The 121,559-nt window shown below is 47.0% G+C and overlaps 1 protein-coding gene and 1 pseudogene across 4 annotated transcripts, besides 1 other annotated feature; both read left to right on the forward strand.

The window, feature by feature from the left end:
- The first annotated feature begins 14,215 nt into the window (after positions 1 to 14,215).
- Positions 14,216 to 115,380, forward strand: Agpat4 (1-acylglycerol-3-phosphate O-acyltransferase 4 (lysophosphatidic acid acyltransferase, delta)). Of its 4 annotated transcripts, none has more exons than XM_006523345.3 (9): positions 14,409 to 14,571; positions 47,423 to 47,680; positions 94,483 to 94,652; positions 105,942 to 106,103; positions 106,370 to 106,523; positions 109,186 to 109,288; positions 111,007 to 111,082; positions 112,425 to 112,623; positions 114,716 to 115,380. In XM_006523345.3, the coding sequence occupies exons 1-9, from the start codon at positions 14,412 to 14,414 to the stop codon at positions 114,808 to 114,810; spliced, it is 1,377 nt and encodes a 458-aa protein (XP_006523408.3). In that variant the 5' UTR covers positions 14,409 to 14,411; the 3' UTR covers positions 114,811 to 115,380. The 4 variants fall into 4 exon arrangements, with proteins under 4 accessions (XP_006523410.1, XP_006523408.3, XP_006523411.1 ...); NM_026644.2 differs by lacking the exon at positions 14,409 to 14,571 and adding an exon at positions 15,015 to 15,146 and having other exon boundaries at positions 114,716 to 115,371; XM_006523347.3 differs by lacking the exon at positions 94,483 to 94,652 and having other exon boundaries at positions 14,216 to 14,571.
- Tdgf1-ps2 (teratocarcinoma-derived growth factor, pseudogene 2) lies at positions 85,641 to 86,176 on the forward strand (annotated as a pseudogene).
- Positions 99,682 to 101,478: an enhancer, noted in NCBI's record as "VISTA enhancer mm156". NCBI's record gives its function as "enhancer in: other[3/4]" and the evidence as "EXISTENCE:transgenic organism evidence [ECO:0001131][PMID:17130149]".
- Positions 115,381 to 121,559: the final 6,179 nt, after the last annotated feature.

The following is a 121,559-nucleotide window of genomic DNA, read 5'->3' on the forward strand; positions in this document are numbered from 1 at the left end:
TGCCAACCAAGCAAACATGTGCTTCATTGAGAAGTAAATATTGCATCAAACAGCCTGCAGCTGGTAATTGTTTCTCGCTCATCTGACTGAAACCTAATTAGGTGTGCTGTGCCTCACCCATCAACCTTGAGGTTGCAGCTGCCAGTCCTGCTGACTCCACCAAGATGCATATCTCCAGCTTAGATCGCTCCTGCATCTCAGACTCCCGCCGCCCAGGCCCTGTCACCAGTCAGATAGTTATTAGGTGCTTAATCTCAAGGTGTCACAACAGTATTAACTGAAGACACAAACACTAAAGGAAAGGTCCTTACTGGGACTGAGGGAGGGAACAACGACAGGCGGGCATCTCAAGTCCAGAACAAAGAGAGAGAGACTGAATATGGCCAACAGACCAGATCTGGTCATGACTGAAGCTGAAGCAGATCGTAGGGAGAGCGAGAAGAGGTGGGGGAGACTGGTAGGGGTGGGAGTGAGGGGACACCAAGAGAGGAAGACCAAGAGGACTCGGGCAAAAGAGAGATGATAGCCAGAATATCAGGGCTCTAAAGAGAATGAGTAGCAAGGGGGAGGGACGCCCATGAGCTGCAGAAGTTTAGGGTAGGGGAGGAGGTGAGAAGGGCTGGGTACTCATGATACTGAGGGAGCCTGGAGGCCAGCATGCACTTTGGTGTGTTAATGGCACTACTGATAGCCACTTGTCCCTTCTGCCTCTGATCAGGGAGATGGCTTCTTTTGGTAGAGGGAAACTGGCTTCACAAGTTTCTGAAGAATGCGTTTGTTTGTTTGTTTGTTTGTTTTCCGTCTAACTGCCAGAATTTGGGGAAACAGTGATTCCTCTGAACCGGACAATACTCAGTCTTACCGTTCACAGGTGTCTTAGCTTGGGTTAATATCGCTGTGGTGAAACCAAAGCCACTTGGGGAAGAAAGGGTTTATTTGGCTTACCCATCCAAACCCCAGACCATTGAAGGAAGCCAGGCAGGAGCACAAACTAGGCAGGAACCTGGAGGCAGGCAGGAGCTGATGCAGAAGCCATGGAGGGGTGCTGCTTTCTGGCTTGCTCCACATGCCTTGCTCAGCCTGCTTCCTTATAGAACCCAGGACCACCAGCCCAGGGATGGCCCTGCTAACAGTGGAATGGGCCCTCCCTCATTGATGACTAAGTAAGAAAATGCCTTACATCTGGATCTCATGGAGGCATTCCCTTGATTGAGGCTCCCTCCTCTGAAATGACTATAGCTTGTGTCAAGTTGACATCAAACGAGCCAGCACATCCCAGATCTCTGCAGGGAGTGTCCTCCACTTGTGCCACCAAAAACCCTGGGGCTTTATTACCTTGTTGTTTTTTTGCTTGGTTTTGTCCATGCCACAAGTCCAGTGTCAGCCAGTCCTTTGGTCCCACCTAACCTGAGTCAGCAGGCTGTCTTCCCTGGCTGGATCACTGTGGTCAATTCTTGGCAATATCCATCAAACCTATCTTTAATAGGTCACTATTTACTAGAAGCTTGCCAGTGCTGCAGAAAATAATAATAATTAAAAATACTAAGCTAAGGAATGTGTCTTCATATTACAGAAAGGAGCCAAAGCAAGTGCCTGTGGGATAAAATTAAGCCACAGAATAGCCACAAAGAGTCTCTCAATAGATGCCTTATATTGCATGCCAATCACAGTCAGCCATGCTTCCTAAAATATGCTTCCTGAAACCCTTTGCATAAGTCAAAGTTAATATCAGTGCTGTTCCAGTGTACCCGAACAAACAGAAATTTACTTTCAAATGAGTTTTGGGCTTTAAGAGACTGAAGTCCCTTGTGTTGGAGGAGAGATCGAGAGTCTTCCTTTGAATAGCAGATAGAGAAGTTGGGGTATGTCCTTTTCTCTTTGGCTGTTTGTCTGCCACTGAGTATTTTGGATCAATCCTAGAGCCCCATATGTGTTAAGCAGCACTCTACAACCGAATTGCATCCCGTTACTTCCCCACCTCCCTTTACGATTTTTTTCTTTTTCTTCTAAAACAAAGTGAACATGGAAAGGGTCACAAATCTTAAGGGTACATAGGTCAGTTTGTTTCCCCTAAGGGAATAAATCCATATAGTAAGTGCTTGAAACGAGAAGTGGAATGTTACAGCACCTCCTGGGTCTGCTTTGTCCCCTCCCATCTGTCCTCTCCTGTACTTCCAAAGCAAAGCACTCGCCCATCCCTGACACCAGCTGTGAGCTATTCAGTGGAGCCATATGGCAGGTAGCTTTTTGTTTTTAAGTCAGAGTCTTTCTACATAGCCGTGGCTGTCCTAGAACTAACTATGTAGACCAGGCTGACCTCAAACTTAGTGAGATCCACCTGCCTCTGCCTACCAGCTGCTGGGACTAAAGCTATGCTCTTACCACACCCAGATGGAATTGGTTCCTAGCCTTTTTTTTTTTTTTTTTTTTTTTTTTGGCTTAAAAAATTACATGTGTGACATTCTTTCCTGTCGTTACACATAGCTGAGTTCCATTTGTTTCCATGACTGGATGATGTAGCATAGACATATCACAAGGTATTTGTTTATGTCTTCTGCTGTGCATGAGCGTCCAGCTGTTGGCTACCTCTACTCACCCTGTTCTGATGATTATCACACGTATTCTGATTCTCCCAGGCATGGGTTTCTTCTGGGTAGATGAGGCAAACGCTGTACCACCAGTGTCTTCAGTGTGCCTTCAGTGTTATTAAAACAGATTCCATGACTCTCCAAATAGATTAGGGTACTTCATCTCTCTGTCTCTGTCTCTGTCTCTGTCTGCCTTTCTGTCTGTTGTTTTCCTTTGTTGTTGTTTTGTTTTGTTCGAGACAGAGTCTCTCTATATTATGTATAGAACTCACCATGTAGACCAGGCTATTCTCCAACTCACAGAGCTAACACCTGCCTGTGACTTCTGAGGACTTGGATAGAAGGCATGGGCCATCACGCTTGGCCTGGCTATCCTTCTGTGCAGACTCTCTATCAACTGCTCTGTGGTCCCCGCCAGGCAAGTACGTTTCACCCATTGTTGAGCTGCCATTCTGATGGGTGCGTTCCTGTTGAAATTGACCATCTTGAATGTTTTTTCAGTTAGCTATTTCCTTCAGCAACATGCCTTTCCAAGAACCTCACATTATTTATGGAGTTGGCTTTTTCTTGTTTACTTGAAGGATGCTTAAATACCTTCTGGATAAGGGCTCTTAGTGACAAGTTTGTTCCTGGACTCTGCAGATCGCCTTGCGACTGTTGATGGCATCTTTTAGAAATCAAAACTTCTTCATTTGAAGGTAACTCAGTCTCTTGGTTTCTTTCCCTTCTTGAGTGAGTCCTGCTCAGGAAAATCTCTTCCTGAGGGTGATAAAGATAATGTCCCACTTTGTGTTCAAGTTGTCTTATTTTATCATTCACCTTTGGACTCCAACTACCTAGGAAGAATTTTTTGTACAATGTGAGGAGGGATGGTGTTTTATTTTTTCTGTGTGCTGATCAGCTGACTTGACACTGTTTACTTCTTTTTTTTTTTTTTTATTGACTCTTTCAATCTCTCTAAAGTGGTTCTCAACCTGTGGGTCTCAGCCCCGTTGGGGATCACTTGGCCGTTTCACAAGGGTCACATATCAGACATCCTGCATATAACATATTTACATTACAATTCCTAACAGTAGCAAAATTACAGTTATGAAGTAGCAACAAAAATAATTTTATAGTTGGGGGATCGCCACAACACGAGGAACTGTATTAAAGGGTCACAGCATCAGAAGGTTGAGAGCCTTGGCTATAGTGAGTGCCATGTGTGTGATAAATCAAATCCTTGCAAGTACCTGATTTGTATTTTTCATTCTGTATGATGATAATAATATATCTAAGACCATAACATAGATGTATTATGTTTCAAGTATGATGTAATTTAGTACTCATGTGAATATGGTGTTGCATATTATATAATCATAATTATTATGGAATTAGTCCAGCCTGTAGCTCATAATAATAATGAGCCAGCCCTCATTCTGCCATCCAGGTTCATCTTAAACATGACAGTCCTCCTTCCTCAGCCTGCTAAATGCCAGCGTCACCAGAGCTCTATAACACACACCCATCTCTGTTGGAGTCTGAAGCAGGTGAAATGCCCACCTTGTTTCTGGTTATCCTTGGCTCCTCACATTCCCACAGGAGTGTTAGAATCAGCCAGTGGACTTCATAATTTTCTTTTTAAATATAATGCTTGAAAACTATAGCCCAGTTTTATAAAGATTCATATCTTTATATAAATATTTGAATGTGTGTTATTCTGTGATATTTCCCCACTTATGCACATGTTGTTTAATTTTTCTTAGTGGTATTTTACCATTTTCTTCTTATCAGTCAGACGCCCCTTTCAGTGGATTCATCCTCTGCCCCAGAGGCTTCGATGCTATTGTAAATATTTTTGTCTTTTATTTCATTTTCCTGTTTATTAGTACATAATTTTCTTGTTCAAGATTATATGATAGTCAGGCAGTGGTGACACACGCCTTTAATCCCAGTACGTGGGAAGCAGAGGCAGGTGGATTTCTGAGTTTGAGGACAGCCTGGTCTTCAGAGTGAGTTCCAGGACAGCCAGGGCTACATAGAGAAACCCTGTCTCAAAAAAACAAAAACAAACAAACAAAAAAGACTATATGATAATCCATTCTAAATTTAGGCGTTTGAAGTTCATAGAGATCATATGTGCCGTTCAGATCAGAGAGAAAGAGAGAGATCATCTCTGCTCCAAGTTTCTAGGGCCTTGTCTGAGAATTTGGACAGATGGACTGACTCCTATAACCAGGCCTAGGACATTCCAACAGCTTCTTTGGTCACATGTTGTACACCTGGGCTAGTCTGATACACAGGCTGGACTCCCTGGAGAGTCCTTAAAACCTGACAGGGTCACTCTTGCATATGAATACTCAGTGACTTTGGATGCCCAAGAACTTCAGAAGCCCCGGCCTTTCCAGAGTCCACTCTCATAGTTGCACAGTGACATTTGTTCCACCATCTGTGCTACAGGCTGGCCATGCAGTCATCCTGAATCTCAGAAGGGAAGAAAACCCCATCTTAATAGGGATGGTGTGTCCTGAGAAGGACATGGAGGACAGCAGGAGCAGCCTCAGCATCTTTGGAGTCAAAGTTCTCTCAGGGGTGCATAGCCCATTGACTTAGTGTGTTGACCTTGCTAAGACCATGTCCTGATTTCCTAAACTGCTGTAGATTCATCAAGAGTTTAATGAATACAAACGGGACTCCTGGAGACGGCTGCAATCTTGGCACATCTTTTTTATTCTGACACTTCTCAGTGTTTCTCATTGGCTGGTGACGCTCTTAGACTGTGGCAGATGCTTGTCTTCTCAGGATATAATTGTCCGGAGAATATTCTATTAAAAGTGAAAGACCAGAGAAAGATGTCAAATAAAGGGGAGGGGGAGGGTTGCGGGTGTTGGAGGATTGGGGGATGGGATGGAAGTGAGAGGGTGGTAGGGAGGGCGGGGACAGAGAAAGGGGAGGGCATGGTTTCTTCTCCAGTTGAGTGTTCAAAACTCTCAGTTGATTTTTTTTCTCTCACTAGGTCCAAACTAAATAATTGGTTTGGAAAAAGTTTATTTCATAATTTAGATCATCCCATGTTGTTAAGAAATCCACCAAGGGGTTTCTCTGAGAAATAAATGACTCTGATCTCTCTACTTTTAGTAAAAAAAGCAAAAAGCCTGGAAAAAGCCCTTAGGAGATTCCCAGGCTCCATCTTTGCTAGGCCACTTAGTGTAGAGCCACCAGAAGGCTACCTGGTGAGGACCTGTAGTCTGGAAAGCCAGCAAAAAAGGACACATACCTCTAAGCCAAATGCTATAGCTCTGGGCCTCCAGCCTGCACCTTGCAGAACATGGAGACACCCAGGTGTCCACAGTCAGAGTCATAAATGAATGATGGAGCCAAAGGACAGTGCTCCACTGTTCAAGGTCAGTGCTCCATCACCCTTGTTCTTAGGAGCATTTGCAAATATATCAGGCAGAGCACCAGAAACAAGGGAGGCACCCCAAGGGTGGGGAGAGGCCAGGAAATGCATAGCTGATGGGGTCCTCACCAACTCTGCCAAGGGAGAGAGGGCAGAGCAGCCAAGCAGTCTGTGCCCGTGGAGTCAACGGTTCCATACTTACTTTTGTCTTCGTACATGCATGTGTGGAAATCAGAGAACAACTTGTGGGAGTAGGCTTTTTCCCTCCACTGTGTGCTATCAGGAAATAGACTTGCTTAGTAGCAGGTCACCGTCATCCCTGAGACATCTCCCTGGTCCATCTTGGTTTTTTTTTTTCTTTTAAGATTTATTTTATTAATATGAGTATGTTGTAGCTATCTTCAGACACACGAGAAGAGGGCGTCAGACTCCACTACAGATGGTTGTAAGTCACCATGTGGTTGCCGGGAATTGAACTCATGGCCTCTGGAAGAGCAGTCAGTGCTCTTAACCGCTGAGCTACCATTTCTCCCAGTCCCCATCTTACTCTTTTGAGGCATGTGTTTGCTTCTCTTCCACTTTGGTTGAATCACGCACCTCAGGGAAGGAGGGAGATAGTGAGTGATTAGTTCTGACAGGATGGAGCACACTTAGGTTGTAGGCTGCAGACAGAAGCCTCATTCTGTATTACTCATGATGGTAGTGATGATAATTTTAATATCTCTCTCTCTCTCTCTCTCTCTCTCTCTCTCTCTCTCTCTCTCTCAGCAAGAGTGTGAATAGAAAATGGGGCTGTAGTGTACCTCAGTGGTAGAGCGTTTACCTAGCATGAATGCTGCCCTGTGTTCTCATCCCCAGCATCAGGAAAGAAGGAAGGAAAATAGAGAAGTAAGCAAGGGAGGAAGAAAGGAAGGAAACGACAAAGGATGAAAGACTGAAGAAGAGAGGAAGGGAGGAAAGAAATATCAGAATATAATTCAGTGCTTTCAATACCACTTTCAAGAACCATGAGGCAGGTTCTGCCACACCTTTTTCCGATGCAGCCGCTTTGGGCTCCCCCACACTCCTGTGAGCAGCGCCTTGATCATGTTCCCATTGGTAAGTGCAGTGAACTCATAAGTTTGCCAAGCTGGACTTGGGCAGAGTGTTGATGTGTGGTGTGGTGTGGTGCCCTGTCTGGTGAGAACAGACATTTGTTTGTGAGGAGTCCCTCAGGAAAAGTCACACAAAATCTGGGCTGGAATGTGGCTGAGAGGTAGAGTTCTTTCCTGAAACATGTTCAATTCCCAATACCACAGACTGGGTGAGATATATATATATCACACAAACACACACAAACAAATGCACACGCACACATGTACACATGATTCTCTGAGTTAAATATACCTCCAGACTCTGATATTTATTGGCTATATAAAGTTGAAGTGAGGGGCTGGAGAGATGGCTCAGTGGTTAAGAGCACTGCCTGTTCTTCCAGAGGTCCTGAGTTCAAATCCCAGCAACCACGTGGAGGCTCACAACCATCTCTCTGGGATCCAATGCCCTCTTTTTTTCTTTCTTTTTTTTTTTTTATTTAAGTTTTTCGAGACAGGGTTTCTCTGTGTAGCCCTGGCTGTCCTGGAACTCACTCTGTAGACCAGGCTGACCTCTTCTAACTCAGAAATCTGCCTGCCTCTGCCTCCCAAGTGCTGGGATTAAAGGTGTGTGCCACCACTGCCCAGCCAATGCCCTCTTCTGATGTGTTTGAAGACAGCGACAGCAACAGTGTACTTACATATATAAATAAATAAATCTTTAAAAATTATATATAAAGTGTGTTTGTTTGTTGTTGTTTTGTTTTTCGAGACAGGGTTTCTCTGTATAGCTCTGGCTGTCCTGGAACTCACTCTGTAGACCAGGCTGACCTCAAACTCAGAAATCCACCTGCCTCTGCCTCCCAAATGCTGGGATTAAAGGCGTGCGCCACCACGTTGAAGTGACTTAACAGGTCACCTTCAGGTTCCTTGTTTAGGAAACAGAAAGAAAACATCTGATACTGTATGTTTGGGACAAGACAGAAAACAGTGACAATAAAGAACCCAGAAAGGCAGGGAACACACAGTACCCCCAAAAGAACACTAGGAAAAGCGCTCAAAAGCATAGAGAAGGTAATCCTGGTTCAGACATGATAATCTGTTTAGAGTGTGCCATGCAAAAAATACAAACTAGTTGTCTTTTTAAAGATGGACTCTCACTGTGTAGCTCAGGCTAGCTCTGAAGTCACAGCTTCCTGCCTTGGCTTCCTGAGTGCTGGGAAAACAAGCATGAGTCACTATGCCTGACTGTGATTTAGAATTTCTGGACCTACCTACTCTGAAGACAGATAAATAAGGTGTGGCTGTGACAATGGGGATGGACACAAGGGCAGACAATGGGGAAGATGGCCTTAGGGAGAGTTAAACTGCCTCCTTAAAGGTACAGTATCATTCGTTAGTGGATAAACCCAACACTAAGGAAGGAGGCAGGGGCGTCAGGGTCATAAATTCTAAGCCAGCCTCAGCCGTATAGCTCGTATGAGGCTAGCCTGGGTTACATCTCTCAGAGTGTTGGCATTGACAGGCTGGTGTGGGTGTTTATAATGTGTGAAAATGGTGAATAAAATAGATGTCTAAAGTTACAGGAGTAGCCAAGAGTCCCGGCTGCCAGTGGCCAAAGGAAAGACAAGAGATAAAGTTCCTTCAGTCGATCATCATTCAAGGCTCGGGTCAGGTCTTTGACAGTGTGAGTTCTGCTCTCACAAGCTACTGTGGAGTACACATGTAAAACAGCGGGTGGATTTCACCGCAATACACTCATTAACAGAGATCACCGCAGGGAAACCCCGTCTCCGGGCAGCAAGGCTAAGCAAGGCCTAGAAGAGGACCAGCCCACTGGTGAAGGATGGGAGACAGGGAAGCCAATGAAGAGTACGGGAGAAAAACAGCTAGAGAGATGTGGCCAGATCATAAAGGGCCTTCCTTGGGTGTGAACGGGAGGAGTCTGGGTTCTATGCAGAAGTGAAATGCTGAGTGGGGTTTTGCAGTCTCCTCAGAATGACAGAGGCCTGCCCTGAGGAGAAGGATAGAGACTCACAGTTGTAAGTGCCATCAACAAAACCAAAGCAAAACAAAAAAACCCTGATAACCCAGGGACAGCTCTCAGTAGCCAAGGTGCGGCTCAAGACCCTGTTTTGAACTGGCTCAGCTTGAGGCCTTTAGACTGACTACATGAGAACATCATGTTACTGAAGAAACATCTTGGGACAGGGAGAGCTGTGTCAGCCAGAGGGACAAGTCTGCATGTGAATGATTGGGATGGGGACTAGAAAGGACCATCATTTGTTTGCGACCCCACAGTGCCACCAGAGGCTTCCAGAACACTGTCCCACTAGGTTCCCTCACCCTCGTAATCATGTGAACAGGCAAGGGAAGGTGCCAGAAACTTCAGGAAGGACTCTGTTTTCTTTGCTACAGGTAACAAAGCTGGGTTAGTGGTAGGCCTTACTGTAAGAGTACAGGGGACTCTTGTGGCACCCAGAGATGGCAACACTCTTTCTTCCATAGCATACTGTCTGCCAAAGCTGTGAAGTGAGTGGGTGACACGGCTGCAAGGAACTAAATTCAGATTCTCTACAAGGGACTTACACATTCTTAACCGCCGAGCTATCTCTTCAGCAATCAAAGATGCTCTTTGAATCTAATTTCTTCTTCACTGGTCCGGGCTGGGGCCTAGCATTCCGCATTTCTAACAAGCTTCCAGGTAAAGAGATCACATACTAGGGAGGTCAGCCATGGTGATCCAAGCTCAAAGGCTGTCAATGCAACGTGTCAATTCATGACAATAGATGTTTGTTGTAGAAAATAGATTTAGTTTTCTATTTGTAAAAAGATAGATAGATAGATAGATAGATAGATAGATAGATAGATAGATAGGAAAGATAGGATAGGCAGGTAAGCAGACAGGCTGGGGATGAGGCCCAATGGTAGAGCATTTGCCTAGTATAAAGAAGGCCTTGAGTTTAAACCATCTCTCCAGCCTCATGCTTTCTTTCTTTCTTTCTTTCTTTCTTTCTTTCTTTCTTTCTTTCTTTCTTTCTTTCTTTCTTTCTTCCTTTCTTTCCTTCCTTTCCTCTTTCTTTCTTTCTTTCTTTCTTTCTTTCTTTCTTTCTTTCTTTCTTTCTTTCTTTCTTTCTTTCTTTCTGATCAAAGTCATACATGTATGTTGCAGAAAGAGCACATAAGGCAATAAATATAAGACAGCAAATGAGAGGCTGCTATGTCCCCGGGGAGAGGTTGTCTTGAGCTGTCCAGTGGCCTTTGCATGTGTCACTCTGGTTTCCCTGGACTCCCATGGCAAATGGCCACATACCATGTGTTGTAAAACATGAGCAGTGTTGCTCCCAGTGACCAGAAGACTGGACCTGAGGCGTCAACAGGACTGGCCACCCGGAAGCCCCAAAGAATAGTTTCTCCTGGTATCTCCCCAGCTTTTGGTGGTGTTGGTGGGACTTGGTGTCTCTTGAGTGTTGCTTTCAACAATCCAGTCTGCCTCTGTCTTTGCTTGTGTTAGGTTTTTCCTATTCTTATAAACTCATTGATTCTAGGGTCCATTCTAATCCCCGGAACTCTCTCTTTTGCACCCCCAGAGTACAAATGATAGACCCTACACTTTGTACCTCTGAGCTCCACTTTGAGCCTCATCCTGGCTGATCACATTGTCAGAAAGCCTGTTTCTAAATAAGGTCATATTTTGGGGTTCTGGCTAAACATGAATGTGGGGTGATATTTACTGAACTACATACTACACACAGTATGGTTTATATTTTTATAGTTGTTATAGAGAAGTCATGAGAGTCTGATTGTCAACTTGACAGAACTAGAATCACCGAGGGGACAGCCTCTGGGCATGTTTGGGAGGGACTTTCTAGATAAAGGTTAAAAGGTGTTCCTGTTGCTGTGACAACAGAATACCCTGACAGGGGGCTAGACAATGCAACATGGTGGTTTGAATAAGAATGCCTCCCATACGTGAATGCTTAGGCATTGGGGAGTGGCACTACTTGAGAAGGATCAGAAGGTGTGGCCTAGTTGGTGTAGGTGTGGCCTTATTGGAGGAAATTTGTCACAGGGAGTTGGGCTTTGAGGTTTCAAAAGCCCAAGCCAGGCCCAGTGCTACTCTGCTTCCTATAGATCCAGATGTAGTTCTCAGCTACTACTCCAGCACCTCTCCTGCAAGCCAGCCTGCATCTCACCATGGTGACAATGGACTAAACCTCTGAACCTGTAAGCCAGCCCCAATTAAATGCTCTCCCTTGGTCATGGTCTCTTCATAGCAATAGAACACTGACTAAGACAGAAGCACTCACTACTCCTGCCGAGGACCTGAGCTCAATTCCAGCAGCCATGCATGCCAGACAACTCAAACCACCCAGTTCCTGCTCCAGGGGAACTTATGCTGTTGTGTGCATATGCTTACACAGATACATGCATGTACACACACACACACATATGTACACACAGAGATATATTCATACACACTCATACACATATACAGATATGTGCACAAACACACTCACACTGATACATCCACACACAGATACATCCACACATGCATTCACACATGTGTGCACACACAGGCATACTCACATAGATCCATGCACACAGAGACACAGATGCACACATACACTCATACATACATACACACACACACACACACACACACACACACACACAAAATCTTTTTTTAAAATACCCAGACAAAAGCTACTTAAGAAGGAAGGACTTACTTCTTTTACATAACATGTGTGGGGGGCTGTGGGGGGGGTGTAGTGTGTGGGGGGTGTTTTGCCCACATGCATGTATGTACTGGGTGCCCTCAGAGGCTAGAGGAGGGCTTTAGATCCCTTGCAACTGGTGGACAGTTTTCAACTACAAGCCACGGTACTTCTCACCACTATGATAATGAACTAAAGTCCTGACACTAAGCCATTTTGGGTGCTGAGAATCGACTCTGGAAGAGCAATCAGTGTTCTTGACTGATGAGGCATCTCTCCAGGTCCTGAGCATAAAACTTAAAAAAAAATTATTTTATATATACATTATAAAGGAACTGAAAGTTAATGTTATACACCATTGAATAATTAGCATGTCTGCACTTTGATAGTGACCGCGTACAAGAGGGAGGTGTCACACAAAAGCTCTAGTTGTTCTGGATTTTGGAAACTTTAGGATTTTTAGGTTAGGGATTGTCAGCCTGAATTGTCTTCTTTGCAATAATTCTTGCTGTCATGATGGAAATAGCGCCCCATCCCCCTTAGAGTCTGAAATGAAGGAAGAGACTCTGCTGACCACTCCGCCCTCTTCCCTTTGCCTGTTCTTTGACCAAGGTGGAGCCCCTATCCACTGGAGACCTTGTGTCCATGCAGTATCACGATTGTTTACACGTCTCTTTCCCTTCTGAGATTGAGTGCTACCCCATTTGTTTTTGTGGCTTGGATTCCCAAGAGATATTTGCTGAGCTGAACTGTTAGATTATGACAGAAATGTTTATAACCCTCTGTGAATATAGACACAGGAGGCAGAGTCTAATTGCGACTCTTAAATAAAACGCCTAGAATTCAACCCACCAATACCTTCCCATCCCTCAGATAGGTTTCTAAGATCATGAGCTCTTAGCAATATTGGCTAACAGACAAGGCCTTAGCAATAGTAAGGATCAGAATTGAATCGTAATAATGAAATAAAAACATTAAATATTGAGCTTGGGGCAAGAGCTGCAATTGTCAAATTTTTAATTTCCTGCTGTTTTTACCAAAATCACTCACTGTAACTATAATCAGTGTAATGTAAATTTATGGAAGACTCAGATATTATTGTTATTGTTTGTTTGTTTGTTTGTTTGTTTGTTTGTTTGTTTTTTGAGATGGTTTTTCTGTATAATCCTGGCTGTCCTGGAACTAGTTTGTTTGTTTTTTGAGATGGTTTTTCTGTACAATCCTGGCTGTCCTGGAACTAGCTCTGTAGATCAGGCTGGTCTGAAACTCAGAGATCCATCCACCTGTCTCTGCCTTCTGAGCGCTGAGACTCCAGGCATGTTCCACAACATCCAGCAACAAGTCTCAAATTCTAAAATTAAATTTCCACCCAAAATGCCACTATGAAAAAAAAATTAACTATCTGGAAAGTATTTTTGGAAAACTCATTGATTCCCGTCAACAATAAAATCACAAAATATGGGCTGGTGAGATGGCTCAGCGGTTAAGAGCACTGGCTACTCTTCCAAAGGTCCTGAGTTCAAATCCCAGCAACCACATGGTGGCTCACAACCATCTCTAATGAAATCTGATGCCCTCTTCTGGAGTGTGGAAGACAGCTACAGTGTACTCACATATAATAAATAAATAAATCTTAAAAAAAATAAATAAAATGGTATGGTCAATGTTTAAAAAAAGTCACAAAATATAACTTGAAAAGTTATAAGAGAGAATTTTACTGGGGAGAGGGGGTGCTGAGACCATTTCTCTATGTGGCCAGAGGGGATTGAATGTTCTAGAAGCTAGAGTTAACAAGAACAAGAACTTAAATATTACATTGGATTCCAAGAACAAAAATTCGGAGTAATTTATGTTATGTGTGTGTGTGTGTGTGTGTGTGTGTGTGTGTGTGTATATGCGTGCGCGCGTGTGTACTTATGTGAGTTTATGTGCACCACATTCATGCAGGTGCCCCTGGCCAACATCAGAGAGTGATGGATTCCGTAGAGTTAAAGGCAATTGTGAGCTGCCAGGTGCCTGAAACTGAACCCTGACTTATTCAAGAGCGGTAAGCACTCTTAAACCCGGAGCCACCTCATCTCTCCAGTACTTATAGGAAACTCTTTACTAACAACTTTTATAGCCCTTGCTAGCCGTTCAAGTTAATTTTTACACCCCACAAATGGGCTTTCGGTTTGGATTCTTCCTTATGCCCTCCACCCTCACTCCATTTGGCTTTGCTCCTCTCACATTCTAGATGATCTTCAGGATGTCAAAGTCCAAACCCTTTTCCTGCTTCTTGAGTACCTTCTTCTTGGCTCCTGTCTGCAGGGCAAGCTATTTGCCGTGCTTCTGCAGCCTGGAGGAGGAACTTCTCAGTACTGCTCGCGCTAGAAAGTAGAGCGACCACGGGGCATTCTTTCTGTAAATATGTAAACATCTGCGACAGTGTCTTGAACAGCCCGTATTTGAAGGGCACTTTAGGCACCCAGAGATTGAATTCACCTTTCCAGGAATGTCACAGACCTGGCCTTTGCGCACTTCCAACACCGCCCCCCCCCCGCCCCCTTAAAGTTTCAGGACTCTGTTCGGTTAATCTGCTCAGACCCTTGCTAACTTAACAAGAGTGTAAATGTCATGTGCATGTGTGTGTTGCCTGCTTGTGCGCACTAGCATGAGTAGGCAGTCCTGGCACCCGCTGGCACCCAGCTTTGGAAGGAGAGCATCCATCCACAGGAGCTCCGGGCATCCTAGGTCTGTTGGTCCTAGTCTCGGGAACGCTGGGCGTGATCTTGGAAGGGGCTTCCGGGCTGGCGGAGTGGTGGCCAGGAGAGGTGAGCAAGGCACTAGAGTGCGCGGGCTTCAGCTTTCATCCTGTTTTCCCCCCACCCCCACCCCCAAACGAAATGGCACAGGGGACTTGGGGCGTGGGGGGGGGGGCAATTTCCAGGGCAGGAGGCCGAGGTTTCTCAGGCTGTTTGCACGGGGATGCAACAGGGCTCTTGAGCTGGGCGAGTGGCGGCAGGCCACTGGGATGGCTTTGTTATCCACGCGGGTGACTACTCGATCCCAATCCCCATCTGGCTCCAACAGGAGGCCGAGCTGGACACTTCTTTACACTCATTGGAAGGAGAGGGTGACTCATGTTACACGGGGTCCGAGCTTCCCTCCCAGTAGCTGCTAAGTCGTAGCTTTAAAAGGAAGTGACATGGGTGGGGAGAGACGTCAGCCGAGGACCACCTTTTTTTCCCTTCCCGAAGGGTCCACCCCTTTGGGTGGAGTCTCGCTTTTTCTTTCCAGTGTTGGCTGACTTACAGCTTCTCTAAAGTAGAGGCAGTTTCTGAACCTCAGGCTCCTGCCTCGCAGTTCTGGCTTGTGAGCACCAATGCAAAGAACTGCCCGGAGCGAGGTAGGTGGTGTTGGTACGATTACCAGGCACCTTCTCCTGGGGTGTGGCGTGTGATGATCGGATGCCCTTCTCTGGCAGGGGTCCCTCTGCTCGGCTGGTTTCCTAGTACTTTGGAAGGGATAGGCTCGGAGCGGGATGCTGGTGGGGTTGGAGCGAATGATGCGGGGGTGGGGGTGGGGGCAGAGGGAGGAGCACCGGGGCTCCGCGACCACTGCTTTGTGCCAGATTGTGAGGAGCTTTCTGGGGGCTCTGCGAGCAGCCCTCCCAGGGTGGAAGCATTTTCTTGGCTACCGTGAAGGTGTAGCGATGGCTCCTGTTACATATACGGGCTCTCTTTTCGTGCAACACGTTCTTCTGTCTCTGGTGTTTCTATGACAACCACAAAAATATACTCCACAAAAATACAGTCCCAATCTAAATTGATTTATTTGTATTTCCTTCCTGGGCTTGGCCTGGCTGGGCCTCGCTGGAACGCAACGTGACTCTGTAGATACCCCCTCCTCTCGTTTTCATTTTGGTTTTTCCCTATCGCAGGAGGGCTGGGGGAGGGGAGTTGTCAAGGAAACAGGCATTTGTAATCACCGCTTTATTTACTTAAATTTAAGCTTCTGGGTTCTCCATCATATGTCGGGATTTTTAAAGGGAGTTCTTTTATGTTTTTGAAGCTTTCCAGTATTAAGGGCAGCTTTTAGAAACTTAACTAATTTCTTAAGACATGATATTGAACAAACTAAGAGGGGCAGGGGGATTTAACTCTTTATAGGAGGATACTGCATTGAAATAAAGTGTTGCAAAGTACCTGATAATTCACACTGGTAAATATGTTATCAGCTGTTCAGGCTCACCCACAAGTCTAAACATGTATAAAACGAGTCTTGGCTCTATTCTGAACTTCATTTAGCCACAAATCAAAGTTCAGTTAGCATAAGAAATGCTAACTACCCAGCTGGGTCTCTAGGGTATTGTTCTGTGGTGCTCTCACCTGGATTACCCAGTGTTTACCCTCTAGTCTTTCCAAACCTGGCACGGATCTGCTCATCTGAAGTTATCACTCAGCATCTCCTACTGGGGGGAAAAAGTTATCTCAAGAGGAGGGAAACGTAGTGTGGATGTGTGCATGTGTGTCTCTGTATATCGGGGGTGGGTGGGTAAGGTTCCTTTTGAGAAAAACAATTAAGACTCCCAAGTTAGAGGTATGATATCCTTCTGGTGCAACGTAGGGAGGAAAAAACAAACCTTCAGAAGAAAACTAAGACACGAGAGGAAATTATCACCTACCCAGTAATAAGCAGAGGTGGACAAAACTTGATACAAATAATTCATTGCTTAGAAGGCAGGCCCATTAGTGGTTTTGGGTGCTGCTTATATTCAGTACCTCTGAAGCAAGCCTGATAATGGACCCTCTTCTAATGTGCATGCCCAGTACCAGAATTCCTTCCTTATTGGTACCAATATAGAGTCCTGTATTACTGAGATTATCTGTGGTAAGAATTTAAAAGGCCTCAGGTTACTTTCAGGTTATTAAAGCCCAATCATAGCTTGGAACCCTAGCCTCTTGGCTACGTGGAAGCGGGAAGAACCAGTAGTTTCTAGAATGTTCTTTATCTCACTACTGTTATTTATCTCGGTCTTAAAAACTGACCATAGTTCCAGAGATTTTAAGCATTTCAGATACAAAAGTTCTCTACAAATGGGAGCTAAAGAACAGGGCACAAAATTAGAGGGCTGGGGTTGTTGCTTGGTAGTAGAAAACTTGCCTAACGTCCCTAGAAACCCTCAAAACAAACAAATCTAACTAGAGAAAAAAATGGAGTTAAAGACAAGAGAATTAGGTGAGGGGTACAGAACATTAAAAAAACGTACTCAGAATAATGATTCAACTTTCATTTTGCCAAACTTACTTTAGCATTCTGCCGGACAAGACAATGGACTTATCGTCCGACCTTCCAAAGCATGAGAGTAGTGGGCTTGTCTCAGCATGTCACTCAGAAAGTTTCCAGACCCAAACCCAATGCAAAAAGAAAGTAGTAAATAACCAAACAGACCAGACCCCTCTCAGCTATCCAGAGAAAGAGTGACTTGTTTAACCTGTGGGAGACAGCTGGAGCTGGGTGGAAACAAAGTACCCCAAGGTGACTCAGAAGGCCAGGCTATGTCATGACTTTGACTGTAGCTTGGATGCTCGCGAGGGCAGAGAAGGAGGGAGCCATCTTAGTCATTCCAGTCCTTGCCTTAAATCATGGCTACTCAGAGAGGAGTTGGTTAAGGCCACCCTTTCTGTTCTGCTGTGTTCTGAAGGGAGGTCTGGTGGGCAGGGAAAGAGGCGTGCCTATTTCTGAGTGACTCTTGATTTACTGATGAAGTACATGGCTAAGCCTCGCTTAGTAATATTCTGCCATTTGGAGAACTCAGATGAGTCCAGTTTAGCATTGGAAAACTAGCCTTAGACTCTGAAATTCGGTTTCCAGTGAGTTCTCGAGAAAGCAAGCATTCTGCCAGGGCTGTGGGAAAGAGGGTTTCTGCTTGGGGCCGGTGTGTGTGTGTGTGTGTGTGTGTGTGTGTGTGTGTGTGTGTGTGTGTTAGTTTGTATTTTGTAGTTATTGTGTGTCCACTATGTGTCAGAACAACTCAGTTAAGCAGTTACAGTTTTAAACCACCTTGGGGGAAGGTATTAAGAGATTTCAAAGACTAGCCAATCTGTTTTTCTCTCCTAATGGCAAAATAAAAGGAAATGCCATGTGAGAATGGTTTATGTTGAACCCCCCCCCCCCCCCCCAGAATGCATTCTTGCATCGCAAAGATTTCTTGCCTATTTGCTCTTTTTTTTTCTTCTCTTCTAATGTTTTCCTAGACCCTCAGGTCTGTTAGTGTCCAGACTTCTAGCAGTCCTCACTGTCTAGCAGCTCTGCATAACTCATTTATTCATTCGTTCATTGAACAACATCAAGTCCCTTGTTATAACATTACGTGCTATGCTATGGACATGCACTACTGAAGTATCGAGCTAGCAGGGACAACGGGAGGCTCCCTTAGCCCTGGAGATAATGATAGAAACATTCACTAGCTAATGGCCTTGAATGTCGGTTTTTTTTTTTTTTTTTTTTTTTTTTTGGTCTTTCGAGACAGGGTTTCTCTGTAGCCCTGGCTGTCCTGGAACTCACTCTGTAGACCAGGCTGTCCTCGAACTCAGAAATCCGCCTGCCTCTGCCTCCCAAGTGCTGAGATTAAAGGCATGCACCACCACGCCCGGCTTGAATGTTGTTTTGACAAACAATGTTTTAATATAGATTGCACTGGGCAGTGGGGGAGAAAATGGTTAGCTGCTAACTCTCATCCCGCTTAAAGTTTTCTTGTGTTTTTCTATATTGGTTGAGCATAAGTCTGGGAAACATCTGTTAATTAATAAAACGGGAAGAAATGGGATTCTGAGTGCTGGATCCATAGGAGAACAGGGGATGCGGAGGGAGAGAGTGTCTTACCCTGCTCTTTGTGGGGACTGTGGCTCTTCCCAGCAGACACAAGATAAAGGATTTTGTTTTGCTTTGCTTTGCTTTGCTTTGCTTTGTAAGGCCTACTTACTTCTAAAGTCTATGTCTATCGGTTTACTGAATTTCTTTGGAAAAATATTCTTTGGGGTTTTCTTTTCATTATATAAGACTAGCACATATGGTGTCAGTAGAAACAAGAGTCTAGACCCCTCCCAAACCTTAGACAGTCTGTAGCAAGAGCTGCTCACCTCAGGACCACAGAGCATCCAGGAACCTCTGTGTATTTCCGGGGCTCAGAAAGTTTTCTCAGTAGACTGATCTTACTCTCTGTTATCTCCACCTTCAGCCTAGAAGTGACAAGGCAGTGTGACAAAGTTCACCAGGAAGAACACCTTCCTCTGTCTGTCTGACCTTGGGGGGAAACCAGTTATCAAGTCTTGGGTTATTTTAACCCCTGTTTTAATCCCTGATGAGATCGGCCTGAAACTAATCTGCTGTCCCTCTGCTTGGGTTAGATGCTGCCTCCCTGTCCTGAGCGTTTTTTGCTGTGGGTCTGAAAGTGAAGGAGTATCTTTGGCCTTCATGGTGCTTTGAAGCTGGCACTGAAAGTCTTGTAGGAAGTGATTCCTCCCTCAATCTTGGGAATGTGTGGTGACTCAGACACACTGATAAGACTGGCCACCATGTAGGATCTGCGAGAGTGGCAGTGGCAGAGGCCTACCTTTGCTGAGGGCTTCCTATATGTCTGTCGGTTGTTCTAAATTTTTTTAAAAATAGATTTATATTCTAGTTCTTCTTCTTTTTTTAAGATTTATTATTATTATTTTTTATGTATGAGTATACTGTTGCTGTTTTCAGACATACCAGAAGACAGCATCAGACCCAGTTACAGACGGTTGTGAGCTACCATGTGGTTTCTGGGAATTGAACTCAGGATCCTTGGAAGAGCAGCCAGTGCGCTTAACCTCTGAGCCATCTCTCCAGCTGGTTGTTCTAACTTTACACGCACTAATCTGAGTTGTGTCCTTAACAAATTTCATGTGAAAACTACCATAACTGTTCATTATACAATAAAGATTAGTAAACTACGGGACTCATCTGGAATGGTAACAAGTAGCACTGAGGTTTGAACTGTGGACTCTTGCTTTCCAGAGCCTTGCCTCCGAGCAACAGACAACTCTCTCTTATCCTGGTATGGTGACTTTTTCTCCCAGTCCCAAGTAGAGCCAAGAGCAGTGGTTCTCAACCTTCCCAATGCTGTGATCCTGTAGCACATGTTACATGTTGTCATGATCCCCATCCATAAAAATTATCTTTTGTTGATACTTCATAACTGTATTTTTGCTACAGTTATGAATCGTAATGTAAACATTTTTTGGAGACAGAAGTTTACCAAAGGTGTTGCGACCTACAGGCTGAGAACCACTGGCCTAGAAAATGGGGAACATTTAGAATTCTTTTGTTTGTTTAAGATAGGGCTTCTTTGTGTAGCCTTGACTAACCTGGAACACACTCTGTACCTCAGGCTATCGTGGAACCTACAGAGATCCGCCTGCCTCCACCTCCCTGTGCTGAGATTAAAGGTGTGTGTCACCCCCCTCCCCTTTTCAGGCAGTGGTAGAGATGGTCTCTCCCTACCCTCTTGCTTTGTGCATCTAGGAAATGATCAACCAACTGAAATACGTCCCCTGCCAAAGGAAAAGAAGTGTTTATTTTTAAAACGAACACACATCCTATGGATCTTCCCTCACATGCCTTTCATACTTATTTTTAAGTCGGCAGAAATGCGGCAGGACAGAGAAGTGTTTTAGAAGTTGAGAAACAGTGCATGTAAGACAAGCAACCGTCACTGCTAGAGAGTGCCGCCTGCGTAATTTTCTGGGAGATGGCGGCGGCGGCGGCGGCGGCGGCGGTGGAGGGGCAGGGAAAGGGGCCTGTGATAAAAGCATAGCTGAAAGACTTGGCAATGCGTATGGTAAAAGCCAATATGAACTGCTCTCACGACCTGTGTTTATCCAAGGAGCCAGCCTCACCAAGTCACTTCTATCTAGCTAAGAACCCCGCCCACGCTCTGGTCCTACAGGCCTTGCCTGGATGGAGCCTGACTTTCCTCCTCCTTAAGTTTGTCACCCAGTTTCAAAGGCAGATTGTCATCCGTGAAGATGCTGCCGGGCTTTATCTCAGACAGTCTTTGAAACAAGAATGGGAGAAATGAATTGACCCAGGAGTGAAATCTGGTTTGCTTCCCATCTCCCTGGGCCCTGTGTGAGCAGTCAGTTCCCCAGGGGCAGGAGGTTAACCAGGACTGATGAAATTTTAAAGAACCAAGCACATCTTCTTCCGGGGATGCAGCAGCTCAACATACACAAATCAATGCAACTGTCAAAACCTTTGTCCTGGGTCTCGGTTGGTTGTGAAGTCGTGCTGGCTCCTTCCGTCTCTCTTCTCCTGCTGTGGGGAAGGGTAGGTGGTCGGACTAAGAAGAAGGGATAGGCAGTTTATGGTTTAGTGTTTCCTTGGTGTTGTGGATAAATGGCCAACTAACGCAAATTAAGGTTGGAAAGCTTTATTTTGGCTCACAGTTTAAAGGAACACAGGTACGGGTTGGCATCTCGATGTGATGAGTGCATTTACATTGAGAAAACAGAAAGACAGAGGGGGTGGGGCGGGGCAGGGGTGGGGCGGGGCTGGGTGGGGGAGGGGCTAAGCCTGGTGCTGACCTCACTTTCTCCTTTTTCTCTAGCCCAGGGCCTTATGCATGTGGAAACAAACTAGCCACATTTACGTGGTTCTTCACATCTCTTTAACCCCACCTGCAAACTGTCCTAGATTTGTCACTGAAGTAATTCTAGGTCCTGTCAACTTGACGGTTGCTGTAGCCATCACAGCTCTCTCAGTAGCCCTGATTCCATCTCTCTCTTTCCCTGACCTTCTCCAGTCATCCTTCTCAGAAGAGTTGTAGACACACAATTACGACACAAAACGGTTACTTCTTTACGCCCCTACCTTAATTACTGTGCTGGGTTCCTATGGACAGTGTGGACTTCTCAAGGGAACCACAGAACATGGCAGCCAGCGTGGGTAAAGTGTTCTTGGCTGCAGAGAAGATGGTCACAATGTCGCGTTTTCCTATCTGTGTGCCTCCCAGTCAGGCCCTCCCACAGAGAGTTCCTTAAAGGAATCCTCTGTTGACATTTGGGGCCAAGTGACTTGTGTTTGTGGGGCTGTTCTGTGTAGGGTAGGCTGATAACAGCATCCTTGGCCTTTGCCACTAGATGCCAAGAGTAAGTTCTCCTACTGTGGCCATAACAACCTAGACTGTTCCCAAAATTGCTAGATACATCCTTACAGGATAACATCTCCTCCAAAGCTGAGAGCTGCTGTGTAAGAGAATTTCAACCATGGCTTCTACATGCGAAGTTCATTGGTTTGCTCCCTGGCTCAAAGGAAACAATTTTTTCAGGGCTAATTTGCCTAACTCAGCCCTGGTGGATTTTTCTCAAACAAATTTAAATTCCTAGATACTTTACTTAAGAATTAAAAAGTAGCAGGCTACTTGGAAAGCACGGATGTATAGTCTACAAACCCATATTGAAACAGTTCACACCTTCCATCCTGGTAACCTGCTTGTAGTAGTGTGAGATTCAGTCACCTGGGCTGCAGGAAGAGCAGCTGGGGTCTGGGTTATCAGACAAGACTTTGCCAGGTAGATCCCAGCCCTGCGGGAGCCGGGAACCACCTCCCTCTGGTGAAATAGATGGATGTCATAGGACTAGGGGAGGCAGTTTGCAACCCTGCCTCTGCTCTCTTCTGCAGTGTTGGTCTTATGCCTCCTTGAACACACCAGTCAGCTACCAAGTCCCGTTCCACTGCCCGCTCACTCCAACTGCAAGCCTTTCTTTGCCTCCACCTCTGACCCTGTGTTGCCCACACAAGGGCCTCCCTGATGGCCTTGCAAATCTTGGATCGCTGAAGCTTCAACTTCCAACAACTGGGCGACATGGAGCTTCATGGACTAGCTCTGGTAGACTCCGGGTCTATATCTTCTCACCTCCCCATCTGTCATTCCAGCCTTGAAGATTTGCCTGAGTAGGGCAAGTCTTTTATTCCACCGTCACAGACAATTCTATCCTCTTACAACATTTCTGGACTGAGGCTGCCCTTTGCTTATCACAGGGGTTCGTGAAGGAGCCCGGCATCATTGGTGTCCTGGAGAAGGGCAATAGCCTACATAGATCACTTTTTCACTGTGAGATGAGGAGCCCTGTATGTGTGTGTGTGGAGTGGGGCAGCTGTGAGGCCTACCTGTCCATCCCCCATCCCCTCTGCCCATTGTTCTGTCTGGGAATGCTTCCTAGAGACTTCCTATGTGTATGTGTGTGTGGAGGGGGGCAGCTGTGAGGCCTGCCTGTCCATCCCCCATCCTCTCTGCCCATTGTTCTGTCTGGGAATGCTTCCTAGAGACTCCCGGTCTCTCTTCTTGGTATACTTGCTTTTCCTGAACCAAGCTAACTAGTCGCCATTGTTTTTACATCACTGTGACTAAAGTACTCTGATAAAGGCAACTTAAAGGAGAAAGGGTTACATTGTCTCACAGGCCCTCCAATATAAGCAGTCAAGGCTGCCGGAGCCTGAAGTAAACGTTCTCTATTTGCCTGCCGTCTGAAGAGAGCAAAGAGCACACTGTCGCTCAGCTCTCTCCCATCATACGGGTCCTCTGTCCCAGCCAAGAAGAGGAGAGCTTAGAATGCCCACAGATGCTCCACCTCCTCTTCTCCATCCCTACAGTCTACTATCCCACCCAGAAAATGTCCCCAATCACAGTGGACAGGTCTTCCTAACGCAACTAATGCAGTCAAGATAATCTCCCACAGGCATGCCCATCTCCGAGGTCGCTAGATTCTGTCAAATTGACAGTTAACACTAACCATCATAGAAGTTCAGACCCCACATAGGAGAGGAATGTGTCTGGGTGGCAGAGGGGACCGGACAACAGGCAAGCCTTGAGAGAGGATGTGGCCTAGGAAGAAATACAAGGCTGTCCCAGTAGGAAGCAGACCCTTCAGTGAGGCCTCATCAGGCCTATGGAGGAAGGGAGGGAGCAGGTCAGAGAATCTGGGAGTTGGTGACTGGTTATCTTGAGGGCCCCTTTGACACTGAAGAAAAGGGGACGTTTTCTATGCTGTTCTTTCCGGCTGTGGCATGTCATGTTATGCTCTGTACTGTCATGTAGTCACTTCACTAAGCAATGTCCCTCAGACAGCGCTCACTAGATGGTGAGCATTTTGCATAAGCTCGTGTCCACTTACTCTTTCTCCGGCGCCTGTGAAGGTTCTGTGTTATTTTCTCTGGCCTGACTTGGAGCTGATGCCCTTTGGTTATTGAGCCAAAGTCTCCGTGCTAAGAATACTCAAGCCCCCCACCTTGGCTGCGAGGCGCTATGAAAGGACGGCGCATGTGTACATTGCACAGCCTCAGAACCTTTGCTGGTTTCTTCTGCTGTGAAAAAGGCTTCTCTTAGATGCAAAGTGGACAGAGACGTTTGTTTTCCATCTCCACTTTGTTTTCCACTTCTCCACTTACTCATGGGAAGGATTTAAAAAAAAAATCACACAGACCAAAGCTCATAACGAATATTTTGAGATGTCAATTAAATCCCAATTTGGCCTCCTGCAGTAGAGGACTAACAGGTTAACATTTTAGTGAACTTTCAAGAGAAGACAATGGCAGGTTCTGAGGATGCCCAGTTGTTTGTTTATTAGTTCCAGTTTTTGCTCCTTGACGCCCCCCCCTTCCACTTCGATGGCTGAACTGTGATCTCTGGTCCTCGACAACTCGCACCTTGCTTCTTTCCCTTCCTTAGGTGCATACTCTAAGGTCAGATCCAGTTGTCCTGAGATTGCTGAGCCAGCCTCCGGTCGAGCTGATGTTTTTTCTAACGGTGCTCTAATGAATTAAGCTTCCACCTGCCAGTCACCAGTGCCAGTAATGTGACCCAGACGCTCCATTAGTGAGAACCAGGGAGGACGCCTGCTTTTTAATTTGGCCACTCTTAGAGCAGCATATACACACACACACACACACACACACACACACACACACACACACACACACACACACACGGAGCCTTTTAGGGGCCATGAGGAGCTGCACTGTGGAGAGAGAAGCAGAGCAGGGATGTGCAAGCTAGGTTTGGTCCCATGAATAGCCTTCCACTCACTGCCCAGGAGACCTTGAACACTCAGACTGGGGGCTGCTCCCTGGCATGCTACCATTGGCACAAGGGGCTGGCTCATCTGATGTCCCTGTGAGTGCTGCCTTTGTTTCCTGCATGGTCAGCAAGGAGTCCAGGGTCAATGGAAACTTTGTAACCAAGGCTCCGGTCTCTGGGGCCATCTGTGCTGTGCAGAACAAACTTGGGCCTCTCTCTAAAGCCTCATGTAGAAAGGTGAAAACAGCCAGGTGTGGCTGTATTTTCAGTACTCTAGAGGCAGAAACAGGAGAATCGGAAGTTCAAGGCCATCTCCAAGTGCATACAGCTTTTGAGCTCCATAAGACCCTGATTAATATAACCAAAAGCTGGCTGGTGGTATGACCCAGCAGCTACTTGCATCAAGCCCAGTGACCTGCCGTGTTCCATACAGATGAGAGAACCACCTTCTGCAGGCTTACCTTGGACATCCTCAGGCATGCTGGAGCATGTGTGCCCTTCCTGCCCCTCCCCCCAGATAAATAAATCCTGGAGAAAAGGCAACAACACCAAATTAAAGCAAGGCCAAGGCGCTCGTACTTAGTTGTGAGCCCCTCGACTAGAGGAATATTTCTGGAAATTTTTGAGGAGAAAACCAGGTTGGACAGTCTCTTTGTGACTCTGAGATTCATTCCTGTCTCTCTGTCATCTATATCCAGATGGCAAGTCTGAGTCCTAGAAGGGACAGTGCGGTTGCATGAGACAGTCACCCCAACACTGTTCTTGCCATGGCTGCTTTTCATTCCTGACCTCTCTTCTGCCAATGAAACATTTAGTGGTGGTTCATTCTTTCTCGCCTTGTCTCCAATTTCCTACCTTTTAGGATCTTTCCCACTTCTGCTAGGATGGACCCCTTCTGGGCTATTCTTGGATCCTGTCACCATGGACAGAGATTGCTCATGTCATGATGGCAAGCTACTTCTTGGCTCTAGGATCCTGCTCTGGAGTCAAGATCAGTACCTTCACACTATAACTTCTTCAGGTACTGTGATCTTAGGCTTCATGAGGGCTTCATGTTGTAAGAATGCAGAAAGAACCAAGGATCCACTCATAAGTAAAGAGAAAAGGGGGAAAAAAGAAACAGACCAGTCTCATCACAGGAACACCCCTCTTGCCCTGGCTTTGTTTGCTTGCTTGTTTCCTGGAGTGTTTTTTAATAGGGTGGAAAGTTCCAGTAGTCTAGAAATGTGTTTCTATGATCAATATACATTCCCAGACAGAGGTATAGTAATATTGCTGAAGCATGGAAAATACAGCTTCTCTGCATTGCAAGGCTGGCTGGTTTGGTGGAAAGTAGAGCATCCACCTTCTGACCCAGGTTTGTTGGTAAAGCTGCCTCCATCAGGTAGGTGAGCGTGGACCTGTGCTCTGTTGTGGTCACACTACTCCGGAGCTGCATCCCTACATCCCTCTAGAACAGCATGTGGAAGGGACAAACCACCACTCTTTCTGAGTATTTATCTTCAGCCCGGGGCAGTCCTGGGGTGGTGGTCACACATGCTGAACAAGTTTCTGACTTTAAAGTTCCTTTCAGATGGTGAAGGTGAACTTTAAGACAGTTACAGATGTCATCCTGGTTGGTCAGATTGCAGGAATTATGGGTCAGTTAAGGTTGGGGTAAGTTCGTAGACTCGTCAGCTGGTCCATCACAGTGTAAGATCCAGCCTTTGGAGCAAGGTACTACATCCCCTAGTCCTGAGGTTCCTTACGGTCCTTGAAAAGAAGCCCTTCCTTCTTCCTTGGGCAGGCCTCAAACCCTCCCAGCCCATCTGCACTGAGACTAGAGTTCACTAGGTTTCCTGTGTGCCAGTGTGTGGGGGATACCCGCCGGCCTCCCAGAATTCTGGGCAGCCTTCCTAGCTCATGACCCTAAGGCAGCTGGACACCTAGGAGGTAACTGTGGTGTGGTTAGTTTTAGAGACAAGAGCTCACTGTGTAACCCAGGCTAACCTTGAACCTACTCTGCAGCTATGCCATATTTTAAGGAACAGACTCAAATTAAGTTTCCATCTGGCACTGTTGTCAGCCACCTTTGAGAATTTGTGGGGAGTTTACCTTGGGTACAGATACAATCCCCTGCTCTCGTGCACTGGGAGAGTCATGAGTAGCACCTTTATTCCAGTGTGGCTGCCACTGGGGACAGCCAGATCATATGGTGCAATCTCAGTACAGAAAGGATGGCTCTGCGTCAAATCTTGAGACTCCAGTTTCACTGTGCCGATGGCCGAGGACACTGTGCTGTTTGATTGGACAGCGTGCCAATTTCATCTGCAGGAAATTTGTTTTCAGACAGGAAAGGATGGGCCAGAGTGAAGCTGAGTTCCTGCCTCCTTGACTTTTTTTTTTTTCAGTGTTCCTGAAAAGACAGATCAGTGTTTAAAGAGCAGAAGAATCTAAGATCTTCATCTGGAGCCACTGGGTTCCTAGTCTTTGGGATGTCTTAGGGAAAATGTCACAAGGCTGGAGATGGAATAAAAATGCCCGATTTCAAAAATTCAGGAGTGTAAAGGCCAGAACTGTAGTTCAGGACCCGCTAGTCCCTCTCAGACCAGCACTGCACAGGCTGGAACTGAATCCTGGTGAGTAGAGCTCCTTCATGTCATCGGGGTGGTATCGGTGAGTCATTTGAGATGATGCCAAAGCAAGGATGTTGTTTCCTTGACAGACTGCGTCACCTGCTAACAAACCTGTGTGTACAACAAAAAATTGGAGCTTGCGAGGCTGGCACATCTAGAGCCAGGCTTCTGTCTGCTTCTCCTAAGGACCGGATGATGGGACAAGGTTGTCTTGGCCTGTTTTCTCTATTCCACTGTTCCCATTCTTCCTGGTCCTTTTACATCTCTGTGAAAAGAAGTCAATTGGACTTTTCATACTCAAAGATTTCATCTTGATGTTGGAATGTCGATCATTTAAGATGTTTTCTTCTTTTCTTGCACTGGCTCGTTTAAGTTATTTATTACATTTGTTTTTATTTTACTGTGTGTGTACACACCATGGCACATGTGCAGCCAGAGAACCTCTGATCCTCTCCTTCCACCATAGGGGCTCTAGGGATCCAACTCAGACTGTTATTGCCTAACAGCATGCTGTTCCCTTTCCCTCCAAGTCAGAGGTTCTCAACCTTCCTAAAGCTGGGACCCTTTAATTCAGTTCCTCATATCGTAGTGACCCATAGCTGTAAAATTATTCTCATCACTACTTCGTAACTAATTTTGCTGTTGTTATGAATCGTAATAAAAATATCTGTGTTTTCTGATGACCTAAGGTGACCCCTGTGAAAGAGCCATTCATCCCACATAGGGGCCATGGTCTACAGGTCAAGAAGGGGTGCTCTAAGTAATGTCACTGGCCCGCATTTAAAAGTTTTTATGGCTTTATGGAGATAAGATTTTTTTCCACCATAAAATACAGCCATTTCAAGTGTACAGTTTATTAGTTTGGATGAATCACATACTTACTATGAAGCCATCACCAAAACCCATCTTAAAACTTTGTTACTCCCTAAATCCCTTGTACCCCGTTAGTTGAACCTTCCTCAGATCGCTGGGTCCAAACCACTAGGGGCCCGGGTTCTATCAATTTTTGCCTTTTTTTTGAGCTATTGCATGCCAGTGGGCCACTTCTTACTCTGGTTCTAGCTCAGTTCATGCAGCAGGACATCTTGGGGTCTGCCATATTTCACACGGCAAGATACTTCCTTCTTTAGCCATGGTGAGTGGCACAGCAGTGCAGGCATTTTCATATCTCAGTCGTTCGGTCAGTAGATAGTTTATATCCAGAGTTGCTTTAATGTTAACCTAGTTGTAATTTTACTGCCCTTATCTCTTATCCAGAATTATATTAGAAGCAAGGTGTGGTTGTTTGAATAGGTAGACTCATGGTTAGAATGGTTGGCTCACAGAAAGTGACACTATTAGCACTATTAGGTGTGTCCTTATTGCAGTAGGTGTGGTCTTGTTAGAGGGGGTGTGTCACTGTAGGTGTGGGCTTTGAAGTGGCATATATATGCCCAAGTCTGTCCAGAGTGAGTCTTCTGGCTGGCTTTGAATCAAGATGTAGAACTCTCAGTGCCATGCCTGCCTGGACCCTGCCGTGCTTCCAGCCATGATGATAATGGGCCAAACCTCTGAACCTGTAAGCCAGCCCCAATTAAATGTTGTCCTTTATAAGAGTTGACTTGGTCATGGTGTCTGTTCACAGCGATGGGACCCTAACCATGACAGAAGTCCCACTCACTTTGCCACCTCACCTCTACCCCAGCACCTATGTAGAAGACAAACATTTCTTTCTGCTGTAGAGCAGCTTCCTCTACAGAGCTACTGTGGAGGTCTTCAGGTACAAGGAGCTTCAACAATTTTTGTTGTTGTACCTTATTGGCTTGTGAGTTGGGGTCTCATATAGTCCAGGCTGGTCTTGAACTTTTTACGTAGTTAAAGATGGTCTTGACCTATTGCTCCTCCTGCCTTTATTTCCTGGGTGCTGACATTATACATATGACACTGTTCCCAAATACTCAACAGCTTGAGTTTAATGCTATAGGTTGACCTCTGGGGAAGTGGGGAGTCTTCTAGATGTAAAACTGGAAAAGGGGACATCAGTTCTTAACTTCTATTTGGGGGCCAATTCAGCTCCTAGCCAGTATGTCTGAACACATTTCTTCTCCATTATTTACCTCCGTGCTGAGAACCCGTACTTCCTCCGTGTCTGCTGTGGGCCACCATCACTGGCCCCAGGGAGTTGACTCCAGTGACTTTGGCCATCAGAAGGCAGCTTCCTCCCTGTCTTTTCCTTCACATAACTGAGTCATGAGTGTCTTGTGGGTTGCACCCTAGTGAGTCTGGTGAATACCGTCACTCATTTCATTCATTTGTGATCACCGCTTTTACAGTGGGGGATGGCAGAGAATTTAATCTCAGGTTTTCAGAGTGGCCTTCTGTGAAGGGAAACAGTCCTGTGTGTGACCTGGCCAAGTTTTCCTTCCAGACATCTTGCCAAGCCTGGGTTTTCTCAATGGAGGCAATTGCTGTTTGGCACACAGGCCTCTGCTTGGCTCACTCTTTGGTAGACTGGCTGCAGAGTCGCCGTGATGTTACCACGGCCTTTCCCTCCTGCTGGCTGTACTTGGGGTCAGGGTGACGTTGGATCGACGTTTGTTTCTGTTCCAGTTCCACAGAGGTGGTATGAGTGTAGGAAGGTCCATTTTACCACCCAAAGATGCTTTGACAGTGTTGACATCCACCAGGGCTCTTGCTATGTCATGGCTAAGGATGGATGTCTTCTTCCTGGTAACTAGAATTCCCTCGGGTCTTTCTGCACGAGGCTTCATTCATGTGCTTTGTTTAACTAACATGCTAAACCATACTGCCCACTTCTCCATGTGGACCTAAGCCACCTGTGCTTATGGCTTGCCTTCTATAAGACCATAAGACCAAGGGCTGTGTGTATGTGTGTACACATGTGTGCATGTGTGTCTAATATCCAGAGGTTGACATCAGCCATTTTTCTTTCTTTGCTTGCTTCTCAACCTTAATTTCTTGAGACAGGGTCTCTCAGTGATCCTGAGGTATGTTCATTACACCAGGCCGACTGGCCAGCAACTCTGGAGACCTATCTGTGTTCTCCCCCAGCACTGGGACTGCAGGTGCACACCACCGTGTCTGCTTTCTATGTGAGTGCTGGGACTGTGAACTCAGATCCTCATGCCTATGTGGCTGGTACACTTCTGAACCACCTTCCCATCGGAGCCCTAGGACATCTATAGACGTCATCTATGTGAAATCAGCTGTTTTAGCACTGCCCTCCAGAGAGCAACAATGGCCTGTGGTGTGCTCTACCACCTGAGAAGTTTGTGAGAGAGATATGGTCATCTGTGTTTCTAGAGTCTCGAAGCTGCCGGACTTTGCTGTCTTAGGAATGGAGTTCCGAGAAGAGCAGGAACTGCAGCCGGAACAGGCTTGCTTTCAGCACTGAGCTCAGTGCTGCTTTCATTCTGGCCATTGGGCAATGATCTTTAATGAAATTCCTATTAGCACAGGGCTCAGGGCCAAGGCTTAGGAGAGGAAGTTCTAAGTCCTCCCAGTAAACCTCAGGATTTGCTAAATCATACCACCGAGACAGGCCAAATGAGATTGTGCCCGGGGTTCTGGAAGAAGCCTTTTCCCTCTGTCCTTTGACCCTCAGTTCTGTTACTGAGCAGGGGAGTGCTGTCAAGCACACAGTAGGTACTCACAGATGTTAGTTGAGCGGATTGCTTGTGGGTGCAGGCATACATGACTTTAACCATCCGCGGTATTTCCACGTCTTAGTCTGTCTTCTCAGTGGTTTTGTGAGTCAGGTCAGGAGGAAGGATGAAAGGGGAAGCAAGGGTCTGGGAGGTTGAAGGACAGACAGACTCAAAGAAATCAAGTCAGAGAACTTCTCGGGGCCTTCATTCTTTACCTGCAAAATGTACATGTGAATAAACCCGGAATAACAAATCACAAAGCGATCATTTGCCAAGTGATGGCTGCTGTAAACCTGCTCGTGATTGTTAGAAGTGCATTGTGAGGGGTTGAGGCACATCAACAAAAGCACCGCCTTCTCCTGCAGAGGACCTGGATTTGGTTCTCAGCATCCATATGGCAGTTCACAACCACCTGTGACATCAATTCCAGGGGACCCAATGCCGTCTTCTTACTCCTGCAGGGACTGCATGGATGTGGTGCACCACACACATGCGCGCACATACAAATCTAGTAATTTTTTTAAATATTTATTTATTTATTTATTTATTTTGGTTTTTTGAGACAGGGTTTCTCTGTGTAGCCCTGGCTGTCCTGGAACTCACTTTGTAGACCAGGCTGGCCTCGAACTCAGAAATCTGCCTGCCTCTGCCTCCCAAGTGCTGGGATTAAAGGCGTGTGCCACCACCGCCCGGCCTTAGTAAATATTTTTAAAGTCACTGTAAATCTTTGAGCCTTAAAAATTTCAATATATTAACAAAATGATAGGTAATCTTGGAAAATTAATTGGGAAACAGAGAGAAGCAAGAAGGAGGAAATGAGTGAGCTCATTAATATGCAAGATCCCCTGGAGTGTGGCTTTTTAAAGAGGAAATTGTTAATGTGTGGTAAAGTTGGAGCTGTGCATATCGGGATGAGGCAGTGATTCCAAGCCCAATGTTCAATCTGCCACTGCCCATGGCAGTGGGGGGAAAAGGAAATATTCACTAACATGGGAAGAAATTTTACTGAATCCTTCTAAAGACTATTCTAGTATTAAAATACTAGACGGGCTGTGGAGATGGCTCAGTGGTTAGGTCACTTCGTGTGTGAGTATGAGGACCTCATTTTGGAGCCTCAGAATCCGTGCAAATGTGGTACGTGTGTGGTGACCCATGGGGAACACGGAGACTGGGGATCCCCTGAGCCAGCTAGGTAGGGGAAAGCACTGGGTTGGATTGAGGATCCTTGCTTATTGAATAAGGTGGAGGCACAACAATGTGAATTCCCAACATGAGCCTCAGGTCCCACAGGAATCCCCACACACGTGTGCCAACACGCACACAAAACATCCAAAACAACCGGAGCTGGGTAGGTGAAAATTTAAAAACAGAAAACAGGGTCAAACTTTGGAAAAAGAAGGTTAGAAAAGTGACTATTTCCTCGGATTTTTTGTTTGTTTGGTTTTTTTGTTTTTTGTTTTTTTGTTTTTTTTTTTCTGCAAGCTGAGAAATCAGAGTGAAAAAATAGTTTTCTATGCTTAAACTTGGTGAAAAACAATAGGTTATTTTTCTGCTGCTGGTGAAAAGGGCCAATTTAAACCAGATTAGATTCTATTAAAGGCAGGTTTATTGGGAAGCTGCTGTCCAGTGGGGGAGTTCACTGGCCCCAAGGACCAAGGCCAGGGAAGTTGCTTCAGAAAAGGTGTGGGGTAGGGAAAAGGGGTTTGCTAGCAGAGAGAGAAGAGGACAGGATGGAGAGACCAAAACGTCTGCTTTCTAAGGGAAGGGCAGCTAGCCCCTGGGCTGGAAAGTTCAGGGTTGGGGCAGGGTATGCCAGGTAGGAACTGAGGGATGCTGGGAGAACCTGGAGGTCAGGTCTGCTTTGGTGTGTAAAGTATAGACCTCAGCCCCTCGCCTCCAGGTCCTGAAACCAAACAAAAACCAGCATCCTTTTTACTTCATAATGGGTTAAAGCTCCCCTAGAGCCCTAAATAAAAGCTAACAAACTGGAAAATGTTCCCTTTAAATGTTATAGGTATAACATACAAAGAACTTGGCTTGTGATTCTTGAGACAGGGTCTCTTTCTGCACCTCTGGCCGTCTTGGAACTCACTATGTAGCCCAGGCTGGCCTTGAATTCAAAGATATCATCCTGCTTCTCTGCCTCTGCCTCCCTGTGTCAAGGAGGCAAGAGATTAAAGGGCATGAGAATTCAGAGTTCAAGGCCAGCCTGGGCTACATTTGGAGACATTGTCTCAAAGAACAGAACAAAAAGTAATTGAAACGCAAGATACAAGTTTTAAAGTATGAAGACAGCAGGCATTCACGATTGTTGCCAGTAACCAGGAGAACAAAGTTACATTATCATAAAAAGTAATTGGACAGTGTTCACTGGACCAAATGGTTGTTTTTCAAACCTACAGGCCTGAAAGACAAAGCCCAGAAACCAGGGGAAAGAAAACCTTTATGTCCATAATGTTGAACACGTCATTATTTATTCTTGAAAAACAAAAAACGAAAACAAGGCTGGATAAGGAAGTGCATTCTTTTCCGTTCAGGACTGAAGCCCAAGGATCCTAGGACCAGCCTGGGCTCCATAGTGAGTTCCAAGTTATCCTGGGCTGTAAGGCAAAGTTGTCTCATCAAAAAAAGGGAAAGGAGAAGGAAAGCTTAAATACACAGTGACAAAACAGCGAGGGTGTAGTCATTCAGCTAGCCTAGTGTGACTGCCACGTGGACAGTTGGATATCATGGTTAAAGAAAGAAAGGTTCAACTACTTAAACAGTATTTAATAGCAAGATTGTAGCCATGTTTTAAAAACAAAGCCTCCTCTGCAATGGGTTATCTGGTGAAGAACAAGCAAAGTCTGTGGTTAGTGTGCTCCAGGTAGATTCTGGTATCTTAACTCCGAGCTTTGCAAGTTCCCTAGTGTGTGTGGATTACCATAATAACGGGGATAATTTCATCACTTGGTAAATGACTCCCACAAATAGTACTGAATCCTTTGCTTTCACCAGATCTACCTGTATTTTAATGAAAAAACTCTTTTTCAAAGGGAGAATCTGTCAGCTGTGAGTTCCTTCCTCCACCTAGTATCTGAGTGCAGCGCCCCGCTGGGGTTTAAGGAGCTCATTTGCTTTTATGTGAGCCACAGCTGAGTATGTTTGATATATGGCTTGGTACCTTTGCCCTGTCATGAAGAGGCTCTTTATGCCACCTGCAAGGTGTGCCTGGACTGAGGCTAATCCTGTGGGTTTGTCTGTTGGCCTTAGGAAGCAGGCTCTGTGAGGAGGCCTCTGCCATGTGCTCGCTGCAGTAGCGAGGGGAACGGAAGGGTCCATTTATCCCTGCTGTTGCTTTTAGGTTCTTTGGAAATTCAGAGTGTTCTGTACGGAAATTGAATTACATTAAATCATCTAGAAATTGGGATCGAATCAACATTTATTGAGGATCCGTGTGTTCTGTGAGAGGTGAAAGGGGCAGGAGTCTGTCCAGGCCGCAGGCTGGACATGTGACCTGTAAACATTTTAGGTTGTTGGATGCCATGACCAGCCTCTGCAAACCCCAAGAAGGGCCCCATTAGAGCCAGAAGTCTAATGTAATACGTGTATAAAGCAACCACCCAAATCAATTTTAAAATGTTTAAGTTATATTTAGTGTGTGTGTGTGCGTGCACATTACATAGAGGAACACTATATGGCATACGTGGAGGTCAGAGGACCACTTGCAGAAGTGGTCCTCTCCTTCCACCATGTGTGTCCCCAGAATTAACTCAGGTTGTTTGGCTTGGTGGCAAAGTGCTTTACTGTATGGCTGCTCCATCTTTGGGGCCCAAATCGATGAATTTTGTTTGATTTGGTTTTACTGATTTCTTTCTTTTGAAGGTAGCAAACAAGATAATGTGTTCCATCAAGATGTTTCCCACCTTATAAAGAAGATAAATTCATCAATGAATTTTTTAACTTAATGAATGAAATTCCAAAGACAACCTACTGTGAATGAATAAACTTATCAATGAATGAATGAATGAATGAATGAATGAATGTGTACCCATCCTGGGCTCCTCTTAGGAGCTGGCATATCATCACTGCTTCATGAATCGTCTGTATGGCTCCTGAACTGTGGGACTGAAGAAAGGGCAGGGAACGTGAAGGTCCTGCTTCAGGCTTCGTCATCGCTATTGGTATTAATGAAGCTTTTCGAGGAACTGCCAGTCCGCAGTGACCCCAAAGCATTTTTCAGACCTGAGTGCTTTGATGCGCTTGTGGCTATGTTTCAGAGCTGTCTAGAAACAAGGGTACTGTAAGTCAACTTATTTCGGGCACTCACAGCCAGCATTTCTGTTTCTAATAAATGATTCATGTCAGAGAAGCACCTAAGTGCATTTGTGATCTAGTGAGACTCTTCAGATCCATTATGCTAGAGTCTTCTCAGGGAAATGGCCTGGGTTCATTTGACATCCCTGTATATGAAAATCAAAGCCCCAAAAAAATTTTTTTAAAGGTAGTTATATTGATTTCCCACTGACCCCACTGTCTTTACCAGAAAATAAAGATTGGTACAGGCAGTCTCTCCAAGAATTCAAGAGTCAAGGGCACCTCACAGACAGGGGCAGGGAGAGAGAAGAGCCTAGTTACTGGTATCTGAGATGCAGAAAGGAAATAAGTGACTATTCCCTCTGAACTAGCCTTTCTGGACAGAGCATCCCTGGGTCACCCACTGAAGACGAGCTCCTGTGTCACTACAGAGCCGTCACTGAACTTTCCTCTGATTCTTTGTCTGGTTATCTGTCACCCCAGGACACGTGCATGTTCATTTCCACAAACCCAAACATGAGGGCCATGTGGACAAATGGCCCCAGACCTCATTTTCTGAGCCATGAAACTAGGACTTCCAATAGGGCATCCGCAGTTTGCCCACAGAGCTTCTGCCCAGCCTGGACTACTCTTAGGGGCATGGGAGATCAGTATTTTCTCCTGACAGGCGAGGAAGCTAAGATTTGGCGCAGAAGGCCAAGGTCACATGCTCTGACTCTAGGTATTCATTTCTTCTCTGCACTTATTTACCCCTACACAGAGCCCAGTCCTAGACTCCCAGGTAGCACACGGCAACTCAAAATAAGCCTCTGCTTACTGCTTTCTGGGGGCATTTTCCTAAAGCCTATTGGTTTGTGCCTATGTGGCTTTGTCATCTGCCTCTGAGCCGTGGTTCCTTTCACTTCAGGTCTGAGGATTTCCACAGGGCTGGAAGTTGGGCCCTGTATATATGTATATATGGCTGACCATCTCTGTTGGTTTTCAGCCATACCATGTGGCCACAGAGGCCTTATCCTGTGTGACACGGTAGTCCTAATAGAGTATTTGGCCCAGACAGACTGGATGGGTGGGATCAGTTCAGAAGGAGGCAACGTGCAAACCCACTAGCTTTACAAGGTACAGAGGGGACTGAATGGTTTGTCCATCCCTGGTGGCTGAGGTTGTCTCCCCCAGTGTCCAGTCTTGTCCATCGCAAAGCAGCAGTGCATGTCTGTGTTTGGCCTTAGAATCTGATTTTAAAAATTACAGAGAACCAAAAGGATTATGGTTAATGCCTTTCTCTATAGTCATAAAAAATGGGCTAGAGACATGGCTCTGCATTTAAGAGCACTGGCTGCTCTTGCAGAAGATCCAGATTTGATTCCCAGCACCCACGTGACCGCTCATAACTGTCTGTAACTCCAGTTCCAGGCCTTCTGAAGCCCTCTTCTGGCTTCTTTGGGTATCAGGCATATGTGAGGCACAGACATAGATGGAGGCAAAACACCCACACACATGCAATAAAATCATTTAAAAAATACTAGATGATAAAATAAATTCACAGAAATTCCCAGCAAAGTTTTGAATTTTTCCCTAAGTCCTAATTTTAGGACAAGACGAGGAAAAAATCTTACAAAGCCAAACTGATGGTCAGAGGCACAAGAGGAAAGATTAGTAAGAAAAAGACCTGAGTTAAGAATTCTTTGGCTAGCTGGGCGTGGTGGCACACGCCTTTAATCCCAGCACTCGGGAGGCAGAGGCAGGTGGATTTCTGAGTTTGAGGCCAGCCTGGTCTACAAAGTGAGCTCCAGGACAGCCAGGGCTATACAGAGAAACCCTGTCTCAGGAAAAAAAAAAAAAAAAAAAATCCTTTGGCTGAAATAGTTGAGACGGCAAAAGTTTTGGACTTATATTTTGGTTTTGGTTTTGGAGACATTTGCATATACATGATGGGATGTTTCAGATATTGGACCCAAGTCTAAACTTGAAATTCTTGTGTGTCTCGTGTTCTTCGCACACAGTCGGGAGGTAATCTTATACAATACTTTTAATGATGCTGTGCGTGAAACAATTTCCTGGAGAGATGCTGGGACTTTGATGCATTTTGTATTTAGATTTTCATAGGTTGCTTATCCTATAGTTAAACCATTTGGGAAGTTGTAGGGAGGCAGATGTGAAGGAAAAGAGGAAGGCTGTCTATAGCAGGGGTGAGGCTAGGGTGTGTCTTGTCTGATTGTACTGAGCCCTGTCTGTCACTGATGCTAAGGATCATAACTCCATTAGCAGTGGGGCACTCCAGGAATGTGTATGGAGGACCATGTGGGAAGGACAGCAGTGACCCCCAGCAAGGCTGCTGGTCTGGGCCATGGCATCTCAGAGATAGCAGAGGTAGACATGAAGGTCGTTGGTGAGGTGAATCAAGTGCTTTGTTTTCAGTACCAAACGGCAATGCCATCTTCATGCCTACTTCTCTAGCCCCCAAGATGGGATGGTCAGTCCACTTCCTCACTTTGATGGCCCCCAGTGGGGGATGTGGCTACTTTTGATGTTCCTCAGCCTCCTTCGTGTTCCCACCATCGCAGGCTTATGGCATACCAACTAACGGCACTACTACATGGTGGTTGTCACGATGAAGAGCACACCCATGTTCAGTTCAAGTTCAATATTTGTGCTGGTCGCCTTCAGTATTTGAAATGTTTCGTTTATTAGCTGAAATCATCTCTTGCAAGGCAGAAATGAGGAAATGGCCATCCATTTAGAAGGTGAATTTTCCTTTCTAAATTTCAGGTTTTGCTTTTATGCTATGGGAACTTATTAATTTTTTTCTCTAATCTTTCATGAACTACACATACTTTAAAAAACTATATGCACTGCCCAGGCTTGGGAGTTGGCTCAGTGGGTAATGAACCTGAGTTGAGCATCCATATCAAAAGGTGAGCATGGCAGCACATGCCTAGCTCCAGAAGGGTGGAGAAGGGGGAACCTGGGGTCTCATTGGCCAGTCTAGCTAAGCAGGGGCTTCTGGCTCAGTGCAAGACTATCTGGGAAAATAAGGCATGTATATTCAGACACGGACATCTGGCCTCCACAGGTCCCAGACACTGTGTATTTTATACTTTTAATTTGGCATCTTTTAAAATAGTTGTTGGCGATGAGACCAGCCAAGTGGCTTCCTCAGGCTAGATGTAAACATTATGGTCAGCACCCTCAAGCGCTCAGTGATGTAGGGAGAGCAGGGTTATCATTGAAGACCATGAGCATCCTGTCTGGAAGGACGGCGCATCTGGGGCGCTCTGGGACTGAGCGGCAAGGGCAGTAGCTCAAAAATTCACCATTATCCCACCCTCAGACACGGGTCCTGTAATGTTGAAGGTTGTTCATGGTGGGAGGGGTCCCGTCTGGGTCCTCTTTATTTACAGGGAGTGTTTGTGTCCAGCACAAATCCTGGTCCAAATGTGGCTCTGCATCTGCCCCTCCCGCCATGTTACCTTCGCACTGTAGCTAGTCTATGGAAATCTGTTCGTATGCAGTCAGAGGATTCCCCTTGCCTGGTGTGGCAATGTGACAATGGCAGAGTATGATCCATTTGTTGTAGTTGGCCAGGGAGCGTTTAACAGGTTCCCTTTACCAGCTGTGCAGCTGTAATCCCTGCTAAAGGGAGGCTGAGGCATGAAGATTCTCTATGCTTGAAGCCAGTCAGGCACTACTTTGTGAGTTCTTGGATGTAGTGTGAGACCCTGCCGTGAAAGAGAGAGAGGGAGAGGGAGAAGGAGAAGAAGAGGGAGAGAGGGAAGAGAGAGAATGAGAAAGGGTCTAAGGGATAGTTAGCTGATAGAGGTGATTGTCATACAAACCTGGCCAACTTGACCATCCTTAGAAGGATATAAAGGATAGAGAATCATCTCACAGACTCATCCTCTGACCGCCATATGCATATCTATATTCTCTCTCTCTCCCTCCCTTTCTCTCTCTCCCTCCCTCCCTCTCCCCATCTTCCTCCTTCTCTCTCCTCTCCCCTTCCCCTCCTTCTCTCTCTCCCTCCCTCCCTCCCTCTCCCTCCTTACCTCTCTTTTCCCTCTCTTCCCCATCCTACCCCCACAATGTCCCTATAATAAAAAGAAAGGCAATGTTTCTACCTCTATTTTTTCTCCTGTTATTCATCTGTTTTTCTGATGAGTTTCCGTTTCCTTGGATATAAAGCTCTGCATATTTGTTTTTCTCCTGTAAGCCGCTCAGAACTATTAAATATAAACATAGACATATATTTTCCGTGTCTTAGGTTTTCACTGCCCCATAATTAGAAGGATGAAGGGCTGTTCATTAGAGGACTTGATGAAGTTCAGAGTGATTCATGAGCTCCAGAGTTTGGCATTCTTAAACGGACATCGCGTACCATACAGAGAACTTGGACAGAGTCCTGGTCTATGAAATTTTAAAATAAGCTAATTTTATGTAAGCATCTGCCAAACCATTAGACAATGATGATATTTTAATTGAGGAATATTTTGGTTCAAGATGGTCCTGTGGACGGTTAAATTCAGTCTAGAATATTTTCTCTCTGGCTTTGTTTTGGGACTTGGGCCAACATCACTGCAGAGACGCTCCAACCTAAACTTAGCCTGTTTGTCAGGGCAATGTGCTAAGTGGCTTGCTTGGGGTTGCACACATTTCTTGCCATCTTTGTTCAGAATGGCTGAATTCATCCAACTGGAGTGTACCCAGTGGTCAGAATGTTCTCCACCCCAAAACAACCTCAGTCATTTCTCCCAAGCCGACACCAGACTCCTTCCCACTGCCCCTGGCTGTCCTCTGCCCCACAGACCACAGATACTGACCTAGAAACTGGATTTGTCAACTGTCCTGTCTTTAGCTGTGACTGTCATTGCCAGCTCCCCACCCCCACCCCGCCCGAAGCCGAGCTTGCTCTCATTTATCCCGTCACTTGGGCCTCCTTGAGGGCCTCTGCAGGCGGGTGTTAGGAGAGGGTTTGGGAAGGAGCTGAGAACTTACCTTTGCCCATTTCTCCCTGAGGTGGTTGCCTTGGGCCAGGCTCCAGGCAGGCTGGCATGTGAGAGTATGGTGTGCGTGTGTGTGTGGGTGTGTGTGTGGGGGGGGCATAAGCATGTACACATATGTGGGATGTGAGGTGTGTTTGATGTATACATTCGTGTAGTATGTGAGTAAGATATATGGGGTGTATTGTGTATATAAAGTCATCTGCTGTTAACAATCGGGCTATGCCTTCAGTGTTCTTTCAGAATATATGAGATTTCAGAATTGTAGTTATGTATAATTCTGTACATTATATATAGTCATTGTCATTTAATATAGTGAAAATGGATCCTTTCCCTAGATATCTGCTATAGGAAAGTTAGTCTCCTTGAGTTGGATCACTGGTGGTTGGTCTCATCCATCAATCAAGTGGTAAGAAGATGCTCAGGGCCCTGCCTTGTGCTTACTTGCAAAGAAGCTGTGTGGGTTTGCACTCCCGTGGAAGTCCCACTGTGTTTCAGTTCCTTCAGAATTGGGCATTATAGTTAACAAACAAGCACGCTTTGTTTGGAGTGTAGCCTTCAGTTTCTGTGTTCTCTCTTTGTGTGTTTTGTACACTGGGCTAATTTTATATAAGCATCTGTATTTTGTATTTAGAGACTCCAGGTTCTTAGGTGGTGCTAAGTTGGCATGGAAAATTCAGCAAGTTTTGTTTTTTTGCTTTTGACACAGGGTTTCTCTGTGTAACTCTTGTTGTCCTGGAACTTGCTCAGTAGACCAGGCTGGCCTTGAACTCACAGATCCACCTGCCTCTTCCTCCCATGTTCTGGGTTAGATAGGTAGGTAGGTACGTAGGTAGGTATGTAGGTAGGTAGGTAGGTAGATAGATAGATAGATAGATAGATAGATAGATAGATAGATAGATAGATAGATGATTTAAAAATGAAACATATCCACTGATCTCATTTTTGACTCCACCTCTCTTCCTGAGTATGATTGTCCTCATGCCTTCACCATAGGTATGAAGACATAGGTTTCCTATTTGTTTAGGCTGTGTGTCCATTTAGAGACTATCACAGTTCAGACTCTCCTGGGTGGAATCTCCCTGTTTCTCCATCAATGTAGACCCTCAGCCAAAGAAACTACCTTCTTTAATTAACATCCATAACCCTTGCCAAGAGTATAAAGTTAATGTGTGTGTGTGTGTGTGTGTGTGTGTGTGTGTGTGTGTATGTGCATGTACGTATGTGTATGTATGCATGCATGTAGCTCAGTGCCTGGAAGCTGTGTTAGAGATGCTACTTAATCCAGCAATTTGGTGCTTTCTGTTGTTTTGTGCTTTAGTGTAAGATTATCAGCTCATGAAGGAGATGAAGTCATGGGAATTTTATAAAATTTTATTTACTTTTATTTTATGCGCCTGTATATTTTGCATGTGCGTGCGTGTGTGAGTGCATGCGTGCGTGTGTGTGTGTGTGTGTGTGTGTGTGTGTGTGTGTGTGTGTGCCATGTGTACACAGTGCCCACAGAGGCCAGAACAGGGCAGGAGAATCTCTAGAATGGGAGTTACAGATGCAGTGAGCCACAGTGTGTGTGCTGGGAATTGAGCCAGGTCTTCTGTGGGAACAGCAAGTGCTACCTCACCAGCCTGGTCATTTGAGTTTCGGAGGTCCATCATGTCCCATCCCAAGTCCCTACCGGGAAACACAGATGAGAAGGAAAGTGTGGGGGTTGGGCACACTGAGGAGATGCCAGCATCTAAATAAACAGTAAGTAGGAAGACAGTCCACCCACAGCCCACAGCTTCCCCAGGAACACCCTACTTCTGTCTCTCAGCCGCTCCCTTCTTGTCTGCTTATGTTCTCAGAAGTGAGAGGACCTCCTCCTTGTAGGCCTCGTGAGAGTATCTCAGAAGTGTTATTCTCTTCACCCCTCCCAAGCACCTGGATCAGATGGCACCATTCTGATTTCACAGAGGAGTGGCCAAGCTCGGACTTGTGTCTGAGCTTCTAGGCTCAGCTAGTGGTCTCTGGTAACCTGAATGCTCACCATTGTACCACAGTGTCTGAAGCACACTGTGGGACTTGGATTCTCAGCTCCTTCCCATTCCAGCATTTCCCTTGTCACTGATTGCTGGGTGATCTCTCCTTTCTTTCTTCTCAGTAAGCAGTATGCTTTCCCTCCCACACAGACAGGCAGACCTCTCTCCTTTACCCTACACACTTGCCACTGGCCACATCAGCCTTCAAGAGCTGGGATAGGGGTCAGTCAAGTTCCGTTACTATGAGACAAGTCTCATTTTCATGGCAGACAAAACCAGTAAAATACAGGTCTAAGCCGTGACTCTTCCACCAGTCAAGCCACCATTAATGAATGGATGGCTATGGATGAAACATAGAGGCAGAGGTGAGTTCTCTCTCTCTCTCTCTCTCTCTCTCTCTCTCTCTCTCTCTCTCATCTATCTATCTATCTGTCTATCTCTGTCATCTCTAGCTATTACCTATCATCTATCTATCTATTCAGTTACCTACTTACCTTCTATCACCTATCATTTACCTACTATCACCTATCATCAATCTATATCTACCAATCCTTGATTTATAAATTATTTATCTATTATGAATTTATTTCTAAATCTATCATGTCTATTTATCATCTATCCATCACCTATCTACCTACCCATCACCTATCTACCTACCCATCACCTATCTACCTACCCATCATCTATCTCTCTTCTCACAACTGCCTCATGCTGACTCACGTTTGGGGAAACTGATGGCTGAGGAGGGAAACCACTATTGTATTTTATAAAAAAAGAGAAAGAGCCAAGGATATGTTTGCTAGAGGTATGGTGAGGTGGAAAGGGTGCCTCTGTGGGCCCATGCTGAGGCATCGCTCACCCCTGAGGTACCAGCCATAGGATGGATATAGTATGGAATAGAGTTTATTTAGGGCATGGGAAGGGGAGTTGGGAAGGGAGTAGAGACAGAGGGAGGAAGGGAGGGAAGGAGGGAGGGAAGGAAGGAGGGAGGGGAGGGCCAGGAGCACATAGAGGGGGGGGGGGCAGAGAAGGGGAGAGAGGGAGAAAGGGGTCAGGGAGCCTTTCTCTTTACTTACAAAGTTAGAACTTTGCAATAGCTTCATAGTTATATGTTGATCTTTGAACTCAATAACTTACCGCTTGAATATTCTCAAAAATAGCATATGATTCATCCCGCCTTTGCCTCATATGATAATGCACTATCACAGTGGCTTTGAAGGAATGATTGTCCACACAATATCCTAAGGGTGTCCAAGCTGAAAGAAAAATAAGCAAAGAATTTTACAATGTTTTCTCCCTAGCTATTTTCATCTCTGCTCAGATATTTATGCCATCTTATCTCAGCTTGATGTAGCATTGGCTGATTGCCATGTTAGAAGAGAAAGTTCTTCTTCACTCAGAATGGCTGGTCCCCCAAGCTACTATCTGGAATTAACATTCATACCATCTTTTCCCACCGCTCTAAACGATTTAGCCTTCTCTCCCCCCTCTCTCTTTCTCTCTCTCTCTTTCTCATATGAACCCTAAGACTAAAAGTTAGCGAACTGACTTAACAAACCCAGATCCCTTCTCTCCTGCTTCTTCAGGTGATTCCTGGCCCTTTTTTTTTTTTTTTTTTTTGCTTTTGTTTTACATATAAACTTATAAACTCTGTATTAACTCATTTTCCATGTTTATAATTCAATACTAGAAGCTGGTTTATGTGTCAACAAAAGAGATTTTACTAAAGTTTCAGGGTCTAGAGCATGCTGCTAACTTCTCCTTGGCTTTGGTGCCGGCCTTGTGACAGGAATCCTCACAATGGCAGGCACACGTGAGAGTCAAAGCTCACCTGTCAAGACAGGAAAGAAGAGAGGAGAACTCTCCAGAGAGCTAAGCGATTGATTCCATGAGAGCTGCATTACTCTCTTCCAAGGGCAGTTTTCCCATGAACTTGCCACCTTCCACTCTGCCCCACACTGAGTTCCAAGTGTTGTCTAGAACATGTCTTTGGTGGACGAACCTTGTCCAGGCTAGGGAAGTCAGCTTAAGTTCTATAGAGGTTAAAAAAAAATTATCTTCCTTAGACTTTTGACCAAAATGGAGTAGCCAAGGTGGATTGTAGCTGTAAATCCAAGCTACCAAGGAAACTCCCAAGTTTATATGGATGCCCTGACTATTAAAACCCAACCAAAAGAAGCTAAGGCCTCTCTGATCCTCTATGACTCATCTACATGTATGACCACCCTTAACATCACCAACACCATATCAGACACTGGCTAGTATGCCAACAGAGATGTAATGTCCTTGGAACTTAACAGTGGGAGAAGAAAACTTAATTTCTCTTTTTCCCACTCCGACACATTAAGGAAGATAGCGTCTAATTCCACACGTCACTTACCAGCCAACTTCCTTTTCTGAGTGTCCAGTCTGCAAGGCACAGAAAGGATTTGTCAAATGTTTACAAATGTTAGAGCCCTGGAACCCAAGGAAGGATTATACTTGTGTCAGATTGTTTTGAAGCTGGTGCAAGGACATCGACTAAATTCCTGAAGTGTTCAACATTAAACTGTCCATGTTGACAGGCTGTAGGCCATGTAAGTGGCCTGTATATGTGGCCACGAAAGTCAAGTTTAAGGGGAGCAAACTGCCAGTTCCATGCTGTCGTTACATAGAGAACGAGAGACTGGGTGTGTTGAAAGCATGGAGGGAGTTTTCATAGGCTAGAAATGACGGAGAGCAAAGTGTGGGAGGGGCCAAGGTGTGCCAATTACAGATTACAACCCAGACAGCCAGACTCCAGCTCCTGTGACACAGAGGATGGCTATGTCTGCTGTGCCAAGCCAACACAAAACTAGCCAGTACACAACCCTACAGCCAGACCCCAGCTCCTGTGACACAGAGGATGGACATGTTTGCTCTGTCAAGCCGACGGCTAAGAGATTAGGCCAGCTCTCCCTGTGCCTTTCTCTCTTTCCAGAAAGGGGTGGGCATTGCACCAGATTGCAGGCACCTCCACAAAATCCCTAGTAAGCATGAGTGTGCCTTTTCTGCCCTTCCTCATTGTCAACACCATGCCTTTTGTTGTTGGGTTTGTTTGTCTGGTTTTGGTCATTGTTATTTTGGTTTTTCAAGACAGGGTTTCTCTGTGTAGCCCTGGCTGTCCTGGAACTCACTCTGTAGACCAGGCTGACCTCAAATTCAACAGAAAGCCACCTGCCTCAGCCTCCTGAGTGCTGAGAATTAATTAAAGGCATGTACCACCACTGCCTGGCTGTCAAAACTATCTTAAAGCCAGCCCAGGTATCTCAGGGTCGAGTCCCAACTTCCATCTCTTCACCCTGAGTGCTCTTTGTGACTTTGAACTTCTTTTGCCCCCTGGGAAACTTGTAAGCTGCTTTGCAGAAAAGAGGTCCGCGCCTCCCCATCTCTCAAGCCTAGGTGCAACCTCAACAGGTGCAGAGAAAAGAGAGTGAATGGAAAATCGACTATAGATTGTCATGATCTTATATAAGTCACCCAGCCTGGGAACCACCCCATTCCTTGCTCTGAAGAATAGCTCAGTGGGTAGAGTACTTGCCTAGCATGGCTCAAGTCCTGGGTTCGAGCCCAAGAACTGCATAAGTCTGTCATGGCACATAACAGTTTGGGGTCATCTTTCTTGGCTACACAACAAGCTTGAAACCAGCCTGGGGTACATGAGATTCCATTTAAAAACAAAAGCCTCAAATTGTGGGATTCATGGGAGCCGAGGATCAACTAATAGATGGGAACTTATACAGATCAGTTATTATAACAAATTATAGCAGTTCTAACCTCTGCCATCTAAGAGAAGGATTGTCTTCTAGCTCGAGGCTTTTCTTGGTGGTCTTCAGTCATCCTGGCTCCCAGGAGAAGCGAGCAGCCTCCACCCTTTCTTCCAAGGCCCTCTGCTGAACTGTGAGGTCATTTCATTCCTTGTTTCAGATTTGGAGCCACTGGTTAGTGGCACCATGAGTCTGGCCTCTCTGTGTAGGCAGAGTTTCTGATTTAAAAGCTGTTATGGGGTGGGTGCATATATCTCGGGTGTTTTAGAGTAGTTTTCTGGCCTTTGTACTCTGGCTCATTGATTGATAACTCTCAGACCAGGCATTGAATCCCTTCATTAAGTCCTTCCACAAATATGTAATATATATATATGTGTGTGTGTGTGTGTGTGTATACCCATATACACATATATACATAAATACATGTCTTAGGGTTTCATTGCTGTGAACAGACACCAGGACCAAGGCAACTTTTATAAAGGACAACATTTAATTGGGGCTAGATTATTTCAGAAGTCTACTACATTATCATCATGGTGGGAAGCATGACACCATCCAGGCAGATATGGTACTGGAGAAGGAGCTGAGAGGTCTACATCTTGATCCAAAGGCAGCCAGGAAGAGACCTTCTTCCTAAGACAGCTAAGAGGAGGCTCTCTTTCTACTGGGTGGAGCTTGACCTCAAAGCCCGCCTACAGTGACACACTTCCTCTAACAGTGACACACCTCCTCTAACAAGGCCACACCTCCTATGCAAAGTCCCACTTCCCATAGTCCAAGCATATTCAAACCACAATATATATGTATACACGTGTGTATATATGCATATATATGTATAAATACACATATGTTTATATACATATATATGTATACACACACACACACACACATACCTGTGGCCACTTTGTGAGTCTGGTCATTTATGCCACGTTGGCTACGGTTGAACGGCCACTTGGAAGACCTTGGTCCAGGTGCTTCACTTTCCCTGGCCTGGTCCCTTACCTGTTATAAAGGTAAGATCCCAGAGGCTGCCGGAAGGGTTAAGGGAAAATTGTCCTAATAGGGCCTAGACTGCGCTCAGCAGGAAGACCTACTGAGTTGATGCCTATAAATAAAGCTTAGTCACCCTTTAACTTCCAGGGTATATTCTTCTCGTAGGTACGTTCTCTCTCGTATAACACATAGCACACCTTTGCTAATGTATACCATTTGTGTGTTTCAGACACTTTCCTGAGCCCCGGATCTTTCCCCCTTCTGGAACTATCCCACCATACGGATTTATCTCTTGAGAATCCCCACACCATGGACCTCATCGGGCTGCTGAAGTCCCAGTTTCTATGTCACCTGGTCTTCTGCTACGTGTTCATCGCCTCGGGGCTCATTGTCAACGCCATCCAGCTGTGCACGCTGGTCATCTGGCCCATCAACAAGCAGCTGTTCCGCAAGATCAATGCCAGACTCTGCTACTGCGTCTCCAGCCGTAAGATCCATGCCCTTCACGTTTGCTTATAACCCAGATGGGAAGCTCAGCCCCTGGCTCCTCACAGGCACTTGCTAGGCAGGCACGCTGGGCCAGGCTGCTGTCTCTCACTCTTTTCTGCTTTAGATTTGAAATGCCCATTTTTGTCCCTACTCTACAAAAAAAAAAAAAAAAAAAAAAATCCTTCCAGTGAGAGGTGCCAATAGCACAAAGCTGAGCAGCCATGAAGGATGGACTGGCGACAGTAAATATGCCTTCTATATAGCTGCTTCTCCCGATTTCCTTCTCAGAAGTGAGTGGTCCATTCTTGCTTAGTTATCCTGACTCTATGGCTGGTGTATACCCGAGCACAGTGTGCTCTCTCTGGGTCTGTGGATAGATACATACAATTCACATGCAGTACAGCATGTTGCCGCTCTGTCTGTAGGTAGATACATACAATTCACATGCAATTTTGGTTTGGTTTGGTTTGCGGTGCTGGGAGTCAAGTATATATGTATCTTTGAAAACTAAATGGCATCATACTATATTGCTCTCCTCCTTGTGTTTTTCCCCTTGTCTTGCTTTGTGATTGTCATGGACATATATGCAGTTCTAAGAGACAAAGCAGTGAACCCTAAATTCCCTACAGGGTGGTGTAAGGGAAAAGGGATAGACTCGGCTCTCTGCCCCAGCATCCTGTGCTAGTGCTCATTACCTAAATGGTAGCTGTGTTTGTCAGGGTCCCTAGAGGAACAGAACTGATAGAGTGAATAAATGTACATATACATCTATACATGCATACACACACACACACACACACACACACACACACACACACACACACACACATACATGCACAAATAATGACAACTATTCCTCAGGTGTGCCCAGCTGCTTAGGTTTTTAGTTAATTCCAGATTTATTCAAGTTGGCAGCCGAGATTAGATCATTGGAGTATAGTATTCTAGCCAGGAAACTGATGCTCACATGATCTAACAAACCTGCTTAGCTGCTAAGCTGTCTAAAACGTAACTCATTTGGCCAGAGCTTCTACAGTTGAAAGCAGGGCATCAGTGCATTGTTGCAACATCTAGTGGTGAGTTTTGCTCTCGATAAAGATGAAACTTATAATTATTCCCTAAGCTGGAAGATACTGCTCCATTATTAGCTCCACGTGTGGCCGAAAATGTATTCAAAATAGAGTGTTTTTCGTTCAAACTAAGCAATGGAAGTGTCTCTGTGGCCTTAGATTATGACGAAGAGACAAATATATTATCTTTCTGAAACAAAGAACATTGAAATTGAATTTAAAAGTGCTTCTTAAAACAGCAAGGACTCTACAGGTTTGGTTTGGTTTTCAAGACCACTATGTAGTCCAAACCAGTTTTGAACTTGGTAATCCTCCTTCTCTGCCTTTTGAATGTTGGGATTCCGGCCACGGGTCATCATGCCCAGCGTTATATTCTTAACTTGTAAACTTTATTTTTATTATTTTTCAGTGTGTGTATGCGCACATGCATACGTGTGTGCACTCATGAGCGTGCATATGAGTATAGATGCCCATAGAGGACAGAAGAGGCCATCGGATTCCCCTGAAGTAGAGTTACAGGTGGCTGTGAACCTTCTGACACGGGTGCTGGGTACTGAACTCCAGTCCTCTGCAAGAGCTAAAGTATGTTTCTTGACAGCTGAGCCATTTATCCAGTCCTATGTATTTTTAATTGACACATTGATCATATATATTTGTAAGGTATATCCAGTATCCTGATACATGTATACAAAGCAGGCTAGCAGGCACCTGCATTGTTTTGTACTTGGTTTCCTCCTTTGGGCTGGTAACATTTCAGATCCTAGCTACACACCCTATATAGAAGCTTCTTTAATGTAGGATGGCTTTCAAGGTAAAAAGACTCTTGTAACTATGTGTCTGGATGTAGCTCAAGTCGGCTATGTTGGCCTTGCTCTGAGGTTGGCACAGTAGTTGCTTGTGTAGCTTCATGAGCTGTAATACATGTTGGCAGTATGGGTGAGTGACACAGAGCCTAGACTACAGCGGTTTGTGGGATTTCTCTGGGATGCAGCATTTAAGTGGAACAGGTTCTCTGCCTGCCCTGGCTGTAGTGATGCTTGGCTTTGGGGTCAGTAAACACATGAGGTGGTGTGTAGCTGTTAGAGTTGAGGGTTGTGTACAGGTTGAGTAGTGTGTGAGGACCATACTGATGATCAGGGTGGTTCCCTGTCTCTGTCTGAGCTACAGAGGTGTCTTTGCAGAACATTTCAGTGGGGGAAGGGGTATGGGGAAAGGGGACTGTCAGTCAGTCTTCTTGGGGAGGGCTTCCTATCTGCTCCCTGGTGTCTAGGTGACAAGAGGCTCAAGGAAGGATAGAGAACTTCCAAGCAATGGGATTGTGCATACCACAGCTTTGCCTCCCTCCCAGAATACATGATAGTAGATCCAACACCAGGCAGGCTGACCAGCTGTTCACAGGGTTCAACACTGGGGCTGTAGGCCTGCTTCCAAGGTGTCTCCGTGGGCTGAGCTACTCAGGAGGCATCACAGTTGCTTCCTGTGGGGAAGGTGTGGGTAGACACAACCACTTGTCTGCTTCCCAGGTGGTCCTGTAGACTGAGCCACTCTGGAAGGGCAGCAGGCTGCTTCCAGGGGAGTGGGAGTATAGCAGGGCCACCTGGCGGGTTTAAGGGCCAAGATGAAGACATGTGGAAGACAGCTGCCTGGTTTTTTCACAAGACCCCTGCTGGGCATTTTGCAGCCTGAATCTGGGTAGGCATGGTAGATGGCTGGCTGTCTTGTAGAGCCATGCAGCAGTGCGGATACTCAACAGTTACTGTGCAGGGGCATGACTGACAAAAGCTACATGAACTTCCAGCAGACAGTCTTCTGGCTATGTCTTGAGGCTCTTTGCTTACTGAGCAAAGTCCCTCTTACTTTAGGGATAATCTCTTGGATATATGAAAGAAAGGTTAAGTTATGAGACTTGGCCCCTTTGTAAGATGTATCTCCACAGGACTCTGGTGTTCTGCCTGAAACAGCAGTTTGTTCCTTGTTTCCTTCCATTTGTTGTAGAGAGAAACATTTCCAGCTCTTCTTGTCAACCGTTATGCAATCCCATCATCCTTTATGTGCCGTATTTTGTAAATTCAAAAATTCTTATGAGGGAAAAAGGTTGCAGCAACAATCTCATTCACAGTTCCCTTCCCCGACTCAGAATTCGCAGTGGGTCTGATACTATTCCTAATGTTTGATGTTTTGTATCAGAGGCTTTTTCTATATTCGAAGAATGTTCACAAAATCATACAACTGGATGCCTTTAATCCATTGTCTACGGCTTACTGTCTTCAAGCGCCCATTAAGCCCAGAGCCACAGAATGTGCCTTCCTATGTCACATACTTTATTCTAGTGTGGCTCTAGTATTTGGGCATCCGCAGAGGTACAGGAAAAGGAATATTTGTCGGGGCGGGCACAGAAAGCAGAAGGCGGAATCACAGCTGTGGGAAGAGGGAAGGCTTGGTGTAACCAAGGGAGAGAAGACAGCTGGCTCAGGGGGATGTTACTTTGTTTTTAAATACTTTCCCACACTACAGCAGGAGGGAGAGTTAGCTATATAAAATTAGGTTTAACAAAGCAATGCTGGTTGTCTTTTTTTCTTTTTCTTTTTCTCTTCTTTTCTTTTTCTTTTTCTTTTATTTTAATACCATTTAGAGGACTTGCATACTCTTCAGGCTGTTCCAAAATCTGCCACTTTGAAAATCGGAGATCATGTCTGTTTGCCCTGTCATAAACCCTATCCAGATTGCAAACAGACAGCTAAAAGCCAGGTTCTCATTTAGAAGTAAGTCAGAAAAGAGGCTCAGACTTGGTGTTTAAGAGCTGCATCTCCTGTGGAGATATTTGGGGAGCGGGGGTGTTCACCTACTTGTTTCTGATGGAAATTATAATGAGTAACAATGTAAAAGGAAAGATGAATTTTAATATCATTATAAATCAATTGAAATACTCAGAACAAATCCCAAATGAAAATCCATAATGAACTGTTTGAGACAAGTGGCATTTCCGGCGTGCGTGAAGTTGATGGTAAGCAGTCTTTACAGAAGGCTTGAGGTCTTGGCATGTCCCACGTGCTCTGTCCCCATTTGCCCTTTGGGTCAAGCAGTGCAGAGTCATTGCTGCAACAGTGTGAATGGAGAAGGAGTGAGCTCTGATGAGGAGCCAGCATGGTTCCCAGAGAGAGAGAGAGAGAGAGAGAGAGAGAGAGAGAGAGAGAGAGAGAGAATGTGGTAGACAGGGTGTATGATCCATGCTGGGCTTGCATTCCATCTGATGCATCTGACTAGGAATTGTGTCCCCCCACAGCCCTATCTCCACAGCATCCCATGTTTGGAGCATCATCCCAGCAGGCATTAGGGAGCAGAGGCAGTTTGAAATACATCTTGTTTTCCTAGCTGTCTCTGATTGAAAGACTGTTGTTTGCCCGGCCAGACAAGACCAGACCGTGTGCAACACTCTCCTGGGCCTGTGGTTCTACAGCCTATGGGTCATGGGCCGGGCAGCAGCTTGATGAGCAGAGAGTTGTACCATGTTGGTTTGGCCTGCCTTGCGGTATTCTCTCCGAATTAAGGTTCAAACCTCTGTTCATGGGGTTCAATGGTTTCTTCTGGCAAGCAGAAAACCTGCTGCATCTATCATTTGCAGCTGATTCTGTAAGAGAATGCAGGATACATTGTTTCCTGGGGTTGCACCCTGGTTACATTTCACTAACAAAGTTTGGTCATCCTCTGTTTTCCTGTTAAATATTTTCCTGTTAAGAATTTGAGCTCATTGTCACCAGGGAGTGCAGGGCAGCATGCAACTCTGAGGACGCTCCCATACCAAAGACCACAATGACTTCAGTAACAAAGCACAGAATGGATGCTGTACTCCACAGCAGGACACAGGGAAGATTGGTGAATAATTGACTTCAGGGTGGGGCTTGCCTTTCTTTTCCTTGATTTTGTTTTCCTCACTATGTATAGAAAAAGAAGCTATGTCAGACCCACCCTGTGCGCTGGCAGAAGAAGGAGCCAACCGAGCAAGCTCCTTTAAGGTCAAAAAATGAAGATATTGTAAAGTGGGTAGAGGTTGGGTTGCTCTGTGCATAGCAGTGTCTAGGGCATCTGTGCTTTTTAATCTCTAGGGAAAAAAGGCTGACACAGGTCACTCTGACATTTTGCTGTTTTTTTTTTCCCCCTGACACTATAGACTTCAAACTACAGCAACAGAACCAGAAAACTTAGTAGTCTATTAATGTCAGGAGGAAAAAAAGGTGGCGTGGAAGGCTGGAATGAAGCTCCTATTTTAGCAAAGACTGGAGAAATAAAACAAAATGAAAATGTTTCCAGCCTCAGCCCTGACCCTGCACTTGGGGCCTGGCTGCCAAGTTCACTGTCCCTGTACATGCGTCCAGGACATCTGAGTCTGCCCAGTAGAGTCTGTGAGCTCTGCTGCTTCTGGTTTCACCTGGCAGTTAGCCTTATACCACCCCACAGAATCCCTGCCATGGGCAAAGAGAAAAGACAGATGGGGGAAGGAGGGAGACAACTCTTGGTGCTAGGATGCCAAACAAAGTATTTTTTAAATTTAATTAAATAATTAAATTAAATAATTATTACATAATTATTTAATAATAATTAATTTAAAATAGTTTAATTAAAAAATTAATATGTGTGTGTGTGTGTGTGTGTGTGCACCCGCGTGTGTGTATGTGAATGTTAGTTTGTGCACATGAGATCATGTGCCCATGGAGGCCAGAGGGGTTGGAGTCTCCTGGAACTAGGGTTACAGGTGGTTGTGAGCTGTCTGATTTTATAGTCTAGAAACTGAATCTAGGTCCTCTGCAGGAGCGGTGCATGCATGCTCTTAACCACTGAGCCATTTCTATAACCTCCAAATAAAGTATTCTGCCCACCTGTTTATGGCCTGACCACTGACCAGCCACAGAAACCCTCAGCCAGTTGATAAGCCTACAGTTGATGATGGAAGGCAGAATGAGGTCCTGTGGACAAATGCTTCCTAAATTGTTTCAAGTTGGGTTAGAAATGTAACCAGTTTCAATGGGTAGAGTGCTTGCCCAGCATGTAGGAGGCCCTGAGTTAGTTCCTGGGCACTCCTATAAATTGAGGGTGGTAATGCCTGAATTTAAGGTCATCTTCAACTACAAAGCTGCCTTGAAATCAGCCTAGGATATGTGAGATCTTGGCTCAAAAATAAATAAGTAAATTTCAAGATGAAATTTTAGAGTATTTGCTACAAGGGGCTGGGGCTCAAGGGGGTATGGCAAATGTTTCTTTCTCTTCCCATTATGGTTTGTTACTCAGGCAACTTTAAAAACCTAGTATGTGGGCTGGAGAGATGGCTCAGTGGTTAAGAGCACTGACTGTTCTTCCTAAGGTCCTGAGTTCAAATTCCAGCAACCACGTGGTGGCTCACAACCATCTGTAATGAGATCTGATGCCCTCTTCTGGGGTATCTGAAGACAGCTACAGTATACTTACTTATAATAAATAAATAAATAAATAAATAAATAAATAAATAAATAAATCTCTTTTAAAAAGCTTAGTATGCTTGATATAAAGATAAGAAAGAATCGACCAAGAATCCCATGTTTCTGATAAACTGTTTTGATTTATTGTTATTGCTGTTTATTTATATCCTCTTCCTGTTTTCCCAACGCAAGTTCCCCTCTGAAGATCACTTGCCTGTGTCTGTGGTTGGCTGATTGGCAGTGGTTTAGCATGGGTACTGGAACAAGCTCCAGGTATCACTTAAAGGCCTCCCACGGGCTCTACTGGAGACAGGCCATTTCTCTTGCCTCTCTTGCTTAAACTATAGCAGGTCTGGGAGAAGCTGCCTTAATCCTGTCTGAAAGAGGCAGTCAGGGCTTGGCGCCTTGTCAATCACAGCCTCAGAAAGGGCTGTATATGAGGGAAAGGAGAGGCTACTATGTTGCCAAAAGACACTGGGCTGGGTTTTCATGTATGTGTGTGGGGGCTGAGGGGTCCAGAATGGATGACCATAGGAACTAAGAGTCAGTTCTTGTCCTACTGAGGTAAGTAGATTTTCCGTCCGGACAGAGCCTCAAGTACAGTTTTGAAAGCAATCCCATCTTCAGGCTGGGTGGAAGACTGGTCATCTGTTCCTTCCCCTGAGTCCAGTTCTTTGGGTCATCGCAGTTAGGTGTCAGTGGATCTCAGTGAGGTGTCAGTGGAAACTTCTGCAGACTCCACAACCTGAGGGACCTGGGAGAGAAGCAGCCAGTGGCCCGTGGATCAAAATATAGGACAAGAGGAACTGCGTTTCTGTATCCCTGGAGACAGTTGTGGTGGCAGCTGTTTCTGGCTGTTCAGTCTCTTTTCCTCTCCAGCCAGCACAGCAGTGTAGGCCCTTCCCCGCCCTGAGGCCAGCAGGCCCTCCCGTCCGCCATGTTGGAAAGTATGTCTGGGCGCGGCTGCTGAGGGCCTGCTGGGGTAAACCTGAGTCTGTACTTCCTCTTCCCTGCTGACTAAATGTGCGTTACATTGAACGTAGTAAATTTCAAAACAAAACTTTTTTTTTAATTAAGAATTTTTCACTTCCTGCTTCATCTAGGGAACTCTTGTGAGGAAGGGTTGATAGTTGGCTCATGGTTTGTGTTCCAGGGCCATTGAGGTAGAGACAGCAAGATGCAGTAGGCAAAGTCCTGTGCTTTCATCGGTGGTGCCCATGTGTTGATTCCGGGCATGACTAGTGCTTACAAAACTCACACAGCTCCCCAGCACCCTCCCACTTTTTGGATGGGGGTAAGTGGGAGTCCGCTGAAGGCAGTTGCTTCTTTCAGCTTGTCAATGGAGCCAGGCTGAGTGCCACCAGAAAACTGTATCCCTGAGAGACCAGGCCCACACCCATTCCTTGCTCAAGCAGACGCTCGTTAGTGTTGCTGAAAGGAGGCCTGTGAGCCCATGCTGTGTGGAGTTCATGACAAGATCATCTGGACCAACCTAGCTGGAAACAAGGCAGCCCCATGCGCAAGCAGCCCTGGTCAGTGTGCAGGAAAGGGAGGGAGCACGTGAGAGGGGAGGGGAGAACCAGGCACAGGCTTGCTTGCCAGGGACTCAACTGGAGCCCCACCACCTACGGGTGTATACAGAGGCTGGAGGTAGGTTCATCTAGATCCCAGAGAGGGCAGTCCTCCTGTGAGAAGGGGACTCTGGAGAGGCCAATGGGGAACTAGGGAAAAGAAGAGGCTGTCCAGCATCCAAGAAACAGAGCTGGGGAGGAACCGCATGCGCAGATGCACCCCGTTTCCTGTGTTGCAACCTGGCTAGGGACCACACTGTGTGGCTAGTCCCAGTCAAGATTTGTTTAGGGACTTCAAGGCTAACCCCTTTCCCTAGGTGGTGTTTCCCAGACTGCTGTCTGATGTATGGAGGCCACCTGGATCCGTGGGCTGTGTTGTGTGTACTCACACTAGGCCCCAGGGCAGCGGTTCTCAGCCATCCTAATGCTGCAACTCTTTAATAATATACTTCCTCATGCTGTGCTGACCCCCAACCATAAAAGTATTTTTGTCTCTACTTCATACTGTAAGTTTGTCACTATAATAAATTGTAGTGTAAATCTCAGTTCTCTGGTTGCTTGATGCCCTGCTAAGGGGTTGAGACCCACTGCCCTAGGACAAGGCACCCTTGTGCCAGGGAGCACTCTGCCTGTCAGGGCCTCTGAGGCCAGATGGCTAAAGGCATCTCCCTGCTCTGTCCCACCTAAGGGATGTCTGTCACCAGGTGACAGATGGTCAGTGGGTGGAAAGTCACAGCTATGGAAGGCAGGTGCTCTTCCCTCCCAGAAATCCCACCAGGGACCCAGACTTTACCAAAGACTCGCGCCTGATGTTGAGGAATACTTGCAGGGTACCTTTGGGGCTCCCCACCCACCCTAGTTTGCTCAATTGTAGGCTGGCTCAGAGACAGGTTGTCTGATAGGCACTGCGATGGTTAATTTTGGTTGCCAACCTGACTACATTTAGAATGAACTAACAAAATGCAAGATTATGAGCATGCCTGTAAGGGAATTTTAGCTCACTGGGTCATGTGAGGTAGAAAGGCCCACCTTTAACTTGTATCACTTGAGTTGGGAAGACACACCCTAAACCTGGGCCACACCTTCTCATGGCAGCCTATATAAGCTCATGGAAGAAGGCGGCTTTTCCCCTTTGCTTGCTTGCCATTCGTTGCTGGTACAGAACCCACTTGCTTCTTCAGGAACTCTAGCATGTACTGAAGACCAGCTGAGACACCCAGCCTTAGATTGAACAACTACTGGATACTTGGATTTACAGTTGGGAGACCATTGTTGGGCTAGCTGGACCCAGCTCGTAAGGCATGTGTATTCAATCCGTTAGTTCGTCTGCTTTAGAGAATGCAGACGAATATAGGCATCAAGACAAAGGCCTTTCTAGAGCATGCACTTGGCCTTCCTCCACTTGCTGCTAGTCCCTGGACACTCAGCAGAGTTTCGAAAGAGATCTGGAGCAGGTGGGTGCGAGAAGCCGGATGACTCATGAGCTGGACACATGTGGCTGTTTGCATGACTGACCATGCCCTTGAAGTGGAACTTGTGAGATCACGCTCCACAGGGCTGTGGAAAGAGAGAGGCGGCAAGGGGCTAGCTAGCTAGTCGCTCTTCTGGTCGTTATGTTTGCTATGGCTTTCAGGTGTTGGCTAGTGTTGGCTCTGAGCCTGTGTATCCATTGCTGGTTTAGCCACAGAGCCAGCTGCCTTTTAATAGGCTCAGTTCTTGAGACATGGAGCTGGGGTGGCTTTAAGGCCACCTAGCAAGTAAAAGATCTGAACTTTCAAAACAATTTTCATCTGCTTCTTGATATATGTAGATACCATGTTTTATGGGGGCTTTTCAAAGAGACCCTTTTTTTTTTTAGTTTTCCAAGACAGGGTTTCTCTGTATAGTCCTGGAACTCACTCTTTAGACCAGGCTGGCCTCGAACTCAGAAATCCGCCTGCCTCTGCCTCCCAAGTGCTGGGATTAAAGGCGTGCGCCACCACGCCGGGCAAAAGAGACTGTTCTTAAAGCAGACATCTGCCAGGACCAACTCAAGCACGACTGCCCTTGTCTCAGGCCCCAGGTGGTAACAAGGTGCTTGCCCCTGCTCAGTAGGTATTTTGGTTTTTGTGTGTGTTTTCTTTAGTTGTTGTTTTTAGACAGGGCTTCATGTATTCCAGGCTAAGGCAGCTTTTCTGTTCTGATCCTTTTAGTTCTGTCTCCCAAATTCTGGGATTACAGGCATGAGCCACAAAAAACAATTTAGTTATTGGTGGGGCTGGAACCCAGGGCTTCACGCCTGGTAGACCACTAACTGAGCTACACCCCCAAACCCTCAGCAGGTGTTAACAGTATTGGAGTTTATTTGGGCAGGCACACCTGGAAGGCTGTGCTGAGAATCCAATCTCATGGAGACTTTTAGACTCAAATTATGGTAAACTGAGGCACAGTTGGATTATAGGTACACACAGAATGGTGCAGAGCAAGCAACAGCCCAGTCCCACTGTGTAGGATGAGTAGTTCTATGAGCCCCTGAAGCTGTACCACAAGCCAGGTATGAAAGTATGGTGTGTGTGTCTATGTCTGTGTCTGGTATGTATGTGTGTCTGGTGAATGTGTGATGGGTATATGGTATGTGTGTGTGTACATACATACACACATGTATATGTACATGTATGTGAGTGTGTACCTGTGTATGTATGTGAACATGTGTGGTGGTGGTGGTTTGTGTGTGTGTGTGTGTGTGTGTCTCTGTGTGTACATGAGTGTGCGGTGTGTGTATGTGTACATTTGTGTGTATTTCTCATATGAATCTCTTACCCTTGGTAAAAGAAATGACTTTACACTTTAAGGAGGGAATTTACACTGTAAAGTGTACAATTACGTCCACTAAAAAACCAGCAAACCTGGGAGTGCAGCTGACATACGGCGTGCTGTGAGCTGATGGCTGGCTCCAGTGAGCAGGTTGCCTTAGCTGTTGCTGTGGTTTAGAAAGGAATGAGCTGTCCTCAGGCTCATTTGGGTTGGGCGGTGCTGAGCTCCACTGGCAGCTTGGGTTACAGCTTTCAGTTCAGGCTTGGAGTATGAGTTTGGTGCCCTGGATGTGGTCTAGAGAAGCTGAAGTTGCCAGAAAAGAAACCTTAGGGCATCTCCTTACATTTCTTGTGCCATTTCAATCTTCTGAGTTGGAGTAAATCATTTAATATATTTTATAAATTATGTAAAGCGCATTTTTACCTTAATAAAATTTGCATATGCCAGCCATACATACTTAATTCTTCGTAAAGAATGAAAACTACTTGAAGAGCATTGTGGTTAGCCTGTGGCATTTTGTTTTCATAAACCAGAGAGAGAAATGAAGAGACTTAATTTGAAGTAGAGTAGGTGAAGAGTTCTCAACAGGCCCTGGCCCCTCTCAGCAAAACACAGTTTCCTGTTTTCCTCCACTTCGCCTTGTCTTAGATCCTGAGGGGAGGGGAGGCATTTCCAATCCTTCGAGGAGGCCTTCCTTCCTGGCCTGATGCCAGGTTCCCAGGAAGGAAGGGGGTTATTGGAGAAGAGAATTCCCGACCTCACTCAGATCCCAGGAATGCGTGTCAGCCGCTTAACTTAAATGTGCAGTATCCCACTCCGCATCCCCAGACAGTGCGTGCGTGCGTGCGTGCGTAGTATGAGGAGCGCTGAGCCCACCAAGCCTGCCCGGTGTTGAAGCTCCCTTTGGAGGTTGTGTGCAGCTGTTTAGGGGAGACCAGCTGTGGGCCCCCCAGGAGAAGGGGTTCTTAGTATGGACTTAAGAGAGCCCTGTTCTAAAACCTCAAGACTCCATCACTTTACCTGAGGCTTGGCTTTGTTTTGTTTTTATTTTTCATTGTGAGACAAGGAAATACATCTCGACATGTTGCAAAAACAGAAAGGGAGGTGAAGGTGGCCTCAAGGTTATTTCCTACCCAGTCAGACAGGCACACACTGTCTGACGGCACGAAGCCTTCATGCTTTTCAGGGAGCCCTGACAACCAGGAATGTGTACAGAGGAATTGTGAGGGTGTCGGGGTGTGGGACGGTGGAGGAGTGTGGGAAGAGGCAGATGCTGGAGAGCCCCAGGCAGATGGCTGGGAGTTATCAGAGCTGCGTTCCTGTGTTGAAGGATGCTCTATGGGAGTAGTCCTCCCTGGCAGCGTTCTCTGCACCTCAGTAGGTACCTGAAGAGGGCTCCCCAAAAGATGAATTCAGAGGTCTCATGATAGGCTCTACCCTAGATGAAGCAAGGCCTCTGTTCAGTTCCATGAAGCTGGGCATGAACGTGACGGGTTTCTTCAACATGGTCGCCTTGTTCCTACGCTCACAAGCCATAGAAATCAGCCTAGGTCGGCATGCTTACGGGGTAGAAGGTTGTACCTGCTGTTGTTCTGTTGAAAGGATCCCTTGACGCCTTGAAAACATTCTTATGAGATTAAACCCTTGGTATGTAACAAAAGAGTCAGGCTTAGTTCAGATGTGTAGAAAGAAAAAGGGGTAAGCATATGAGAGGCCAAGGGAGAAAGAGGCTTTCCTTGTGCCAGAGTGGATGGGTGGAGGGGTGGAGGCAGCAAATTACAGTCACAAGGTTAAAACAGTTGTGCTTTGAACTGACCAGATGTTCCGCAAAAACCGTGGAAAAGAAGCTTCGAGGTGTGGCCACTTACCCGATGCTGCTCTTAGGTCCAGGGGGGATAGGCAAGGTGGTTCAGCTCAACGTACCACTTTCTCTATTTGTGTCACGTTTGCCCCTGGGGGGACTTTGGGTTACCCTACCTTACTCATCTTCCTCTTGCTTTGCATATAGAATCTTCTTGTCTGTAAGTGGGCAATATCTAGTCAAACCAGAAAAGTTTGGTCACCTTAACTGTGTTCCAAATGCAGATCCCTAGAACTGAACCAATGTCCACCATTGGACCGAGCTCCTACTCACCCGCTGGCCTTGGTAGGTGCTCTTAACTCAAAGGCGACCGATACTCTGGTAATATAGGCGCTCCAGTTTGTAACTTTTGTCTCCTGCTCCTTTTATCATGAGATTCTGCCGCTATTGATTCTCCAAAAGGTGTTTTTTGGTAGAATTCTCAAGAGATGCTTTGGTGTGACTGCTCAGAGTAAACTCGGTGTGGCCAATCGCCCCGTGCTTTATAAAGACTACCTTCTGTGCTGCATCAGCAGAAGGAAGAGTTATACAAATTCAACAGCGATGAATAAAAATGGGGTTTCAGTTTCTAGCCTAGTGTGGCCGGGTGTTACACTTGAAGGTCACTGTACCTTGCTCATCGTCCTGCAGGCTGCTGGGTGGGGAATTACTGGTGGGCCTTGGGAGGTGGGAAACCACTTTTTCACATAATTTGCATGAAAGAGTAAGGGTGTATCACACTGGGTGTTCTTTTCTTGGAATGAGAAGACAGTTTGAGAAGTAGCAATTTCCACCAAAGGCAGTTCCTTCCACAGTGAGTAGCATGGTCTCTCCCACAGGTGTGTAACACAGTCTTACTAAACGACCTGCTTCCTTATCTTCTGAGGTCTCTCTCTGACGTGTTAAACCACAGCCTCTGAGTGTTCTGAAACCCAGTGACTCCCACTCAAACCAACAGAGGATGAAGCATTTCCCTGCTCTTTCCTGATTACCTCTAACGATGCTCATCTGCAACTGAAGACTCGATACTCCAGGGCAGTGAGTTAGCTTAGGGGTGAAATCCAGAGTTGGCAACTTCTGCTATTTTGGCCCTGGACACGGTGCCCTTTCCTGTGTGATTGTGTGAATGAGCAAAGGCTGCCTATTACTCCAGGGGCCTGGTGAGCATCTCCAGTGCATGGAACACCACTGTACTGCGCAGACTCCAGTGCATGGAGCACCACTGTACTGCGCAGACTACTAACTCACCCTGAAGGTATACTTTTACTTAGCCTTTGCGGTATGGGAAGACCCGGGTTGTTTTATTGCATTCCAGAACTTTCATGTGATTGGTGATTTAACGAACTCAATGCTGTGCAGTGAGGTCTTCTCCAGCGGTTGCCATGAAACCGATTGGGACAGGAAGAACATACAGTCGCATTGCTGATTCCTTCATGTCAGAGACACGAGTAGTAGGACTTCCCATAGGGAAAAATGATTAGGGTTGAGACTGTAGTTCTGTTGACAGAATACTTTTCTAACATGCCCCCCCCCCCCCAAACCTGGGTTTCATCCCTAATGCCACACAGACCCAAGTATGGCAGCATACACCTGTACTCTCTTCACTAGGGAGGTAGAGGAAGGAAGATAGACGTTCAAGGTCATCTCTGTCTGCACTGGAAGTTTGAGGCTAGCCTAGACTACCCAAGACCCAGCCTTAGGAGAAAACAAAACAAACAAGCAAACAAAAACAAGTGACCAGGCTGGACAAGACATAGAAGGCTTCCAGAGGGGCATGTGTCTGGCCAGCCTTGGGAAAGTAGGGGAAAGCAGGTTGTCCAGCTGTTAGTGGTTTGGGCCTGAAAACCAGTGAACTCCAACCTAAGTCAGAGACTTACTGACTCACAAAACTACAGGCGGAGGCAGACTATGGCACTCCTGGCCACAGGGACCAGGAACTGGCAGATGCCACATACTATGTGACTGTGTTAAGTAGGTGCTCTGGATTCTGCCCCCTAAAGATGGCTTCTCTCCCAGAAGCCTGGCTGCCAGCAGCTGCCTGCTCTCTGTGTCCTTTTCAGCTACCAACAAAATCAAGGCTTTGTAGCATATGTGTAGCATCCATGACTCCACATCCAGAAGTGTGCTACAGGCCAGCCGCTAAAACGTCAGGGGTTTCCCAAGCCCCACCTGAATGTGGGCTGCACCATTCTATAGGCTGTGGTGCTGCTAGGCTGGAAAGAAAGGAAAACGCCAACTTAACATCACTGTTTATCACTATGGTTGCGATGCCTCAGGTGGACAATGCCCTAAACTATGGGCAGAAATAAACTCTCCCTTCCATTGATTGCTTTTGGGGGCTGGAGAGATGGCTCAGTGGTTAAGAGTAGGAGTTGCTCTTCCAAAGGTCCTGAGTTTAATTCCCCGTACCCACATGTCAGCTTACAGCTAGCTAGCTACCTGTAATTCCAACTCTAGGGGACCTGACACCCTCACACAGATACACATGTAGACAGAACACCAGTGCACTAAAAGTAAATAAGGCTTTAAGACATTAAATTGCTTTTGTCAGATATTTGTCACATGGTGAGAAACACAACTAATATAGCCGTAAATAAAACCTTTCCCCTTTGCCTGAGTCTCCCAGCCAGGGGTTGACTATTTCCCAGTACAGCTCTGTGTACCAGCCCTATGGGTAGTTACAAGTCTACAGTAATCAGGGCGAGGGTGTCTCTTAAAGTGAAGGGTATTGAACTGGTCTGAGACCTAGCCATCACATTACAGCTGATAGATGGTGATATTTAGCAGATTTACAGGTCTCAGTACAACATGGTGCTATATAAGAAGTGTGTTGGGTGGGATCAGAGGAACCCAAGGGGATACAGGGACCCCACCCTCAACCCAACTATGGCCTAGTGGGGATAGCAGTCCCCTGGCTGAGGGTCAGTGAGCATTCTAGTGTTTGAGGAGTGTGGCAGAGCTGACCACAGAGACCCTTACTGTGTGCATCAGTAGAGCAGGTGTGGAGAAGGCTGGGCCATCTTAATAGTATCCCAGGGCTATGTATCAGGTGTTGAACTGAGTACTGCTCTCTTGATAATGCCTTCATTGGGACGCTTACAATGGTCCTGGATACGTGACTATTTTGTGCAACTTCTACCTTGACAGCCAGCTGCTTAAACAGAAGGTGAACATTGTAGATCTGTGTCTCCAACTAGGGCAGACCATGATCAGTGACATGAACTACTAGAGCAAGACCCATACCTTTTACCGGGTTATCATAAGCAGGGCTAGACCTCAGGGTAAAGGAAAAGGCTTTACAACAGGGTAGTTGGCTTTGAACAGGTCCTGCTCTGAATCTTCACCTGATGCCAAACATGCTCAAACAATGGAATGACTTTGCAGTCCGTCCAGTGGACATTTAGTGAGCACCACTGTTGTCATGGACCGGCATTGTGTTTAGAAGTACTGGGCCCAGAGATGACTGTATCCATTTCTGTCTTGTGGCTATAATAGCATAAGGGGGCACGGGGAGAAGTTTGAAGAACAAGCACAATATGCGGACCGAGTCAGGAGGAGGGGAGGAAGAGGTGCAGCAAAGAGGAAGACAGACAGACAGACAGACAGACAGACAGATAGATAGTCAGAGCACTGGGTCATATACCACCTTGGGGCCAGACCTGCTGCATGTGTATCTTGGAGCTTCCACACCCGAAGCATAAGGAGCAAGAGGAAAGGATGGGTGTGTGTGTGTGTGCTGATGAAACGCAGGGTAGGAATTGGAGGAAGCAGGGCTGCAGCTGTGTGCCCTCCTGAACCCAGGAGCTGAGCTTACTGCTGAGATCCTAGGGTTGCTGCCCCAAGAGCTTCTGCCCCTTGCTTTAGTCATCTACTCATTCATTCCCACCCAACCCACAACCCCACGCTGAACTCACAGCTCTGAAAGAGACGTCGCCAACTTGTATCTGTGTCTAAACATGTCACAACCTTCTTTGTTAGGCTATGAAGGAGCCGCCTTGTCAAGTCAGGAGGGAGGGAGCCCTTGGCAGCCTCTGGAGTTTGGCTCTCCTTCAATGGCAATTTTTATTTGTTTTCTTTAATCCCTGTCAACTGGCTGCAGCACAGCAGAAAGAGGCGAGCGAGTGTGTCTGAGCCCAAACAGCTTCCAGCTCTGGGGCAGAGAACAGCTAGCGGCCCTTCGAGGGGGGAGGATGTGGAAAAGTGTTGCGTGAACAGAGGCAGATGAGGCCAGTTCACTAAGTGTGGCTGGCGGCTGGATAGGCATTGCTTATGTAGGCATCTCTACCTAGGAAGGAGAAATGGTTGTAGCTGGTGGAGTGTGCTGGGTCTTTTGGATCTGACCTACCAAACTAAGTCATGGGTTTTGTTTTGCTTTAAGTTTTGAAGCTAGGCTTTTAATTGTAGTCCAATGATGGACTCAAACATGTCACCCTCCTATCTCACCCTCCCAACTGTTGGGGTTCTAGGCATGCTCAACTACCACTTCGGGCTTGGTTTTTTTTTTTTTTTGAGTACTAGGAGAGACTATTGTGCCAGTGGTCCAAGCAAGCAGACCCCAAAAATCAGTATCCCAGGATCTACAGACTGGAATGTCTGCAAATTTAAAACACACAGTCTTAGCTTATCATAGGAATCGGAGAGGCAGACCAGCGCTCCCGCAGAGCAACCGGATCGTTAGGTGTGATGACAGAGCAAGACCTCACCAAGCCACGGCTGTTCTCCGCTCACTGGTGTGAACAGGAGCTGAGCCAGTTCAGGGGTGAAGGTGGCAGAGATGGAATGTGCTGGGAGTTCGGGGAGTTTGAGGTCCAGCCTAAATTGCCCATGGGTGTGTGTGTGTGGGGGGTGGGGGTTGGCAGACTTTCGAACACACAGAAGGGCAGAAGCCATTCACAAACTAATCAGCGTTAGAACCTTGGCAAGCAGTCGTATGTGGGAGTGGGGTCATCAGTCACCAGTTAAATAGAATAATTAGTGTCTCTTGCTAAATTGGGAAGATTCATTGTGTAATGAGCGCTAGAACTGGACTCCAGCTTGTAGAAATGAGAACTGGTTCCTTAGTCCCTTTGGAGGATTTAAATCAGTATTTACGATCACAGGAGCAGACAGGAAACAGTGTCAAGCTGGATGTAGACTTGTCTTGGTGTTGGAAACTAGTAGCTCTGTTGCCTTTATCTTGGGTCCCATCCAGCTAGGGGGAGTTAGGGGGTTGGGAGGGAGGGGGAGGGGGGAGGGGGAGGGGGAGGGGGGAGGGGGGAGGGGAAGGGCTTCTGACAACTGAGTTTGGTGCAGCACATTCTTTGCTGGCCTGACAATGGACTAAGTCTTCCATATTCTCTGAGGTGTTTCTAGTCAGACATGTTGCAGGTGGCTAGCTCCCAAGTGATGCCTAGGGAAACGTGTGAGACCAAGGAAGAGACTTCTGAATTCTGCTTATTTCAGGCAGATGTGACCTGAAGGGCCCAGGCCAGCTGGGTTGAGTTTGGTCTCCACTTCCAAAGAACCATACAGGAGCTGGGACCCTGTTAACTAGATGGGTCTCCATCCTTTCTTGTCTTACACAGGCTTCTGCCTCCTTCCGCCTGATTCTGGGTCTCTGACCCACCATCTATATCTGCATCTTGAGTTACTTCATTCATTCATTCACCAAACATTTGTTCAGGATCTGCTCAAGCCACACTCTGTTCTTGGAGACAGTAGATAAACGAGGATATACTTGGGACTTACATCCCTGTTGGAAAACCCCAAGATGTGGCCTTTTTATCTCCCTGTGGCTCAGTGGTTTCCAACTTCCCTAATGCTGAGCCCCTTCAATACAGACTCTCATGCTGTGGTAACCTACAACCATAAAGTTACCTGGATGCTACTTTATAACTGTATGTTGCTACTGTTATGAATTATAATGTAAATATCTGATGTGCAGGATATCTGATATGTGACCTCCGAAGAGGTCTTTAAATAACCATGGGTTGAGAACCACTGCCTCATAGGATAAAGGACTAATAGCTCATTAAGCTCAGACAAGGAGTTTCTCTAATTTAAGTAGCCACTGAGCTCGCTGACCATGGCCTGTCCTGCCTTGGTTTAATTCTTTCTAGCCCTGAGCTTTCAATCTCACCACTGCAGGTTCCACCACCCTCCCCCACATCCCAGCTGTGGTGCAGATGCAGATTAATGAGAGGAAACCAAGAGCCTCGGCTCCCGACTTTGGTAGAGCCATGAACACATTTGTAATTGCATTGGTGAAACCATTCCTAGGGCTGGGACCTTTGCTCTCCAATGAGTGATACCAAGCCCCTTTCTCTAGGCCTGTGGTCCACATTGCATCACAAGCTGTCAGAGACTGACATAATCCTGCAGAGGAGGAAGCTGACCTTGGGGGCAGACTTGGGTCTCTATTTCTCTTTTTTTGGGGGTGGGGGGGTGGGGGAGGGGCACTCTAACTCAAGATTGCTGGGATTACAAGTGTGAGAGCCCAGGTCTGGCTGAATCTTTGGACTTCTGCCTACTCAGTCCTTCGTCATACGGCTCTGGCAGGAGGGAGCTCCTTCCACGTGGCAAAGTTCTATTTTTTTAAAGAATGTGTCTCATCCAAGGTCAGAGTAGCATCTCTCTTCCACTGGGTGGAAGCCCAGCGTTTCCTATTTGGGCTCCATTTCCATTTTTCTCTTGGCTGTGAGTCATTTCCCCCTTGTTCCCAGGGGGCCATATGATGGTCTGGGGATTCCCTCAAGGGTGGGCCCATCCTGTAGTCAGATTGCCCAGTGCTGGGACTGACTACATCTTTCCTTCCTGTCATGAGGGATTCCTTCCTGTTCGCTGGCCACATACTTCATCCTGTCTTCTGCTTCAGTGGTTAAAAATGATGAATGAAACAAATTATGTTTTATTGTACCTCATGTAAATATTTGGGAAAGTATTATTTATTTAAGGATTCTTTAAAAGCATATCTATTTGGCTTCCTTTTGAATACATTGACTTTTCCATTTCTTTTCCTCAATTTTATTGTTCTGCACTGTAAAGAACATCTGTGTCTGGACTGATAATTAGACCCTGAAAACCTAAGTGCTGAAAGATACTTTCTTTTAAATTAAGAAACTCATTGGAAACATTTGTGTGTGTGTGTGTGTTGTTACTTTAAGTGAATTCGAATTAGACCTAGGGAGATGGGGTAGTCATGTTCCCAGGGGGCCATATGATGGCTCATTGCTTTTGTTTCAAGTTTAAGCCTGCAGATGTTGATAGTGACTACATGTGTAACCCACCAGTTCTTGAGTGTCATATTTAACAAGGAATGAATGACAATAAAGAAGTGGGTTTATGTTAGCACCTATCCTGGGATTATCATCGTGATTTCAACTTTTTATTTAAAATGTTTATTAAATTGAGAAAGAGTGAGCGTGTGTATGCATGTGTGTGTATGCATGTATATGTGCATGAGTGTGTGTCTGTGTATGTGTGCATGAATATGTGTGTGTTTGTGTGTGTGTGTATATATATGTATATGTGTACATGTGTGTGTATATATACACATATATACATATATACACACACACATATATATATATATATATACATATATATATATACATATATGGGGGAATATGTGTCTATGTGTGTGAATGTGTGTCTGTGGATAAGCATATATGTGTTTCTGTGTGAGCGTGTATATGTGTGAGCATGTGTGTCTCTGTGTGGGTTTATGTATGTGTGTGTCTGTGTGTGTGAGCATGAATGTCTGTGTCTATGTGAGCATGTGTGTGCCTGTGTGTATTTATGCATGTATGAATGTGTGTCCATGTTTGTATATGTGTGAGTGAATGTGTGAGTGAATATATGTGTGTGTGTAGGTGTGTGTGAGCATGTGTGTCTGTGTGTCTGTTGTATGGGCAAGTGTCTGTGGGTGAGCATATATGTCTCTGTGTGAGTATGTGTGTGTGAGCATGTGTGTCTTTGTGTTGGTCTATGTATGTGTGTGTCTGTGTGTGTGAGCATGAATGCCTGTGTCTGTGTGAGCATGTGTGTGCCTGGGTGTATTTATGCATGTATGAATGTGTGTCCATGTGTGTATATGTATGAGTGAATATGTGTGTGTGAGCATGTGTCTGTGTGTTTGTGTGTGGACAAGTGTTTCTGTGTGTGTGAGTGTGTGTCTGTGGGTAAGCACACACACATACATATATATATATATATATACATATATATATGTATATATATGAGTGTGTGTATTTCTGTGTGAGCATGGGTATGTGTAAGTGTGTGTGTCTGTGTGTAGGTATGTGTATGAGCATGTGTGTCTGTGTGTCTATATGTCTGTGGGTGAGAATATATAATGTGTATATGTCTGTATGAGCATGTGTGAGTGTCTGTGTGTAAGTGTGTGTGTCTGTGTGTATGTTTATGTGAACATGTGTGTCTCTCTGTGGGTCTGTGGATCTGTGTGTGTATGTCTGTGAGTGTGTGTGTGTGTGTGTGTGTGTGTGTGTGTACTCATAGTGTATACAGGATATCAGAGGGCAACTTGGAGTCACTTCTCTTTCTACCTTGAGTGCTAAGGCTGGAACCTAGGCCCCTGGGCTTAGGGGCCCCTGGGCTTAGTGGCCCCTGGGCTTAGTGGCAAGCTCCTTTATCTGCTGAATCATCTTGATAGCCTGTCATCCTCTTTAGCTCTTACAACTGCCTTTTCCCTTTAATCCATATCTTGAATTCATTTCCCTCTAATCTGATGTTTGATATTATGATCTGTCAGTAGGTTACTCTATGCTGTCTTTTTCCTCCCTTATCCTTTCCTGTAAAAGCTCTGATGCTTCTAAAAGCCAAAATTTGCTTGTCAGTGCTTTGGAGCAAATCCATTCAGTGTGGACCAGCCCTCCTCTCCCCCCCCCCCCAAACAACCTCTGTAGCCCTGCAACTAAGTCTTTGTCTGGCTGCTCTTACAGTAGCTGGGCAGTCTTGGGAAGAGGCAAGTGCCACATTTGAAACTACCTGGAGCTGAGCTCCATGTTCTGTGTACCCCAGGAGGTGTCATTCCTCCTGGGTGCTGGTTAATAGTGGCTGTTGGTCAGCTTGACAGAACCCAGAAGGAAAGTCTCTGGCGGGCACTCATGTGAGGGCTTGCCTAGACTAGGTTAGCTTCTGGGCATGCCTATAAGGGATTGGCTTGATGAGGATAAGAAGATCCACACTAAATGTGGGCTAGGGTCCTGGCCTGAGAACAAATGAAAACTCAAGCTAAGCATAGATAACCACCTCTCTCTGCTTCCTGACTACAGATACTACAGATACAATGATTCTGATACCAGGAATTCCCCACCATCATCGGTGATAAGCCTGGAAGCAACCGTGAGCCAAAAGAAACCCTTCCTTGCTTAAATTCCTTTGGCCGGGTCATTTGTCTCAACCATCATGAGAGTATGGATTGCCTTGGCTACATGAGATCTTGGCTGAGCTGCTGTACTGCTCTGGTCTGGTGCAGGGAGAGAGCGTTCTAAGCTCACTGTGCTATGCACAGGCATCCTGGGTTTTGCTGCCGACTTCTCTATCAAGCAAGGCACACAGGAACCATGCTCAGCAAGACACACATCCTAGCACCTGCATGGGGGGACCAGGAGGGATTGGAGCGGAGGCATAAAGGTGAAAGGCACGAGTTTGGAGTCGGTGTTGCCCACTGAGTTCTGAGTCCTGTGCTTCGGGCCAAGCCAGCATTACTATGCCTCACAAGCTTCCCCCAGGGAGTGGCACAGAAGGGTGGCCCACTTCCTCTACTTTGTCACCAGTGGTGACCTTTGAGGCCCCATTTGTGTGCGGTTTGAAGGCTAGTTGCCCAATGATGCCACCAAGTTGTTCATACCAGGCTTGTTTTTTTTAATGCAACCCACCTTGCTAACTTGATAGTGACTCTGTTTTCTTTCTTTTTTTAAACCACAACTGGAATTACCCTAATGGCTGACCTAGAAATAATTCCAAAGCAAGCAGTGGGTCAAAGGGATGGGAACCGCCCAAGCTTTGCTTTCTCCAACACTTGTTGTATTAGCTAAGTGCCTGACAAATGTAACTTAAGGAGGAAAAGGTCTATGTTGGCTCTCAGTTCAAGTGTGCAGTGTGTCACGGCAGCTTGCTACATTGTGTCCACAGTCAGGAATAAGAAGGCTGAACACTGGTGTTCAGCTAGCTCACTTTCTCTTTGCTATTTAGTAGAGGTGTCCAGCCCATGTAATGGTGCTGTCCACATTAAGACTGGGTCTTTTCACCCCAGTGAACCTAACCCAGAAACTGTCTCAGAGGTATGCCCAGAGATTTGTCTTCAAGGCGGTTCTACATCCTGTCAAGCTAACCATCAATAATGGCTATTGCGCATGTGTAGACTGTGGACACACTTCCTGCCTCTATCGTCTCCTCCGAGTGTGGTTCCCCCACACTTGGCACCAGGGCATTTAAGTTCTGTCATGCTCCGGATGACAGGCAGCTGCAGATCGGTCTTGATTGACACTTTGTTTTCCCTTTTCAGATTTAATTAGCATTTGTAAAAATTTCAGGGGGGTTAAACTTAATCATGAGATAATGAGATGATGAGAAAGAGAGCCGTTTGGATAATTGTCTTCAGCTGAAGGACAGCTGTCAGACTTTGCATGGGGGTGAGTTTAAGTAGGAGCTGAATTATTTATTTACCTCCAGAGAAGAAGCTGGTTATACAGTAAGCGGTATGAATATTAACTGGAATATTATTAAACCCAACAAAATAACAAGTCACTGAACCTGTAGAGAAGCATTTTGGAAGCTCACTGATGAAGAGTAAGGTGTTTTGAAAGTTCCCTTATGAATTCTTAACCAGATCAACTCCAGGAGCATCTCTCCAAATCTCAGACATGTTTGATGTATACACGACACTAAAACAGAAAGATAAGCCAAAGAGATGAATGGACACAGAATCTCCTAAGTGTTTAATAGCCTGAAGATTTAATGTATTTCATTAGTCTGAATGTAAGTTAGGATTTGCAAATGCATTTCTGACTGTGTGTTTAGACTGGAGAAGGTCAAGCCCACTCAAGAGGCTGCTGTTGTAATAACCTAGAGTCAGCATTAATCCTAAGTGTCTCTGGCTGGAGGTCACAACCTCCTTTATAATCACTGTGACTATTTGTTTATGGTAATGTTGCGCGAGCACTTGTGTTGCAGCAGGAGTCCTTGATAAATGTTTTCCTTGCAAATGAAGAAGGTCTCAAGAGGGTCAGCGTGAAACAGAGCAGCTCGGCAGAGGGTGGGGAAGTGGGTGCTGCAGGGGTCAGTAGTTAACTCCACTACAGGGCTTCAAACTAGTGTAGACCATGAGAATGCACCCAGTCAAATCTCACCAACTCTGATGCACTCATTATTCATTCAATAGACATGTTGAGCATATATTACATGCAAAGCCCTATACTAGTTGTGTAGCCCTATACTAGCTTTGCTTTGAGTAAAGCACCACAGAATGTCCTGAAGATTCATTATCTAATAGTCTAAAATAAATGTTGGGGGGTGAGGCAGGCAACACCATGAATAGATGATGGAGAATGTGTACCAGTTACCAACTACTGCATAACAAATGACCACTGCCCCTGAGTGGCTAAGAGCAAGCATTCATTCTGCCCTTGGATTCTATGAGCCTGGAATCAGAGCAGGGCCCAAGGGACACAGCTGGAGTCTGCTCCAGGATGCCTGGTTTTCACCAGTCTATAGCTCAGGAACAGGAATCAAGGGATCTCTTTGATAATGTCTGGCAGTTGATGTTGCCTGCCTGTTGGGCCCTCATCTGGGTTCTTAAAAGAGCGATTTCTCTGTGAAGCATCATCAAGATGGTGGACTTCTTAATATGGTCATCTGAGGTTCTGAAAGTGGGTGTCTGAACTCAGAGGACAGAGGACTGTTACCTTTTATGGCCTATCCTTAAAGTAGAACTTGGGGGAGGGGGGTTGGGGCAAGGTTCAAGTGCTTGCTGTCCAAGCAGAGGACCCAAGTCCTGACTCCCAAGCATTCATGTTAAATGGAGGCACAGGAGTATGAATCTATAAAATCAGAATGCTGGGATGGAGCAGAGGTACCTCCCAGGGGCTCACTGATCACTCAGTCCAGGTTTATCAAGAGACACTGCCCAAATATAAGGTAGAGGTGATAGATGAGGATCCCAGGTGCCCACCTCTGGCTTCCATGTATGACACAGGTGAATCAACACACACACACACACACACACACACACACACACACACACACTGCATACACATACACACTCACAGCTGTGTATCGCTTTCAACACTTCCTTCTGGTTACAGCCAAATTAGTTGTCCTCCCTGGTCAAGTCTGTCTCTTGTTGGTAGAATGGATGTATTCTAGAAGAGCACAGGGGATCCACAATATAGCTACTATCATTTTTGGAAAGTATAATCTATTGAGGATTGTAGGCATAAACTTCTCCAATCTATTTTAATAAGCGCTCAGTCTCTCTTCTAGCCCATCACCCACCAGAGGTAGTAGAAGAGAAAAGTGATTAGGATATCTGGGAAGTTGACCTGTTTAGCAAGAATTTTTTAAGAGCAAGCTCAATCTTCTTTGTCATCAGTTCAATGCTATAGCAAACACCAAATACGAATCCACAGCTGCAGTCCAGTCTCTTGGCAGGCAGACACCAGGCACGAACCAGCAGTTGTAGTTCAATCCTGAAGAAACCCACAAGGCTTGCCAGCCTGCCTGAGGTGAGACTGCAGAAGCAGCAAGAAGCTGCAGGAAGCTCACAAGCAGCTCCCCTAGGAGCTTCTCTCTGCTGTCACCACTAGTGGAGCTTTACAATGCTATGTAAGGCGAACCAATACCTGTGTGCCATTAGTGAGGAAAAACAGCAAGGCAGAGCAAACCAAACCAATGCTCCTGCTCCCACCATCTGTGGGGTCATATTTCTACTCCTTCATCACACATCCTTGCATGTGTCTGCTCTAGCAAGACATCCTTTCACCTGTGTGCCCCAGCAAAATGTCATTTGACATAACTGAGTTTCCAAAGGAATTAGAGGTTTCCACTTCAGAGGATGATCACTTAAAAAATATCTTTGATGATTTTTCTTGTAACAAATAGGACCTAACTCCTCTATTGGATGTAGAAAGGACTTAGTGTCTTCTATTAAGTGGTATGAATTCCAAGGGAGACCCATTAAAGCATACCTTCTGTCTCTTCTCTCTCTTCCTCTTTCTCTCTCTCTGTCTCTCTCTGTCTCTGTTTCTTTCTCTCTGTCTGTCTGTCTGTCTGTCTGTCTGTCTCTCTCTCTCTCTGTCTCTCTCTTATTTTATATGTATGATTGGCTGCACGTATGTATTGTACCGATTGTCCACAGAGTACCAAAGAGGAAATTAGACCCCCTTGAATTGGTGTTACAAACATTGTCAGATTGCACATGGGTGCTGGACCCAAACCTAGGTCCTCTGGAAGAGCAGCAAGTGCTCTTAACCACTGAGCCATCTTTCCAACCCCCTTCTCTTTCATACTCGAGGAAGCCTACTGCTAAGACCTTCACATGCACACATGCTTCAGAGAGGCCTGGAGAGGAAGGAAGTATTAAGACCTGCAGCTATTTGGCCTGTCAACCCTAGCTGACATCTTTGACCACATCTTCCCAGGAGACCCCATGACATCCCCTCACCCCGTGCTGAGCCATGCCATGTCTGCATCCTTCAGCTGCTATCAGAGATAACTGGTATTCACTGTTGCTCTGAGGCATTATGCACAGCGGTGGGCAGCTGATGTGTCCAGCCTAGCATGACAGCATAGAGGAGTGTGTCCATTCAAGGTGTGTACATGAGAGCATCAGGGCACGAGAGCATCAGGAATAGGAAAAGAACTAGGAGGGGAAATAATGGCTAAAGCCTAGGGGCAGGTTGGAGAGTGACTAGTGTCATTTAAAAAATGAGGCCTTTGGCACACAATGATCCCCGACCCTGCTTCTGCCCATAAGTCGTCCTGGGCATCACTCTGGAACGTCTTTAAAAATGCAGAGCCAGCTGGGGAGCTAGCTAAGATAATCGGCTGCTTGGACCTAAGTTTGATCCCTAAAACCCACAAGAAGATGCTGGGTGCTGGCATGTGATTGAAACGCATCACTGGGGAGGTGGAGACAGGTGGGCAGCTTACATAACCTTCTCAGCAATCCAAGGTTCCAGTGAGAGACCCTGTCTCAAACAGCAAGGGGGATAGTGGCCTGAGGCCATGACACCAGAGTGTGACTTCTGACCTCCTTGTGAATGTACACACATCTCATATACATACACATAAACACAAAATGCAGAGTTTTATGCCATTGCCCCAACCCAAGGTTCTCTACACTAGCATGGTACATGCCTACAGGGCATGTCCTGGTTTGAAAAGCCCCCCTCTGAGGTCAGAGTTCCAGGTACCTTCTAGGAAGCCTCTGCTAGTGGGCTTGAGAGGGCAGCCTTGAAGCCAGAAGGGACTTATAACAGAGACAGAAAACCCAACATTTCTCCTGGTTTTATAAATGAGTTTCTTTCTTCTGTATTCTATTTTTAACCTGAAGTGCTCTTTGAATAAAAATGAGACTTAAAAAAAAAAGTCAGTCGGCCCCTGTAATTTCCTTTCCTTCAGATACTTTAACATCTCCCTGGGGACCATAACGTTCATTAATCCAGTCCCAGGGAAAATTGTCATTTGTCATTAATGACTTCTTAACCTTCGCCTTATCTGATTAGGTGCAGAATTAAGTCTGTTGGACAAGCCTCAGTCCCTGCCCCGCCACCCAGTGCGTTATTTCCAGAAAGGACCTGAACCATCACTACTTCAGGGGAGCCAGAGCGGATCCAGGGGGCAAGATTGCTCAGTCCTGATGACTTCTTCAGCTGCCGGCTGGGTGGCCAGAAGTGTGGAGCTTCCTGCAGCAGCTGATGGAGAAATCTCTCAACTCTGTCTGTCTGGGCTTATCCCTATTGGCAGTGTAGTCACCAGCATCCTGAGCCACAAAAGTGTTGTTTTGGTGCCTTTTGTAACCCGTACGGTGGCAGGGACCAGCTGTTCTGTGCTTGTGAGTTTGGACAATCAGAATGTGTAGGATGTGTGGGTACAACACTGTGGCAGAGCACTTGCCTTGTAGGCACAAAGTATGGGTTCAATCAACAAACAGAAAAACTGACCTTCTGCAAGGCTAGAGTCCCCTGATGGCCATGTGTCAAATGGACTAGATTGCTTCAGGAACGCCTACATCCTCATTGGTTCTAAACATGGAGTCTGTATGTACTTGGCTATTAAGTGAAGGGCCCATACTTGTGGTCTACAACATCCATATGCTTGCTTTCTCCTGGGTCCAGGCCAGATCTGTTAGACACTGGGCCAAACTTCTCACAGATAATTAGGGTCTTAACACAGATATCTGGAGATAAAATGGCATGTTGTTTAAGATAAAACTCTTGAGTCTAGACGGCCTACTCCATTATATTTTGGCTTGTAAAACCCTTTCTGTAGGGTTGTTTGGCACATAGAGCTTAATTTAAAATATTAATAGTGCTCATTGAATGCATTCAGTGCAAGTGATAAAATATGTTGGCACTGGCGCTCTCCATGCTTCTCTTAGACTTCCCATAGCGGAGCAACTCCACTTGCCACCTGGGTCCTTCCTGAAGGACTGGAGTGGAATTTTTTCCCATCACCTTCTGCCCTTCCTTCCCCCGTCCATCCTTATTAGACCCTTTCATCCTCCTGCCAAGTTAACCTCTCTAGAAGTACAATTCAGCATCTTTTTCTGTCCCTCTTTCTCCATCCTCCTGCGGCTCTGGTCGTGTTGAAGGGAAACTTTTAAAGCACAAGCTTGCATTGCTCCGGGAGTCGAGAGAATATAAAATCTTTATATAGCGTTAGCACTCTGGTGGGATGGGGTAAAGAAAGTGAGGGCATAGGGATGTGACTCGGACAGTTTCTCTAGCTGGGGTGTTGGAAGTGGCCCTCATTCCCTGCTTCTCAGCCTGCTGCAACCAGTGTGGGCTGCCCTATCTATCAGCCAGGCTTTAAAAGGATCAACGTGTGTTTATTAGTGTGCATTACCACGAGTAGGCCCCGTTGCAGTAGCACCGCGTTATTTTGATTAAATCACTGGGTACGTAGCGTGGCCAAGTAGACAGCGGCTGTGGTACCAGCTGTGGTGAGGTGCCTACTTATGGTTTTTACCCTGACCATTGGCCACATTGGCCCATGCTTTAGTCACAGAAGGAACTGTGTTCATACCCAGGAGGGGAGGGTATGACTTGGAGGAATGCTGGCGAGGTAAGGGCAGGTGCTTGCTGGGCATGCTCATGGTGCTGTGTAACAGCTCTTCTATGTCTCTGGAAGCTAGATACAATGTTGCATTGTGTCAGTTACATAGGAAAGACCAAGAGGCCAGTCATTTCTCTGTAATTAGCCAACCTGAACCCTTTGAAAAACGTGGGTTGTTAAGCATGCCTGCTTCAAGCAGAGCATTTCTAACAGGCTAGTGACAAATGCTTAAAATTAATAGAGATACTATTCCCCCATGCACGCTGCGGCATGGATTTCTTTTGGGTGTCAGAAAAGGAGTCTGCATTTGCAGCAATTCTGATGTATGTTACCTTATGTGTTTTCCAGAGAGAATTCAGATATGGAATCCTGGATAATAGAAGGGAGTTATTTCTCCCTTTAAGTGATGTTCTGGTATTTATTTGAAAAAGAACAACACAGTTTCCAGTTGAACATTTGCACACTTGGCTAAAGAAAAGGTGGGGGGGGGGGCAGGCTACAAAACAGAATGTATCTTAGGCACTCTTCCATGAGAGATGGGGAAACTGAGGCAGCATGAGGGGTTAAGTAACTCGTTAGAGGTGTCACAAATAGTAGATCGTGGGGCCAGTATACAAGTAAAGAGTAATTGTGCCGCTAATTGAACCCTAGCAGGAGGGTTGCCCCGTGTCTCATCCTCTTATGGTCAGTAGTCATAAAGCAGGTTTGCCGTGGTAGCGTGACTGGCATTCGATGCTGGGTAACTTTGGTAGGAGCATTGTAGGATGCTCAGCAGCATCCCTGACCTCCACCCAACGGCGCAAGCAACACTTTCCTCAAGTGTGACAGCCTAAAATATCTCCAGACATTGCCAGAATGTCCCCAGGGAGGGGATATCGTGAGGCAAAGGACAGGATGGCTATTGGCTGAAAGCTATTACCCAGACAGAAGCCACTTGCAGATTACAACAAGAAGCCACACGGTTTAGAGTGTTTTCTTGTGTTTAGGAAACAATATATACATAATTTTTCTTACCTACCTTTCAAACTGAGAACAAGAAACACAAAGCTCTTTGATAGAAAAGGCGACTCCAGTTCCTTTATTTTTAAATAGAAGAGGTAAGAAAAACATTTTAAAATACAAAGCAAAACAACTATGCTATGTTTTGCTTGAGAAATGTCCTCTGCAGGCTCCAGGACTGGGGGTTGTTTGCCTGGTGATGGGTGGCTTACTTAATCAATATGTTACCCCTTGGTAGATTTATACCAAGGCTTTATTAGAAGATGGTGCCTTGAGAAAGCAGGTCAATGGGGAGATATTTTGTCTCCCACCCTTGTCTTTCTGTCTCCTCTGCTTCCTGTCCGTGCTGAGGGGAACAGCCTCCTCTGTCTCCTCTAAGGATACCTCCTCTAGGCTAGTGGTTCTCAACCTTCCTGATGCTGCGACCCTTTAATACAGTTCCTCATGCTGTAGTGACCCCAGCCATAAAATTATTTCTTTGCTACTTTATAAGTGTAAATTTCTGCTGTTATGAATTGTAATGTAAATACCTAATATGCTACCCCTGAAGGGGTTGCAACCCACAGGTTGAGAACCACTCCTCTGGGCACTTCCTTAGGGATGCTTACAGACCACGTCCCTTGGCGATCTTCTCCTTTCCCTGTGATCGCTGCCTCCTACCCTATAATCACGTCTCTTCCTGAGACTCCAGGTTCTAAGAGCGTAGGGACACTGTGTCTGTGTGGGGCAGTCCAGGCACCTCATGAGGCTCCTAGAGTAACAGCTCCCTATGAACCCGTGTGAGTGTTGACTCCCTGAGACACTCGGGAACTGTGGAGTCTCCAGGCTGGCTCTCAGGCTTCTGGGGGCTCACACAGTGAACTGAACATGACCTTTAATTAATCTTAGCTTTCACACCGTGTTGCTCCTGACTTCTTTGGAACCCTATGTTGTCCACACCCATGTTGTCCACACCCTCTCCCCCAACCTCCCGCCACACTCTAACCCTTTGGCTTAATTGCCCCACCCAAATCCCCATTTTGTGTGTGACATCACTTCTCTGTGCCATTCCCCACTGTTCCCTTCTTACTTTCTTTGCTCACTTCTGTGACATTCTTTATGACTCCCCCAGCTCTCAAACTCTACAAGGCTTTCCTTTCTTTTCTCTCTCATCTTTATTAAAAAATCCAATTGATGAGCAGAGTTTTGAGCCAGGGTCTTCCTTCTTATCCAGGTTGTCCTGGAACTTACCTCAAAGTCCAGGCTGGTTTCAGACTCACAGTTCTCCTGCTCCCACTTCCTGTGTTGGGGATACCCGTAGTTGGCACCACACCCAACTTTGCATTATTATTCCCAATGTTGCTCTTCAAGCAGGGACCTGACCCTCAGAATACCTTGTCTTCCTGGGTGGTCCCCACCTCCATCTTTTTCCAGCTGGCTAGAATTCTCCTAAAAACAGGCTTTGCAAGAGGTGTCAGAGTCACCTTTCAGTTTTGTGACTTATGGTATCAAGGCCTACTAAGTCAGGTTAGTTCTCAAATTCTAAGTTCTTGAATGCCCAGTGCTAGCAGCTGTCAGCCATACAGCTTTATGAAGAGAAGGTACCAGGTGAACATGCAAAAGACTGAGGTGAGTGCCAGCAACATCCTGATACTCAGGGAAGAGAGAAGCCTTTATGGCAGACCATTGCTTAACTCCTCAAGGCTGGAGGGTCGATCCGCCATCCAAAGGCCAGACAGTCTGGGTAACGAATAGTGCTTGGGGGTCCTCCTTCCTGTCTGATGCAGAGAGGATCTCTTCTAAGCATCACCTGTCAATAAAAAAGCCAATGTCCAATGAGCTGAGGAAGGAAATAGGAGGTGGGATGCTAGCAGGAAGAGAGGATTCTGGAACATAGTGAAAGACTAAAAGAGATGAGCTGAGAGAGAGAGAGAGAGAGAGAGAGAGAGAGAGAGAGAGAGAGAGAGAGAGAGACACTGGATGAGATGCTGAGGAAATGCTGGGAGAGATGCTGAGGAAATGCTGGGAGAGATGCTGAAGGAAAACTGAAGGAGATGTAACTAAATATGTGGAAGATGTAGAATAGATTGAATAGATTAGTTACGAGTCAGAGAATGAACGGAAGCTATGGCCTAGGCATTTAATAATAAATAATGAGTCTCAGAATCGTTCTAGGAGCAGGGGCTGGAAAGAGGAAAAACTGGACTTTCCTTTTTTAATTCTGAGGTTTCTTGGCATGTGTGGTTTGGAATTTGAGAGAAGAATCTTTCCTACATATGGGTTCATGCTGGGATTTTTTCCACCTCAGGGAAACTGAGGCAGCCAACACCACTCCCACCTCCATCCCTCCCCCTTCCCCCCCTCTCCACATACAGTCCGCATCCTCAGGATGGCTCTCCTCTCACGGGATGCTTGCTGAGTTTTGTGTCTGGTTTCACTGCACACATCACAAACATACCTGGTCAAGGGTCCCATCAGGTGCACTTCAGGAAATCCTTCCAGCTCTTACAGGCGCCCTTCTGCATTGAAGGTTGTCACTTCTCCCAGCCACAGGGCCGCTGTGTTTCCAGATGGTTTGAATGACCTAAATTCAGCACATAGCTCGGCCCCAGCAAATGTTTGTTTAGGTGTTCGGAGTCCAGCATGCATTCCTGTCCAGTTGTTTTGCATGCTGGCTCTCTCAGAACACTCGACTCTGTTCTGCCAAGGGGAAGCTACACTTGCCGTGAAGATAGAAGCCACAATCTTAGCCTAAATGCTTCTGATAGGGTTAAACTAAGTTATATCATATTAATACTATTAATTACAATTATTATATTATAAATTATAATGGAATATAAATAGTATAAATGACATAATATATAAATATATTATAAAATATAATGATATTAGTTATCATATTGACATGATATCATATATCATATGAAAGAAAAAAGAATATTCCCTTTGCTGCTGATAGAGCCTGAGAGGTCACAGTTTTGTGTAAAAGCCAAGCGCTCTAGATCCCAGGCTATGAAGATAGTCCCAGACATTGCCAGGATGCTCAGGACAGTCCTTATAGGTCAAGGAGGGACGAAGAATCAGAACACCAAGTTCAAAGTGTCCATTTCTCCCAGGGAGGCCAGTCAGTGTGGGAAACAGTCCAGAATTCTGGGTTTTACTGGAGAAAGGTCCTGCCACTCGGAGCCATGACAAAGGAGAGGCTGTGCTCTTAAAGGGTCACATGTACTGATGTAAGGAGATGTGACATCTGTTCATGCCATAAATGTCTAAGTCCAGTGATAGAAACGTATAAAGCAAATATCTTCCCTCAAGCAACTGTTTTGAGGAGGAAAAGTATATGTGAACATGCAAGAATTTCATACATGTGTGTATACACACATACACACACAGCCAAGAACCTCAGGTACACCTAGCAACCAGGCTGACAAAGAGGCCAGCAACAGCTCACAAGGGGTCCCTGTGAACCTTATATCAGTATCTTCTTATTAGATTTATTTATTGTGTTTATATATGAGCATTTAGCCTGTGTGTATGTATTTGTGCCTGGTGCCTATGGAGGTCAGAACAAGACTTCAGCTCTCCTAGAACTGGAGTTACAGAAGGCTATGTGCCATCATGTGGGTTCTGAGAACCAAACAAAGGCCACCTGGAAGAGCAGCCATGCTTTGACCCCTGACCCACCTCTGTAGACCCTATTTTTGTATCTTACCTGTTTGGATTGCCCATACATACATGAAACCAACCTTAGTGGACTACAAGATGAATCAAAGAAACGTGCAGAATATGATAGAAACACAGAAAGAAAACATCAAAGCAAATGAAGGAAAGGTGGGCTTGTCTAATAGGAGCTGGGGAAAAAGAGGCGGGGGCTAAGAACTCTCTAGAACTGATAAGTGAATGAATCCAAATGTTCAAGAAATTCAGTGACATCTTTGGAGAAGAGAAAGTCATAAGAAGACAAACTGTAATGAAATTATGGAATAGCAGAGTTATAGAAAAGGAGACATTAAATTTAGGCAGAAGACAACAGACCTCTTATCAAAGAGTGACAGATGATGTAACCGCCTTTGATGTGTGAGGGAAGATGAGGGTGTGCAGTTTGGACCTGATATGTCTACGCCCATCAGTGCACCACTCAGGCCAGTGGCCCTGACCCTAATCAGGAGAGAGAAGTGAACCAGTTGTTAAAGGAACCACTGGAAAAATGAGTTTCTAGCGTGCAACTCAGTTGGTAAGGTGCCTGCCCGGCATGGCCCTGAGTTCAATTTCTAGTACCACAGAATCCAGACTTAGTGGTTCATAGCTATACATGTTTACAGCACATATTTATACTTATAGTGTACCTCTGTACACCTATATACACTAGCATCAGAAGTTGAAGCTAATCCTCAGCTATGTAGGGAGTTCATGAGCCTGTCAAGGAAGGAAGAAAGGAAGGAAGGAAAGAAGGAAGGAAGGAAAGAAGGAAGGGAATGAAAGAATAATAAGGAACAGCTAATTTTTCAATGAACATCTGGAAAAGCAGCCCCTTGGCTACAGAGATCATCCAGGCAACAGCGACCCAACCCCTGGCTTTATTCTGCTGCCTCCAGAGCTCTCTCCTGCAGTTACATAGTAACTGATGTGGTGGGGGTGGGGGGGTGTGTCTTCCTGATCACTACAGCTGACAAAATCTTAGTCATTGACACTTTAAGAGTCGGTCTGCCAAAATGACACAGTTGTAACTTAATCTTGATTGTGTTTTTAACCCAATTATTCAATTGATGTCTCTGGGGTTGTGGCAGGTAAGAGGAACGGATGTGCATCTCCCTTCTTGTCTGGTGCAGTTTTCTCATCTCCAGAGCTGCAGGGAGCATCAAGGATGCTGGATCCTTTTGCTTGATCCCAATTAAAGGGTCTGAGGTAGGGGGTTTTGGCCTGGTTGGCCTAACATGACATTCAGAGTGGCTTCTGTAGCTGTGTTTATATTATGATTAAACTGTTTTAATTGTAGCAATGTTGAGAGGCAAGGGAAGTTAGCGAGATATGAGGTACTGCGGGAAGGTCCTTAGAGAATATAGAGGGTCTCCATGGGGCAATGAGCCTTTTCTTATACCTCTTCCCGAGCTGAGGAAATGGGTGGGAGAAAGTTTCTACAAGGAAAGTGGGTTGGTGAAGACACAGCATTGGGCACAGAGTGCAGAGGGAGGATGTACCACCCTTGCTGTGGCCCCTAGCCACCCAGATCCATCGTGTGAGAAGGCTCGGCTTTCTGTAGCCCATGACAAGCCACTTACACTGTGAGCCTGCCTCTTCATCTAGTAGAGGACCATGAACCCTGCCAGGTGACTGTGCAGCTGAAGAAATGAGTTTCTGTGTGAAACGTTCTAAGCTTTCTCTACAGTCCACAGTGTGTTAGTTAGAAGACTTGCTCCATTCCCATGATTCCTTGCTCCTTCCTTGTGGCTTCATCTGATCAGTGCCTTTGCCTGGGTCCTCCTGGCTGTTACCCTGAGCTGTATGATCCTGCCCTAGTGTCATGGCTGTACTGACCGTGTATGTTTGAGCTCCTATTACCTTAGATTCAGCACTTCAATTATTCTCCACACCAAAGGCTAGATCATGACTCCTGATATTCCCAGGGCTGCCAGGCAGTAAGGGTTTTTAGACAGTTACTCATAACATCACTGACAAGCTCAGACTAAACACAGGTGACATTGTTCTTCAGGGGCCCCTGAACGGGTGGGGTGTAACTTAAGTACAAATTTAGTGCTGAGACTTGTTCTGAGAAACATGTGTTCTGCCTTCATATGTGGCCAGCAGAGGAAGAGTCCTGGACCCTTAGTGTGCAGGTGATCTAACAACTCAGGACAGTCAGTGTACTTCCCAGAACTGTGGGAAAGCATCCCTGGCAATTTAAGATGTGGATATCCATCTGGCCAGGCACCAGTGGCCCATGAAAGCCCTGATGCCCTCTTGGAAGCAGTTCACTCCTGAGAGATTACTTTCCCCATCCTTGCAAGCTGTATCCTTGAGTTGCATCAGGGCTTGTTGCCATGGCTACTGCTGGGCCGATAAGGGCTCAGATTGCCAGACTTAACAAATAGAAATCCAGGGCACCCAGCCACATTTGAATTTCAGGCAAACAATGAATAATGTTTTAGTATTTGGCTCCAGTGGTGCATGCCTCATCATTTATTACAAATCTGTCTTCCATTTGATGCTACACAGTCATGTTTATGTGAGCAAATAATGTGCAGTGTATGGGAAATTAAACTTCAGTTTTATACCTTGTATTTCACCTGTTTGCCTCAGCAGGTACAGAACACGGGTAACAACTGGTGTTAGGAGAGGACCCCAGAGCTATGGAGGAAGGACCTCAGGGCTGTATGATTAGAATGTCACAGAATTGTATTGAGGAACCCAAAGATGCAAGGCAAGTAGGAAGGACCTCAGAACTACATGAGGGAGGTCCCCAGAGCTATGGGAGGGGAGGACCTCAGAGTGTGCGACTAGAGGACTTCAGAATTATGTGTGTGGTCCTCAGAGCTGTGTGCAGGGAGGACTTGAGAGGTATACAGAGATTCACTGGTCCCACTGGCAGGAGAACATATAATTTATTTATACTTTTAATCACATTTATTTGCATGTGTGTATTTTATTTGTGTTTCTTTGTATATATGTTTGGGTGTTTCCATGACCTGCATGTGTGAAAGTCAAAGGACAACTTGTGGAAGTCAGTTCTTTTCCTTCTACCATGTGAGCCCCAAGGATGGAATTCATGTGTCAGGCTTGGTGACAGACACCTGCTTAGCCATTTCACTGGTCCTTTCTATGTAATTAGATTGCTCTATTAAAAGTTCTCTGTTCCAAAAGAGACAGAATTAGATAGCCCAGTACCCCAGCCTAGGGAAAGATGTCTCCTGTGAAGAAATGCTTTTCAAAAACTGTTTTGGTATATAATTCGGAGTTATATAAAGAGGACACACACACTCTCTTCACATTTCTCTCTTAACCAATTTGGTAGCTGTGTACATTTTACCAAGTTTTTATCCCTTTCAAAATGCTGATAAAGATAGGCCTGTGTACATACCTGTTTCTCAGTGAGTAATGAGTTTGTATTTTAAGAATAAGCCTTGTTCTATTCCAATGTGAAGAAAGTAGAAAAAAATAATAAAAATTTCAAGGAGTTATTTCTCATATAGATTTAAAATTTAGTTTAAACATTCCTTAAATGATACTTAGTGACATGGCAGAGATGGCTTAGAGATTAAAAGCATTTATTGTTTTGGTTTTTTTTTCCCCCAGAGGACCTGGGTTTGATTCCCACCATGCACATGCTTACAACCTTCTGTAATTTTCATTCCAAGGGATGGGGCACCCTCTTCTGGCCTCCACAGGCATCAGGCACACACATGGCACATAAACATACATACAGACAAACACTTACACACAAATTTTATTTATTTTTATTTTTATTTTATTATTATTATTTTTGGTTTTTTGGTTTTTTCGAGACAGGGTTTCTCTGTGTAGCCCTGGCTGTCCTGGAACTCACTCTGTAGACCAGGCTGGCCTCGAACTCAGAAATCTTCCTGTCTCTGCCTCCCAAGTGCTGGGATTAAAGGTGTGTGCCACCACCTCCCAGCCATTTTTTTTTTAATTGCAAGATTAGTAACTTATGTTGAGATGGAGTCACTCTATAGCCCAGGCTGAGCTCAAACTCATGGAAACCCTCCTGCCTCAGCCTTCTAAATACTGGGATTACAAGTGTGATCCACCTACTCAGCAAAACTGGTCATTTCTGATGTTTTTTTTAGAATTTTTTGTTTGTTTGGTTTTTGGTTTTGGTTTTTTTTGAGACAGGGTTTCTCTGCAGTCCTGGCTGTCCTGGAACTCACTCTGTAGACCAGGCTGGCCTCAAACTCAGAAATCCGCCTGCCTCTGCCTCCCCAGTGCTGGGATTACAGGCATGCACCACCACTGCCTGGCAGGAAGCCATGGAAGATGGGTTACTTCTCATCCAGTGTGGTTTTGCTTGTTGCCATTTCCAATGCATTTGAATTTGGACCCTTTGCTGGGATGGGCCACTGCGAGCTGGCTATTCAGTCTTCGAGAGACTTTGTCATCAGAGATAATAGCATTTGGAACCAGAAAGAAACTGCCATATGCCATCGGTCTTTCCAGTTTGTGCCTTCTGTGGGGATACAGAACAGTAAGTTGCTTAATAAAACTTGCTGTCTGAATGGAGGGACCTGCATCCTGGGGTCCTTCTGTGCCTGCCCTCCTTCTTTCTATGGATGCAACTGTGGACATGTTGTATGCAAAGAGCACTGTGGGTCTATCCTCCATGGCACTGGCTGTGTTCCCTGTGCAGATGCTGGCACGCCAGCTCCACTATTTTCCTCAGACCTTTCTACCTGGCTGTGATGGTCACGTGATGGAACAGAATCTCAAAGCATCCAGGGCTCCATGTCAAACACCGTCTGTGCTGACCACTTTTATGTTAGCTGGTGCCTGCCTTTTTCTAGAATATTTTTTTAAAGGCTTTAGGACTGAATCATTTCTAGTGTCATTGTTGTTGATTTGTTTTGTCTGATTTTGGTCTTTACCCAAGACTGCCTTCAAACTGGCTATTCACCTGCCCAAGTGCTGGGGTTGCAAGTGCATACTATCATGCCTGGTTTGTTAGTTGGTTTAAAAAACAAAAAGGTTACCTTATAGTTTAGGCTTACCTTGAACTTGCTACATAGCCAGGGATAACCGTGAACTCCTTATCCTCCTGTTTCCATTTCCCAGATTCTGGGATTATAAGTGTGCACCATGCACAGCTCCTTAGTTGACTTTTACTGTGACCCTGGACCTTGGTACATCCCCCACCCTCATTATTGATTTTAGCTACAGCCAGGTTGTTGGTTTTCAGGGCCAAAGAATTTGGTGTGCTCCCGGGAACAGGCTTTACTGAGGACACAGAGTGGCTTAAGAGTTTGTATCGTGCCCAGCCAGTGTTGTAAGGAGCCAAAGGAGATACGTGACAGGATTCAAGTAGCAGCAGGATGAGAACACTGTGACACTGGAGGCAGAGCGACTCTAGTCATCAAGAGACAGTGAGGAAGGAGAGCTCTGGGCAAGGCTGGGATGAGCAGCGATGGGCAGCAAGAGCTGTAAGTAGGAGCCACACCCTGCATTCAGCTGTTGGTGTCTTACATCACTTAGAGGAGATTTTCCCCACCACTCACAGTTTTCCTCGTCATGGACTTGTGGCCAGGATCATGACTACACTCCACACTCGTTCCTTCCTCTGCTGATGTCCCTACAAACCAGAACTTAGATGTAAGTCCTTGACAGAGCCAAGCACTCTAACAAGGCAGTTTGGCCTCCGGGTGAGCAGTGTACATCTTATAAGGAACCTGGCTGGGAACCTTCAACCCAAGGACTAAACCCCATGCCCGAGAGCTTGCCGGTCCCCAGCCCTACTGTGTCTAGCACGACAGGGCCCTAGCATCTGCAGCTTCACTTCTTTCACATCCAGCTACCTCCATCAGCCATAGGTCAAAAGCACTAATTGGGAAATCCCTGAAATAAGTAATTCACTTTTAAATCCCATGTCTTCCTCAGTATATGACCTGACTTGAAGTCAAGCATCCCATCGATCAGTTACCCAGTAGCTGGCTCGGGTATCAGATAGATTGGCGCTATTTCTCTTCAGTGGGTGTCAGAGATATAGAAGTGGAGGTTCATGTGCAGTCTTCTGCCTCTGGGGAGGGGCTGTCTCAGAAGCCATTATGTCATGGCACTACAGAGGAGGTGGTGAGCATTAGGGTCTGGGTGGTCCCACACTTTTCTTCCCAAGAGCACAAAGCACCAGGCTTTGCCTGGCTTTTATGCATACCATTTAAGCCTTTGACCTGCTGACATTGCCTCATCCTGAGAACTAGACGGGTCCTGCCAGGCACAGAGGCCATTGCTCCAACACTCATCCACGGCCAGAACTGTGCACATCTATAGACACACACACAGGCCTAACTCAAGAGAGAACAGCCTTGCAATCATTTATTCCTGCTAATTTTAATAAGGACACAGTCACATAGGTGATTAAGTGTCATTCATGACGCAGTACGTGCATGTAATTATATATGTATAGGGCTCTTTTAAACTTTAAACTGATAATATTTAGGTTAGACATTAAACCTCTCTTTCTCAAAAGCCTCCAAAATACAAAAGCCCATGTGGAAAGCTGCTGGTGCAGGACTACGACCTTGTCTCCCAGTGCGAGACACACTTGTGTCTGTGTATCTTCCCTCCTTCCCACCACATCTCCCCATAGTCAAGACGAGCCGAACAGTAGCTACTGTGCACAGAGCCAAACGGTTGTCACCCAAGGGCCACTTCACAAACTCCACACTGGCTCCAAGCCCTGCCCAAACCAGAAACCAAAACACAAATTCAGTTAGTGGATACCTGAGCACACAAGAAGACTCTGATGGAGGCTTGGCTGCGCTCACCCAGAAAGGCTGTCTTGGGTGAGGCCCCTGGAGGAGGACAGGAGCAGTGTGATGCCTCTGGATGTCTTGGTACCTCAAGCCACCCATCTGGGATCTGTAGTTTTTCAACCTGTGGGTCATGACCCCTTTTGGGGCAGGGCGTGAACAACCCTTTCGCAGGGCTCAAATATCAGGTACCCTGCGTATCAGATATTTATATTGTGATTCATAACAGTAGCAATATTATAGATATGAAGTAGCAACAAAATAATTTTATGTTTAGGGGGCTCACCATAACATGAGGAGCCATATTAAAGGGTTGTAGCACCAGGAAGGCTGAGGCATACTACACTGTAAAATCACACTTGCATTTCGAAGCCCCCGGACAGCTCCAGATGACTACTGTAGGGGCCTCCTTCCTCTTCTGTGCCCCAGGTACCCTGGCCCCCTTCTTTTCATTTCTTACCTCCATCTTCTCAGCCAAGCCTGCCCCCCTATCACAGGATCCCTTCATTTGACTCTTGGGCCTCAGGGATATGGGGTTCTCCCAGCATTGAGGGGTTGTATTCACTGGGCATTCCCAGTTATCATATTTTCTAATATTTTTAGTTCATTTGGTAAGATGTAATTGGTTTTCCTCCTCTTGACTACATTTCTGTGTCACCCAACTGAGACAGAGTGATGTCTGACATTCCCAGCCCCACCCTGGGATCTCTGGAGTAGCCACATTTCCTACTAAGGTAGACGTCTCTCCCCTCTACCAGATGGAGTGCCTGGACTCTAGGTGAAGCTGAGCCAAGGTGCTTGGCGACTGAAAGGCAGGTTGTCCTTGGGAGGAAGCCTGAGGAAGCTGTGGCCTCACCCTGTGGATGATGGGGTTTCCTACTTGGAAATTTTCTATTCCTGAGCATCCCAGAACGCTATATGTCCTGATGTAATGTAAGACTCTGGGGAGCCTTAGCTTACCAGGGATCCCCTGAGTGAACCACATGGAGCCAGAATCAATGCAAAAAGCAAGAGGAATTTATTGTTCCAGTGCACTGGGGTCGTCCCAGACCTGAAGGAGAGGCGGCAACCCTCTGGTGCCCATTCAGCGAGTTTTTATATGGTTTCCAGGGGCAGAATAGAGCATCAGCAACTAGGCACAATATGATTGGCGGAACAGTGCACCCTTTAAACTGATTGGTCTTTAGGGAATGAGGTGGCAAGGGCTTCCCTTGTCCGAAGGTGAGCAATGGTCTGTTCTGCCGAATGTGTCTCTACCAGCAGGTCAGTTCCCACCCTGTGGTCTGAGTAATGTTAATTAGCCTCTCCCTTCCAGAGGGGCTAGTATTTCATAACCTTCCCAAAGTTCCTTAGCTGACCTTTTCAGTATCAAGTGTTTGTGATGTGTACCTAAAGGGACAGGAACTGGCCAAGGAGGGAAGATAGAGAAAAATTATGTCTTTTAGTGTGTCATTGTAAATACACACCTCATATCTTATCATACACACACACATACATATATGTATGTATATATATACATACACATATATGTATATATATACATACACACACACGTGTGTGTGTGTGTGTGTGTGTGTGTGTATTCTGAAGCCAAAAATTAGTGACTGTAGCCTGAAAACACAGATTTAGGTTACTCCATATGCCATGCTCCAATACAGTAATGATTTCATGAAAAAAAATTAAAATAGAATGTGTGTGTGTGTGCGCGTGTGTGGGGTGGTGATGTGCCTGCATGTATGAATGTGCGTTATGTGCATGCCGGGTACCTGCAGATTCTAGAGGAGAGTATCTGATCCCCAAGAACTTGAGCTATACATGGTTGTGAGCTGCCATGTGGGTGCCGGGAACTGAGTCTGGGACCTCAGCCAGTGTTCTTAACCACTGAGCCATCTCTCCGGCCGTCTTGTGAAACTTTAATAATAAACAAAGAAAACCGCATAGGACAAGATACTTTAAAATGCAACCATGGTAACATCAGGAGGGCAGGAAACAGTGCAGGGGAGAGACCCTTACCATAGGCTTCCGATGCTATCTGTGACATTGTTAGTCTTTAAGTCCTGAAGGCCAGGGGTCTGTTTGTACATTCCCCAAAGGATTTTAATTGGCAGTCACACACTGAGGAGGGTAGTAAATGGTTATCTAAGGAGTTAAAGACAGGCCAAGATAAATGGGCTCTGTACCTGCAACATTCCAGCTTTCTGCAATCACTGAAGTTTTGATCAGTCTTGTAGAATGCTTACCTTAAATGTAACTGCCTAGAAATGGACACTGGGCCCAGGTTCTTCTCTGTGGCTTATTTACTCTGTGTTCATTGTGATCATCAGTAAGAGTACCATAGAGAGCCTCAGTGTGGCAGGGAGATGCTCAAGGCTTTGAGGACATTGACAATAATAAACCTTTGGGTTACGAACTTTCATCTTTATGTGGTAGATAAGCCGAGCTCAGTTTGCCCAAGGTCCTTCCTGGCTGTTCCTCTGTCTTACCCTGCCTCCTCTAGTCTCCTCCTCTATACAGCCATGGCTTTTACATGTCCAGGATCTCGGAGGCTCACACTGGGCTCTGGGGGCCCTACCTGGGTTCAGCCTCAGTATGCTGGTGCCTTCATTATCGGGGTTGTGAGCATTGTCTCTTCTCTCTGTGAGTGGTATCGTCATTTACAAAATAGCTCTTCTAGGATGTCACATGCCTCCCTTCCCTCCTTCCTTTTTTTCCTTGTGTCTTATTTTCCCTACCCATAATTCCTTTAGGCTGAATGGCACAAAAGCAAATGAAACAAAACCAAATTCTTGGGCAGAGTTTAAAAGTTTCAACCTTCAATTCAAAGGCAATAGTTTGAGACTTTCTCCACCCCCCAACCCCATGATGTCATTTCCTGTAAACACACTCCTTCCTGGTATCGGGTGCCCGAGGACAGATCCAGGAATTTGAAGAATACATTAGCTGCAGGGAAGCAGGGCCAGGGCCTCACACCAGGTGCAACTGCTCTGTGTAGGGACAGCTGACACTCCCCTGTTCCTGGGAGCAGATGTGGGCAGCATTAGGGCCAACTGAAACATGAGAAAGGAGCTGGCAGCTTTGAGAATCGCTGCCGACTGCTCAGGGACCCAGAACGCCTCCCTAATCTTCCTGGTCTGGGCGCCCCTTCCTCATCCTCTAATTTCATAAGTGCTGACCTTTCTCTGTTGGTTTATTCTAAATTGAAGAGAAAGTGGCCTTCTGATAAAAGTAGGGGCTGCAAAACAAGGCCTGTGCAGTGTTAGGATGGATGAATACACAGTTACAGGCAGCCAACGCGGATGGATGTGTATCCCGATGCTTTGACCCCCTCGGAAGCTTGTGCATGTGGGCAGCGAGGCTCCGGGCTGCCTAGAGGCTCTTGATAAAGATCACCAGGCTGCAGCACCGGTCAGGTGACCCACAGGGGCCTGCAGAGCACAGTGCATTCCTGCCTTGGGGCTGGGCTGGGCTGGGCTGGGCGATTCAGGCCACAGAATCCAGGTCTGTTGGACAGGGAAGGACTTTTAACCTGGGAGGAGGAGGAAGAAGGCGGAGACGGAACCCAGGTTCCTTCCTGGACAGTGGAAGAGTTCTTTCCTTGTATAGTAACCAAAGTCCCGGGCTAGAGGCACAACTCTGGGGGTCCAGACATCTCAGGTTTAGTCTTGTCTGGGAGAAAGCAACCTCAAGTCATGTTGAAATGGTGGGAGAGGCTTGTCTTCATCCTTTTGACCTGTTGCGGTGCTAGCATGAGCTCTGGGAATTGATTAGGAGGATCCAGGGCAGAAGCCTGAGGCCTGCGCAACTGGACAACCTGGATCAGATGCTGCGAGGCCTCTCAGCTGGTTCTGCAAGGAGTGCACCCCGAGAGGTCTTATTGCTTGAAGGAATACTCTCACTCCCCTGAAATGGTTGCTCCTGACTGGGGTCATGGAGTGTGGTCTGTAAAACTCCATGTTCCTGGCATCTAAGGTGGCTCCAGGATTAGACACTGGCTAGAGACTTTCAGGCATTTTGAGAGGAGGGTGCTGCGTAGGATATTGTAAATGTGGACTGTGACATGTCAGTCATATCTATGCCTTCATCCTTGAAGGGATGAGATAGCTAAGGTACCATTGTATAGACAGATAGATACTCCTTCGGTGATGGACAGGCCTACCTCCAGAGTTAGGCAGGTCTGTCCCAACAATTTAAGACAAGGCAGTCAGACACAGAATGAAGGCTCGGGTACCAGGCTTTGATGCTGCCTTTAGTTGCCTGATGAGATGAGATTCTCCAGCAAAGGCAGCTTCTGAGTGCTGGGAGCATCATGAAATCATGGCCTACACTCTCCTCAAGCGAGATTTATTGGAAGGATGATGGGTGACTCACACCAAGCGTCTACTCAGAGGGTCTTGGAAGAGGCAGCCCTGAGAATACGAAGGAAGGAAGGTAACTTAGGGGGGCCTCTCACCTGTGTATGACCCACTTGACCTTGTCCCATGCCTGACTCCTGTTTCCAGAATGTACTGACTGGCTACAATGGAGCCACAAGCCTAAACCACATGTAGGGCTCCATCTTACCCACAAGCCCAAGGGGACATGTAGACATGGTTCCCATGTCTACAGCTGTAGTAGAGTAGAGAGCTTTTGGCCTGTGTCTAAATAGAACAAAGCCCCAGAGAGACAGACAGCAGTCAAGGGGACTTGGTGACTGTTGGTGTCATGTGCAATGCCAGATACACAAACTGAGCAGGGGAGAAATATCTGGGTCATCTCAGCAGAATCAGTCCATGGGGATGACCAGAGGTGACACTAGCTGTTTCTCCACAGTACAGCATGTCTGCTTAGTTTCTGTTTAGTGGACTTGAGGACAGCAGGTCTCCAACCTCGGTGACTCAGCCTCAGGACACAGGGGCATGCCTTTAGCATGTCACGGGTATAGTAGGGAGGTCAGCAGGGCCAGTATCCTTCTCCTTGCCTGGCAGCCTCTGACACTTCCCAGGTGGCCTTCCTAGAAGGGAAACTCAATGGTCCTGTATAGTCATCCAGCGGCCATAGACAAACTGGGTTTACCTGAAAGGAGGGCTGGAAATGAACAAGAGCCGGGGAGAAGGGGGCGAGAGAAGGATGAAGCCAAGACAAGGTTCTGATCAAGGCTTCAAGTTTAATATTCAGCACTGCGTTTCTATAGGGCAAGGCCACAGACCCATCTTTTGTTTCAGCTGGATTATGTTGCAAAGCAAAGGTCAGTGGGCAGTCTATTCTTCTAAGTTCCTGGTGGAAGTGGCACGTGCAACCAAGGCAGGTGACTCCAAGAGGGTCGATAAGGTCCACTGTGGCAAGCACTCAAGGGCTGTTCAGCCTGCTCAAAGCTGGGAAGGCCACAGTCCTGACCACCAGCAATCTTCACAAGACCCCCTGAGGCATCTGCACCCCAAAGACAAAAAGACATGACAGAACCATGGAGTTGGAAAGCCCACAGTGCCACTGCTTAGAATCTAGACTATGAGGCCTTCTAGATGGTTCTAGTGCTCCATATTCAGTCTCTGGTCTGCAAGAGAAGGGTGTCTCCAGGGCAACCAAGGTTAGACTCACTTGTGTTTGCGTGTGTGCACGCGTGTGGGGTGTGGTGGGATGTGGGAGCCTTCTATAGAATGTGTACCCCACTAAGCATTATAACAACAGTACCACCTCATAGAGGACTCTCATCGCCCACGACTGCCTGTCAACACCTCCCACTCTGACAGTTCACTTCAGGGGGCTGTGTTGATGTTTGCATTCAATTCCGAATCTAGAGTTTCTACCACACAGTCTTTTCCTGAGACCACCAGCCTCAGAAAACTGGCCGACTAGAATGAAGGCACAACCCGAGGATACACTCAGACTGGTTGCCACCTACAAACAAGTCTTAATTTTCACAAGCCTCTCCAAAGAATATAGTGATTGACACCTTTGTCACTGGAGAGACAGACTTGTGTTTCCCTCCACCGTGGTTGCCCTCAGATGTCATCCACGGGAGAGGAGTTGGTTCTTTGATGGAGCTTAGAAGCATATCAGCTAGTCATCTTCTAGAACATATATCAACTCATGCAGTCAGCACAGGGACACAGATGTGGGTGAACTCGACTCTGATTTTATTTCTCCCAAGTTACGTAATCAAGAGCTATAAGACCACCGAGAAGCACCCCCTCTTTCCCTATAATCCTTCTGCTCTGAAACCCTTTCAACATCTGGGGTCTGGGCTGAAATACTCTGCAACTTTAGCCCTAGAAGCAGCTCTGTCTTATAGCGTGGCCCGAGAAAGGCAGACACAGGACTCTGTGACAGTGATGTAAATCTGTGTGTGTGTGTCCTTGTGGTTTGTTATAGAGTTGGTGATGCTTCTGGAGTGGTGGTCGGGCACGGAGTGTACCATCTACACCGACCCGAAGGCCTGCCCCCACTACGGGAAGGAAAACGCCATCGTGGTCCTCAATCACAAGTTTGAGATTGACTTTCTCTGTGGCTGGAGCCTGGCTGAGCGCCTGGGGATCCTGGGGGTAAGTGGGCTGTGCCTTCACCCTTCACGCTCCACCCCCTATCCCTCCCAGAGAGTCTGCCGTGCAACCTGCTGTTTGCTCTCAGTCTCTCAGAACTTCTAGGATGAACAGGGTTTGTTGCTGTTGTTGCTTTTATTTAGGGGCAGAGGTTGAGATAGGATCTTGCTCTGGAGGCCAGGCTGTTCTCAGCTTCCGAGTAAGTTGGGATTAGAGGCGTGAGCCACCATGCCCGGCATCGGCAAGGTGGTTTTATTTATTTATATTTTAAATTTTAATTTAATTTTTTTATAGTATGAAATGCTCTCAAAAGTTGTTTGTATTGGCCATTTTTTTTCCTCCTTGCCATGACAAAATACCAGATAAGAGAACTTGAGGTGGTAAAGTTGCCCCTTTAAGGGCACAGTTCTCCCTGGTGGAGAAGGGTGTCAGCAGGAGTGTAAGCAGCTGGGCAGTCCCATTTCCTCTGCAGTCAAGAAGCAGGGTGATGAATGCTTTTGTTTAGCTCGTATTATCATGTTTTATGCTTCCGTTCACTCCAGGGCCCTGGGCCATGGAATGGAACTACCCACAGTAAAGGTGGGTCATTCCAATTCAGTTAGCCTAATCTAGGTAATGTCCCACAGATGTTCCTGGAAGTGCGGCTCAGAGGTAAGTCTAGAGCAGCCGTTCCCAACTTACGGGTCACAACCCCTTTGAAGGCCGAATGACCCTTTTAAAGGGGTCGCTTAAGACCACTGGAAAACGCAGATATTTGCATTACCACTCATAACAGCAAAATTGCAGTTATGAAGTAGCAACAAAAATAATTTTATGGATGGGGCTCTTCACAACCCGAGGAACTGTTTTAAAGGGTCACGGTGTTAGGGAGGTTGAGAATGGCTGCCATAGGTCAGTCAAGTTGACAATATTAACCACCATGATGCTTCTAATTCTTGCTTAGGATCAGGATTAACATCTTGTGAGCAACACAGCTGGTTGTTTAATCCTTCCAGAAGCATCTATGAGTGGGTGCACACCTTTCCTGAGGGGGCAGAGGGGATCGCAATTAGAGAGAGTTTCATAGTCTGCTCATCCAGCTGTAATTGGATTGGACTGGAACTTGTGTAGTTTGGCTCCAATCCCTATCCTTGATTGCTTAGCTCGAAGGCACAGTTCACCCGACGATGGATCTGCTGCAGGCTTAAGAATGCAGAGTCTCTGGGCAGCAAGCCTCAATGGCAGAGTTTGGAATTGTTCCTAAAATCTGTTTCCCTCAAATTAGTTTGACTTCTTGCATGCAGCTTCCTTGCCTTTATAACTGGGTCTCTTTGGTTGGCTTAGCCATCTTTAACACATTGAGGTTATGAGCCTGTACCACATTAGTGACTCAAAGTCACCAAAAGCCTTCAGATATTGTCATGGGAACAAATACATTTTGGCCCCAGTATGGAAAAAGTCCCAGATGTTTTCCTGAGGACTTGGCATATGGGATGATGACCCACAGAGAGGCCGGCTAATCATGGTACACTTGGCTTTGGTAGCACATGCACACAAGTCCTTTATGTTTAGAATACAGAGCTGTGGCCACAAGGTATGGGAAGGGGGTAGAGAATTTGTGGCTCTGCTTCTTCCAACCAGGATAAGAGCTTTCTGGCAACAGGAGCTCTTTTGTGTCTCCATTTGTTTTCTCAGGGAGAGAGAGAGAGAGAGAGAGAGAGAGAGAGAGAGAGAGAGAGAGAGAGAATATATGAATGTGTGTGTGTCTGCATGCATGACTACATTTGCATTTGTGTTCATTTACATTTTCAGAACAAAAATGAAAATTCTAGTACAGAGGTTCCCACTCTGTCTATGGGAGACATATTCTAAGGCATCCCAAGGATGTCTGACTCTGGCTAATATCAGATTGTATATGTGCTGTGTGATATTTTTGTATATGTGCATTTTCTGACCTAAGAGTCTAGCTTGTGTATAAGGATAGCAAGAGGTGAATATTAACTAAACAGAGCAACTATAGTCACGATCCACAGTATAGAGTATTTAAACTTGGCATGCGGCTCTGGAATGTTCTGTTTAACATCTGCAGACCACATTGCCTCTGGGTGACTGAAGCCATGGATGAGGTAGGAAGCTACCATGTCCCGGCCATCTTGGGCTTGGAGGCAGTTGGTGATCTCCTGGAGACAGGTGGCTGTGCTGGCTTTCCTGTTCTGAGTGTGTTGGCTTTTCCTGTCCCTGTGGTAGGCCACTCTGAGGCCCTGTTAGCTTCCTGATCCACCCAGGGAACAGCATGGCCCTGGGCCCCATGGCTCTCATCCTTACACTGTGAGGTGGTGTGAATAAGAGTGGCTCCCATAGGCTAATAGATTTGAATGTTTGGCCACCAATCAGTGGTATTAGGTGTGGCCTTGTTGGGTGGGTGTGTCCTTTGCAGAGGAAGTGTGTCATTGGGGGTGGGTTTTCAAATGCTCCAGCCAGGCTGAGGGTCTGTCACACTTTCTGCTGCCTGCTGCTGATCAGGATGTAGAACTGTCAGTTACTTACCCAGCACCATGTCTGCTTGCGTGCTGTCCTGCTTGTGCCTTGACATAGTGGCCGTGGTCAGGGTGTCTCTTTACAGCAATAGGGCAGTTATTTTCTACACTTCCCAGTAAACACCAGAGCCCCAGTTGCTGTTCAGTTTGCAAGGAAGCAATTGGCAAGTCTGATTTCCCAAACTTCCCCTCTTTCCTTGTGATAGGTTATTTCTCTGCTGGTGAAAGGAGCCAGTTCAAACCAGATTAGATTATAATAAATGCAGGTTTATTGGGAAGCTGCTCTTGGGAGAGCTCACTGGCCCCAAGGATCTAGGCCAGGGGAGTCACCATAGAGAGAGAGGAAGGGAGAGGAGGGAAAAAAGAGAGGAAGAGCACATTGCAGGGAGAAAAGAGGGAGGGAGAAGAGGAGGAAAAGGAGAAGGAAGAGGAGGAGGAGGAAGAGGAAGAGGAAGAAAGAGGATGAAGAAGAGGATGAGGATGAAGGAGGAGAAGAGGAGGATGAAGGAGAAGAAGAAGAGGAGGAGGAAGAGTAGGAGAGACCAAAATGTCTGGGGGAAGGGCAGCCCAACCCCTGGGCTAGAAAGTTGAGGGTTCTGGGTCCTTGTATGCCAGGTAGGGACTGAGGGATGCTGGGAGAACCTGAAGGCCAGGTCTGCTTTAATAAGTAAAATATGCACCTTAGTCCCTTTTCCCAGGGTCCAAAACCAAACCCCTTGGAAGAAGCAGGGTCTGAGCTGGAACCCTGTTTTGGGAACTTGAATGCGCAGGCCAACTGCTAGCAGAACCAGCTTTGTGGCTAAATGTAGCATGCCTCACTGGGGGCAGGCTAGGGGTGGGGCTGCGGGACACTGAAGTTCAGAGAAACTTGCACATGGCCCAGAATCCAGGGAGAGGCCTGTGACCCAGAGTCCACAGCCAGGGGGAAGGAAGCAGGCGTTCAGGAGAAAGGGATTGATGTGACGCACAGGGAGACGTGAGGTAGAAAGTTGGGACTCAGGGCCTGAGGGACAACCTTAGGCCAGATGGGTGACCCTGGGTCACAGAGGACACCTATGAGAAGAGCACAGATCTAGAACTAGGGAGAGAATGGGACCCAGAGCTGGAGAAGAGACTGACTTCCAGAGAAGGATCTGGGACTGGAGGTCATTACAGGGCCAGATCTTCATGGAGCAGAGACACTGTCTCCTCAGCCTAGGGTTTTCCCTTACCACTTTGAGCCCTGGGAAGGCATTCCACCTCTGAGCGCTGGGTAAAACACAGATGAACCAAAGCAGGACATGGCCCCTCCTGCCAGCCAAGGACTTCAGATCTACATGGTGACTCACTAAATGAATATTAGAGTCAGAGAGTTTTCATTTTTATTACCTTTAAACTTGAACAACCTAGGTTGGATGTAATGGGTGGGGGCTGGAGCTTGGAGTTGGGGAGACTCCACCAAGAGGTTCAGCAAGCAGGCCTCAGACTTTAACCCAGGGCAGTGTCACACCATGAAGTGTGTGTGTGTGTGTGTGTCTGTTCTAGTGTCCCCAAAGGAACTGAGGGGAGAGAAGGTGAATCACTTGCCCATTTTCTCCCAAATGCCAGAGAAGCAGCCAGCGCCATTGCTGCATGGACTTCATGGCTTTGGGAGAAGTGGAGGAGGGAGAGCAGGAGAGGAGGGAGAGCAGGAGAGGAGGGAGAGGAGAGGAGGAGGGAGAGGTGGGGAGGAGGGAGAGGAAGAGGAGCAGGAGGAGGAGCAAGAGGAGGAGGAGGAGGAGGAGGAGCAAGGCTGAACTATCACTGCTGGATAGGGGCAGAAGTCAAAGGCCATGCATGAGGGCTCTTAGACACAGGCTGATTTTTTTCCTACTGGGGCCAACTGTGACCTAGGGATGGCTAGGGAGTGTGTCACCATGGGGCACAGTGGACCAAAATCTTCAGGTCCTACTTGCTTGTCTTTTTGCCTCAGTGAAGCATGAGCGTGCCAGGGTCAAATTTCGGAGTTTCTGGCCAGTGCCAGGCCTAGCGCTCCATCAGTGATGTGCCACCCTGCGGCTGCTGTCAGCACTCCTCTGCCACCCAGGCTGCGGCCATGCAGGCTAACTCTGAGGCTAGCTGGGAGATTCTGCCTCAGATCCTTAATGGAGCCATGTGTCTTCGTCATCTCTAGCAGCATGTGGTCTCCAAAGTGAGCAGGATAAAGCACAGGCACACAGACTAGTGACTCTCTCATGGTTGGGGAGGCGGGCTCCAATTAGCTGGAGTTCTAGCACAGCGCTCCAGGTCTGTGGTCACGTGACTGTCAGAGGGATCGGCTCCTGAAACGTTGGCTTGGCGCTTCTGGCTGTCCTCCAAGCTTAGTGACAGGCCTACTGTCTATGCCTCAATCCCGGACACACAGGCCTGCTGGAGGCTTTCCCCCGAACACAGAAGCCCCTTCTCCCAGGATGTATGCAATGCCGAAGAGTGGGAGCGAGCACCCCAAGCAGAAGTCACAGCCCTGTGTAACGGAAACTTCTCTCTCAGATTCCATTTGCTGAGAGGTGAACTCGGAGCACAGCCCACACCCAGGGTTACTTCTAGGTCATGGGACCATCTTAGGGGCCACCCACCATACCATGGCGTTTTGTTTGAGACCTTCTCTTCTTCCTCTTGGTAAATATCCTATCCCTTAGGTGATGCAAGGAAGCATGGCCAGGAGAACAGGTTAGAATTTGTTGCATTTCTCTGTGCAAAGAACAGGCCAAGCAAAGAATTGTTGCTAATTTTCAAGTCTTAAAAGTTTCGTTTTCAGATGATATTTTGCTCATGTTTTTTTCTCTCTCTCCCAACCCCTCCCCCACCTTTCTACCTGCTCAACTTTATGTTTCTCCCTCCCTCCCTCCCTCTCTTTCTCTCTCAAAAATAAAAAAAAAAAAATTGAAACAAATGATTATTATCCTGGGGTGTGAGGTTGGCGTGTTCTTTGATGGTGGCCTTAGTCATGGAGCATCTGCCCTTAACTTCCCAGCTCTCAGGGCGCTGAGACTGAGACCAGCCACCAGCTAGTGGGGAGGGGCCTGATGAGCTCTTCTAGGCTGGGGAAGTGAGCCTACTGAAGGCAGATTAGAGTATATGTAAAGGCAGGGTTGTTGGATAAGTTCACTGTTCCCAAGGAACTAGGCCATGGAAGTCACCACGGGAAAGGGAGACAGAGGGGAGGGGGAAGAGGGGGAAAAAAAAGCACCTTTACACAGAGAGGGAGAGAAGGAAGAAAGGCAAGAGACCAGAAAGTCTGCAGTGTACAGGGCAGAGCCTCGGAGGAGAAGCCCAGCCCCTGGGCTGGAAACTTCAGGATGGCGAGCAGTATGGTACGCAAGGGAGGGGACTGAGGGATGCTGGGAGAACTTTGCCACCAGGTCTGCTAACTATGCACCTCACTGTTTGTCTGGGGTCTGAATCACAATCAGGCCTAACACCTCCTGCTTATTTCTGACCCCCAAGAGCTCTGAGCACACACCTCCTATTGAAACTGGGGCCTAATTCATTTCTTACAACATCTTAGCCAAGATTAATTGGCACCCTCTCTGCAGACTTAGGCAGGCCCTGTTGTGACAGCTAGAGTAGACAGATGTGTTACTTTAAGCCCTGATGGCTTATTTACTGACCCAGGCAGGGTGGGGCGTGGTGCCCGGGATGGACCTGGTGTTACACAGATAAGGAACCTAAAGGTGACCAAGAGAATTCTGAGTAGAAAAAAGTCCCAGGCAGCTCACACACAGGAGGAGCCAGCCCTAAACTGCAGTCCTAAGCCAGACACGTCAGGGCCTCTTTTATGGTACCAACTCCCCTGGCACGTCAGTTAAGTTAGCCTGTACTGGCCAGGAGTGAGTCAGGCAGAGACAAGGCTGCCTGACAGCAGAACTGACCCCTCTCCCTTCTGCAAACCATCCTAGCCAATGACATATGTTCCACACTAGCTACCCTCACAGACACCCATCTGTTCCTCCCCCGGGCCCTGCACACCTGCTCCAGAATCGTTCAGTTGGCCTTATCACGGACACCTGTCAGAGCAAGGTGTCCCGTTATCTCCTGCCTGTAAGGTGTCCTGTGTGTGTCTGCTCTTGCTTACCCCTTACCCCCCCTCCCCCCAATACTTTCTGCTTATCTTCCTAGATACTCTGGCCTTAGGCGGTTCTAGAAGTATCTGGGCCAGCCTTTCAGAATAGTAAGGGTGGGGTGGGGTGGGGCGAGGGCCATGGGGGTGGTAAGGGCAGGAACTCTTTTTATCTGTTTTGTTCTGGCTGCATCACAGGACCTCAGAGAAAAGTCAGTGCAAATACCCTTGCTGCTCTCAGCATACTTCTTGGCCAGGAAACACCCCTCCTCTCCCCCACTGCACCCTGCACACCTGTCAAATCTAGAAACGTCTGGGGCTCGCCCCAGGGAGGAAGAGGCTGAGTGGGAGGAAACTTTATTCAGTGAGGAAGGACCTTGTGTACTGGGCTGGCTTCTGATAAATGATGTGTGGTTATTTCCAGCCTGAGAGAGAGAAATTCTTAGAGAGCGCTTTTGTTTAGAAGGTTTGGTCTGTGCATTCCCCCACCCCCACCCCATCCTGAGGGCTGTGACTAATCGTGAACAGGCTTCATTTTGTTTAGAGAGACTCTCAGGACTTCCTGGTAGGAGGCTCCATAGCATTTTCCTGCATGTGAGGCCCTGGAAAGCCAGAACTGGGCCAGCACCACAAGAGAGATGTACCACATCATAGAGTGTCTCAGCCCTTTGGTGCCCACTGACGTGCCCTGGTGCCCACTGACATGCCCGCTTCATCATTTTGAGCTCTGCTCTCATCTCCATCATCCCAGAGCTCCCTGTCCCAGGAGGGCAGCTGTGTAGTCTGTGCTGGGGGAAGGGGCTAATCAAACCTCCAGTGTGCTACCCACCATTTGCCTCTAGACTCTTGTCACAGACAGTCCCACACACCTATGTGTCCCCAGCATTGAAACCCTGCCGGGCCTAAAGGGAGTCTTTGCATGGACTGGACAGTTTGAGCTTCATGTTTCCAGGAGATAAGCTCTCATGTCATGGGTGGGAACCGAGGCTGAGCTGGCAGTTGCTTTGCTTGTCCTCTGGTGTGACCAGGCTAGCCTGACCCCAGGGTAGGCAGGCCCCTGTCAGACTTCGGTCTTGGCTACTTGTCTCTATCTAGTTTGCATGCAAGGAACAAGCTAGAATGCTGAAGAGTAGCTCTTTGACCTGCTTACTTTTGACAAACTTCTCACCCTTCAAAGTTTCACTGAAATGACCTTATTTATTTATTTATTTATTTTTAAGTGAAAAGTTTTAATTTGAAACTTTAAGAACAAAATGAAGAAAAGCTCCTGATCACTAAACTTCATTAATTAAAATTTGTTAATTGTATTTATTGTGCATATGTGCGCACACACGAACACATATGACTTGGTACATGTGTGTGTGTGTGTGTGTGTGCACACGCGCGTGTGTACGTGGAGGTCAGAGGGTAATGCATACGATTCTTCATAGGATTCTTTTCTCCCCTTTGCCTGTGTGGGTCTGGGGAGTTCTGTCTCAGGCCACCAAGCATCTTTCCCCATTGAGCCAGGCATCTTGCCAGCTTTAATTTTTATATATTTAGTGGCAATAACCACCATGGCTAGACCCTAAGGGACCCACTGATAAGCCTTCAGGAGTGGTTTTATGTTTGAACCTAGTAAAGTATTAATACAAATGCAGCCTTAAGCAGGGGCCACCTGCTGAGTGTCCTCAGCCCTGGGCTGGTTTCTGCCAGACCCTGGGGGTTTGGGTTTAGAGGACAGAAAGCCCTGGCTCCTAACCTGCAAACCTGACACTGGTTTGCATTTTTCACTTGGCAGGCTGCTGTCCTGGACCCAGAAGGGGTCTCATTTGCAGTCTGGTAGTGAGATGAGTTAAAAGCCACCAAATTTGAGGGTTAAGATGCCTGGAGCCCCATGCTATTTAAAGCAGTTTTTTGTTTTGCCATCTGGTCATACAATGCACTGTTTAGTTGAAGATGCTAAATTCTGGCTCAGAGAATGGCTGTGTTCCCCGAGAGATGGCCTCCCTAGCTGGGTGGGGCACCCATGGTAATGAACTTCTTAACCCTCATGCCCCCATATACCCTTAGCTTTCACCCCCTTTTCTCACCTCCAAAAAAAATCTCCAGAACTTTTTGATCTAAAAACTGGCCACGGTAGACACTTAATTCAGCACATGGTGGATATGGGTTACCCTATATTAATTTTAGGTTTTCCTAGATATATTTACATCTTACTGCCTTATTAATTTCCAGGATGTCAGTCAAGAATGAGTTAAACTTGTAAAGCCTCTTAGCATAGCCCCTCCCTCTCTCCCTCCATCCATTTCCTGTTTATGTAAGGTGAGAATTTTATATGGAGTGAATTTTATATTAATGGCTGTAAATTAAGGCTTGACTAATCCGATTTGTAGTTGGCCAGCCAACTGCATGCTCCCAGAGAGTGAACATTTTCAGCTCTATGGATCACATTGTCTGTATGACTACCATTCACCCATGATAGCAGCTGAATTGCTCCTGCATTCAGGTGAATGCTTACCCTGTACCAATAAAACTGCACTGAAACCCGTGGGCATCAGAGTGGCCCTTGCGCTCTGGTTTGCAGCTGTAGCTGTACTATTACATATTGTCAGATGTGTAGTATACCCTGTAGCCAATGAATGCTTTTACTGTGGGACCTTGAAGTGACTCTTGGTGACGTATGACAGTGATGGGAATAGACTCTTTTTTTTCCCTAGAGCTGAGGACCGCAAACCCAGGGCCTTGCGCTTGCACTGAGCTAAATCCCCAACCCCCGGGAATACAGACTCTTGAGTCACCTCTAGTTGAAGCCCTAGATTCTCACAACCCACTAGGGCAGCCTTCTCCACCAGCTACCAAAGGCCAAGTGCTAACACTCACTTGTGTCTCACAGGAGAACCACAAACAGGAAGTGCACCCAAGAATGCAGCTATGATTGATTGGCTGGGTGAGACTGACCACCCACCCAGCCCAGTAGCTGCCCTGGTAGACCCAACAGCACCTCTGTGGGTGGTAGTGTGGGTCATTCTGTAATTCCTGAGCACTCCATATGTAATTTTTGCAAGATCCAGTATAGAATCTTAAAAATAAGTTTTAACTTCCAGAAAGAAGAGCTTAATTTGCCCGTGGAAGTTTTGTGTTTGGATCCATTTGCTCTCATCAGAGATTAAAGTGAGGTCAGGCAGGAATGTCCCTTCCTGTTCCCTGGAGTCTGACGTCTAGTGTGGACACAGGGCAGTGAGCTACTAGGGTGGACTATGACCCCAAAGATGGTTTGGTTATCAGGGTGACAGGCACAAGAGTAAGATCATCTCTAATCAGGCAGTTTACTCCCTCATCTGAGACTTTAAAGTTACTCCATGCTGAGAAGAAAAAGCTGGGTGTAGATGTAGGTGAGGCCTCCTCAGAAGTTTACCTCAGGGCCCCAAGCATGATAGAAATGCTACGAGTCTTAGCCATGAAGACACTGAGTGGAAGATAGGAAAAGGGGAGAGAAGGGAGTGGGTGATGTGAAATGCCTGCTCTTCCCTTCAGGCAGCGAAGGCTTAGGACCTTAATAGACAGCTGTCAAAAAAGTGCTCAGCTGCCTACAACGGTCCACACTGCCGGTGTGGGTGGGTGAGCATCCATCTCAGTCAGGGAGCGTCTCAGTCGATTCCATAGTGGAGAGTAAAAATACGAATGGTGGCGGTGGTCAGGGTGCCGAGTGGGTAAAGGGCTTGCCAGGCAAGTATGGGACCTGAGTGTGTATCCCCATAACTTCCGTGCAGCTCAGGACACGTAGTGCGAGTGTCTGGAATTCTACTGCTCCTACGGGGAGGTGAGCAGTGGAGACTGGAGAGTCCCCAGACACTCGTGGGCCGTCTAACCTGGCACGTACAACCGACAAACAACAAGATGCTCTGCCTCAAACAATGTAGAAGGCAGGGACTGATACCTGGAGTTGTCCCCTGGCCTCCATGTGTCTGCATTCTGCATTCATGCACATGAATGTGCTCTCTCTCTCTCTCTCTCTTTCTCTCTCTCTCACACACAGAGAAAGAGAGAGAGAGACAGACACAGACAGACAGACAGACAAGTCCAGCAAAGTGAAAGTCATTTTGCATCTCCCTGACTCATTAGATTCCCAAGTTCCCCACCCCACCCCTGGTGCCCACACAGTGTGGTCATGGAGCAACTGTTGGAGACTAACCACAGCTACCCTGGCCTGAGGAGTTTGGCTATTTCCAGCCGCAGAGATGAATAAGAGCATCCATTTGAGCCAAGTTGATTTCCCAGCTTCCCCTGCTCCCCATGCCAGCTATGGGGCTCCTCAAACTCTGCTGGCCTCTGCTCGCTAGTCTGTCACGTCATGAATCTTGCTGGCCTTGCCTGTACGAACTCAGTGGCTTTGCTGATGGGTTGATCTGTGGGATGGTATTCTATAGACTTGCCAGACAGAACTTCAGGTTGGGCTTGGTGAACACACAGATGTCAATCATCTAGGAGGGCTGTGGTCCATGAGAGAGTATCCTCAAGCATCTGTGCACATCTGCAGACCCCTGTCCATGGAGCAGCCCACCCAGGGATGAGTCAATGCAGTGGGAAAGAGGAAGGACTCCAAGCCCAAAGGCTTTGGCTTTGTAGCCTTTGGTATGGCTGGCTATTCCTTCCCCATAAGAGCTCCAAGAGCCATGTCTCCTTCACAGATACCCTGAGGTGGTTCTTCTATTTCAGAACTCCAAAGTCCTGGCCAAGAAAGAACTGGCTTATGTCCCAATCATTGGCTGGATGTGGTACTTCGTGGAAATGATCTTTTGCACACGCAAGTGGGAGCAAGATCGGCAGACGGTTGCCAAGAGCCTGCTGCACCTCCGGGACTACCCAGAGAAGTATCTGGTACGTAGGCAAAAGAGCCGTGTGCTGTCTGGCTCCTGTGGAATTATGTGTGGCTACCACACATAGGAGTCACTTTAGGACTCTTCTGCGGGTGACCACTGAATTGAGTATGACCTGGAATGACATGTGACCTGAGGGCACTTTGGGGCTGACCTGGCGTCAAGTGTGACTATGAACTTCTTTGGCACTGTGGCCTCTGGTTGAGCTTGGGGTTGTGTGAGCGTGGGATCCTCCTGTGTGACCATTCATTATCTTTTGCTTTTCAGTTCCTGATCCACTGTGAGGGCACACGGTTCACAGAGAAGAAACACCAAATCAGCATGCAGGTGGCCCAAGCCAAGGGGCTGCCCAGCCTCAAACACCACCTGCTGCCGCGCACCAAAGGCTTTGCTATTACTGTGAAGTGCTTGCGAGATGTTGGTAAGGATGCTGGCTAAACAGGGGATCTTTGAGGCTAGGTGGGACCTGGGACAAGAGGCAGGTTCCAGTCTGGTTGGGCACCTCACGTTTCTGCATCCCAGTGAATACTTCCCTCTGCTGGTCAACGGCGGTACTGCACTGTGAGTGCAGAAGGTGCAGGCTCCCTGGAGGACCCCTGAGATGGCCTGGCCATGGAGCTGCAGTCTTTGAGGCCATCTCTTGCTTGTCTATTGCTGACAACCACCTGTAGATGATCTGACCTGTACTCTAGGGCAGCTGACCCATGAGTCTGGAGTCTTAAGCCAGTGTAGATAAAAAGCAGAAGGCAGCAGTGGTCAGTTGCCACTGGCATTCTAACATGACTTCTTACATTTCCTTATTAACCTTTCTCTTCAGTTTAAAACATGTTTCTTGTTTTCATAGGTAAGCCCTTCCTCTCACATCTCTTACTCCCTGGGCCTTCGGCTCCAAAAGAGGCTTGACTTTTTACCTGGGCTGGATAGGACTTGACACTGCTTCAAGTGTGAAGGCACCACAGAGCTTGGGCAGGCCTTCCTAGAGCTTCATGTGTTGGGCATGCCAGGAAAATGCTTTATCCCAGAGGAAGAGGTGGGCCAAGCTGGCCCTACTCTGTTGCCAGAGGCAGGTCAGATGTGGCTTCTGGCTCCCTGCTACTAGCTTCTATAGCCTTGTCGTTATCTCTTGTGCGGGGGTCTTCCTTAGCCCCCATGGCAAGGATTTAACCAGGGCACCAAGGACATCAACAGGTTAAATATCTTCTGGGCTAGTGCCCACTTTAGGCATCAGAGCCCACCAATGACAGGAGAGTGGTTGGGCCTTTAAGGACAGTGCCTCTAGATACTCCTATAAGGCAGCATGGGGACCCTTTCCCATTGAGAAAGATAGTGGACCTACAGACCTGTAGCGGGGTTAGGCATCAGGGGAAAGAAACGGATGGTGATTTTATAACATTGAATTCGTGTTCTTCATATTTCCAAGTGATCCAGGGATGGTTTACAATTTCAGTGATTCCCCTGCTACTTTTACTAACATTAACTGCAGACGTCTAAAGCTGTCAGGCCCGGGTCAGGATCATATACATCATCGTTAGTACAGTGGGCTCCGCCTGCATGTGTAACTGGCATCTGTCACCTCAGCCCTGTGTGATGATGGCTTTGTAAGCTCACTCTCCAGAACACCTAAGTTTGGAAGATTGCGTGATGCAGCTAAGCAAACTTCCCACTGCTGGGAAAAGGCGGCTGTGGGCGCCACACCCAGCCGCACTGATTCCTGCCTTTCTCTGCTGCCATCTGTTTCCACCATGTTTTTACACATTCTACCCACTTGCTTCTGTCATTAAGTCATCCGTTCTTTGATCCAATAAGCATTTCTGGAGCCTGACCTGGGTCCCAGGGCTCCCGCAGCAAGGTTGGATGGAATGTGGAATATAGCGACGAGATAACTTGGAATGCGCTTATAGGATAAGTTACTGTTACAGGGGCTTTTAGGGCTCTCATTTGGGCTTTCATAGTAAAGAAATAGAGACATCTATATTAGAAGCCTGTTACCCTTTCTGCTGGGCGCAGTCTCCTGAGTTATCCATCCAGAGTCACTGTTAGCCTCCTTGCTCTGTTCCTCCCCCAGCTCCAGCCTCCAGCTCCTTATTCATCAAAAGCCATTCCTCCTTCCTGATTCAAAAAGGCTTATTAGCATAGTGGGCGAAGTTCCACAGCTTACTCACTCTGAACCAATCAGTAGCAGGACTACCCCACACATTAGCATAGGAGGTGAGGTCTCACAGCTTACTCACTCTGAATCAATCAGCATCAGGGTTACACCATATATACATCCGCGCGGAGAGCGTGGGTGATAGGTTTCCCAAGGAGTTACCACTGAATAGGACTATTAACTTGGCCACTACCTTTTCCCTCCAGGATTTAGATGTAACACTCTGACTTTGTGGCTGCTTCATTTTGGGAGGGCACAAAAATGCTCACAGAAAGGGTTACACTGGGCCTGCAGAGATGGCTTAGCTGATACGAGTGCTGACTGCACTTGCAGAGGACTGGAATTCAGTTCTCACTGTTATTACCTGGTGGCTCACAACTGCCTGTAAATCCAGCAACGGGGATGCGATGCTCTCTTCAGGTCTCATGTGTACATATGCCCACATAGACATGCACCCACATTGTTACAAAGTAAGTCTTTTATAAAAAAAGGAAAATGGTATTTGATAACTTTATAAATCATGGCTATCGTTCTATAACAGACACATCCTTAGATGAACCTAGGTCATCTCCTACCCATATTTGTTCAAATATCGGTATTTGTGACTACAGTAGGCTCTGCCTACTAGAAAGTTGCTTATTAGCATCCTTATCAGTATAGAATTGACAGTCATGACTGCTTTAAAGCCCACATGACCACAGGAATTACTCTGTTTCTATGACTCGCTTACAGTTGGCTTTCTGATTACAAAAGATGATACATGTTCAATGTAGAGTGGGTGAACAATCTAGAAAAACCCAAGGAAGAGGTCTCTATCATGCGTGTCATTGGTAGACAGGTTACGGCGTGTGTATGTCTTCCAGTGTGTGTGTGTGACTACCAAGCAGAACTGGCCTCACCTGCTATATACTACCTTGTTTGTCTTGTCTTATAGTCCCAGCTGTATATGACTGTACACTCAATTTCAGAAACAATGAAAACCCAACACTGCTGGGAGTCTTAAATGGAAAGAAATATCACGCTGACTGCTACGTTCGGTAAGCTGGCCCTGCTTCCTTCCTAGAAATGGGAGGGCTTGTTTCTAAGTGCTAAATGACAAGGAGTCCGCCTCCAGCAACGTCTGCTTGCCACTGAACTTCTCCCCAGTTATTTATATTATGAACTCAGGAGGCATAGCACACCTACTGCACACCCTGGAGAGGATGCCGTCCCTTCCAGCTCTTTCAAATCTGTTAACTGGCTTGGCTCAGTTTGTCTCGCTCCCCTCTCAGAGCTCTGGGCGGACAGACAGGAGGCCAGTACTCACTATCAGTCATTCTTTGTGGACACATTTCCTACAAAGATGGATCTGCTCTTTGCAAAGACAAGCCAATTTTTTTCTTTCTTTTCTGTTATTATTATTATTGCCTGCTTAATGGCTTACCCAATGCGCCCCTTGATCTCCAGAATGTCACCAAGACTAGTGGAATGACAATGGGAAGATGTAGCAGGCAGGAAGTCACGGGGCCATTTGCTCAACAACCTTATGCATTAAAATCCAGTCTGCGTTGGGTCAGGTGGCTCTGGTTCCCTATGCCGTAGTCATCTCGAAGGCCATCCAGGAGACCCTGAAACATCCTCATACAAGCAGACAGATGGTACAGAGCTTTCTGGGTAAAGAGACCTTCAGATGCCAAATCCCAGTACACCGTGATGAAATCACAACTCTGTCGAGTCACTCAAAATGTCTAAATATACAAACGCATTTGTGGACTGCCAGCCTGGGTTAACTCCCTGGAACTGCTTCCAGCTTTTCCACAAAATGAGGACGAAGCACCATCAACCACTGCCGCCCAAGAAACTCCTCAAGCCGACTTCCACCCCCTGCCCCTACTACCAGAGACAGAGTGGGTCCTTTCTCTCTGGAGTTTCTTTAACACTTGACAAGAGCTCCACTCAGCTGGATTCTTGTAGGGTACAAGATCGTTTGACATCCACAAGGGTTGGCGGGGGGGGGGGGGCAGGGTTAGTAACTGTAGTTTTCTGGAGTATATGTGGGAACTGGTGTAGAGTACATAGCCAACTATGATCCTTTCAAGTTCACCTACAAAGCCAGCAAGTGTTCATGGCCACCAGGGAAGGGTCCTTATGCTGCCCATCACACCTTTTTGTGTGTAGTAGCCCACTTAATACGACTGGGACATTCTAAGTAAATACTACAGTGCCATATAAAGAATTAACACATCTAGGGCACTACCGACCAGCACAGGCTTAAAAAGAGTAAAACTCCCTAAGGCCCAGCTAGTCAAGTGAAGCTCATTTCCTGGGCAGAGTAACTCAGAGGTCTCTATTCTGTCCAGATGCCCTTCTCACATGCCTGACCTTCCAGCACCTGCCTCAATGTGGCCGTGCCCCAGTGGAGGGCAAAGGAGCTGCGTGTGAGATGGTCCGCCATTACTGTTGCTCCTTGGTCGAAGAAAGTACTAGTGTGTTGTCCTGTATGCATGGATTCTGCACCTATCACAAAGAACACGGAGCAGCACTGTCCTCTCGGGTGGAAGCAGTGTTGGGTTTGGGGAGGTGGAAGGCGGAGAAAGGCAGACCCTCACTCCTGACAGTATCTCTCTGTCATTGACTTGACCCTTCTACTGGCCCATGGACTGCCCCCCTTGCCTCCTCCACAGGGTTTAGTCTGCAGCCAAAACTGTCACTCAGACACTGGCCTGGGGGCTCCGTGTGGTTGCTACTCTCAGCTACCTGCTCTCTGCTTTTGCAGGAGGATCCCCATGGAGGACATTCCGGAGGATGAGGACAAGTGCTCTGCCTGGTTACACAAGCTCTACCAGGAGAAGGTGAGTGCACCTGCGGGGTTTAGGGTTTGAGATGCCGTTCTCATGGGTGGGCACTGGGAGCCAGTTATTGGTGTCCCAAAGGATCAACATGTCAAGCACTGGAAGAACATAGAGGAAGTACATTGTTAGGTGGCCTCACAGAAAGTAAAACCATCACGTACGTGCATGTAGTGGACCAACAGATTAGTAATGGCTGTTCTGTATGATCCAAAGAACAAACAACAACGGCTGGCCCGATGGGTTTCAAGTGAGTGAGCTTATTGCCACGCAGTAATCAAAAGGAGGGGAAAGACCCACAGTGAGCATCCTCAATGGAGGAATCACCTGAATGACAGCCATGCTGGAGTTCTCAACGGAGCTCCCTGCTCACGGATGAACTTCTGCCTTCCTCTTTCTGTCCACCTACCGTGCAGATGTCTCAAGGGTGTCCACATTTCTATTTCTCTGAGCTGCTTGCTATTTTCCTTCCTCCCTGTTGCATTCCGGGGCCAGCCATCCAGCACAGTTATGGAGGACAGTTGACATAAGCAAGCTCAATGAGACAAGGGAGAGAGAGAGAGAGCCTCCTTGTTCCCAGAATCCCCTTCATCAAGCACAGACAGAATAGGACAGTTTACTGGTACACTGTACATCAGTGGTCCCATAGCCCTGGGGTCTTCCCCATGCCTATCACCCAGGCGTGTTTCCCCATTGGAGGGCTCACGTCAGTAACAGATGTGGTCTTGACTGTTCCTGCGTAAACTCCATCACTTCAATTTGGTCCTGCAAGGCCCCCTTACCTTCCTGGTCCAGCTCCCCAGCTCTGCCTGCTTGGCTTGGTTTTACACAGCCTCCTCCCTTCCCAAGATGTAAGCAGGGTGCAAGGAGAACCTAATTATCATTGCCCCAACTTGACCTCATGGATATCGTCCCAAGCAAGGGCTGGCACTTCCCGTGAGCAGTACCTTGCAGGCTCCTTGCCCTTTGTCATCCAGTCTCACAGACAGGATGATGTGAACCAGCGCATTGAGAGGCCAGGCTGACAGTGTATCCTTGGCAGTGTGTGGGCGGAGCTCAGTTATCTTTCATCCACGCTCCCTTCAGCCCGCCCCACTGTCCTGCTATGCTTCCTCAGAGCCTGGGTATGGTGAGCATGACCAAGGATTGCCAGCCCCAAGCTGGAGCTACTCAGTCCTGCACACAGGAAGACAGTGGCAGCTGTCTCTCCATGTGACACTGGAGGAAGGGGACACCAGCTGCCCTGAGAATCCCCAGTAGCTGCCCACAAACTACTTTCTGTAAGGTACCAGTAGGCACCACCTGGGACAGCACAGTGTCTGAGGCTCTTTTCTCTGACCCTCAGGATGCCTTTCAGGAGGAATACTACAGGACAGGGGTCTTCCCAGAGACTCCCTGGGTTCCCCCACGGCGGCCCTGGTCTCTGGTCAACTGGTTGTTCTGGGCATCGCTGCTGCTCTACCCTTTCTTCCAGTTCCTAGTTAGCATGGTCAGCAGCGGTTCCTCGGTGACGCTGGCCAGCTTGGTCCTCATCTTCTGTATGGGTGAGTACAGAGCCAGAGGCTCAACGCGAAGCCAGCATGCTTGGCGGGTACCAGATGTATGTCAGGAGGTGCTCCTTGCAGGCTGAGTGGTTCCCACAAGGGCCAGCCTCACAGTGCTGTCTGGGGTCTGACATGCGCCTGGTGGACCTGCACAGCCCGTATGGTGTGACATGGAGCTGGAGGTGAGGAGAGTCTCTATAAACTCCTCTCAGGACTGAAGCCCTGCTGGCTCCCTGTCTTCTATAGGGAAACATGACATGGGTCTTGAGAGACCTAGTTGTTGGCTCTTTGCCTTGGAAGCAGACACGGGACCCTCCCTAAGGGACTCCTCCTCTGTAACCAGGTAACTAGGCAGGAGTGAGGAGGCTTAGAAAGTGCCTTCTTCATTCTCCACAAAGGGTTATTCACCTGGTAGCACCTGGGTGTGACATTCCCCTGGCACCTGAAGGCCAGGCGACAGGTGTCCATGTCCTGTACAGGCTGGCTATTTCTCTGAAACAAAGTACTGTGGTTTCTGGGCAATACAAGGGGCTGAAGTCGGAAGTGTCTCAGGACAGACTCCCATGTGGAGCCTGGTGCTAACAGCGTCTCTTAGTGACTACTGCAGTCTTAAGAATCAGGCCACTAGGTTCTCAACTTCCCTAATGCTGTGGCCCTCATATTGTAATACAGACCCTCATATTGTAGTGACCCCTAACCATAAAATCATTTTCCTCGCTCCTTCAGAATTGTAGTTTTGGTACTGTTATGAATTGCAGTGTAAATATCTGAGTTTTCCAATGGTCTTAGTTGACCCTTATGAAGGGGTCATTTGGGGTCATGACCCACACGTCATGAGAACCACTGCACCAGGTGCATCTTCTGAACCACTTTATTTTTTTAAAAACTTGGTTCCTTGTAAGCACTTTGACACATCCAGCACATGAGCCAGTCTGTCTGCATCAGGACCACTAATTTTAGGTTCTGAATTGGATCCTGGGAAGGAGGTTGGTGGGGCTTGTAGGCGAGGGAGAAATCCCATCTCTGCTTTTACTGGCTGGCTGGCCCGCAAAGGAGGGCCATGTCCTCTGGGGCAGACAGCTATATTCCTTAAATAAGCGGGCTGGGAAAGGGCTCTCCCAGGTGTGAAGTAAGTGCCCAGGAGTCCAAGCACTGCCTGGGTGCTGTGGTCATTCAGAAATTTTCTCAGAAGTGACCTTGTGTCCTCGCTGACACATTTGTACCCCGCCTCCAGTCCTGTGTTTCTCCTGAACTGCACTGTTCCAGCATCCCTCCACTTCTTAAGGCCTCTGGACCAGAGTCCACATCTCTTACCATTTCCTATTATGTCCCTTCTGCTGACGAGACACTCTACTCAGGCCTTACATCTCAGCCTCTTCACTGGTGCCCTGCCCTTCATGTGCACAGGCTGGCCTCTGTGTCCTTGTCCGCTGCATGGTCTTGCATGGAAGCCTATATAGAGAACTTGATGCTACAGCTTTGTGACATACACCATAATTTGGGGGCTGCATCTGCTCACTCACCCGCTGTACCATAAACAGCATCTGTAGGCTGTGTGTTCAGTGGCACACAAGGAGCTCAACGACCCTTACCTCCAGAGGTACTGCTTACCGGGTAGTTTCCACGCAAGCATCTGGTGGCTCTGTGAATTCCCAGATAGGTCGAGCCCGTTCTCTGACGGCCGCAGCTTCAGAGAGCAAGGGCTCCAGGGGCCAGCGATTTTTGCTCTCTGTGGCCAGTCCAACCAATGGTGGAGTTGTGTGGGTATTCAGTGCCTGCATCCTCACAAAGCAGCCCCTCCCCCCAGGCCATTGCCCCACAGTCTCAAAGAACCTTTTTTGCCTTGGAAAGTGGTGCTGAAAGCAGAGAATTCTGGGAACTCTGTGGACAGGTGTGTGCTGCTTGTGCGATTCTGTTCCCCACAGAGCAGCCCGTTTCCCTTTCAGCTGCCGAGGAATGCCCAAAGCTGGGGTCATACGGTCCATCAGACTCACTTGCATTTTGGAGCCAACAGCCTCCTAGTGGCTCCTGTTGACAGAGCGCTCCTGGGGTGTGCTGAGATTCTAACTGCTCGTGTCTCTGTTCCCTGCAGCCTCCATGGGAGTTCGATGGATGATTGGCGTGACAGAAATCGACAAGGGCTCTGCCTACGGCAACATCGACAACAAACGGAAACAAACGGACTGATGTGGGAAAGTCACCTCCAGAGGGAACCGTGGGGGACGGCTGGCCTCTGCTTAGCCTTTGTAGCAGGGCTCAGTGATGGAGACTGGGGGGCCCTTGCTGGGACAAACACAAACCACAGCCCCTCTGGTCACGGAGTTTTGCCTCAGCGCTGGATGGGAAAGGAAGACGGGTTTAGACCTTTCCCCTCCCCTCCTCCCTGTGTGATATGGTTTCGGTTATGTCTCTTTTCAGTTGCGCGTGCGTGCGTGCGTGTGTGTGTGTGTGTGTGTGTGTGTGTGTGTGTGTGTGAGTGTGTGAGAGAGAGAGGGAGAGAGAGAGAGAGAGAGATGGGGTGAGGAGAATGGGTGTGTGGTTGCGTGTGCACTTGTGACCCTGTAACAGTAGGGTCTGGGAGGCTGCAAGGAAGGGCAGGGCCAGGGTGGAAGGGAAGGTGTCCCTGTCACCCCATGGTGCTGCGTCTTCTCTAACCCTCGATTGCCGGAGACAGAGTGAAAAGTGCTTTGGGTAAGATGACTAAATTATGCCTCCAAATAAGAAAAAGAATTAAAGTGTTTCTCTGGGTTGTCTGTGGCAAGTGTTTACACAAATCCTCTACCCTCCACTCTGCCCTGGATTTAGGCATTCCATATGGCAGCCACTCACCAGCTCTGCTCCTGGTGGGGGTTGCTGGGATCTTGAGTTAGGGGCATAAACTGATAGGTCACTTGAGGGTATGTGTGTGTGCAGTAACTTGTCAGTGTTGTGAAGTTTGTTAGGGCTCACAGCTCAAGGGCGCAGTCTGTCATGGGGGGGGGGGTCATTGCTGTAGGAAGGGGAGGAATCTGGTCAGAGAGAAGAGACGGAGGCTGGTGCTTACCTCTCTTTTGCTCAGTTCAGAACCCCAGCCCATGGAGAAGTGAAGCCAGAGGCTAGGATAGGTTGCCTCCATCTTAGCTTACCTGCACAGGCACAACTGGAGACTCGTCTCCGAGGTGACTCTACATCCTGTCATTACCCACCACCGTGTTATGCCAGTGCAGAAACATTACCTGCGAGAGATGTGAGTGAAGACAAGGATGCTGGGACACCAGCCAAGCGCTTCCTTGAGACACAGAGAGGACAGTCTTGATGAAACGGCGTCCACTAGTCTCGAAGGTCTTAAGCTTTGAAACGGAATGTTATGACAACATCAGAAACAGTCACAGGAGTGGGGAAGCCCTTGAAGCAAGGGCAGGGGCATTTTACAACATGGCATCACACCCCTCTCCAGCTCTCCTGCGGTACCCAGGAGCACAGGTGAGCCCAATCTGGGGGCTCTGCTCTCCTCTACACTGAGTTTTTGGTTGGCTCTTGTTACAGCACAGCAGGGCGGGGGGGGGGGGGCTGCTCTTCTCAGCAGTCTTTGTAGAATGGCCTGTGGAGACATTCGCAGACTGAGGGCTGTCAGCAGAGGCCAGATGCAAACAAAACAAGAAAAAAAAAAAGATAGCTGAAAAGGACCAGTTATAAGACGGAAGAGCTGCAGTGCTTGGACTGATGTCCCGTCGTGTGTCGTCCCCCCCCCCCCCCACCACCTGGTACAACTCCCTAGAAAAGCTGTGCATAGGGTCCACAAAGGCACATCCTGTCCAGAGTTACTGCAGACTTAAATATCTGTGCAGCCATACATAGTCATGTGTGACTATGACCTTGAAGAGCCAAGGGAGGGTGACCTGAGGTCTAGGGCCCTCCCTTAACCCCGTTAAGGGACGGCAATGTATTATCAAACATAGATGAGTTCGAGCTTGCAGAAATCAGAACATCACGTTTTTGTGAGAGAAAGTTGAGAGCCCAGGGAGGCTGAGTTCCCACAAGGTGCTGAGGTGGGTACATCTGCCCTGCCACGAGGCCCTGTAGGCTTCCCCTGGACCCTAAGGCCACTTTAGCTGGGACCTGAGCTAGCACAGCTTGGTCATCCAGCCTACTGACCTCCATGGGCCCGACTGCCCATCTGTACAATGGGAATGATATTCAGCCCTTGGGTTGCTGCAAGGGTGTGGGGAGGCTCACCCTGAGAATGTAAGATCGTTGGATAAATCAGGTGAAGGAATGGAAGGTGGCTTCTAAGCTGTGACTTCTCAAAGTACCTGGCAAGAACCAGACAGTGGTACAACTGCTCACGTCTCTCTGGGTTTGACCTGGACTTTGGTGGCAAGTCAGAGACATTTTAGGAAGACTGACTCACTGACTGGGTAGTGGTGCTCTGAGTGAGGGGGACCCTGGCAGCCTGTGCCTCAAGTTGACTCAATGCTGGCATGACCTGGCTCTATCCCTAGCCTATTCCCTTGATGCAAAGTGGGGGATTTTGCAGTGTCCTCTGAAAGAATATTGGCAGGATGACCACAGGGAGAGCCAAGGCTCACTGAGAGCCTACTCCGTTAGCTTTTCAGAAAGTCATTTTCTTTCCATGTGCTAACACAGACCTGGAATAAATCTTGACTCCATCACTTCTAAATTGAGCAAAACCTTGGAAAGGGAAGAGGATGTTCAAAATGCTACAACACCTGTGTCTTTCTTTATGCTCACTGGGGTTTGAGGGATTGATCATACATAATATTAACTCCAGTGGTAACTGTTCAGCTCAAACTGGTCGCAGGCAGCTTCCAGTACAGGAAGAGTAGGACAGAGTAGGCTCAACACAGGCTTCCGAGCTTGTCCATAAAGGCAGTGGATAGAGCTGGCCACTGGGTTCTCTGGAATAGACGAGGCGCCACCAAAGCACTATGCATGTTACGGACACCTGCCAGAATAAAAGTTAAGTGGGAAGAGGGTGGGAGGTGGCCCCTGGGCTTAGCAAGCCTCCTGCAGGACCAGGACAGTCTGGAGGAAGGCAGAGTGCTGCCAGGACTTGTATCTGAGAGTTGGAGTTTGAAGTGGGGAAAGATGGATGGCCCTACATCTGAGGCTGCCTCCTGGCTGCCTGTTCTCCCCACGGCATTGTGAAAAAGCACTTCCCAAGTTTAACGTCTCAAGTGGTCTGAAGACTGGTAGAGCAGATGGTGACGTGTTGGCACTGGCTCCCTCTCTGACACCTCAGGCTCAGTCGTGACTCAGTGGGTGGCACAGGCAAGGCTGGGCCATGATGACAGGGGCTGCCAATCATGGCCTTGGGACCCAGAGGCAACTCAGGCGCCAGTTTGAGTGAACAGCCTTAGTGCAAAGGTCCCAGTGTCTACATGGATGTGAGCCTGGCGCCCCTTTCAAGGTCTGTATGGTTGGCTGTCCCTGCAGACCCACGGTGCTCAAATGGGATGTTCACCAGTGACAGCCAGGGCCTCTCAGACTTGTCTTTGCCGCTTCCAAACAATCACTTATGAGCTTCAGACAGTTGCTTGCATGTTTGTTGTCGGGATTCTTCCTCACACAGGTAAACATCGAGTGTTTGAAGGTGTCTGAAATTGTTGCCCATAACAGGGCAATTTTCTGAAAATGCTACCCCAGACTTCGATGGAGACGGTTTCCTTTTTTTTTTTAATTAGAATGAATGAGGCTCCAAACTGACCTTCAGAGTGTATAGCAGGCAGAAGGGTTTAGCTGGCTTTGTAGACATACTTCTTCTGTCCACAGACAAGGCAGAAAGGCAGGGGCTCCATCAGCACAGAACCCCAGGCCTGCCTGGTGCCCACCAACACCTCACATGCACTGCAGAACCACGCCAGCCCTACCTGGTCACGTCCTCAGCACCATGCGCACACCGACCCTGGCTAAAGTGTGTCCTCACTTTAAAAAATTTAGCCAAAAGCTAAATTGTGCTTTGATCTACCCTGCACCAGCCGTGACAAGAGCGGCTTAAGGCCTGAGGGAATCACTGGATTTCTGCTGGGCCCCAAACACCCAATGTCGCTCATGGCACTGGTTACCAACCAGCAAAGGGCCTGTTTCGTGATAGCTGTCTAAAATTATTATTTTGGTCAAGAACACAGTCTACAAATATGCCACCTAAATAGTGTGAGTCTTTAGGAAATCATCGGAGGCTGGGAGAGCCTCCGGGGTCCAAGGCTTCATCAGGTGTCCCTCTGAATACTGACTACAGAAAGGGCACAAGCTTAGAAACTTAACCACAGAATGCCCATCATCTGAGCATTCTCTTTCCTAAAGCATCATGGGAAGTGCCTTAAGTGCCTTAAGCAGGGTTAGGCTGAAATAACTGAGCTCTCGGTACAAGGCCAAGCTGTTTCGAGCAGAAGGATAACCAGGGACTAACTAGGTCCCTGTCCTGCTGCTGCCTGATCCTGGCTAGTACTGCACTGACTAAAGGGTGCCTGCCTGCTTTCATCTCCCAGTGTTTAGCAGCATCTCCTAGAGCTGTGTGAGGAAAGGTCCCGTGTCCCGTCCCGTACCCCCCCCCCCCCCCCCGGGCATGGCTTAAGCCACAGTAGCCAGTCTTAAAAGTTCTGGCGTCTACACCGAGCTCAACATACAGGAGGTGAGGGGGTGAGTACAGTGAGGGCCTTAAGTGGGGATTCCTTCAGACTTCCAAAGTGAACCAAACTGTAGACGTACTGCTTTCCTTTTCTATATTCCCTAGAGCTGATTTTAGGCAGGTATGTACCACACACCCCAGGGTACCTGGCAGTCCCCAGTGGTGTTTGAGGGGCCATTCTACCCAAGGCCTTGCAGTAAGAAAAGCCAAGGACACAATCCAGTGGCTTAGCTAGGCTCTCCAGGCCAAAACAAAGAAAGCCCCAGCCCGCTGAGCACCCTGCTGGAGAGAAGCTCCGGGCTCAGGAAGATGACAGATCTGAATTCCCAGGTTGGTGCAGCCTCCTGCAGACACAGGCGTGGCTGACTGGGGCAGGAAGGAGAGAGCTAAGACGGGTATTTTTGGACTGCTTTGCCTGTCAAGGAGGAAAGGCCAAAACAAGGGAGGGCCAGCATGAGGTGTTCAGGGCAGAGAGGTGCTGTGGGTGAGCAATGGTGTCTCCTGCCTGACCGCAATCATTCCCCAGGCTTGGGGGTTACTAAGACTCAGTACAGGGATGATCTTTAAGGGGAGGAAACACCTGGGGGTGGGGAGGGGAGGTAGTGAGGAGGAAGATGAGCAGGGCTTACAGATCACTGTGTCAGCACATTCTGGGAGGTCAAACAAGGGTGACAGTGTGGGGACGCAGCAGTGCCTGCACTTGGATGGCCGGATGCACTTGCCGAGTACTTTAATCAGACCAGGAAGCTCAACTTTCAAGTCACACAGAGCGAAAGGACAGAGGATGCACTGCCTGTAATATGCCCCCTTATTCTTTACTGGGCACAGTGGGCCGAGCGGAAATAAGATTAATGAAGTGTCCAGCAGGTAAAGGCACTGCCACCAGGAGACAACGAGTTCATCATGTGTTGGAAGGAAAGAACCAGTCCCTGCAAGGTGTCCTCTGGCCCTCACACACTTGCTGTGGCACGTGTCCAGGTACCCTGCCTGTCCACATGGTCGCCATTTGCACTGCCTACTGCCTGCAAGGTGTCCTCTGGCCCTCACACACTTGCTGTGGCACGTGTCCAGGTACCCTGCCTGTCCACATGGTCGCCATTTGCACTGCCTACTGCCTGCAAGGTGTCCTCTGGCCCTCACACACTTGCTGTGGCACGTGTCCAGGTACCCTGCCTGTCCACATGGTCGCCATTTGCACTGCCTACTGCTCTACAGCAGGCCTCTTGCCACATTGCAGGGCTGAGCAGCTGCCACCAAGACCATGTGACCCACAAGCCAACCATTAGTCCCCTTCCTCTGCAGACTTCCAGGCAGACTCTGGGAAGTGTAGCGGCAGCAAACAGCCTTGGCGTTTGTGCTACGACCCATTTTCTTACTGAGAAGTTACCCTTAGACATAGGCTTGTTAAGACTGGTGGATTATTTTTAATCAGAATTTTGTCTTCAGAGTCTTCTACCCTTACAATTTTCTGAAAGATAGGTAAACCAAACCCAAAGCATATAGAAGGAAAGCAACCATAAAGATCAGAAAACAAGAGAAAATAGTAATGAAACCAGGAGTTGACAAGAGGGACAGATCTTTCTCTAATAAAGAAAGAGAAGACTCAGGAGCATAAGCAGACAGCAGCGTCTGAATAGCAAGTGTGACGGGCAGAGAGCAGATAACCATCTGCCAGGAAGCCAGAGGACTTGGTGAGGCTGAGTGGAGACCCTAACATCCATTAAAATAAAAGTCAGAACAGACCTGCAGCAAGTCCAGAGTAACTTCCAAACCACCCTCCACAGATGCTCAGCCCTGACTGAGGGCTTTGTGAGGGGGTTCTACCCAGGACCCAAAAGACAAAGAACACCAACCTGGGCCATCTCTGAGGAAACAGAGGCAGAGGCAGAGGAGATATCAGTTCACTGTAGGAAGGCTACCCTGCCCTGAGAGGGAGCCAAAACCCCAGAAATGAGAGCCACAGAGCAAAGCCCTTTGCACATCCAGAGGGAACAGTCCCCCAACTGTCATAAATGAACACTGGTGTCAAAGAAAGGGGACTCACACGACTGCCAATTAGATTTTACCCTGGAAGGAGGGACACTGCCCTTGTTCCTGGGTCACATGTCTCGATAAATGGATGGAGCCTACAAAAGCAGCAACTATAACTTTTCAAAGAGCTCAGCAAGGCCACAGGATACAAGATTGAAACAAACAAACAAACAAACAAACAAAACCACTGTATCCGCGTTCGAGTGCAATGAATGGCTGAATGTGAATTCAGATGTCATTTCCACTCACAGCACCACGAAGAGATCCATAGAGGGCA

This window comes from Mus musculus, chromosome 17, assembly GCF_000001635.26.
Source record: "Mus musculus strain C57BL/6J chromosome 17, GRCm38.p6 C57BL/6J".
Lineage (NCBI taxonomy): Eukaryota > Metazoa > Chordata > Mammalia > Rodentia > Muridae > Mus > Mus musculus.

Coding starts and splice junctions, on each gene's coding strand:
- Agpat4 (XM_006523345.3), top strand. CDS start 14,412: ATGAGTAGGCAGTCCTGGCACCCGCTGGCACCCAGCTTTGGAAGGAGA. Junction 14,572..47,422: donor CGGAGTGGTGGCCAGGAGAG/GTGAGCAAGGCA, acceptor TGTGTGTTTCAG/ACACTTTCCTGAGCCCCGGA. Junction 111,083..112,424: donor ACAAGCTCTACCAGGAGAAG/GTGAGTGCACCT, acceptor TCTGACCCTCAG/GATGCCTTTCAGGAGGAATA.